General features: G+C 49.9%; 5 protein-coding genes across 13 annotated transcripts in view; 3 read left to right on the forward strand and 2 right to left on the reverse strand.

Annotated features, from left to right (window-relative positions):
* The first annotated feature begins 7,517 nt into the window (after positions 1 to 7,517).
* Evpl (envoplakin) lies at positions 7,518 to 27,339 on the forward strand. The gene is made up of 22 exons (XM_069992963.1): positions 7,518 to 7,677; positions 10,267 to 10,366; positions 10,715 to 10,869; positions 10,957 to 11,083; positions 11,772 to 11,897; positions 12,104 to 12,142; positions 12,283 to 12,444; positions 12,538 to 12,645; positions 12,858 to 12,953; positions 15,401 to 15,526; positions 16,088 to 16,234; positions 16,481 to 16,635; positions 16,792 to 16,880; positions 17,191 to 17,363; positions 19,910 to 20,088; positions 20,212 to 20,350; positions 20,450 to 20,643; positions 21,502 to 21,652; positions 22,340 to 22,423; positions 22,555 to 22,665; positions 22,771 to 22,863; positions 23,704 to 27,339. Exons 1-22 carry the CDS (start codon positions 7,580 to 7,582, stop codon positions 27,142 to 27,144), a joined length of 6,093 nt encoding a protein of 2,030 aa, XP_069849064.1. The 5' UTR covers positions 7,518 to 7,579; the 3' UTR covers positions 27,145 to 27,339.
* A 280-nt stretch (positions 27,340 to 27,619) lies between these two features.
* Positions 27,620 to 33,899, reverse strand: Cdk3 (cyclin dependent kinase 3). The gene is made up of 7 exons (XM_069993274.1): positions 33,584 to 33,899; positions 32,280 to 32,357; positions 32,088 to 32,208; positions 31,817 to 31,987; positions 31,623 to 31,724; positions 30,082 to 30,285; positions 27,620 to 28,272 (listed from the first exon to the last, which is right to left on the reverse strand). Exons 1-7 carry the CDS (start codon positions 33,847 to 33,849, stop codon positions 28,147 to 28,149), a joined length of 1,068 nt encoding a protein of 355 aa, XP_069849375.1. The 5' UTR covers positions 33,850 to 33,899; the 3' UTR covers positions 27,620 to 28,146.
* A 1,819-nt stretch (positions 33,900 to 35,718) lies between these two features.
* On the reverse strand, positions 35,719 to 50,627 carry Ten1 (TEN1 subunit of CST complex). Of its 3 annotated transcripts, none has more exons than XM_069992966.1 (6): positions 50,479 to 50,627; positions 47,538 to 47,665; positions 45,636 to 45,732; positions 44,374 to 44,490; positions 40,579 to 40,736; positions 35,719 to 36,081 (listed from the first exon to the last, which is right to left on the reverse strand). In XM_069992966.1, exons 4-6 carry the CDS (start codon positions 44,460 to 44,462, stop codon positions 35,960 to 35,962), a joined length of 369 nt encoding a protein of 122 aa, XP_069849067.1. In that variant the 5' UTR covers positions 44,463 to 44,490; positions 45,636 to 45,732; positions 47,538 to 47,665; positions 50,479 to 50,627; the 3' UTR covers positions 35,719 to 35,959. The 3 variants fall into 3 exon arrangements, with proteins under 3 accessions (XP_069849067.1, XP_069849068.1, XP_069849069.1); XM_069992967.1 differs by having other exon boundaries at positions 50,472 to 50,627; XM_069992968.1 differs by lacking the exon at positions 47,538 to 47,665.
* Positions 50,628 to 50,709: 82 nt separating this feature from the next.
* Acox1 (acyl-CoA oxidase 1) lies at positions 50,710 to 79,091 on the forward strand. 2 transcript variants are annotated; one of them, XM_069992965.1, is made up of 14 exons: positions 50,710 to 50,906; positions 51,135 to 51,294; positions 65,817 to 65,977; positions 68,289 to 68,396; positions 69,593 to 69,712; positions 70,490 to 70,605; positions 71,465 to 71,634; positions 71,870 to 72,032; positions 72,921 to 73,111; positions 73,477 to 73,656; positions 74,019 to 74,124; positions 74,211 to 74,354; positions 74,663 to 74,869; positions 77,046 to 79,091. In XM_069992965.1, exons 1-14 carry the CDS (start codon positions 50,798 to 50,800, stop codon positions 77,094 to 77,096), a joined length of 1,986 nt encoding a protein of 661 aa, XP_069849066.1. In that variant the 5' UTR covers positions 50,710 to 50,797; the 3' UTR covers positions 77,097 to 79,091. The 2 variants fall into 2 exon arrangements, with proteins under 2 accessions (XP_069849066.1, XP_069849065.1); XM_069992964.1 differs by lacking the exon at positions 65,817 to 65,977 and adding an exon at positions 57,804 to 57,964 and having other exon boundaries at positions 50,711 to 50,906.
* Positions 79,092 to 81,745: 2,654 nt separating this feature from the next.
* Fbf1 (Fas binding factor 1) overlaps positions 81,746 to 104,757 on the forward strand; it is a 28,146-nt gene continuing 5,134 nt past the window's right edge. Inside the window, exons 1-28 of one of the 6 annotated variants that reach the window (XM_069992969.1) lie at positions 81,746 to 81,896; positions 83,031 to 83,115; positions 83,657 to 83,684; positions 85,703 to 85,744; positions 86,076 to 86,166; positions 88,211 to 88,271; positions 88,760 to 88,810; positions 90,961 to 91,099; positions 91,519 to 91,596; positions 92,323 to 92,442; positions 93,027 to 93,165; positions 93,312 to 93,478; positions 94,650 to 94,749; positions 96,433 to 96,879; positions 97,985 to 98,086; positions 98,578 to 98,666; positions 98,819 to 98,868; positions 99,571 to 99,726; positions 99,863 to 99,963; positions 100,105 to 100,311; positions 101,282 to 101,389; positions 101,470 to 101,609; positions 101,688 to 101,806; positions 103,056 to 103,178; positions 103,266 to 103,451; positions 104,033 to 104,209; positions 104,283 to 104,411; positions 104,495 to 104,606. In XM_069992969.1, coding sequence (XP_069849070.1) covers positions 83,113 to 83,115; positions 83,657 to 83,684; positions 85,703 to 85,744; positions 86,076 to 86,166; positions 88,211 to 88,271; positions 88,760 to 88,810; positions 90,961 to 91,099; positions 91,519 to 91,596; positions 92,323 to 92,442; positions 93,027 to 93,165; positions 93,312 to 93,478; positions 94,650 to 94,749; positions 96,433 to 96,879; positions 97,985 to 98,086; positions 98,578 to 98,666; positions 98,819 to 98,868; positions 99,571 to 99,726; positions 99,863 to 99,963; positions 100,105 to 100,311; positions 101,282 to 101,389; positions 101,470 to 101,609; positions 101,688 to 101,806; positions 103,056 to 103,178; positions 103,266 to 103,451; positions 104,033 to 104,209; positions 104,283 to 104,411; positions 104,495 to 104,606 — 3,265 coding nt within the window. In that variant the 5' untranslated portion in view covers positions 81,746 to 81,896; positions 83,031 to 83,112. Of the gene's footprint in view, positions 81,897 to 83,030; positions 83,116 to 83,656; positions 83,685 to 85,702; positions 85,745 to 86,075; positions 86,167 to 88,158; positions 88,272 to 88,759; positions 88,811 to 90,960; positions 91,100 to 91,518; positions 91,597 to 92,322; positions 92,443 to 93,026; positions 93,166 to 93,311; positions 93,479 to 94,649; positions 94,750 to 96,432; positions 96,880 to 97,984; positions 98,087 to 98,577; positions 98,667 to 98,818; positions 98,869 to 99,570; positions 99,727 to 99,862; positions 99,964 to 100,104; positions 100,312 to 101,281; positions 101,390 to 101,469; positions 101,610 to 101,687; positions 101,807 to 103,055; positions 103,179 to 103,265; positions 103,452 to 104,032; positions 104,210 to 104,282; positions 104,412 to 104,494; positions 104,607 to 104,757 lie in introns of those variants that run through there. The other 5 variants (XM_069992971.1, XM_069992972.1, XM_069992973.1 and 2 more) reach the window with 5 other exon arrangements.

Here is a 104,757-nt window from a genome sequence, read left to right on the forward strand (position 1 = left end):
CACATACACAGAAAAAGCCAGAAGTGGTAGAGTGCTAGCCTTAAGCAAAAGCAGCTCAGGGACAGTGCCCAGGACCAGAGTTCAAGCCCCAGGACTGGCCAAAGTAAAAAAAAGATGGCTTAATGCTTTTGTTTTCATGGCTGCGCTTTGCTCCCAGTGTCCCCAGCGCATCCCAGTAGCAGTAGCACTGGCTGATGTGAGCGTCACACTGGCTGTGGCATGACGTAGACCACCGCATTTAGTAGTAAAGTCACGTATGTACACAAGGTACCTTCCAGAAGTTAAGTCACACATGTATACAAGGTACCTTCCAGAAGTAAAGTCACGCATGTATACAAGGTACCTTCCAGAGCCGAAGCTGCCAGGTGCCTCGCACATCCCTTCACATAAGGCTTTCAGACACCAGCAGATGCATCAGCGCCAAAAAGAGGGGCCTAAGCCAGGGCCGGTGGCTCATGCCTGTCATCCTAGCTACTCAGGAGGCTGAGATCTGAGGATCACAGTTCAAAGCCAGCCAGACTTATCTCCAGTAAACCACCAGAAAACCGGAAATGGTGCTGTGGCTCAAGTGTTAGAGCGCTCACCTTGAGCCGACTAGCGCGGGGACAGCACCCAAGCCCAAAGTTAAAGCCCCACGACCGACCAAAAACAAAAGTGGGCCTGCGGTACAGGCTCCGAGTCATGTCCTCCCCGTGCCTTGGTGGGGTCGGAGGCCCAAAGGGCCTGCAGGGAACGTCCTGTCTCCGCGGGCGCAGGCGGTGCCTCGCGGGAAAGCCCGAGGGCTTCTGTGGATCCAGGTTCTATTGGGGTAGCCATGGCTGCGCACTGAGAGCCACTGGCCTGATGTCCTCATGTGGTGTCTCATTAACCACTTCCTGCCCAGCTTGGTTCCCAGCTCCTTAACTCTGAGCCTCTTGTCCAGGCCAAGAAGTGAGCCTGTGAGGGCAGCCCCTTTTCCACAGCACTAGGAGGTCTTCCTTCCAGAAAGTGGAGGCCATAACTTGGCCCTCTCCAGGAGGAAACTGGAGCCGGGGGCTTGGGAGGCGAGGGCTGGGTCTGTTCACCATCCTCACAGTGCAGTGCTAACGTTGCACACACCATCATTCATTTCACCGAGAAGCTAACTGATCACAGAACTCTATAAACAGCCCGCTGCTGTCTGTCTTCAGAAGCTTGGAACATTCAAGGTCTAGGAAAATATCCAAAGGTAACAAAACTATGTCTCGGTTCTTTTTTTTTTTTTTTTTAAGACACCTGTTGCTATAGAGGGAGATGGAAACCAGATTTAGCTCCAAATTTTATTGATGCCCCCAAAACAGAATAAATGGAAGCCACCTGCTTCCTGACAACACCAACCGGAAGTATCAGTAACCTACTGGTCTGTTAGGTGCTGTGGTCAGAGACAAGCCCCAGGGCAGGCTGTCTAAGGAGCGTGTGGGAAGCCCAGTCCCTGCCCTGTGTGCTGGCAAACACAGAGGAAAGAAAGGCTCTGTGTCAACTAGAGACATCGACACAAATGAAAGAAAACACAATTCAAACGACAAATGTTGATGGAATGCTTGTGCACACTATTCACGGGACATTCAAGCTGTGAAGACTGGCCTCAGAGCTGGATGTGATTGTGCATACTTGTAATCCCTGCTACTAGAGGCGTGGAGAGGAGGGTAGCGGAGAGGAGGATGGCAGGTTGAAGAGCAAAGTTAGTGTGAGACCCTATTTGGAAAAGCAAGAGAACTGCGAGGTGGGCTGGGAAGGTGGCTCACTGGTAGAGTGCTTGTCTTGCATGCACGAGGCCCTGGGTTCAATTCCTCAGCACCACATACACAGAAAAAGTGGCGCTGTGGCTCAAGTGATAGAGCTCTTGACTTGAGCTGAAGAGCTGAGGGACAGCACCCAGGCCAAGAGTTTAGGCCCCACAACCAACCAAAAAAAAAACCTACCAGGTATTGCTCAAATGGTAAAGCATTTGCTAAAAAGGCCCTGTATTCAACCTCCAGTATATAATAAGTTTTTAAAAAAATCATAGTTTGTCAGTCTCCTGAGCAGCCGTGAGCTGGTACGCTGGGGCTGAGGCTTGAGAAGTTGACTTGAGTGTTCCTCTGCAGGTCCATTCCCAGCAGGGGAATTTGTTCCCTTCCGAACCACAACTCTTGTCTCCAGGCTGGCTCCACGGCTCCACAAATCCTCATTACTTGGGAAAGAGCTGCAGCCTTTCCATCAGGCACAACTTGCCCCAGGGATCTGAGACAGGAGGTGCTCTTGTTAGACAACAGGCAATGTTCCGGGCCTTGGGAGCTGAGCTGCGTTAGTTATGGCTCATCTGTGCAATGGAGGACAGAGTCCTGGCCACTTGCCTCCCCCATAGCTCCAGGAGAGCTGCCCAGGGGGGAGCAGAAGCCCTGGGCCGGTAGACTGAGGCTTCGCACCCCTGCCCCTGAGCTGCTTGGCTTGCGGCCCTGGTCTGGCCTGTGCAGACTGAGTAGATCCTATAGAAGAAGAAAATACACAGACATTCTCTCCCTGCAGCCTGACAGTGAGGAGAGGCCCCTGGAGCCATCTAGGCCCAGAATAGGTGGCCAGCATTTGAAATGGGACAGGGGATGGGGCGGGGAGAGGAAGGAAGAGGGAGGTTGGTTCTTGGAACAAACCAGCCTTTACCCTTCCCTTCTGCCTCCTGAGCTAAGTCCTCCTAAGCCTAAGCACTAAGCAAAGCTGTTAGAACAACAGGCAGGCGCTGATTACCTTGGCAGGCTCCTCTTTCCAGTTTCCTGGTGACAGGACAAGTCAGGCAGGCCCACCTCTCAGCTGAATACAGCGTTTGTTCAGTTAGGGCTGACTCGCTGCTGCTTCGGCTCAGCGGCGGAGCTCCTCCATCCAGCGCCTGGGTGCCTATCACCTTGTTATCACACTGAAACTTCAAAATAGGGCTTCAGATCCCATCGCTAGCCATTTAGAACTGTCATCCCAGAGCCCAAAGACAGTTTGGGGGAGGCCCAGAGGCCCAGCAGTTTCTGAGCAAGAGCAGGCAGCTGCAGACCTGTGGGAACGGGCAGCTGCCGGCTGCCAGGTGTGAGCTCCCTTGGCACAGGTGCCACCAGGGAGCTGGGACACGCCGCTGTGGCCCAAAGCCAAGGCAGAGGCCCTGTGCACCCTGAAGCAGCCCTGCATTTGGGGTTCCTGGGATTCCCCATTTTCTGGCCATTTAGTTCAGGAGTCCTGTTCTAGACGCAGGCAAAATTCGGTTGTGTTTGTGTGGACTTTTTCCTATATTCTATCCAATTCTATTTTACTCCTTCATTTTTTGCAGTACTGGAATGGAATCCAGGGCCTCTCACAGGCTAGGTAAAGTGGCCTACCACCAAGCCACATACCCAGTCCTGGTCTGTGTTCGTGTGTATGTGTACCTGTCCTGGGGCTTGAACTCAAAGCCTGGGAGCTGTCCCTGAGCTCTTTTGCTCAAGGCTAGCACTCTACCACTTTGGGCCACAGCTCCACCTCTGGTTTTTCTGGTGGTTAATTGGAGCTGAGAGTCTCACAGGCTTTCCTGTCCAGGCTGGCTTTGAACCACAATCCTCAGATCTCAGCCTTCTGAGTAGCAAGAATTATAGGTGTGGGCTACCAGCGCCTGGCTTTTTTTTTTTTTTTTTTGGTAAGGGCTGGAGGCGGGCATTTGATACTGTTTTGTGCCTGTGCTGGGACTTGAACCCAAGCTCTTGCTTGACTTTTTGCTCAGGTTAGGAATCTCAGATTTAACTACCCAGGCTGGCTTTGAATCTTGACTCTCACCTTCCGGAGCTAGCTAGGGTTATAGATAAGAGTGAGCGAACAGGTGCTTTTGCTCTGCCTTTTTCCCCCAATAGTTAGGTGGGCCATGCCATCTTTTATTGACCTTTTAGCATTTTTTTTTAAACTCGGGCTTCTAGGCAGACTCAAGGGCAAAAGTTCCTCCTCCAGACAGCCCATAATTCCTCCCCAGCCCTGCATCTGCCTTGGATGGAAGCAGGTCCCTCCCTCCAGCTCCCACTTCCTATCTATCTTCTCTGGGCCAGGCTGATGGAGCGTCAGGGGTGGGAGGGGATCATCCGGCCTTGGTCCAAGGGTCTGAGGGCAGAGCTCTTGTACAAACAGAGGGCAATTTCCTGAGCCAGCAAAGCCCATCCTCATCAGGGAGCAGCTCAGGCTCCCAGGGCACAGAGAATTCCCACCATCTGTTTCAGTAGGGAGAAGAATATTCACCCTGCAGGGATCCCTTGAGCCGGAGAAGAAAGTGGGTACCTTTATGCCCTGGCATACTTGCCAAGTGCCAACCTTTGACCTTACCATACTTGTACCTGTGTGTGGCAGCCCCGGAGCCACCTCCCATCTGAGCAGTCCCTTTGCTCACATTGCAGATCCCACACGCTATGATCAGTCTACATTGGTCCAGGACTCCAGGCTAGGGACAGGAGAAAGCCGATATTGCCGGTCACAGCAGGCCCAGGGCTGGAGACCCTGGAGCCATTTCCATCTCAAATCTCTCAATCCAGAGAGCAGGGAGCCAGCGCAGGTAAAGCCACAAATGTGAGCTTCTACTGTTTCTCAGTTTTCTAGTAGTCACATTCTTTTAAAATTTTTTTAGTTTAATTAAAGAATATATCTTCTTAGCTGAGCGCCGGTGGCTCACGCCTGTAATCCTAGCTACTCAGGAGACTGAGATCTGAGGATCACGGTTCAAAGCCAGCCCGGGCAGGAACATCCGTGAGACTCTTATCTCCAATAAACCACTAGAAAACCGGAAGTGGCGCTGTGGCTCAAGCGGTAGAGTGCTCGCCTTGAGCTGAAGAGTGCAGGGACAGCACCCAGGCCCAGAGTTCAAGCCCCACGACTGACAAAAAAAAAAACAAAAACAAGAATATCTTCTTGCCTGTACTGGGGCTGGAATTCAGGCCTCCAGCCCTGGCTGGACTTTTTGCTTATGGTAATGCTGCTCTACCACGTGAGCCACAGCTTTACTTCCGGTGACTTGTTAGCTAATTGGAGATAAGAGTCTACAGGCTTTCCTGCCTGGGCTGACTTCAAACCTTGATCCTTACATCTCAGCCTCCTGAGGAGCAAGGATTCTAGGCTTGAGCCACCAGTGTCCAGTTTAGAATATATTTTCCTTAAACTCAACATATTACCAATATCACTGCAACAAATAATAATACAAACAAATTAACACTGAGATCATATATATATATATATATATGTATGTATGTATGTATGTATGTATATATATGTATATTGTTTTTGTTTTGGTGGTCGTGGGGCCTGAACTCTGGGCCTGGGTGCTGTCCTTCACTCTTCAGCTCAAGGCTAGCACTCTACCACTTGAGCCACAGTACCACTTCCAGGTTTTTCTGCTTAGGTGGTACTGAGGAATCGAACCCAGGGCCTCATGCATGCAAGGCAAGTACTCTATCACCAAGCCACCTATCCAGCCCCCTCTGATTGATTCTTGGGTCGTGCCTCCTGAATCAGAGCACCCGGCCATGATGAGTCACCCTGAGTTCAGGTGTACCTGCCTGCTGCCCAGAGGTGCTCGTTTGGGGAGCTGGTTTGATTTGCTCTGACAGTAGACAGCCATGCCAGGAAGTCAGCTCTTGTTTTTCTTGCAGTGAATCAGCCCTGGTGCCCTGAGGCGCGCAAGGGCCCCAGTGGTGCACACATCTCCAGGAGGCTTGCTGCAGACAGGGACGGAGCTCAATGGTCCAGACCGTCTGGAGTCTGAACATCTCTCCCCAGGGCCCAGCCTCTCCTGGACACCATTTCCTGGGTAGGGGCTGATTGCAAAGGTGAAGGTCGCTAGGTGGACTCAGGGGCCCGAGGAGAGAGGCCCATGGTGAGCATTGGCCTCGGGACCCTGCAATGATTAAACAAATGGTCCCTTTGGAGCATGGTGGATTGCAGTTGTGCCATCATGGTTATTAGAAGGAATAATGCCAGTGGGTACCAGTGGCTCACACCTGTCATCCTAGCTACTCAGGATGTTGAGGTCTGAGGATCATGGCTCAAAGCCAGCCCGGGCAGGAAAGTCTATAAGACTTATCTCCAATGAACCACCAGAAAACTGGTGGCTCAAGTGGTAGAGCTCTCACCTTGAGCCGAAGAGCTGAGGGACAGCGCCCAGGTGCAGAGTTCAAGCCCCATGACTGACCCCAAAAAAGAAAAAAGAAATGGTCACTGGCACAGGGATGGAAAGGAGCTGGCACAGAGGCTGAGGGTCCTCTGGCACCATTTCACTAAGCAGAGGACATGGCAGCCACTTTGTGTCCTGTGGCTGCTTGTTCTGACCAGGCCTCGGTGGCCTTCCCCCCCCCTTCCCGACCTTGCTCCACAGAAATGGAGGTCTTTGGTTTCCTCCTCCAGAGTGAAGTGTGGTGGCTGTTCCGTGAGATACAGCCAAAGGAGGTTCAGGTCCCTGCAGTCTCCTTGGGGCACTGGGCCGGGCTGAACCTTGAACTCTGGTTCCCCTTCTCTTTCACTAGGAGGTGCTATGTCCTTGGGCCAGACCTGGTAGAATGTTCTGGCTCCAGACCAGCCTGATGTGTCCCTCCCCTTTGCTTCCCTCCGTGCCCTCCTACCTGAACCACATGGTTGGGGTGGAGGGGCGAGTAAACACACATGTGTACAAGGGGCTTCCAGAGCTAGGCTCTTCTAGAAAGAAAAGGCCCCTGACAGGAGGAAAAAGCCACAAAACCAGACTCACTGTGGCTTGGTAGCAGGGCCATTTCCAGAAAGGGGAGGCCACGGAGGAGGGCCTGGAAGCCAGCTCAGCACCCTGGGGCAGAGGCTGAGCAGCTCTGGTGGATCAACATGGTGCCAAACCTGGGGAGGGCATCTGGCTGGGCATCCTGGCCTCTCTGGCACTGGCCTGAGAGTCTTCAGAGGATCCCAGTAATTTCTATCCCAATGCATCCGGCTCAGGAGCCCCAGCAGGTGGGGTGACATCTAGTTAGCCAGATGGCTGTGCCCTGAGGACACAACTGGGTGGTGCCCCCTTTTAAAAAATGTCATTAGTCTCAGATGCATGTCCCGCCAATGTCCCGTGGGGGGAACAGAGAGGCCCAGGGCTGCCCGCCCGGCCTCTCCTGGCTGGCTGAGCCTTGGGTGGGGGCCTCGTGGTTCAACGCCTGGGTGCTTGCGGGGCTTTGTTTAATCCGAGCTCATCTGCTGAGCCGGCGTGGCCCGTGTGCATCTGTCTGTCCATCACTGCGTCCCTCCCGCTGGCTCATTTCCCCATCTGGGTGTGATCCCCGCACGGCCTCTGGGTGTGTGGGTGTGCCAAGTACAAACCTCGTGGGAGTCTGAGTGGGCGCCCCACCCCTGGGCTGTGCCCTTTCCTCCCAGACTGGTTGTGCCGGGGCGGGTCTGCGCGGAGCAGGGGGTGGGGCATGTGCGGGCCCAGCCGGGCCTGGCCTGGCCTCACCTGCAGGGAGGGGCCTCCCAGAAACTGCCTTCCCACGCGGCTGCCCACCTCGCCACAGCCCGCCGGAGGAGCCAGCGCGCGCGCACACCGCCACCGCCTGCAGCCCTGCCCCGGCCGGCACCTGTGTTCATCATGTTCAAGGGGCTGAGCAAAGGCGCCCAGGGGAAGGGGTCCCCCAAGGGCTCCCCAGCCAAAGGATCTCCCAAGGGCTCCCCCAGCAAGCACAGCCGGTGAGCAAGGGAGCTGGTGGTTGGGAGCTGGGGTCAGGGTAGTGCCGGGCCCGGATGTTCATGGAGCCCAGTACTGGACTTTGGTGTCCCCAGGCCAAAGTGGGGAATGATTTCCCATCTCTGGAGCCTCTGGCAGAGTTTCAGCCCCAGCAGGAAGCAGGGGATGGCCTGGGGCTCCCCCCCCCCACATTCTCCAGGCAGGCCTGAGGGCCACACTGCAGGATTGGCTCTAGACCAGGACCTGAGCTGGGAGTGGGGAGACAGGAGAGCCGGCTCTCTGACCCTTGGCCACACTGAGCAGGAATGGACTTCTGCAGGCTGGGCAGAAGGATGGGGGGGTGAGAGAGCAGGATTTCTGGGAGCAGGCAGGCTGCTCTCCCAGCATTCCGCCCCTGGCCTTGGGTCCAGCTTCAAGAGTTGGGTCTTTGGTGCAGGCACATGGTGAGGGGTGGAGGCCTTGCTCCCCTTGGTCACCAACCCCCTGTGGACGGACTTGGCCACCATCTTCCTGCTCACTGGCTTCAGCCCCTCTGCCGGGAGAGGTGGCAGAGGGCTACAGGGTGCGGGGGTGCTTAGGTACAGAGATATGAGAAGAGATGAAAGGCGGATGTGGGGGTGCCCATTACCCTCGATAGGGATCGGGGCACAGAGGCTGGGCGCCTGGGCGGGCAGGAAAGACAGCAAGCAGTTAAGACTCTCACTGAGTGACCTGTCCCCCTGAGGCGCGCAGGCCCAGCCCAGGATGGAGTGTAAGCTCCTGGTGGGGCCACTCTTCCAGGCCAAACCTAGGCCAACTCCAGGCAGCCTCCTGGGCCGGGCAGTCCTGGCCTGCGCTGCTCTGGCTGCATCTCTGAAGAAGGGCAGCGAGCGGCCCTCGAGTGCAGTTGATGGGTGTGACACGTCACTGATGAGCATCTGTGGGGCATCAGGACGGCTCTGGGCTCCACATGTCCCTGCTTTTCTGGCACGCAGCTCTGGCGCAATAAAACCTAATGTCCAGGCGCTGGGGACCCAGGACTGTAGTCCTAGCTACTCAGGAGGCTGAGATCTGAGTAAAGATCAAGGTTTTGTTTTGTTTTGGTCCGGTCGTGGGGCCTGAACTCTGGGCTTGGGCGCTGTCCCTCAGCTCTTCAGCTCAAGGCTAGCACTCTACCACTTGAGCTACAGCACCACTTCCGGCTTTTTTTCTTTTTGCTTATGTGGTGCTAAGGAATTGAACCCAGGGCCTCAGACATGCAAGGCAAGCACTCTACCACTAAGCCACCTTCCCAGCCCCAGGATCAAGGTTTAAAACCAGTCCAGGGGGCCCTCCCCCACAGTATAATCCCTGCTTTCACTGTATTTGATATCGGTATAATTTATGGAGGGGAAGGGGAAAAACAAATTGTTTAAATAGGGATACAGGTGGACCCATTGCAACAATGAGATGTACAAGTCGTTATGTCGAAAATGAACTTTACAACTTTGGTGTGGGGGGGGGAGGGGGTGGATTGGGTGGGCGGGGAGAGGATGGGAAGGGGAATCAAAGGAGGAGGCTACAATGCTTGATAAGAAATGTACTCATTATCTTGCCCATGTAATTGTAACCCCTCTATACAGTATTTTCACACACACAAAAAAAAGTGCTGCACACACACACACAAAAACAGTCCAGGGGCTAGCTCAGTGGTAGAGCTCTTGCCTCACATGCATGAGGTCCTGGGTTCGATTCCTCAGCACCACATAAGTAGAAAAAGCCGGAAGTGGTGCTGTGGCTAAAGTGGTACAACGCTTGCTTTGAGCTGAAGAGCTCAGGGACAGTGCCCAGGGCCAGAGTTCAAGTCCCATGACTGAACCAAAAAAAAAAATTTTTTTTTGCTGAATGAAAGCATGAAGAGCATGAGGGCATGGGCCGCAGGCTCCCTGACCATGTGATCCCGAGCAAACGGCGTCCCGATCTGGACTTTGAATCTTGGAATCTGGAGAATATTGGTGGTTACCACCATTTCTTAGCTTTTCTCTGCCCCGCATTGACTCATCCATATGGTTCCTGAAGCCTTGACAACGCCGTGTGTGTGCGTGTGCGTGTGTGCGTGTGTGTGGACAGGGCTGGATAGAAGAAAGTTGGGGTGTCCCCAGCCAGTCCTCTCAGGGATTAGCGGCTAGCTGGTGATTCACTTGCTCCCTAGAAGTGGGTGGGCAGCTGGGTGGAGAAGGGAAGTCACACAGGCTAGCAAGCTGAGACTGTGGTGCCCAAGCCTGGCACTCTACCATTTGAGCCACAGCTTCACTTTGGGCTATTTTGGTGGCTCACTGGAGATCATCGTGTCATGGACTTTCCTGCCCAACTGGCTTTGAACCGTAATCCTCAGATCTCAGCTTCCTAAGTAGCTAGGATTACAGGCGTGAGCCACTGACACGTAGTGCCCTTCACTTTCCAAGCCTGCATGGGGGTACGACAATCTCCCTTCCTCTGGGGCTGAGGGTCTCAGAGTTGCCCAGGCCTCGGCTGCTCCCCTGCAGGGTGGGTAGGCTGGCAGGGTGGGGAGGGGAGGAGGGGGACCCTAGCTGGCAGGAGCCTTTCCCCTCTTATCTCTCACCACCCTCCAGGGCTGCCACCCAGGAACTGGCGGTGCTTATCTCTCGCATGCAAGCCAATGCTGACCAGGTAGAGAGAGACATCCTGGAGACCCAGAAGAGGCTGCAGCAGGTAAGGCCTGTGCAGGCCAGCCTCATGCCCCGTGGTCCTGGACTGTCACTCTGTAATGGTAAAGTTGGGACAAGTGTCCAAGTCCTTCATTGTCCACTCCCCAAATACAGTAGGAGAGAGGGCTCAGCCTGTCTTCTGTGCTGGGGGGGGGGGGAGGGGAAGGAAGGGGCTCAGGATCCTGATGTGCCCTTGCCACCCTTGTCATCCAGATGTTCTGGCCCTCTGCCTCATGGTGAGCTGGCTCCACCAAGGTCCCAGGGTGGGCTCAGGCTGGCAGTGCTGGGTCAGTGAGGACATGGGAGAAGGTGCCCAGCTCTGGGCCCTGCTGAGCCTCCATGTCCTACCCAGGACCGGGTGAACAGCGAGCAGAACCAGGCCCTGCAACACCAGCAGGAGACAGGCCGCAACCTGAAGGAGGCCGAGGTACTGCTCAAAGACCTCTTCCTGGATGTGGACAAGGCCCGACGGCTCAAGCACCCGCAAGCCGAGGAGATTGAGAAGGAGTGAGTAGGCTGGGGCCCGGGGCCAGAGGCCACAGCGGTGCAGGGAAGGTCTCAGCCCAGCCCTGACCCGCTGGCCTCTCCCTGCAGCATCAAGCAGCTGCATGAGCGCGTGACCCAGGAGTGTGCTGAGTACCGCGCCCTGTATGAGAAGATAGTGCTGCCGTCGGACATGGGGCCCAGGGTCGACTGGGCGCGTGTGCTGGAGCAGAAGCAGGTCAGCAGCATCCCCAGCACCTGAGATGCCCCAGAGAAGCTCACAGTCACAGCTTAAGCAGGACACTGGTGGCTCACGCCTGTGATCTTAGCTACTAATGAATCAGAGATCTGAGAATTGGGGTTCAAAGCCAGCTCAGGCAGGAAAATTTGTGAGACTCTCTTTTTTTTTTGCCAGTCCTGGGGCTTGAACTCTGGGCCTGAGCACTGTTCCTGAGCTTCTTTTTGCTCAAGGCTAGTGCTCTACCACTTGAGCCACAAAGCCCCTTCTGGCTTTCTCTGTATATGTGGTGCTGAGGAATCGAACCCAGGGCTTCATGCATGCAAGGCAAACACCTACCACTAAGCCACCTTTCCCAGCCCTCTGTGAGACTCTTATCTCCAATGAACCACCAAAAAGCCAGAAGTGGTAGAGCATCAACCTGGAGTAAAACACAACTCAGGGAGGTGTCCAGGATCCTGAGCTCAAGCTCTAGGAATGGCACACGCAATAAGGGTCACACTTTCGTGCAAACAGCACTCTCCTGGGGAAACAGCAGCCAGTCACCCAGGTTGCTCTTCTGGGACCTGTCCACCCTCTGCCCAAATGACTAACCCCTCCAGGTGTGGGGAGGGTCCCAGAGGACAAGTAGGGTCCTGTGGGGCTCCTGGGCCTTGCTGGCAAAACTGAGGGGCCTGTTCTTCTGCAGAAGCAGGTTCGTGAGGGCCAGTACGGGCCAGGCATGGCGGAGCTGGAGCAGCAGGTGGCCGAGCATAACATACTACAGAGGGAGATCGAGGCCTACGGGCAGCAGCTGCGGACCCTCGTGGGGCCGGTGAGTGAATCCTAACAGAAATGCATTTCTGCTGGGTCCCAGCCACTACCCCCACTTTCTCCCATCCAAACTGGGGCTCAGACCTGATGATCTTCTGGAGAGAGAGGTGGGTGTGTGGAGTACGGCTGGCACAGAGGTAGGGGGCCATCTCTCATCGTCCTGCTCTTCACTGGCCTGGTTTTTTTTTTCCTCCTTGGTCGAGGCAGGATGCAGCCACCATCCGGAGCCAATACCGGGACTTACTGGTGAGCAGGAGACAGGGCTGGGGAGGAGCGCCAGCCCCAAGACGGGACCAGGGTCGCCAAGTGGCCTGATGGCACCTCTTGCCACCCTCTTTCTCCTCCATCCCCCCACCCCACTCTCCTACCTCTGGTCGTGAGCACAGAAGGCGGCCTCGTGGCGCGGGCAGAGCCTGGGCAGCCTGTACACGCACCTGCAGGGCTGCACGCGGCAGCTGAGCGCCCTGGCCGAGCAGCAGCATCGCATCTTGCAGCAGGACTGGAGCGACCTCATGGCCGACCCTGTGGGCGTGCGGCGGGAGTACGAGGTGGGTGGGGACAGGCCCAGGCGGTGGGCGGCGAGCCGGCCTGGGGCCGTCCTGGTGCTCACCGCCGCTCCAACCCCACTCCGGACCCCCCAGCACTTCAAGGAGCACGAGCTGCTGGGCGAGGAGCAGAGCGTGAACCAGCTGGAGGACGACGGCGAGCGCATGCTGGAGCTCGGCCACCCTGCTGCCGGGCCCATCCAGGTGCGGAGGCCACGCCCACCGCCCGACCGCTCTCCTGCCCAATCAGAGGGCTGGAAAGGCGGGTGGGCGTGGCGAGAGTGCGGGGCGGGGCGAGGGGGTGAGAGTGCGGGGGCGTGGCGAGGTGGCGTGGCGAGGGGCGTGGCGAGGGGGCGTGGCGAGGGGGCGTGGCGAGGGGCGTGGCAAGGCCCAGAGCTCTTCACCATGGTCTGCAGGTCCACCAGGAGGCCCTGAAGATGGAGTGGCAGAACTTTCTGAACTTGTGCATCTGTCAGGAGCGCCAGCTGCAGCATGTGGAAGACTACCGCCGGGTGAGGCTGCAGCCAATGGCCCGGGGCTGGGGGCCCTGGGTGTGGTACCCCGGGGTGGGGTGTGGGGCGCCTTGGGACAGCTGATGTTGTGAGGCCGGGAACGTCCAAAAAGAGCTTTGTCACTGAGAGGGGAAATGATGTCATGTATACATTCTCCTCGGGGCAATTTTTGCACCAGGAGTGGGGCACATCTTATTGATTTTGTTGGTGGTGGTGGTCGTGGGGCTTGAACTCTGGGCCTGGGCGCTGTCCCTCAGCTCTTCAGCTCAAGGCTACCGCTCTATCACTTGATCCACAGAGCCACTTCTGGTTTTCTGGTGGTTGATTGGAGATAAGAGTCTCACGGACTTTCCTGCCGGGGCTGGCTTTGAACCACAATCCTCAGATCTCAGCCTCCTGAGTAGTTAGGATTATAGGTGTGAGTCACCAGTGCCTGGCCAAAAATTGGCTCTTAAAGGTGAAAAAGTCTTAACTCTTCTTATGAACAAAGCACAGCTCTGCATACAGCACATAAACAGATCCACAGCAGAGCTGAGATATTAAAAGTTCATGGGAATCAGGTGTGGTGGTGCATGCCCATAATCCCAGCTACTTGGGAGGCCAAAGCAAGAGGATTTCTAGTGCAAGGCTTGCCTGAGCTACATCTCTAGTTTGAGGTCAGCTTGAGCAACTTGGTGATACTTATGTTGAAATAAAATTTTTTGAGGGGCTTGGAATATAGCTTAGTGGTAAAACATCTACCTAGCAGGCTCAAGGCCTTAGGGTGAAGAAAATGAAAAAAGAAACAAGGCTGGTACACACCTGTAATTCTAGCTACTCAGAAGGCTGAGATCTAATGATTGTGGTTCAAAGCCAGCTGGCACACATGAAACTGAGAGATTCTTATCTCCAATTAACCAGTAAGAAGCTGGAAGTGGAGCTGTGGCTCAAGGAGTAAGAGTGCCAGCCTTGGACAAAAAAAGCCAAGTGGGTTGGGGCTGGGAAGGTGGCTCAGTGGTAGAGCGCTTGCCTTGCATGCCTGAGGCCCTGGGTTTGATTCCTCAGCACCACATAAGCAAAAAGAAAAAAGCCGGAAGTGGCACTGTGGCTCAAGTGGTAGAGCGCTAGCCTTGAGCTGAAGAGCTGAGGGACAGCGCCCCAGGCCCAGAGTTCAGGCCCCACGACCGGACCCAAAAAAAAAAAAAAAGCTAAGGGGGAGTACGAAGTCTTGAGTTCAAGCCCTAGTACTGCAGGTGCGCGCGCGCGCACACACACACACACACATACACACACACAAGTTCATGGGAATAGTGGGAGTGAATTAAGGGAGAAAAAGGTATAAAATAACTCTTTGGAGAAAGAGTGATGAAAAAGGCTGAGAAACAAAAGGACTAGTACAATAGACAGCTGGGATTTTCCACTGAAAATGTTTCATACAGTTCAGAGACAAAGGCCAAGGCATTTTTTACATTCTCTTTTTTTTTTTTTTTTTTTGGGTCTGGTTGTGGGGCCTGAACTCTGGGCCTGGGCGCTGTCCTTCAGCTCTTCAGCTCAAGGCTAGCACTCTACCACTTGAGCCACAGCGCCACTTCCAGCTTTTTCCTTTTTGCTTATGTGGTGCTGAGGAATTGAACCCAGGGCCTTAGGCATGCAAGGCAAGCACTCTACCACTGAGCCAACTTCCCAGCCCTTTACATTCTCTTTTAAGTGAATTTTCTTATATAACCATACATCCCTCCAGTACCCCTGTCCATGGAGATTCTGTATGTGGGTATGTTGGTACTGGGCTTGAACTCAGAGCCTCAGGCTCTTGGTTGGCTTTTTCTTCACAAGGTGGCGCTCTCCCACTTAAACCTATAGCTCCACTTCCAGCTTTTTACTGATTAATTCAGGATAAGAGTCTCATGAACTTTTCTGCTTGGGCTAGTTTTGAAGCACAATCCTCAGATCCTGAGTAGCTAGGATTATAGTCACAAGCCACCAGCTTTTGTGCTTACATGATTTCTTATCTCCAGTCCTGAGGCTTGAACCCAGGGCCTGGGCACTGTCCCTGAGCTTCTTTTTGCTCAAGGCTATGCTTTACCACTTGAGCCACAGCACCACCTCAGGCTTTTTCTGCTTATGTGGTACTGAGGAATTGAACCCAGGGCCTCAGGCATGTAAAGCAAGCACTCTCCCACTGAGCTACCTTCTCAGCTCCTTGGACTGGTTTCTTAATGCATACTCCTAGCTTTGACTCTGAGGCTGGGAGAAGTGCAGCCCAAACCTCCCATCCCCAGCAAGACTGACTGCGGGGCCTGGAGGGAGGCAGGAGAGGGCCCTTCATCTGTGCTGAAGGACAATCAGCAATATGTGCTGGTTTGAGCTCAGCTGCTGTGGGCTTAGCCTTGTTTGTGCTGTGCTGGTTTGCAGGGTCAGTGGGCAGCACGTTGCCCCTGGCTCTGCCCTTGACTCTGTAGTGACCTTAGTTCCAGGAAGGAGCCGACTCAGTCAGCCAGACCCTGGCGAAGCTCAATTCCAACTTGGACACCAAATACAGCCTTGCTCCGGGGGACTCCACCCGCTCTGCTACAGAGCTGCTGAGACAGCTGGAGGTGAGACAGAGCCACCAGGCCGCCTGCTCCCTGTGTCAGGGCCTTTCTAAGCCTCACCTCCACCCAACCCTGCCTGCTCCCAGCAGAAGCCTGCTCAGTTAGCGTGTGATGGGTGATGTGGGAGGACTCTGGGCAGCATGGCTGGCATGGTGCCAGGCAGCACCCCAACCCTCCCCGCACCCCAGTCCTGAGCCTGTGGGTGTAGGTGTGTGCTCCTTTCACATTGCCAACTTAGGACTCCACTCTTTTTTTTTTTTTTTTTTTCCAGTGGTGGGGTTTGAACTCTGGGCCGGGCGCTGTCCCTGAGCTCTTCAGCTCATGGCAAGCGCTCTACCCCTTGAGCCACAGTGTGCCACGTGCAGTTTTCGGAGTGGTTAATTGGAGATAAGAGTCTCTCGGAATTTCCTGCCCAGGCTGGCTTTGAACTGTGATTCTCAGACCTCAGCCTCCTGAGTAGCAGGATTACAGGCGTGAGCCACCGGCGCCTCTTGTGGGGTGGGTATGGGGCAGATGGCCTCTGGGCAGCCCAGCCTGAGCCCCCACTGCCTGGATCCCTGGCAGGCGGAGGAGAAGCAGCTAAGAGTGGCTGAGAGGGCTCTTGGGGACCTGCAGCGGCAGAGCCAAGAGGTGGCCCCTCTGCCGCAGCGCAGGAAGCTGCCCCAGCAGCCGCTGCACGTGGACAGCATCTGCGACTGGGACTCGGGAGAAGTACGGTGTCTGCCCGCTCCCCCCTCCTGTTCCCAGCGCCCCACCCTCATCCCGGGCCCCAGCCCCAGCCAACCTCTGCCCTCAGCACCACCCATTCCACCTAACCCAGCCCCAAGCCCTTCCCTGTCCCCACCCAGCACCTCCCACCTCTACTGGGGGGGGGCATTCCAGCTGCTCATCCTACCTGTCCCTGCCCTCACCCCCTACCCATCTTGGCCTTGCCTGTCCCTCCCACCCATCCCCCAGGTGCAGCTGCTTCGGGGCGAGCGCTATACCCTGGTGGACAATGGTGACCCCCACACCTGGGTGGTACAGGGCCCTGGCGGGGAGACTAAAAGTGCTCCAGCTGCCTGCTTTTGCATCCCAGCGCCAGACCCCGAGGCCGTGGCCTGGACCTCCAGGTGGGTTTGTTAGGAATCCTGGGGGCAGGAGGCAGACTGTGGGCCAGCCCAGACCCTGTGGTGTCCGGGGACGGGGGGGGGGGGGAACGCCCCCTGGGACGATGGCTGCGGGGGACTGGGAGGCAGAGGGCGTCACCCTTCTCTGTCACATTCCAGGCTGGCTTTGGAGCTGCAGGCCCTGAAACAGAAACTGGCCACAGTCCAGAACAGTCTGAAAGCTACGGCTGAGGAGCCCTTACAGCTTGGTCAGCAAAGAGTCCCAGAGGCTGGCCAGGGAGGAGGGAGTGTGCGGGGAACCCCACAGGATGTGGATTCTGCTTTACCCCCTCTGGAGGGCTGGGATGGCCTGGGATGGCCCTGAGTTCGGGATGTCTGCTCTGGGGACTTCATCTCCCAGGCCCTCGGGTCCTCGGGGCTGTTGGTTTCTCAGATAGGTCCCGCCACGCCCCCACCCCTGCCAGCCCCCTTCCCACACGTCCTGTGGGCACCCAGGAAGCGTCCATCACCCACAGACAGAAGCAAGGCCTGGGCCTTCATCGGTACCTCTGCCCCCAGCTCCAGGTGACGCAGCCGCAGCCGACCCACGGGCCCAGCAGCTCCTGACACACATGACCCAGCTGGATGAGGACCTGGGGCAGGTGGAGAGGCAGGTGCTGGGCTGGGCCCGGACCCCGCTGAACCGGACCGCACCCTTGGAGGACCTGGAAGGCCGCATCCACAGCCTCCAGGTGGGTGAACAGCCAGCCAGCATGGCAGCGGGGAGAGGAAGCAGCCTCATCCTGGGGTACACACTCTTGTTTTTTGGTTTTTTTTGGGTCCGGTCATGGGGCCTGAACTCTGGGCCTGGGCGCTGTCCCTCAGCTCTTTAGCTCAAGGCTAGCGCTCTACCACTTGAGCCACAGTGCCACTTCCGGCTTTTTGCTTTTTGCTTATGTGGTGCTGAGGCATCGAACCCAGGGCCTCATGCATGCAAGGCAAGCACTCTACCACTGAGCCACCTTCCCAGCCCACTCTTTAGAGGGAGACAAGGCAAGAAACAACTGTGAGACCTGAGGTAGAGGAGGAGCGTGGACAGTCCAGGGCTCGGAACAGAGGATTCTCATGCCACATATCTGAGGCTCAGGCCTGTAATCTTAGCTACTCAGCAGGCTGACATCTGAAGGCTGAGGTTTGAAGCCAGCCTGGGCAGAGAATCTCATCTCAAGTTCACCAGCAAAAAGCTGGAGTTGGGGTTGGGAATGTGGCTTAGTGGTAGAGTGCTTGCCTAACATGCATGGAGCCCTGTGTTCAATTCCTCAGAACCACATATATAGAAAAAGCCAGAAGTGGTGCTGTGACTCAAGTGGTAGAGCACTAGCTATGAGCACAGAGAGGCTCAGGGACAGAGCCCAGGCCCTGAGTTCAAGCCCCAGGACTGACCAAAAAAAGCTGGAGTTATGGTTCAAATGTAGAGCACTAGTCTTTAGTGAACAGTGCCCAGGCCTCGAGTTCAAGCCCCAGTATCAGCACAGACACACACACAGACACAGACACAGACACAGACACACACAGACACAGACACAGACACAGACACACAGACACAGACACACAGACACACAGACACACACACACACATACACACACACACACACGGATTCCCATCCTGGCTTCTCCATTGATGGGTGCTGTCACCTTAGGAAAGTCACTTCTCTGGGCCTCAGTTTCTCATCTCTGAAACAGGCATAATAAGGACTGGGCTGCTGGGATTTACAGGAACCTTTATGAGGAGGTTCTGGAACAGGCCAGAGTATACCCTCCATACCGAGAGCAGTAAGGAAGCTCAGGGGAAGCCTGGGAGGAGATGTCTTCTGCTCCAGGGGGAGTCTGGGGCATCGCCACAGATGACGATGCTCTCTGCTGTGTGAACTCAACACCCTGAAAGTTCCGTGAGTGGAGCCTGCCCTTCCCTACCCCCAAGGGCAGCAGTCGGGTTAGCCTTCAAACTGGTGTCTGTTCAAATATCCTATATTACTTGTGTTTGGTTTTTTAAAAAAATTGAAGCTGGGCCAGGGCAAAAGAGAGGGGCTGCCCTCCAGCTAGGGGTGCTACAGGAAGGGGGGGAGTTTCTCTGTGGAAAGGAGAAGGCTGAAGGATGAACAGGTGCTGAGGGGCTCCCCGTGTGGCCCGGCCGTCTCTAGCACCGGCTGAGAGTTGAGGCTGTCACACCGAAGTAGGTCCCGGGAATGTATTTGTTTTTATTTCTTTTGCAGGACTAGCGTTTGAATTAAGGGCCTTGCACTTGCAAAGCAAGCGCTCAATCCCTTAAGGCATGCCTCCAGCTCTGCTCGGCTTTTTCCACTCCGGGCTGGCATTTGACCACTTGAGCCACACCTCTCCTTCCCACTTTTTGCTGCTTAATTGCAGATAGAGTCTCACAGAGTTGTCTTTTTTTTTTTTCCCCTGCCAGTCCTGGGGCTTGAACTCAGGGCCTGGGCACTGTCCCTGTGCTTCTTTGGCTCAAGGCTAGCTCTCTACCACTTGAGCTGCAGCACCACTTCTGGCTTTTTCTGTGTATGTGGCACTGAGGAATAGAACCCAGGGCTTCATGCATGCTAGGCAGGCATTCTACCACTAAGCCACATGTCCAGCCCACAGCGTTGTCTTTGATCCTCTAAGATCTCTTGCTCCTGAGTAGCTAGGATTACAGGTGTGAGCTCCTAGCTCCCAGCCCTGGTTTGTTTGTTCTGAGACAGAGTCTTGCTATGTAGTCCAAGCTGGCTGTGAACTCTGGATCCTCCTGCCTCAAGCCTTCTAAGTGCTGGTGTTAACAATGTGTTCTAACACACCTAGTGGCCCTTGGGTTATGATGCCATACTGGCTGCTGTACAAGCCTTGTTGGGAGCTACAAGAAGCCCCAGTTAGACTGGATGTGCCTGACACAGCGTGAGCGCTAAGCCATTCTTTTGGAACAGAAGAGTGGCCAGAAGCAGGGCTTTTGCTGTTCGATCCTGGAGCAATAGGATGGAGGATCTGGAAAGTTCCAAGTGCAGGATAGTGACATGAAGATGGCAATAGGCATCGTGTCCCCGGCTCTTGTGGATAATTGCCTAATAGACAGGATCCTGGTTCATCTCCCATTCTGTAGACGAGGAGGCTGAGGGTCAGAGAGGTTATCCTTCCCTCGTCCATTTACCTCGGGAGCCTGAGCCTGAACTTGTACCCATCCTACTCTTCTGCCTCCATAGGCACAGAGTTAAGGGGGCCCAGAGATCCCTGACCCTGCCCTCCTCCCCAGGGCACAGTACAGCGCCTGCAGAGTCTGGGAGCTGAGAAGGAGGCGGCCCAGCAGGAGTGTGAGGTGTTCCTGTCTGCTCGGCCTGTGGGCCCAGCCGCCCTGCAGCTGCCCATGGCCCTCAACAATGTCAAGAACAGATACAGTGATGTGCAGGTTCTGTGCAGTCTCTACGGGGAGAAGTGAGTATTCAAGGTGGAGGGGGGGCGGTCCCAGGGGCGGGGCCAAGACATAGAGGGTGTGGTCAGGGATGAGGGGCATCTGGTGGGCAGGGGAAGTGTCCCACCCTTGCCATCTCTCTGCAGAGCCAAGGCTGCCCTGGGTTTGGAGCAGCAGATCCTGGATGCAGACAGGGTCATTCGAGGCTTTGAATCCAACCTGGCCCAGGAAGCGCCCATCCCCGATGGCCCAGGGACACTGCAGGGGAGGGTCAGCGAGCTGCAGGTTGGAGCTGGCGGACAGCCTGGTGGGAGGAGGCAGCTGGTGGACTCCATCTCCTTGAACCACGGTGATGTGTGGCTTCTGGGTCTTTTCTGGCGGCAGCACCAGCGGCGGGAGCTCCTGGAGCAGCAGGCCTGCGTGCTGGGCTTGCACCGCCAGCTGAAGACCACCGAGCACGCGTGCAGTGCCCTGCAGAACAACTTCCAGGAGTTCTGCCAAGACCTGCCACGCCAGCAGCGCCAGGTGCGGGCCCTCACCGACCGCTACCACGCTGTGGGGGACCAGCTGGACCTGCGGTGAGCAGCCAGACCCTCAGGGCACACAGCACGTCCCCAGGAGACCTGAGATGGAGTGCAGTCTAGGCGCTGCACCTGAGGGGTTGGGTGACTTCCCCTCTCACAGGTGGCTTTCCCAATCTTTAAAATGGGATCAGGTGCTGGTGGCTCACATCTGTAATACTAGCTATTCAGGAAGCTGAGGTCTGAGGATCAAGGTTCAAAGCCAGCCCGGGTAGAAAAGTCACTGAGACTCTTATCCAGTTAACCATGAAAAAAAGCCTGAAGTGGAGCTGTGGCTCAAACGATGGAGCACCAGCCTTGAGTGACAAAACGAAGGGACAGTATCCAGGCCCTGAGTTCAAGAGCTACTAGCAGTGCACACGCATGCACGCGCACACACACACACACACACAAAAGAAAGCCAGGTGCTGGTGGCTCACACCTATAATCCTAGCTACTTAGAGAGCAGGCTGAGATCTGAGGATCGCAGTTCAAAGCCAGCCTGGGCAGGAAAATCCGTAAGACTCTTATCTCCAATTAACCAGCAGAAAACCAGGAGTGGTGCTGTGGCTCAAAGTGGTAGAGTGCTAGCCTTGAGCTGAAGAGCTGAGGGACAGCACCCAGGCCCTGAGTTTAAGCCCAGGATTGACAAATAAATAAAAGAAAATGGGATCGCAGTACAACTTACTTCCCTAAGCCTTGCTGGGCAGAGACTGCTCCAACTCTGAACCCAGCCCCAGAACAGAGTCACGGAGATCTATGTGACAGGTGGCTCAGTCCTGACCTGTCCAGAGGCGCCCAGTGGCCTCCTGTGTGTCCCTCACCCATCTTCAGAGAGCAGTTCTCACCTCTGCTCCCCGCCTGCTCCCCCTGCAGGGAGAAGACAGTGCAGGATGCAGCCCTCATCTACCAGCAGTTCAGGAACGGCAGGGACAACCTGAGCTCCTGGCTGGAGCAACTGCCTCACACCCAGGTGCGGCCGAGCGATGGACCCAGCCAGATCGCCTACAAGCTGCAAGCTCAGAAGGTGAGGGGCCAGGGCTGCGGGTCAACCCGGGACAGGTGAGCCTCTGCCTCTGCCATGTCACCCCCAGTGACCAAGACTCCAAAGTACTCTGAGAGGCCTGAAAGGCGGAGGCCAGAGCCCTTTCCTTTTCTGCCACCTGAGGGTGCAGTACTCCACATGGCCCATCTCTCTCTCTGGCCCCAGTGGGCAGTGGGGTTCACAGGGGTCCAGCCACTGCTGTGAAGGGTACAGCCCAGGCCCGTGGGCAGCCCATGGTCTGCTGGGAGAATCTGATGTCCCAGGTCACTTTGCTGGGAGAAGTCAAGAGCTGTGGATACACCCAGGCGGGAAGACTCGTGGTCAGCATCCTCAGCTGAAACTCGAGGAGCAGAAAGGGAAATGCATCTGGCCCCTAGAGCCACCCTGTGTACGTGGGTGGGCAGATCTGCAGCCTGATGAGCCCTTCAGGGATCTGGTACCCACCACAGCTCCAGCTGGAAGGCCACAGGCGGGAAAAATGGACTTTGGAAGGGTAGAGAGAAAGATGTCAGGGGAAAGAGGGGCTTCTGAGGTGTCCCAGTAGCTCCCAACAACCCTCCCCTGCCAGGGGTGTGCTGGCTGCCTGTGCCCCTGGACATTCTGGCAGAGGAGAGGGATAGAGCGGGAGGCATTTCCTGCTCTCTGTGACCCTCACTTCCTCCCTGGCAGAGGCTAATGCAGGAGATCCAAGGCCGAGAGCAGGACCGGGCCACGGTGGCCCGCCTGTCCCAGAACCTGCAGGCAACTCTCCAGGTAAGCACTTCCGCTTCAGCGGGACTCTATCCACCAACCTCGATACCCGTTCCGGTCCCTGCCCCCCCACCCCATCCCCAGCCCCCATTACTGACTTTTTCTTTCTTTTTTTTTTTTTTTTTTCTGTTCAGGATTATGAGGTGCAAGCAGATACCTATCGCTGCTCCTTGGAGCCCACCCTGGCGGTGTCAGCCCCCAAAAGACCTCGAGTGGTCCCCCTGCAGGACAGCATCCAAGCCCAGGTGAGCCGGGCCTCGGTGGGGGCTCAGCATCTCCCACACCAGCTCCACAGCCTCCAAGACAGGAGCTGACTCTGCTCTCCCTGTCCCCCACGTTGCCCTTCCCAGGAGAAGAGCCTTGCCAAGGCCTACACGGAGGTCGCAGCCGCCCGCCAGCAGCAGCTGCACCAGCTGGAGTTCGCTAAGAAGATGCTGGAGAAGGTACAATGATGAAACACATTCTGTTCCCACACAGCTGGCCTGGGCGCTCTTCAGTTCAAGGCAAGCGCTCTACTACTTGAGCCACAGAGCCTCCTCCAGTTTTCTGGTGGTTCATTGGAGATTAAGAGTCTCACGGACTTTCCTGCCCAGGCTGGCTTTGAACTGTGATCCTCAGATCTCAGCCTCGTGAGTAGCTAGGATGACAGGCGTGAGCCGCCGGCGCCCAGCTGGGATGTCTTTCTTTATCCTTTCCTGTGTCCCTGGGCAGGCCCGGCCACTGCTCGCTCCTCTCCCCAGCAGCTCTGACAGACTGGTGCCAATCCTAGGCAAGTCCTGGAGATGCCCTCCAGCACTGCCCTAGCCTTCGGGCCTGGCCGCAATGATAGCAAGTTACCTGGATCTCTATTCCTGCTAGAGCAGAAGCCAGGCGTTCTCCAGAGCTCCCGGCGACTTTCTAGCTTCTCCCCCTTTCTGTCCCTGTCTCTCTCCCCTTTCCTGTCTAGTCTTTGCTACATTCCAGCATCCCCTAGAGCAGACAGGCCCATGTCCAGGAGCCTGATGGCAGAGGAAAGGAAGATTCAGAAGGGAGAATCTGCATGTGCTCTCTACTATAGACTCGTCTAGTCCTGTTTTGTACCCTAACATTATAGCATGAACTGAATCCTCTCAAAATCCTGCATCTAGGAATCTCAAGTCTTCAGCTCTGCTCCACTTCCTGGGGTCTACCAGGAAATCTCAGGAAGCTAGGAAGGGTCTTTGAGCTTAGGGATCGTGAATGAAAAAATAGACCTCCAGCCTTTCCTCCCCTGACCCCACATTCTTTCTCCTTTCACTCCACAGAAGGAACTCAGTGAGGACATCCAGATGTCCCATGATGCAAAGCAGGGGGCTGAGAGGTCAGTCCAAGCAGGGAGCGAGACCGAGGTCCTGCAGTCCCAGTTGGAGGAGGAGAGGAAGCGGGTGGCTCAGGTGCAGTACGAGCTGGAGGAGCAGAGGCACCAGCTGCTGCAGCTGAAGACGCAGCGGCCTGTGGAGAGGCTGGAGGAGAAGGAAGTAGTGGAGTTCTACCGGGATCCCCAACTGGAGAGCCGAGTGGCCAGGCTGAAGTCCCAGGTGGAGGAGGAGGGCAAGAGGCGGGCCAGCCTGCAGGCAGACCTAGAGGCCGTGGCTCAGAAGGTCGCTCAGCTGGACAGCAAAAGGAAGAGCCTGCAGCCCCACCTGCTGACCAAGGAGATCACCCAGATCGAGAGAGACCCTGGCCTGGACAGCCAGGCCACCCGGCTGAACAGAGACATCCAGCAGTTGTGCGGGGAGAACACCGTCATATCGGCCCAGCTGGAGGCGCTGAAGAAGGAACTGCTGGCCCTGGAGCAGAAGGAGGCGAACGTGCAGGAGAAGGTGGTGGTGAAAGAAGTAGTCAAGGTGGAGAAGGATCTGGAAATGGTCAAGGCCACCCAGGCTCTGAGGCTGCAGATCGAGGAGGATGCTGCCCGGAGGAAGGGGGCGGAGGAGGCTGCGGCCAAGCTCCAGGCTCGCATCAAAGACCTGGAGCAGATGATCAGCTCTGTGGAGCCCAAGGTCATCGTAAAGGAGGTCAAGAAGGTAGAGCAGGATCCCAGCCTTCTCAAAGAGTCCTCCAGGCTGCGGAGCCTCCTGGAGGAGGAGAGGAACAAGAACGCGACGCTGGCCAGGGAGCTGAGGGACCTGCAGGACAAATACGCTGTGGTTGAGAAGCAGAAGCCGAGGGTGCAGCTGCAGGAGCGAGTGAGCGAGATCTTCCAGGTGGACCCAGAGACAGAACAGGAGATTGCCCGGCTCAGGACCAAGCTGCAGGAGACGGCTGAGAACAGGAGCAGCGTGGAGAAGGAAGTGGAGGCGCTGCTGCCCGATCTGACGGTCCTGCGGGCGAAGAAGCCCACGGTGGAGTACAAGGAGGTGACCCAGGAGGTGGTGAGACATGAGAAGAACCCAGAGGTGCTGCGAGAGATCGATCGCCTCAAGGCTCAGCTCAACGAGCTGGTCAACGCCAGCGGGCGCTGCCAGGAGCAACTCATCCGCCTGCGGGGAGAGCGCGATGAGTGGAAGCGGGAACGGTCCAAGGTGGAGACCAAGATGGTGACGAAGGAGGTGGTGCGCCAGGAGAAGGATCCCGTGCTGGAAAAGGAGGCCGAGCGCCTCCGCCAGGAGGTTCGAGAGGCCACGCAGAAGAGGCGGGCCGCTGAGGATGTGGTGTTTGAGCTGCAGAACAAGTACCTGCTGCTGGAAAGAAGGCGTCCCGAGGAGAAGGTGGTGGTGCAGGAGGTGGTGCTCACCCAGAAGGATCCGAAGCTACGGGAGGACCACAGCCGGCTGAGCCGCAGCCTGGATGAGGAGGTGGGCCGGAGGAGGCAGCTGGAGCGCGAGGTTCAACAACTGCGAGCCAGCGTGGAGGAGAAGGAGGGCCTGCTCAGCTTCCAGGAGGACCGGAGCAAGAAGCTGGCGGCTGAGAAGGAGCTCCGCCAGCTGACGCTGAGGATCCAGGAGCTGGAGACGCGGCCGCCTGCCGTGCAGGAGAAGATCATCCTGGAGGAAGTGGTGAAGCTGGAGAAAGACCCAGACCTGGAGCGATCCACGGAAGCCCTGCGGCGAGACCTGGACCAGGAGAAAAGCCTGGCGAAGGAGCTGCACCGGGAGTCCAAGAGCCTGCAGGTCCAGATCGACGTCCTCCAAAAGACCAAATCGCACGAGAAGACCATCTACAAGGAAGTGATCAGGGTAGAAAAGGACCAGGCGCTGGAGGGCGAGCGGGCCCGGGTGTGGGAGACACTGAACCGCGAGCGCGCAGCCCGGGAGGGCCGGGAGGAGAAGGTGAGGCATCTTCAGGAGCGGATCGACAGGGCCGAGGCCCTGGGGAGGACCTGGTCCCGGGAGGAGGCCGAGCTGCAGAATGCACGGGACCAGGCAAGCCAGGAGCGGGAGCGGCTGCAGCAGGAGCTGCGGGAGTTAGAGCAGCAGAAGCACCAGAAAGTGCTGCGGCTGGAGGAGGAGGCCAAGCTGCTGTGCCAGAAGACGGAGAGCGAGCGGCAGAAGGCGGCCCAGAGAGGCCAGATGCTGTCCCATCTGGAGGAGGCCATTCTACAGGAGAAGGATCAGATCTACCAGAAGGAGAGAACCCTGCGGGACCTGCACACCAAGGTGAGCCGAGAAGAGCTCAGCCAGGAGACCCAGACCAGGGAGACCAACCTTTCTACCAAGATCTGCATTTTGGAACCCGAGACCGGAAACGACATGTCCCCTTACGAAGCCTATAAGAGAGGCATCATCGACCGCGGCCAGTACCTGCAGCTGCAGGAGCTCGAATGCGACTGGGAGGAAGTCACCACGTCGGGGCCCTGTGCGGAGGAGTCTGTGCTGCTGGACCGCAAGAGCGGGAAGCAGTACTCCATCGAGTCCGCCCTCCGCAGCCGCCGCATCTCCAAGGAGGAGTACCACCTGTACAAGGACGGCCGCCTCCCCATCTCCGAGTTTGCTCTGCTCGTGGCCGGCGAGACCAAGCCCAGCTCCTCGCTGTCCATCGGCTCCATCATCTCCAAGTCCCCGCTCTGCTCCCCGGTCCCCCAGAGCACCGCTTTCTTCTCAGGCCTCTCCCTGGGGCTCACGGATGACAGCTTCCCCATCGCCGGGGTCTACGACACAACCACGGATAACAAGTGCACCATCAAGACGGCCATCGCCAAGAACATGCTGGACCCCATCACCGGGCAGAAGCTGCTGGAAGCCCAGGCGGCCACAGGGGGCATCGTGGACCTTCTCAGCAGAGAGCGCTACTCCGTGCACAAGGCCCTGGAGAGGGGGCTGATCGAGAACACCTCCCTGCAGAGGCTCCTCAATGCACAAAAGGCCTTCACTGGCATCGAGGATCCTGTCACCAAGAAGAGGCTGTCGGTGGGCGAGGCCATCCAGAAAGGCTGGATGCCCCAGGAGAGCGTGCTCCCACACCTGCTGGTGCAGCACCTGACCGGGGGGCTCATCGACCCCAAGAGGACCGGACGCATCCCCGTCCCTCAGGCCGTGCTCTCTGGGATGATCAGCGAAGACCTGGGTGAGCTGCTGCAGGAGGAGGCTAGCTATGAGAAGGATTTGACAGACCCCATCTCCAAGGAACGGCTGAGCTATAAGGAAGCCATGGCGCGCTGCCGCAAGGATCCCCTCAGCGGCCTGCTGCTCCTCCCAGCGGCCCTGGAGGGGTACCGCTGCTACCGCGTGGCCTCCCCCGGCCTCCCTCGCTCCTGTGTGCGCTGATGGGGCCCAAGCTGTGGGGAAGAGGGAGGGACGCAGCCGCGAGGCTTCCCATCGTCCATCCATCGCCCATTACTCAGGTGTTTGTGGTGTTGGGTTTCCTCTCCAACTTTGGTGCCTGATCCGTCCCCAGACGCGATCAACTCAGCTCACTCCGCCCCCAACCGCCATGCTTCCAATAAACGAAGTCTCTCCGTGCCCTGTCTTAGTTGCATTTGGGGTGTCTGGGTCTGACTGCCAGTGACTCATGGCGGCGGAGCGTCTCAGCTTGCCCGCCCGCCTGAGAAATGGGGTGCTTTTGGAGGGCGGCTGTGGGTCCTTGGATTCCGAGCAGGGACGTGGCAAGGTCATGGAAAAAGATGGGGAAGAGCCCTGGCCTCCCCGTCCACCTTTTCCGAGTGTCGTTACTCTCCCAGCCAGTCCCTCCCTCACCTAGCAAGCCCACGGGTCCCCCATGAACAGGACAATGTCAGCAAAAGCAGGAACAAGTGACATTTATTTCCAGATTGTCAAAGGGAAGTAAAACAAAACATAGCTTCAACGAGGACTGAGAAGAGGCATGGATGCTCCGGCCTCACCTGGAATCAGGGAACTACCTGTCCCTTCTCAGTGCCCTCTGGTTTAAGTTTCTAAACTCAAACTCAATTCTTCTTGCAAACATTTGAAATAAAAAAGACCAGCAGGGGGCACCCTTTCCCCAGGGTCAGGAATACCTTGCCTGCATCCTGCAGGCTTCTTGTATTCAAGTTGGCACCTGTTAATTCGAAAATGCCTAGGGGGCTAGAAATCTAACTCCATTGTGTATGGAGTGTATGCACCCCGTTTTGAAACTGTACCCTCAAACTCAACAAGCAACACAGAAACTTGCTAACCTGCTGGCAGGACTAACCCAAACTCAGCCCTCAGAAGGCTGATGCAAAATTCCTTAGGGATGCTCTCTCCCACAAGTGGATGGAGGCGGCTGGAGAGCATTTTCAGGTGATGGGTGGGCCTCGTGTGCTAGGCTCAGCGGCAAAAATTCTCCAGCACACAATGGCGGGAAGCCTGGGAGGGCTCAGTGGACAGGAAGTATGGATGGGCCAGAGCCATCTTGGCTGAGATCCGTTGGCTCGGATCATACTGCAGGAGTTGCTGAAAGGAAGGAAGCAGAAGCCGAGGCTGGGTGAGGCCTGGGGAAATCGGTCGCATCCCCAGTCCCAGACAGAGAGCCCAAGCCCGGGTGGCTGCCTTCAAACCTAGAACTGTACCAAGTTACTGTCCCCAGTGGGGGTGTGTGTGTGTGTGTGTGTGTGTGTGTGTGTGTGTGTGTGTGTGTGTGTGTGTGTGTGTGTGTGTGTGTGTGTGTGTGTGTGTGTGTGTGTGTGTGTGTGTGTGTGTGTGTGTGTGTGTGTGTGTGTGTGTGTGTGTGTGTGTGTGTGTGTGTGTGTGTGTGTGTGTGTGTGTGTGTGTGTGTGTGCTCATGTACCCGTGTGCACACACATGCATACCAATCCTGGGACTTGAACTCAGGGCCTGGGTACTATCCTCAGCTCTTTATGTTCAAAGCTAGTGCTCTACCACTTTGAGCCACAGTGCCACTTCCAGCTTTATGTTGATTAATTGGAAATAAGGGGCGTTTGGACTTGCCTGCACAGCTGGCTTTGGAACCATAAACCTCAGCTCTCAGCCTCCTGCGTAGCTAGGATTATAGGCATGAGCCACGGGTGCCTGGCTCCCCAGTGACTTGAGGCACTCCCAGAATCGGGGGACAGAGGGTCAGATCTAGCCCTGATTTATTCACTTGGGTCTCCTTCAGACAACCAAAGTCCAGTCCTTCCCCTTCCTTGCTGGGGGTCCCACAGGTCCCACACGCTGGGAAAAAACACATCTAAGGTGTCAGGAGACAGGCCCTAAGCCTGTCTAGAGTGCATACTTGAGGTGGACACTGCACATCCCAAGAGCAGGGAGAGAGGGAAGGACTCTGTCTTCTAGACCTGAAATCCAGGCAGAATGTTTCAGGACCCACGGCCATGGAGTCGCATGGGGAGGGCTAGGAGCCTGGCTGGAAGCATGTGTCATCCTGCCCGCACTGGGTTGGTAAAGCACACACACCAGTGTTTGGAGCAATGGACACCAGCCTAAGGATGACAATCATACCCAGCTTTCCCCTGGCCCAATATTACAGTGAAGACAGAAATGCTAGTCGGGCTAGTGTCTCACGCCTGTAATCCTAGCTACTCAGAAGGCTGAGATCTGAAGTTCATGGTTCAAAGCCAGCCTGGGGTGGAGAGGAACAGTCTGTGCGACTCTAAACTCGAATCAACCAGGGAAAACCAGGAAGTAATCCAAGTGGTAGAGTGAAATGGCCAAGTGAGCGGATGTGGCCCTGAGTTCAAGTCCAGTATAGGCACAAAGAAAAGAAAAGAAAAAGAAGTATTGCTCCAGGGCTTTGTGGATGAGGATGGCTGACTCCTTGAGGCTTTGTAGCAGCCTGGGGATGAGGACAGTGACAAGGGTCCAGGCGGCAGGGACGTGCTCTCCGGATAGCCCACATGATGTGAGGGCCAACCACCAAGCGAGGCATTATGGGAGATCTCGAGGCAGGAGGAGGTTTGGGGAAGCATATCCCGGGGTTCGTTCTACTTAGCTAGGGCAATGAAGGCCATAGGGAGGTATTCCGAGGCACAAGACAACTAGAGGGGAAAAAATGGGGAAATGGTGTGGCCTACAATCAAGGCCAACTAGAAAGGAGTTCTAACAGGAAAGATAAATATTGGACTTGGCCCCTGAGAAGCTTCTAGAATGAACAATCAATATACAAAGGGACAAGCCAAGTGTGTTCAAGGGTCAGGAAGGAGACGGGAGTTGGAGGGTGTTACGTAAGAGGCTGACTGGCAAGGCAAGTCCTCTGGTTGGAGGAGCCACGAGAGCTAGGGGCTGCCCGTGCCCGCGGGTACCTACCATGAGCAGGTCCTTGCCCTTGGGCTCCATATTGGGCACAATCTCCTCCAGCCTCCTGCTGGGCCACTTGGGGAAGCTGCTCTTATAGTCAGGCAGCTGGGTGACGCCTGGCCACGTGGTTTCATCGGGTGTCCCCAGGGTTCGAAAGATATGAAAGAGCTGGTCGATCTCAGAGTCTCCGGGAAACAGGACTTTACGCGTCATCTGAACAGGAAGCAGAGAGGGGGCAACCCTTAGTCATTACTGAACTCAGGACCAGTTAAGTGGCCAAACGAGAGGGATGGTTCAAGGTAGCCCATCCCGGACTACGCTTAGAATATTCTCGTCTTTTCTGGAATAAGGCTGGCTTCTGTAGTCCTTTAGCCAGTACCAGAAACCCCTCATTCCACAGGCTGCCCCACAGTAGCCCCGCCTCTTTTATGCAGCACTGGGATTTGTACTCAGGGTACTTTGAGTCACACACCCCACCCCAGGCCCTTTTCACATTGGTTATTTTTCAGACAGGGATTTGCATTTGTTTCTCTGGGCGTGGCATCTCCTGCCTAACTGGGATTACAGGTGTTTCCCACTGTGCCAGGCATGGGGCATTCTAGACAAGCTCCCTGCCGCTGAGTTTCATCCTTAGCATTTATTATTATTTTTTTTTGGTGGTACTAGAATTTGAACTGAGGGCTTCCTGCTTTCTAGGCAGGTTCTCTAACTCTCATGGGGCTTGAACTCTGGGTCTGGCGCTGTCCCTCAGCTCTTCAGTTCAAGGCTAGCACTCTACCACCTGAGCCACAGCGCCACTTCTAGTTTTCTGGTGGTTTATTAGAGAGAAGAGTTTCATGGCCTTTCCTGCTTGGACTGGCTTTGAACTGAGATCCTCAGATCTCAGCCTCCTGAGTAGCTAGGATTACAGGTGTGAGCCAACTGCACCCAGCTCCAGCTATTTTTTTTTTTAAATGGTTAGTTGGAGATAATAGAGTCCCTCAGACTTTTCCTCCCTCGTCTGGCTTCAAACTGTGATACTCAGCCTCCTGAATAGTATTATAGGTGTGAGCCACCTGTGGTCAGCTTAGAGGGGGTTTGTGGGTGGTGGTGGTTGTGGGGCTTGAACTCAGGGCCTGTGCACTGTCCCTGAGCTCTTTTTAATCAAAACTAGCACTCTACCACTTTGAGCCACAGCTCCATGACTTTTGATGGGTAACTGGAGATAAAAGTCTTTTCTTCCCATGCTGGCTTCGAACCACCATCCTCAAATCTCAGCTTCCTGAGTAGCTAGGATTATAGGCATTACTGACACCTGGCATTTGTTTGTTTTTGAGACAGGGTTGTACTATGTAGCCTAAGATGGCCAAGATTTTGCAATCCTTCTGCATCCACCTCCTGACAGCTGGGATTACAGGTGGGTACCACCACTCCAGATAAAAGACTTTTCTCTTGTTGTTTTGGTTTCGATTTTGCAATGCTGAGGATTGAGTTGCAAGGTCTTGATTAGGGTTAGTCAAGAGTTCTACCAGGAGATCCACCCCTCGCCCCCATACCCAGCTTGTCCTTACCATTTCTGCAAAGATACAACCAATACTCCAGATGTCCACAGCTGTCGAATAAAATTTGCTGCCCAAGAGGATCTCGGGGGCTCGATACCACAGTGTCACCACCTGCAGGGCCAAGAAAAGAACAGCATCATTCAGGGTTGTTGCATGTGTGGGTGACATCCTTCAACTCTCCTCTCCCCACTGGTCCCCGATACCTCGTGGGTATAGGTGCGCAGAGGTACCCCGAAGGCTCGAGCCAGTCCAAAATCAGCCAGTTTGATGGCTCCGAACTCATTAATGAGCAGATTCTGGGGCTTTAGGTCGCGGTGGATAACACGATGCGAGTGGCAGAAATTCACCCCCTGCAGCAGCTGGAAAAGGTAGCTCTGGAGAAACGAGCCGGAGACAGAGCCGCTAAGCAGATGGTGGTGGGCAGGGGTGGGTGGGGAGGGGTGTCACCTTGCCCTCCTGCCCTTTCCTGCCCACCTTGACTAAGTGCAGGGGGAGCTCCGAGACCGGGGTGGAGTCCATGTACTTCTTCAGGTCCTGACTGAGGAACTCGAACACCAGGTACAGCTTCTTCTCCTTGTGCACCACATCCAGCAGCCTGCCAGGGGAGATGCAGGTCGGGTCGGGATGTCCCAGGCCCCAGTTTCCCCACTTCCTGTCTCAGCTCACCTCACAATGTTGGGGTGCTTCAGTTCTTTGAGTAGAGAGATCTCTCTGATGGCAGTGCTGGGGACCCCCTCTGTCTCCCTGGAGTAAAAGAAAGAACAAGGTGGGCTCTAGTGCCTCACACCTGTAAGCGTAGCTACTCAGGAGGCTGAGATCTGAAGATCGCGTACAAAGCCAGCCCAGGCATGAAACTCTTAAATCTAACTACCAGAAAACTGGAAGTGGCACTGTGGCACAGAGTGGCAGCACACTAGCCTTGAGCTCAGAGACAGTGCCCAGTCCCAGCATTCAAGCCCTAGGACCAACAAAAAGAGAAAGAAAAGAATAGAAAGAAAGAAAGAAAGAAAGAAAGAAAGAAAGAAAGAAAGAAAGAAAGAAAGAAAGGAAGGAAGGAAGGAGGGAGGGAGGGAGGGAGGGAGGGAGGAAGGAAGGAAGGAAGGAAGGAAGGAAGGAAGGAAGGAAGGAAGAAAGAAGGAGCTGGGTGCCAGTGGCTCACGCCTGTAATCCTAGCTATTCAGGGGGCTGATATCTGAGCATATCGGTTCACTCTTTTTTTTTTTTTTTGTCAGTCGTGGGACTTGAACTCTGTGCTTGGGTGCTGTCCCTGCGCTCTTCAGCTCAAGGCGAGTGCTCTACCACTTGAGCCACAGTGCCACTTCCGTGAGGATCTCGGTTCAAAGCCAACCCAGGCAGGAAAGTCTGTGAGACTCTCATTTTCAATTAACCACTTAGAACACCGGAAATGGTGCTGTGGCTCAAGTGGTAGAGGGCTTGCCTTGAGCTGAAGAGCGCAGGGACAGTGCCCAGGCCCAGAGTTCAAGCCCATGAGTGATCAAAAAAGAAAGAAAGAAAGACCGGGTGCCGATGGCTCACGCCTGTAATCCTAGCTACTCAGGAAGCTGAGATCTGAGGATCTCGGTTCAAAGCCAACCCAGGCAGGAAAAGTCTGTGAGACTCTTATCTCCAATAAACCACTAGAAAACTGGAAGTGGCGCTGTGGCTCAAGTGGTAGCGCTCTCGCCTTGAGCTGAAGAGCTGAGGGACAGCGCCCAGGCCCAGAGTTCAGGCCCCACAACTGACCAAAAAAGAAAGAAAGAAGAGCACTGGGCATGGGCAGGAGCTACTTGTGGCCACAGGGTTGCTTGCCCACCAAGCTAAGGGCTGGTGAGGGGGCAGGGGGTTGGGACAAGGACAGATAAAGGTCACCCCAATGTGGTGAGGGGAGCACTTGGAAAGAGGCAAAGTGAAGCGAAGGGACTGGCCAGGGGGCCCAGGCCTGGGGCTCCTCCCTCCATGCCAGCACTCACAAGTCCAGCCTGATCTTCTTGAGGGCCACAAGCTGCCCAGTCTCCCTGTTCTTGGCTTTATACACCACCCCGTAGGTGCCCTCGCCAATCTTCTCCACCTTCTGGAATACATCCATGTCCGCCAAGCTACTTGGGAAACAGACGGTGCCTGGGCAGTCATGCCTTGCTCGCAGCACCCCTGCGGCTCCGTTCCAGTCTCTATAGAACACCCTGCCCAGTCCCCGACTGGCCTGCCCGGCTCCCCGTCCCCCCTGCCCGTAGCCCATCCTGACTGGAAAACCAGCTCCAGGCCAGAGCTGCCCCTCGCCCGGCCCAACCAGGCCCAGACCTAGGCCTCAGGCCCACTGGCCACCTACGGAATGCCGGAGGGACCAAACTTCTGCCTCCACTCCAGCCTCAGCGGAGGAGGCCAGGCCAGGTTCTGAGGGTATGAGACTGCCCAGAACGGCTCCCCCAGGGGCTGGTGACAGCCAAGGCGGAAGTCTGGGGGGAGGTGGGGGCAAGGCCTGGCTTCTCAAGGCTCAGTCGGCCCCCTAGGCCACAGGGCCGAGCCCAGGCCTACACTTGGCCTATTTTAACAACACTTGGCCCCCTTTGAGGGAAGACCCTCAGCAGGGGGACCCCCTGAGTTCGAGCCCTCCCCCTGTGGTAACCACAACCCCCCATATTCTCCCCTCAGAGTCCCAGCCCAAAGTTCACCAGAAAGCCTGAAGCAGGCTGCAGCCTCAATGGCAGCCGGGGGGCTGTGCGCCGAGGCTCCCCCTCCTGGCCGCAGCCGGCACTGCACCACGTGCACACAGGTCAGGCCTTTATCATCAAGGACCTTCTCCAATCCTCCACCCTCCTGAAGGAGGCACAGCCTCCCGACCGGGCGCCCTCCCTGGGAACTCCCCGGGGGGGGGGGGGGCAGACCCACTCTTATGTCCAGGGAAACACACACTGGGAGAAGGGACTGGAATAATGGTCCTGCCCCAGGAAGGTTCTCCGGCTCCAGGCAAAAGATGTCACGATGGCCACTTGGGGAAGCAGGGGAGGACCTACGCTGGGCAGTGGCTCCATGGGGAGGGGTGTGACCTTGGGAGCAGGTGTGTGTAGGGGGGACCAGTGGCTCCAGGGGGAGGGGTGTGGCCTGGGAGCCGGTGGGGGCTGCTAGGGCTTGAGCTTTCTTTCTTTTTTTTTTTTGTCAGTCGTGGGGCTTGAACTCTGGGCCTGGGCACTGTCCCTCAGCTCTTCAGCTCAAAGCAAGCGCTCTACCACTTGAGCTACAGCGCCACTTCCGGTTTTCTGGTGGTTTATTGGAGATAGGAGTCTCACGGTCTCTCCTGCCCGGGCTGGCTTTGAACCGCGATCCTCAGATCTCAGCCTCCTGAGTAGCTAGGATTACAGGCGTGAGCCACCAGCACCCGGCATTCTTTTTTTTTTTTATTTCCATTGGTCATGGGGCTTGAACTCTGGGCTTGGGCGCTGTCCCTGTGCTCGTCAGCTCAAGGCGAGTGCTCTACTGCTTGGGCCACAGCGCCACTTCCAGTTTTCTAGTGGTTTATTGGAGATAAGAGTCTCAGGGACTTTCCTGCCCGGTCTGGCTTTGAACTGTGATCCTCAGATCTCAGCCTCCTGAGTAGCTAGGATGACAGGCGTGAGCCACCGGTGCCCAGCTGGCTTGAGCTTTTTTTCTTTTGTGATCAGTAACTCAGTTTTATTTTCTGTGTTAACAACCATTAAAACCCCAAACAAAACAAGGGGCCCCTAGCACCCAAGGGCCAATGAAGAGAAGCCATTAGGTTGTCACCCTTAAGTAACAAGTACTTCTAGACTCTCTGTGCTAGGCAAGGATGCATTGCTTTGAAGGAGACCTAAGCTGCAACCTTGGGTCTGCTGCCCAGTCCACCTTCAGCAGGCAACAGGGGGCCCAACGCGCTGCATGGTCCGTATGACCAGGGCAACCTGTCCAAGGAAGCTGGTGAGGAAGCCCGGAGCAGGCGAGCGTCTCCAGCTGTCCAGTGTACGGCCATGGTGCTCGCGCTCACTGTGAGCTCCTTCCCCAGTGCTCCCTGGTGGGGCTCAGCATCTGGGGCCAGGGCCCCACGGGCGATTTCAGCTTCCAAAGGGGTCGGGAAGGGCACGCTGAGGGTGAACATGGGTGGTTGGACTCCAGGCCTTTCAGCGCAGGATGTAACGTCTCTGCCTGAATCCTGGTCTTATAATACACGTGCAATAGGGTGTGCTCCACCGGTTGTAACCTGTACTAAACCAGGATTGCCAGGACAGCAGCAGCTACTCTGGCTACGTTGGCCGTCGGCGCCAGGGGCTGCGTCTCCAGCGCCTGCGTCGGCTGTCTTCATGTTGGCGACCGCTCCGCCTTCCACCTGAGCTTTCTTATTGGCTGCTGTCCCTCTCTTGCAGATACAGTCTCTGCTCCTGGATGGCTTTTTCTAACAAGGGCAGATTCATTCCCTCCACACAGGTCAGCACCCGGGCCTTCACCAAGAAGCCACCATCTGAAAGACAAAACAACGCCAAGGCACTAGTAACTGGAGTGTCAGACATGTTCTGCCAGTGCCCCAAGCTGTTCCCCTGACTTGTTTGGACCTGAGTTATTTGTGTATGTGTGTGTGTGTGTGTGTGCACACATGCGCACGTATGCATACATGTGCAGTACTGTGGTCTGAGGACTTTCCCTGAGCTTTTTTGCTCAAGGCTGGCATTCTACCTCTTAAGCCATACCTCCAGTTCCAGCTGGTTAATTGGAGATAAGAGTCTCATAGACTTTTCTGCTGGGTTGCCTTTGAACTAAGATCCTCAGATCTTAGTCTCCTGAGTAGCTAGGATCACACATGTGAGCCACCATTTCCCAGCTGTTTTTGTTTTGTTTTGTCAGTCCTAGGGCTTGAACTCTGGGCCTGGGCACTGTCCCTCAGCTCTTCAGCTCAAGGCGAGTGCGCTACCACTTAAGCCACAGTGCCACTTCCAGTTTTCTGATGGTTAATTGGAGATAGGAATCTCACAGACTTTCCTGCCTGGGATGGCTTTGAACACCTTAGATCTCAGCCTCTTGAGTAGCTAGGATTACAGGTGTGAGCCTTAAACTCAAGAACTTGTACTTTCTTTTTTTTTTTTATTTTTTTGGGGGGTCCGGTTGTGGGGCCTGAACTCTGGGCCTGGGCGCTGTCCCTCAGCTCTTCAGCTCAACGCTAGCGCTCTACCACTTGAGCCACAGCGCCACTTCTGGCTTTTTTTCTTTTTTCTTATGTGGTGCTGAGGAATCGAACCCAGGGCCTCATGCATGCAAGGCAAGCGCTCTACCACTGAGCCACCTTCCCAGCCCAAGACCTTGTACTTTCAAGGCAGGTCTTCTTTTTATTTTGTTTAGGGGGTCTCTCATTATGTCATTATGCCCAAGCCAGAGTGGACTGCAATCTTCTACTTGGGTTTCCCATATAGTTGGGTCGACAGGTGTGTCACCACACCCTGCCATTGTACTTCTAATATTGTGGAATGACAGGTACCAACCAGTAGGCCCAGTCATTGGTTGAGATTGAGTCTTATGAACTTTTTTTTTTTGTACAGGCTGGTCTCCAATGATGATCTAGATTACAAGCTTGAGAGCTTAAGCCACTATGCCTGAAGACATTAAAAAAATTTTTTTTTCCTTGCCTCTGCCCCTTGGAGCGCTCCAATGAGAATAATACTCAGTGTTCTACAACATTATTTGATTTGTTTTTTGCCAGTCCTGGGGCTTGAACTCAGGGCCTGGGCGTTGTCCCTTAGCTTTTTCTCTCAATGTTGGCACTGCTCCACTTCTGGCATTTTTGCTGGCTAACTGTATATCAGAGTCTCACAGACTTTCCTGCCTGGGCTGTCTTTGAACCATGATCTTCAGATCTCAGCCTCCAGATTAGGTAGGATTAGAGGCGTGAGCCACTGGTGCCACACTAGCTGGATCTTCGTTTTTTGGTTCATTGGGTTAGAGTTTCTATGTAGCCCATGTTGACCTCAAACTCATGATCCTCTTGCCTCACCCTCTCCAGTGCTGGGATTACAGGTGTGCAATACCACATCTGGCTGTAGGAAGTAGCTTTAGAGATATGATAGTCATAAGGGACAAGGTAGGCAATGCCATTAGTCCATTTGCAAAAGGCTCGTGGAGACTGAATGAAAAGAACCATGAAAAAAACCTGGCATCAGTGGCTCAGGTCTGTAATTCTAGATATTCAGGAGGCTGTGATCTGAGGATCCCAGTTCAAAGACAGCCCAGAAAGAAAAGTCCTCGTGAGATTCTTATCTCCAATTAACCACCAGAAAACCAGAGTGGTACTGTGGCTCAAAGTGGTACAGTCCTAGCCTTGTAAAAGCTCAGCGATAGTTCCCAGGCCCCGAGTTCAAGCCCCGGGACTAGCACAGACATACACATACCAAAAAAAAAAAAAGTTGAGGAGGGCCTGGGAATGTGGTTTAGTGGTAGAGTGCATGCATGCATGATGCCCTGGGTTCAATTCCTCAGTACGACATGCACAGAAAAAGCCAGAAGTGGCACTGTGGCTCAAGTAGTAGAGTGCTAGCCTTGAGCAAAAAGAAGCTCAGGGACAGTGCCAAGGCGCTAAACTCAAGCCTCAAGACTGGCCAAAACCCCCCCCAAAAAAACAACCAAAAAAAAAAAAGTCAGGTGTAGGACAAAAGTAAACGAATGGCAATTGGGGCAGGAAGGATAGGAGGCAAGGGCTGGAATGGGACCTAAGGCCCACTGTGGGAAAGAGAAGGAGGAAGCAAACTCTGAAGTCCCAAGTCTGTAAGTCTGGGGGATGGACAGAAGGATGGGGCAATGAGAGGTAAAAGGGCAAAGATACTGAGCAGCAGCAGGGGTGAGTCAATCTGGAAAATCCAGGTCCAAGGTGCAGGGTGGGGATGGAAGGAAGAAGTAGAGTAGAGGTGAGCCATGGTGCAACTGGCTGGCGGCAGGAAGAGGAGACGGGTGTGCCAGGCTGAATCAAAGGAGCTGGCGGGTTCTGGTTCTACATCTGGGCTTTGGGGGCAGAGGGAAAGGGGTGTGGGTGGCTTGGGAGCTTAAACAAGCCCAGTGGCAGAACCTGCCGGTTTGGATAAAGGCCAGGTTTCAGCTAAGATCCGGAGAGATAGGGCATTGGAAGTGGGAGACAAATATACAGACGTTTCTAAGTGTAGGAAGAACGGGGGTGAGGAGCAAGAAGATAGGAACACCAGGGACTCGCGGTGATAACAGGAGGAAGCCATCTTGATGTCACTGCCACCAAGTGACTTTTTGTTGTTGTTGTTTTTGATCCTGGTATCAGAGCTTGACTTCAGAGCCTCATGCTCTGGCTTAGCTTTTCCTGGTCATATCTGCTGTTTTACTTTTTTTTGTTGTTAGTCCTGGAGCTTGAACTCAGGGTCTGGGTACTAGCCCTGAGCTTCTTTTGTGCAAGGCTAGCACTCTACCGCTTGAGCCACAGCGCCACTTCTGGCTTTTTCTGATTATGTGGTACTGAGGAATCGAACCCAGGGCTTCATGCATGCTAGCCAGGCACTCTACCACTATGCCACATTCCCAGTCCCTGGCGTTCCATCTCTTGAGCCACACTTTTTTTTTGTCGGTCGTGGGGCTTGAACTCTGGGCCTGGGCACTATCCCTGCACTCTTCAGCTCAAGGCAAGCACTCTATCATTAGAGCCACAGTGCCACTTCCGGTTTTAGTGGTTTATTGGAAATAAGAGTCTCACAGAGCCAGGCACTGCTGGCTCATGCCTGTAATCCTAGCTACCTACTTAGGAAGCTGAGATCTGAGGATTGTGGTTCAAAGCCAGCCAGGACAGGAAAGTCTGTAAGACTCTTATCTCCAATAAACCACTCAAAAACCAGAAGTGGTGCTATGGCTCAAGAGGTAGAGTGCTTACCTTGAGCTGAAGAGCACAGGGACAGCGCCCAGGCCCAGAGTTAAAGCCCCATGACAGACAAAAAAAAAAAAAGAGTCTCATGGACTTTCTTGCCTGGCCTGGCTTTGAACTATGATCCTCAGATCTCAGCCTCCTGAATAGCTAGGATTACAGGCGTGAGCCCATTGGTGCTCAGCCATGGAAAGACTTTTATGTGAATTTAACCAGCCAAAGGTGAAAATGGAGATGTGGCTGAAGTGGTAGAGAATGATCAAAAAGCCAAGGGAGAGCTCAAAAGCCCTAAATTTAAGCCCTAGTGTCAACGTGCACCGATGGACAGACAGACAAAGGTATACAGACACACATAAGAAAATGGGCGCTGGGGGCTGGGAAGGTGGCTCAGTGGTAGAGCACTTGCCTTGCATGCATGAGGCCCTGGGTTTGATTCCTCAGCACCACATAAGCAAAAAGAAAAAAAGCCGGAAGTGGCGCTGTGGCTCAAGTGGTAGAGCGCTAGCCTTGAGCTGAAGAGCTGAGGGACAGAGCCCAGGCTGAGTTCAGGCCCCACAACTGGACCGCCCTCCCCCCCAAAAAAAAGAAAATGGGCGCTGGTGGCTCAGGCCTATAATCCTAGTTACTCAGGAGGCTGAGATCTGAGGGTTGAGGTTCAAAGCCAGCCCAGGCAGGAAAGTCTGTGAAACTCTTATCTCCAATAAACCACCAGAAAACCGGAAATGGCACTGTGGCTCAAGTGGTAGAGTGCTCGCCTTGAGCTGAAGAGCTGAGGGACAGCGCCCAGGCCCAGAGTTCAGGCCCCAGGACAAAAAAAAAAAGAAAAGAAAAGAAAAGAAAAGAAATGCGTGCCTTTTCTCCCTGTGCCCACTTTCCCATGGTGCCTCTCTTCACTCTCACCTTCTTTCCTGATCTTGGTATCATAAGGCTGGGGTGCTTTGAATCCAGTAATACTTGTTTCCCAAGAGTCCTGGAAAGCACTTGACCAGATGGTAGCTGACACATTCCAGGCCCATTTCCAATTGCTAAGTCACTCAAAGGAGGCTGGGCCAGCTCAGGACTCAAAGGGAAGCAGGTTTGGGGGTGTGGCTTACTTACCCTTCTGGTGCTCCAGCTCCCCAAGGACCATGTACAGGGAGCCCACCTGGGCCTGGAATGGCTCTACCAGCCTGGTACACACAAGCACCTGGTGCTGATCCGACCCACGCTGAGCCCTCAGAGTCACACGTGACTGTGTCATGTCATACAGGCACAACCTAGATGGTGAAGAGGGCACAGTCACTCCTACCCCACACAGCACCATCCCCAGGTTCAAAGGTTTGGGGAGGCCAGAAATTCACGATCTGCTGCCAGTTCCAGCTTTTTACTGCTGGTTCCCTGGAGATGAGTCTGCACAGATTTATCTGCCCCAGCTGGCTTTGAATCTTGATTCTCAGATCTCAGCCTTTTAAGTAGTTAGGATTACAGGCATGAGTCACCTTAGTGGTACTTTTTGATGAGCTGAAGTGTTTTTGCTAATGTCCAAGTATATTCTTTTTCCCCTTTTTCTTCTTCTTCTTGTTTTGTTTTGTTTTTTGTCGGTCATAGGCCTGGGCGCTGTCCCTGAGCTCTTCAGTTCAAGGCTAGTACGCTACCACTTGAGTCACAGCACCACTTCTGGCTTTTTCTGCTTATGTGGTGCTGAGAAATCGAACCCAGAGCCTCATGCATGCAAGGCAAGCACTCTACCACTGGGCCACCTTCCCAGCCCCTCTTCTTCTTTTCTTAGACTTTTTGGTTTGTGTGTCTTACCCAAGAGATTTTTATCAACTGCAAAAGCATGAAGAAATGTTCCCAGTTATAATCCTGACCGGGGATTATACTTGTAATCACAGCACCTGAGAGACTGAATTAGGAGGATTATGAGTAGAAGATCAGCTTGGACTATTGAGCGAGATCTTGTGTCAAAAACCAAAACTGGGGGCTGGGAATATGCCCTAGTGGTAGAGTGCTTGCCTAGCATGCATGAAGCCGTGGGTTCCATTCCTTAACACCCCATAAACAGAAAAAGCCGGAAGTGGTGCTGTGGCTCAGGTGGTAGAGCGCTAGCCTTGAGCTGAGGGACAGCACCCAGGCTCAGAGTTCAGGCCCACAACCGGACCCAAAATAAAAAAAAAAACAAAAAACAACAATAGGCATGTGTTCAAGAAATGAGCTGCTGGGCAATTTTGTCCTTGTTCAAACATCATTGCACCTAGACAATGGCTTGGTACATAACTAGGCTATGTGAAGGAGCCTCTCGCTCCTAGGCCACACTTCTGTGCTGCATGTTACTATACTGAATGCGCAGCTGAGACACAGCAGTATTTATTATCTAAATACAAGTAGAGATAGAAAAAAAAAGTACAGCAATTTCTCAGCATTTGTATAATTTCATGGCACCACTGTCAAACGTGGAGTCTATTGTTAATTCAAATATACATTGCATGACTGTGCATCCACAATGAAATAAAATAGGCCTACGTAGCCGGGCAATGGTGGCTCATGTCTATAATTCTAGCTACCCAGGAGGCTGAGATCTGAGGATTGCAATTTGAAACTAGTCTAGGAAAAAAATCCAACTAACCAGAAAGACAAAAAAACACCCAAAAGCTGGGCACAGGTGGCTCACATCTGTATTCCTAGTTACTCAGGAGGCTAGGATCTGAGGATCTCAGTTCAAAGCCAGCCCAGGCAGCAAAGTCAATGAGACTTATCTCCAATGAACCACCAGAAAACCAGAAGTGGTGCTGTGGCTCAAGTGGCAGAGTGCTGAAGAGCTGAGGGACAGTGCCCATGCCCAGAGTTCAAGACCAACAACTGACAAAAAAAAACAAAAACAAAAACAAAATCAACAAACACCCAGAAGTAGAGGTGTGGCTCAAGGGGTAAAGTGTCAGCCTTGAGCATCCTTGTGCAGTGCTCTCCCTGGCTGACTGGGGCTGACCTGCATAACCAGGAAGCTGCTGCAGGAAGGACTGAGAATGGCTTCCTCCTCATTTAGTCTCTGGGATCTCATGACTGTGCTCTAAGGAGCCTCCCACAGCCCTGCAGAAAAAGACATGTCTAGGAGAGTCAGCACTAACTCTCCAGCTGTGTGAATGAAGGTATCACCTGAGGGTAGATCCATCGGCTCTGGAGGAACCTCTGGATGACCAGAGTAACCTGCAGACCCCTGAGCCAGAACCACCCAGGTAAGCTGCTAAGCTGTCTTCACATTCTTTTTTTTTTTTTTTGTCGGTCGTGGGGCTTGAACTCTGGGCCTGGGTGCTGTCCCTCAGCTCTTCAGCTCAAGGCGAGCGCTCTACCACTTGAGCTACAGCGCCACTTCCGGTTTTCTGGTGGTTTATTGGAGATAGGAGTCTCGCGGTCTTTCCTGCCCGGGCTGGCTTTGAACCGCGATCCTCAGATCTCAGCCTCCTGAGTAGCTAGGATTACAGGCGTGAGCCACCAGCGCCCGGCTTGTCTTCACATTCTTAACCTACACTGCGAAGCCAGAACATCTTCTGTCACTTCGCTGTCAGTCACTTGGGGCAATGTGTCACATAATGATATGCACCTATCGGCAGGAGTATATCCACCCACCCAGATACATAACCGTATACACATAGATGAGAGAGCAGAGAAGGACAGTTTTAGAGATAGCAGTGATCATTGGTATAACAGGATGACAGGTGGGCTGGGAAGGTGGCTCAGTGGTAGAGTGCTTGCCTAGCATGCATGAAGCCCTGGGTTTGATTCCTCAGTACCACATGAACAGAAAAAGGCAAAAGTGGTGCTGTGGCTCAAGTGGTAGAATGCTACCCTTGAGCAAAAAGAAGCTCAGGAACAGTGCTCAGGCCCTGAGTTCAAGCCCCAGGACGGCAAAAAAAAAAACAAAAACAGGATGATAGGTGATTTTTTTTTTCTCATTTTCTTTACCCCTTTATGGAATGTCTACGTGTGTGTGTGTGTGTGTGTGTGTATGTGTGTGTGTGTGTGGTGAACTCAGAGCCTGGACACTGTCCTTTAGCTTTTTTGCCCAAGGCTGCGGTTCTACTACTTGAGCCACATCTCCATTTCCCACTTTTTTGGTGGTGAATTGGAGATAAGAGCCTCACACACAATCCTGCCCCTAACTTTCCTACATGTTTTTTTTTTTTTTAACAATCAATGAAAATTAAGTTTTTGGTGTATGCCAGTTGAGCCACAGCTTTTTCTTTTTCTTTCTTTTTTTTTTTTTGGGGGGGGGTCCGGTCATGGGGCCTGAACTCTGGGCCTGGGCGCTGTCCTTCAGCTCTTCAGCTCAAAGCTCTACCACTTGAGCCATAGCACCACTTCCGGCTTTTTTTTGTCTGCTTATGTGGTGCTGAGGAATCGAACCCAGGGCCTCATGCATGCAAGGCAAGCGCTCTGCCACTGAGCCACCTTCCCAGCCCAGCCACAGCTTTTTCATAGCCAATCAGAGATAAGAGTCTCACGGACTTTCCTGCACAGGCTAGCTTTGAACTGTGATCCTCCGCTTTTTTTTTTTTTTTTTTTTTGCGGGGTCCGGGCGTGGGGCCTGAACTTTGGGCCTGGGCGCTGTCCCTCAGCTCTTCAGCTCAAGTCTAGCGCTCTACCACTTGAGCTACAGCGCCACTTCCGGCTTTTTTCTTATGTGGTGCTGAGGAATTGAACCCAGGGCCTCAGGCATGCAAGGCAAGCGCTCTACCACTGAGCCAACTTCCCAGCCCTGATCCTCCGCTCTCTACCTCCTTGAGTAGCTGGGATTACAGGCATGAGGTGTCCAGCCTGGCCTTTCTAATAATTAGACAAAATTATAATGAAACTATTTGAACCATGTTCAGGGGGACAGTATTCTCGCCACTCATGTGAGACAACCACCACACTTACCTGCCGAACGTTCGAAGGGTGCCGCCGTCAGGAACAAGGCCAGCACCTACCTCCCAGGGGAGGTAATAGATCCCGGGTTTGGGCAGCATCCTTCACAGACAGGAGTTCTGAAGATTCCTGATAAACCACAAGACAGACATCAGCAGAAACATGAGACAGGTAAGATCTGGAAAGCTAGCTCCAATGAGCTAAGTTATGCAATTTAAAAAATTTCATGACACTTTTTTTGGTCAGTTTTGGTGCTTGAACTCGGGACCTGGGTGTTGTCCCTGAGCTCTTTTGCTCAAGGCTAGAGCTCTACCACTTTGAGCCATAGCTCCACTTCTAGTTTCTGAGTGGTTAACTGAGATAAAAGTCTCACAGGACTTTTTTGTCTGTCTGGCTTGCATCCTCGATGCTCAGATCTCAGCCTCCAGAATAGCTAGGATTACAGGCGTGAGCCACTGGAAACTGGTGCAGTCCTCTTTCTTATCTTCTCCTTCCTTCCTTTTTTCCTCCTCCTCCTCCTCCTCTTCCTCTTTCTCTTCCTTCTCATCCTTCTCTTTCTCCCTCTCCCTCTCCTTCTCCCCCCTCTCTTTATGCTAATTCTAGGGCTTGAACTCAAGGCCTCACACTCTTGCTTAGCTTTTGTGCTTAATCCTAGAACTCTACCACTTAAACCACACTTTTTTTTTTTTGGGTAACACTGGAGTCTGAACTTAGGGACATGGGCTTACTGGACGTTTTAGCCTATTCTTAACAGCTTAAGGTATTATATATTTATCAAATTAATGCTCATTTAATAAGATTTAATGAAAACCCTTTGCTAAATAGTCACCTGCTAAGAAGCCAAGCCATGGAAGCACATACCTAGAATCCCAGCACACAAGAGGCTGATGCAGTGATTATCCTGAATTCAAGATTAGCTTGGGTTATATAGTGAGACCCTGTATCTACCCACTCCCTCAAAGATAACATTGTTATGGACTAAAGGACATTTTAAACAATGGAGTGCTTCTTTTTATTAATTTACTTCTATTATTATTATTTTTATTTTTATTATTATATTATATTATTATTATTATATTTATTATTATTACTTCTATTAATATTATTATTACAATTCTGGGAATTGAACCCAAGGGCAACACTCCTAGCTCTTCAACTATTGCTTGATCAAACAAGCAATTAGCAGTTGGGACAAAGCTACATAGTAATTAAATAATCCTCAGATCCCTGTAGAAAACAGATGTTGCAAACTTTAGTCCTGCAATTTAATATACCTTAGACTCTTGCACAATTGGTTTTAATATCCTCTAATGAAGATGTCATCAGGGAGTATTGCCGGTCAATGTGCACTGGCTGGTTCAAGACAGCATGCTAAAACAGAAGCAAACAAATAAATAAATAAACAGTGTGCCAAGACTGGGTTTGGCTCTAAAGCTCAGGAGCAACTGGCCAAGGCCTCACTGGATCCCATTTCCCAAAATGCAGACATTCTGTATCCCCGCGGCCAGGTGTCACAGCTGACCCTGTCACCAGAAAGGAGAATGTTCTGAGTCATAAGGCATGATAGACAAACAAAAAGGTAAAAGAAAACACAAACCAAGATGAGTGCTCATATCTTATGCCTATAACCCTAGCTCGTGGTTCAAATTCAGTCTGAGCAGTAAAGTCCAGAAGATTCCATCTCCAAAATAACCAGCAAAAAGCTGGAGACATGAGGGCTGGGATGGTGGCTCAGTGGTAGAGTGCTTGCCTTGCATGCATGAGGTCCTGGGTTCCATTCCTCAGCACCACATAAGCAGAAAAAGCTGGAAATGGTGCTGTGGCTCAAGTGGTAGAGTGCTAGCCTTAAGCTGAAGAGTTGAGGGACAGCACCCAGGCCCAGAGTTCAAGCCCCACGACCAACCAAAAAAAAAAAAAGCTAGAGACATGGCTCAAGTGGTGGAGCAAGCAAGTCAAGTGAGCATGAGGACTTGAGTTCAAACACCTGTACTGGGGGAAAATTAAAAAATAAGAAAAGAAGCTGGGCGCTGGTAGCTCACCCCTGTAACCCTACCTACTCAGAGATCTGAGGATCACAGTTCAAAGCAGGGAAGTCCTTAAGACTCTGTCTCCAATTAATTGCCAAAGAGCTAAAAGTGGAGCCATGTGACTCAAACACAAAAGCTCAGGACAGTGCCTAGGCCTGAGTTCAAGCCCAAGGATATGCACCAAGAAAAAAAAAAAATCATTTTCTTTTTGTGGTATTGAGATTTGTGCTCAGAGCCTTAGGCATGCTCTATCACTGGAGCCATGTGCCCAGCCCCAGAATCTTCTTAAAATTAATTTTGCAGCTGGGTGCTGATGGCTCATGCCTGTAATCCAAGCTACTCAGGAGGCTTAAGGACTGTGATTCAAAACCTAGTCTGAGCAGTTTCCTGCTGAGTGTCTGTGAGACACTAATCTCCAATTAACCAGTAAAAAATAATAGAAATGGAGCTATGGTGCAAGTGATAGAGGACCAGCCTTGAGGGAAAAAGCTCACAGACAGCACCCAGGCCGTGAGTTCAAGCCCCAGAACTGGTGCATGCATACGTGCATGCTGTCACAACAAATCTAAGAAAGTAACGCAGTTGGGTGCTATCTATAATGTGCCAGTAATGGGGCTTCAACTCAGGGTCCTGAACTCTCACTTGGGTTTTCTGCTCATAGCCAGCTCTCTACTCACTTTTCGCTGAAATGGGAGATAAGTCTCACTAGACTTTCCTGCCCTGGGCTGATTTCTTTTTTTTTTCTCTTTTTTTGGTCGGTCGTGAGTCTTGAACTCTGGGCCCAGGTGCTGTCCCTTATCTCTTCAGCTCAAGGCGAGTGCTCTACCCCTTGAGCCACTTCTGATTTTCTGGTGGTTCATTGGAGATAAGAGCCTCATGGACTTTTCTGCCTGGGCCGGCTTTGAACAGCAATCCTCACATCTCAGCCTCCTAACTAGCTAGGATTACAGGTGTGAGCCACTGGTGCCCATCCCTGAGCTGATTTCAAAACCTCAATCCTCAGATCTCAGCCTCCTGAGTAGCTAGGAGCATAGGTGTGAGTGGTTCTGTTTTAAACTAGAAAAAAATTGTGCTAAAGGAGACCACTGGACAATGTGCAAAACCATGAAGATTTGATAACCATGTTGCATTGATGCTAAGTTATCTTACCTGGTAATTGTTCTGTAGATGCCCTTAATTTTTAGGAACTATAGCCTGCAGTATTTACAAGCAAAGGAGAACTTCTGCAGTATTTTCTCAAATAGTTGGAAAACAGGAAACAAGTAAACAGAGTTGACCTGCAGGAGACAGCCATGCCAAACGTTAACTAGTGAATCTAGGTGAAAGGTATATTGCTTCTGTGTTTAACTCTTGCAATTATCCTGTAAGTTTGCAAATATTCCACCAAGTCCATCTAAAAGCTTAACACCAAGTACACTCACTGTCGTTATTACAGCCTGAATGACCAAGCACAAGTGACAAAGGTTCAGTTCAAAGACTTCATTTTTTTTTTTTTTTTTTGGTTCCGGTCATTGGGCCTGAACTCGGCCTGGGCACTGTCCCTCAGCTCTTCAGCTCAAGGTTAGCGCTCTACCACTTGAGCCACAGCGCCACTTCTGGTTTTCTGAGTGGTTTATTGGAGATAAAAGTCTCATGGACTTTTCCTGCCCAGGCTGTCTTAACTCAACTGTATCTGATCAGCAGTTTATGTTGATTGTATTTGGAGCACTATGTTTTGATGAGAGGAACAGAACTCCACAGACTGAGCTAAAAGATACATGGAGATATTAAAAAACAGCCCCAGGAGCCAGGTGCTGGTGGCTCACACCTGTATTCCTAGCTACTCAGGGGAGAGATGGGATGATGGATGTTTGAAGCCAGTCCAGGCAGTAAAGTCCCTGATATTCTTATGTAATAGAGTGCCTACTTGCCTAGTAAGCTAATAAACTGAGGCATGAGTTCAAACCCAGTACCTCTAAAAGCTTTTTTTTTTTTTTTTTTTAAAGAAAAACAGCCTCAATAACTTTCTTGTGTAGGTTTATTAGAACTTGAGGCCCAAGGAACAAAAGAAACAATGATCTAGTCTTTAATTTTTTTATACTTGTGTTCATTGTGAGGCTTTCTATATTAATATTTTAATACATGGTAAGTCATGGTAGTACAATGTGGAACACTTGTTCAGATACAAAGTTCTTGTTCATTATCAGCAACCTCAAAAAGAATGCATGGGACTTTTATTTTTATTTTGTGATACTAGTAATGGGGCTTGAACTGAGGGCCCGGGCACTGTCCCTTAGCTTTTTCCACTTAAGGCTGGTGGCGCTACCACTTGAATCATACTTCCATTTCTTGCTTTTTGGTCATCAGTTGGAAATGAGTGTCTCATGGACTTTCCTGCCCAAGCTGGCCATGAACTGTGATACTCAGAGTAGCTAGGATTACAGGTGTGAGCCACTAGCACCTTTAAATTTCCTTAAAATTTGCTTTTGAGGTAAAAACTTATTCGTTTTACCTTACTTCCAGTACTGTCACTGCAAAAAGGGATTACATATGCCGTTGATTTTTACAAGGGCAAACTAGGGCCGGGCGCTGGTGGCTCATGCCTGTAATCCTAGCTACTCAGGAGGCTGAGATCTGAGGATCTCGGTTCAAAGCCAGCCCGGGCAGGAAAGAGAGACCGTGAGACTCCTATCTCCAATAAACCACCAGAAAACCGGAAGTGGTGCAGTAGCTCAAGTGGTAGAGCGCTCACCTTGAGCTGAAGAGCTGAGGGACAGCGCCCAGGCCCAGAGTTCAAGCCCCACAACCGACAAAAAAAAAAAAAAGGCAAACTAGGGAGAGGTAAAGAAGATGCACAGTGGTTCTATATTTGCTAAAGTGGCAGGAGGTCAAAGATAACTAAAACACATAAACAAGTTGGCATTTAGCGCATTTTTTTTTTGGTCAGTCAGGGGGCTTGAACTTTGGGCCTGGGTGCTGTCCCTCAGCTCTTCAGCTCAAGGTGAGCACTCTACCTCTTGAGCCACAGCACCACTTCTGGTTTTCTGGTGGTTTATTGGAGATAGAGTCTCACAGGCATTCCTACCCAGGCTGGCTTTAAACTGTGATCCTCAGATCTCAGCCTCCTGGGTAGCTAGGATTACAACTACCAGGACCCTGCTCATTTAGTGATTTAACGGTGCTAATAACACAAGAAGTCTGCATTCCAAGATCTCTTCAGAACAGCTCTCATGTTGTACTGGTGATTGGTCCCTAGGCCTGACTCACTAAACCATACCCCAGCCTAGGACTGCCAGCTGCAGGAAAAAAAGTGTTGCTGCCACGGGTTGGGAAGGTGGCTCAGTGGTGGTGTGCTTGCCTACCATGCATGAAGCCTTGGTTTCGATTCCCCAGTACCACACACACAATAAAAGCCCAAGTGGCGCTGTGGCTCAAGTGGCAGAGGGCTAGCCTTGAGCAAAAGCTCAGGGACAGCACCCAGGTCCTGAGTTCGAGCTCCACCACCCCAGGACTGAGTTCTCAGAATCACACACCAACGGAAAACCACTGCAAGCCCACACCTCTGGCAGCAACACCCCATTATCTTAACCTAAGAGCTCTTCCTCTTTGACCAGGTTCCCTAATCTCTGACGGTTCTAGAATCTCCTAGAACTTCCTTTCACCAATAAGCTCTCCACCTCTGGGCTTTGCACTGTCCCTGGGCTCCTTTCGCTCAAGGCGAGCGCTCTACCACTTGAGCCACAGCGCCACTTCCGGCTTTTCCCATTAGGCGGTGCCGAGGAATCGAACCCAGGGCTCGTGCATGGTACCGCTAAGCCACATTCCCAGCCCCAGTCTCTTCAGCCTCCTTCCCCTTCTCATTTCCGGGAAAGGTTGAGCGCGCGGACCCGGAAGCCTCGAGCGGGCGAGGCTGGAATCCCCCGGAGCAGGCGCAGTACCTCAGCGTACCCTTGGTCCCGCCCCCACCCACACAGCCAACCAATCCGATCCGGGCGTGCCTAAGGGCGCCGGTTTCCGCGATCACGTGACGCGGCCGAGCCGCGATTGCCGCGGGCGCCTCCTCCCCGCCCCGTTCCTGCCCCCTTCCCTGGACAAATTCTCGACCTTCTACCTGTGTCCCCTTGGCTCGGAGCCGCTCGGGAGCCTCCCCCGGCGGGTTCCCGGGGATTCGCCGGCTCCGCGGGCGTTCCCGGCGCGGGCGCCGCCTCCTCGCCGTCCTCCCCCGCCCGGCGTGGCCGGGTCACGCGCGGCGCGGCGGCGGCGGGGAGGGAGGCGGGGCCGCGCGGGCCGGGCGGGGCGGGCCGGCCGGGCGGGGCCTGGCGTCGTCGAGGGGGACCGCTCTTAAGGCTGGGCACCAGCTGGAGTGGCAGAGTCGGACTTGGCCGCCATCGCTGCTGCTCCGTCCTCCGCCGCTGGCACTGGCCGACACCATGAACCCCGACCTGCGCAGGGAGCGGGCCTCCGCCACCTTCAACCCGGAGCTCATCACACACATCCTGGACGGGGGCCCCGAGAACACCCGGCGCCGTCGGGAGATCGGTGAGTGCGGCCGGCCGAGCCTCCCCGCCCCACCCCCACCCCCACCCCCCGCCAGGCTTGGGACCTCACCTTGGGGAGGAACGGAGGAGGGCGCTGTGAGGTTTAGGGGGGAGCCCCCACTAGTGAGGGCGTCCTGTGGCTGGGTTGGAGGGGGGGCACACCGCCCTTTATTCAGACCTGCTGATTGAGAGGTGATGTCAGTCTTCTTCTTCTTCACTCTCTTTGCAGAGGACTTGATTGTGAATGACCCAGATTTCCAGCATGAGGACTATAACTTCCTCACTCGCAGCCAGCGTTATGAGGCGGCTGTCAAGAAGAGTGCCATCATGGTAAAGAAGATAAGGGAGTTTGGCATTGCAGACCCTAATGAAATCATGTGGTTTAAAAGGTAGGTATGCTTTTAATTTAGCCCGGGGCAAAATACTCCAAGTCCAGACTGTACAGTTACTTGGAGGTTGTTGGTGTTTGTGCTTGACATTTATTTGAAGGTTCCAAGTTGGAAGTATCATGTCACTTTAAGGATTTACGTATGGAAAAGTAATGTGATTTCTGTGGTATCTAGCATGAATCAACATGCTAGAGTTCTCATTCTCAACTCCAAAATCTCATTTAAAGATTATTTTGGGGGCTGGGAAAGTGGCTCAGTGGTAGAGCTCTCTTGCCTTGCATGCCTGAGGCCCTGGGTTCAATTCCTCAGCACCACATAAGCAAAAAGAAAAAAGCCGGAAGTAGCGCTGTGGCTCAAGTGGTAGAGCGCTAGCCTTGAGCTGAAGAGCTGAGGGACAGCGCCCAGGCCCAGAGTTCAGGCCCCACCAACGGACACCCCCACCCCCGCAAAAAAAAAAAGATTATTTTGCTCTAGGCATCTTAAATTTGAGTTATTTAAATGTAAAATAGCTAGTCCTTTGTTTTATAAAAGGGAAGCTAGCTACGTTTTCTGAATTTTGAAGGATTTTTTTTCAGTTGATGACCCAAGACATTTTAAGTATTTTGAGGCAGTAGCAGATCATATTTTTATTTGCTGATGACAATCTTCATTCATAGAAGGGTGAATGAAGAACCTCAGTCAGCCTCAGAAGGAATATGGAATTCTAAGAAGCCAGCATTGCTGAATTTATTGAGAGTTAAATGGATGTCTTGGGCATAAGCATCTACCTTGGTCACTTTCTTGGTCTTTTGGTTAAGATCAAGTGTATAAAAACATGCCTGCTTTGGTCTTAGTGTTGGAGAGAGTATTTCCTTTTTCAGACAATCTGTTCTTGTGCTTTTTTAATAATATATAGAAATAGGGATATTTTTCTCCTTAGCTTTAGTAAACACTCTAGTACAAGATTATTTTGGCTTAAAGCATTTCTGAGGATATTCATTCCTGAGCATCTCTGTTAGGTTGTTACATCTTACAATAGCTCCAATATTGTTATCAATAAATTTGGGGCCAGGTACTGGTGGCTCACACCTGTAATCCTAGCTACTCAGGAGGCTGAGATCTGAGAATCGCAGTTCAAAGCCAGTCCAGGCAGGAAAGGTCCATGAGACTCTTTATCTCCAGTAAACCACTCAGAAAACCAGAAGTGGCCCTGTGGCTCAAGTGGTAGAGTGCTGGACTTGAGCTGAAGAGCTGAGAGACAGTGCCCAGGCCCAGAGTTCAAGCCCTATGACCAACAAAAAAAAAAGTTAAAATTTAGGTTAGGGATGTAGCTTCCATAGGAGGTCACTTGCCTAGCATGTTCAAAACCCTGGGTTCAATTCATAGTACCTTAAAAAATGAAATTTATGAATTTTCAAGAACCAAAATGGATGACACATGTAATTATAACTCCCTTATACTACTGCCACTATTGCATTTGGTGTCTGTTTACAAGTTGATTGGTTATTATTGTGAACATAAACTAGCTTATTGGAAGAAAATCCCCAAAGAAATTGGAAAAATTTTCCCACAACTCGACTGTTTCATCCAACAAAAATACTCTCTGGGGGCTGGGAAGGTGGCTCAGTGGTAGAGTGCATGCCTTGCATGAATGAGGCCTTGGGTTCAATTCCTCAGCACCACATAAGCAGAAAAAGCCAGAAATGGCCCTGTGGCTCAAGTGGTGGAGAGCTGTCCTTGATCTGAAGAGCTAAGAGACAGCGCCCAGGCCCAGAGTTCAGGCCCCACAACTGACAAACAAACAAACAAAAAATAGCTACTCAGGAGGCTGAGATCTGAGGACTGCAGTTCAAATCCAGCCCTAGCAGAAAAGTCTGGAAAATTGGAAGTAGTACAGTGGCTCAAAGTGGTAGAGCACTACTAGCCTTGAACAAAAAGGCTCAGGGACAGCACCTGGCAACGAGTTCAAGCCCTAAGACTGACCAAAAAAAAAAAAAATCCTCTGTTACCCAAGCACTGTACAGATGGCTCACACTTGAAGTCCTAGCTACTTAGGAAGTTGAGATGGAATGGGGGTTTGAAGCCAGCCCCGGCAGACAAATGGTAGAAATTCTTATCTCCAGTTAACTAGCGGGGGGGGGGGGGGGGGGGGGCATGGTTCAGCGTTCAAAGTGGTAAAATTCCAACCATGATTAAAAAACCTAGCCAGATTACAAAGCCTGGAATTCAAGCCCCAGTACTGATCTGAACATTTGTTTGTTTACTCATTGTTTTACCTTTATATTTATTTATTGTAAGTCACAGTATCATCAATTAATAAATACCAGTGTAAATACTAAATACCCAGTTAAATACTTATTTTTGTTTCTCAAGTTTGTAATTCATGGCTGTTGGGGATCTTGGCCCAGAGTACATCCTAGCAAATTTTGGTACTTTAAAAAGTTAGTAAAAATTAGCCAGACACTTGTGGCTCAAACCTATAATCCTAGCTACTCAGGAGGCTGAAATCTAAGGATCTGAGTTCAAAGCCAGCCTAGGCAGACAAATCTAGGAAGATCTTTTTTGTGTGGATGTCCCAGTACTACTAATGTTTGAGCTTAGGGGCTGGGTACTCTCTTAGCCTTTTCACTAATGACTGGCACTCTGCCTCTTGAAACTTGGGCTTTTTGGTGGTTAGAGATAAGAGTCTCATGGTCTTTCCTACCCAGACTGACTTTGAACCGTGATCCTCAGATCTCAGCCTCCTCAGTAGCTAGGATTTTAGATGGTAGCTACTGGCCCTTGGTCCTGAGAGGCTTTTAACCTCCAGTTAATCAGCAAGAAGTCAGACAGAATTAGTAATGTGGCTCAAGTTTAAGAGCAGGTAAAGGGAAAGAAATGCTTCAAGGCCCCAAATTTAAGCCCACTATTTCTTAAAGCAAATGGAAGAAGAGAGATTTTTTTTGTGTGTGGGTCCTGGGGATTGAACTCAGGCCTGAGTGCTGTCCCTGAGCTCTTCAGCTCAATGACTTTACCACTTGAGCCACAGTACCACTTCCGGTTTTCTGGTGGTTTATGGGAAATAGTTTCATGGCCTTTCCTGCCTGGGCTGGCTTTGAACCATAGTCCTCAGATCTCGGCCTCCTGAGTAGCTAGGATTACAGGTACGAGCCACTGGCATCTGGCGAGATTTTTTAAAAGTGGATAATGCAACATGTTTCAGAGCAGGGGTAATTTTCATAACTTGTTGTGGTTCATAATGTGTAACCAGATTCTAATGAATCACAATGAACTAGGGTAAAGTTCTTTTATATGGGGTAAAGATCATGGACACCAGCCAGCTTTTTGCTTTTTATTTTTTTATTTTTTTATTTTTATTTTTTGGGTCTGGTCGTGGGGCCTGAACTCTGGGCCTGGGCATTGTCCCTCAGCTCTTCAGCTCAAGGCTAGCGCTCTACCACTTGAGCCACAGCGCCACTTCTGGCTTTTTTCTTTTTGCTTATGTGGTGCTGAGGAATCGAACCCAGGGCCTCAGGCATGCAAGGCAAGCGCTCTACCACTGAGCCACCTTCCCAGCTCTAATTTTTTTTTAATCTTTGCAGCCAGTGGCTTTTTTTGTTTTGTGTTGTTTTTCCAGGTCCTGGGTCTTGAACTTTGGGCCTGGACACTGTCCCTAACTTTGAACCTCAAACCTCTGATCTCAGCCTCCTGAGTAGCTAGGATTGCAGGCATGAGCCACCAGAGTCCAGCTAGGATCTGTGGTTTTTAAAGTTGGTGTGCTTGAGGTTGGAGGCGTAGCTCAGTGGCAGAGCACATGCTTAGCATGCTCAAGACCCTGTGTTCAATCCCTAGCACACTCAAAAAATTATAAAATTAATTAAAGCTATTTCTTGGAAAGCACTTTAGGAGGGATTAAGCATTTAAGTACAAGCCTTCTTTTAAGTATTTTGTTCTTGAGTTATTTCACATAGCCTCAAAAAAGAAAATCTTAGTATTTTAAGAACAAAAATATTTAATGGGTTTTTTTGTATGTATGCCATTTTTCACTGTTTCCTAAAATTACCTTTGAATTAATATCCTTATTGGAACATTTTATAATTCTCAAAGGACTTAACTAGATTACTCATCCCTCTCATTTCCCTCATGTGAAATAGAGTGACGACATTGTACCAGTTTTGGTACCTTAATTAGTGCTTTTTTCTCAGAAATTCTGGTATGTTCTTTTCCTCTCTGTGTATTTAGAAGGGAATTGGAAATGTGTAACTGACTGTTGGTTTTAGAAAAACACAGAATGCCTGTGCACTGTGCCGTTCCTGTCTGTGTATCCATCTCACCAGGCTTTTGGTGCTTGTTTCTGTGAGAAGTACATTTTGTGAATTACGGAACTTGTGTATAGGGAAGTGAGATGCTGCTCCCTTGACGTTCTTGAAAACTACCTTGCCTTTTCTTCATACTCCTAGTTTAAACCAACTCTGGATGTCAGTAGAAGTCCTAGAGTATGGAATTTTCTCCCCCTAGAGCTAGAGATTGAACTCAGGGTCTCATGCTTGTTAAGCAAGGATTCTACTACTTGAGCCATGCTCCTAGCTTAGATTTGTGTATTTAATTGTTGTTCATTTAGATGTTTACTAGTTGGTTATCTCTTGGTTTACATGTTTGACTCAGCATCCTTGAAAAGTGATTTTCTTTCTTTTTTTTCCTTCCCTCTTTTTATTTCTCTCCTTTTCTCTCTCCTTTTTCCTCCTCTCTTTCTCCTCCTCTGCTTGCTATCTAGACCCTTGTACTAGTTAAACCAGCACTCTACCACTCAACTACAATCCCCACTAAAAGTGACTTTTACCCTCAATGTATGATTGAAACTATTGGTAGCAAGAAAACATTTTCCACTGATGCTAATGAGCAGCTTTTGTTGACTTTTACCAACATAACTTGGGCACAAAAGTTACTTCCTTTGGTAACACTTGTAATAATTAATTAATTTTGGCTAATTGAAAGTATTTAATATTTAAGAGCCTCCATGGAGAATTGTTTCTAAGTGAGTTGTGATTTCTTGAGGAAATAGGACAATCAGAGCGTATACAGTACATTTGCTACTGCTTCCTTTAAGGCTATGGGAATGGCTTTAGGCTCTCCCACAGTGGAATGAAGATCTTCCCTTCTTTCCTTGGTCTGTGCTGCGCTGTTTCATAAGCCAGAATAAACAGGTGGTGACAGCATTTCTAGCTATGCCTGAAGAAGTCAAGATTGCTTAGGTGAGGTGTAAACTGTACATTAAGCTCTTTAGGTATACAACGAGGTCAAAGTACAGAATAGGCTTCTGTTTCCACTGCCGAGCTCTGCCATACCCTTCCCTTCATGATGGATTGAAAGCTCTGAAACCCTGAGCAAAGTCTCCAGCCCCACTCCTTAAATTGTTTGGCTCAGGTATTTGGTCACACTGATAGAAAGTGTAGGCACACACACATACCACTTTTGCCAACTACAATCAAAAACTTGAGAAAAATAATAAAATGTAAGGAAAAATGTATACAACAGACCCTTAGAACAGCTACAGGTCAACATAGCTAATGTTAACCAGGGTGTATAATCCCCATTTTGATTATTTCATCGAATGTGTTCATAATGTTTACTTAGATCATCTAGGGAAAGGTACTTTAAATTATTCTTAGCCAGGTGCCAGTGTCTCAAGCCTTTCATTCTAGCTACTCAGGAGTCTGAGATCTGAGAATCATGGTCTGCAAGACTCTTATCTCCAATACACCACTCAGAAAATCGGAAGTGGCACTGAGGCTCAAGTAGTAAGAACGCTTGCCTTGAGCTGAAGAGCTCGGGGACAACGCCTAGGCCCAGAGTTCAAGCCCTACCACCGACAAAAAAAAAAAAAATTATTCTTAGGAGGTTTTGTTAACAATTCTATAAATATTCTGTGGAATGTCATTTTGTCTTTGAAACAAGCCAAACCTGAAAGTAATGCACAAACAAATACTAAAATATCTGGACAGTCATAATTTGCAAGAATTTCTTTTTCCTTCATTACCAGAATAGTTTTCTAATCAGCAGAAAAGGTTGTGTTGGTGACTAGTATATCAAACAGACTGAAAAGTGGAAAGTGTTCTTGGTGAGTTTTGTGACCATTTGTGTGTAAATATGTAAATAGGGATCTTAAAACAAAATCCAACCCATCAAACCAGCAGATAACACCAACAGAATGAATTGTTTTGGATTAAGTGTAGATTTAAAGAGAAATCTGGAAATTAGAGATGTGGCTGGGTGGTAGAATCTGTGCTTGGTATATGTGAGGTTCTAGCTACCATCTCCAGCACCAGAAAAAGTCAAGGTGAAAGGGCATTGGGGTGCTGAAATGCTTCAGGTCCTGCTCTTGGCTTTTTAGATAGTAAATGGTTAGTTTTACATTTAATTTCATAAGAAAGGGGTTTCAGCTTTTCAGTCTTCATGCTGAAAGGTCAAGCATATTTGATAGGAATGAATGGTTACTGGTAGGATGCAGTTTCTAGAGTAAGGCTGAGATCCTTTTTTTTTCTCTCCTGTAGACTACAATTGGTCAATTTTGTGGAACCTGTGGGCCTCAATTACTCCATGTTTATTCCTACCTTGCTGAATCAGGGCACCACTGCTCAGCAAGAGAAATGGCTGAACGCATCCCAGGAACTCCAGATAATTGGCACCTACGCCCAGACGGAAATGGGCCACGGTTAGTCTGAATCTGAGGGTCCATGGGCAACCCACATCAAGACTTCCCATTTAAACCAGGTGGGAGCCACTCAGTCTCATCCCTCACTATCACAGGAAGGAGTAAAGAAAGGGAAGGAAGAAGCATTGTTAGAATCTGGAAAAATTTCATTTTGTTATTCGGTTGCTTTTTGATTTATGAAATTGGCTTAAGGAATACGTCGATCCCAATCAGTGAAGAATCTAGTGAAGACTAGATTCTGTTTATGGTTTCTACTATAAACACCTTCCTAAACACCTGGGATTCCAGAGTCAGGACACAGGTGCTGAATTTACAACCTGACAAAAGGTTGCCTAAGGCAAGGAAGATACATCCTTCCTGGAGTTTGCACGTACACAAGTACATAAGTTGCATGGATCCATGTAACTTGTCAGCATTCAGATTTTGTAATCTTAAAATAGCTTTTAGTATAGCACTCTCATTTTTTTTTTCAAGTATTCTTTGTGGTGTGAGCTTGAACTCATGGCCTGGAAACTGTCCCTGAGCTTTTTTGCTCAAAACTAGCTCTAGAGCCTCACTTTTAGCTTTTTAGTGATAAATTATAGATAAGAGTTTCATGGACTTTCCTTCCTGGGCTGGCTTTGAACCACAATATTAAGCTCTCAGCCTCCTGAGTAGCTAGGATTACAGGTGTGAGCTACCAGCACCCGGCTTGGTTTAGTATTTATTGTAGATTGTATTTAACTTTAATAATCATGTATCATTCATAGGAGACATAAGATGTGGAATATCCTGGGGCTTATTGGGCTGCTTCTGCCTTTGTTTACAAAATACGTCACATCTATTTTCCCTGAATTTCAAATTGAGAGTAAAAGAAATGAAATTCTGAACTTACTGTGATAAGAATAGAAATTGGACTTTGAGCGGCTGGGAAGGTGGCTCAGTGGTAGAGTGCTTGCCTTGCATGCATGAGGCCCTGGGTTCGATTCCTCAGCACCACATAAGCAGAAAAAGCTGGAAGTGGTGCTGTGGTTCCAGGTAGACCGCTAGCCTTTGAGCTGAAGAGCTGAGGGACAGTGCCCAGGCCCAGAGTTCAGGCCCCATGACTGGCAAAAAAAAAAAAAAAAAAAAAATTGGACTTTGATCCCATGTTGCTATAGTCAAGTTTGTGTTTTAAATTTTCTTTCCCACATAGCCTCTACTTCAGTATATTTTGAGCCAATTTTGCCTTTTTGTAAGATTAAGTTTTGCTTCTTGCTGGAATTTTATGTTCTTTCTTGACTTTCGGTCATTGACATGTATGTAAGCTAGTTGGTTTGTTGGTTAGTTTGTATTATGTGACAATATTAGCTTCTGAAGATAGGTAAAAGAGACCCTCTCCATTAAGAGGCAAGCCAGTCACCTGTAGAAAGTGTCCCTGTCCGCTTACCTTTGCCCTCTAGAGTGTGCCTTTCCTGTAAAGGCATGCATGCCAGGAAACTTCAGATACTGGCTCTGTGACATTAGTCAAAGGTCATGGCCGGTGCTGAAGAAGAGTGCTCCCTGAGGATTCTGGGTTTGAAGGAGTGGCCTATAGAACTTGCTCCAACATTACCATTATGACCATACATTTCTTTAGATCACAAGGCAAGTAGTGTGCTTGCTCTTAGACATATCAACCGGTTCAAGGTAGGGATGTTTCCTAGGAAAATTATCCTTTAGGAATGTAAAGCTTACTTATATAATATAGTTCTCCTAAAAGAAGGCTACAATGTCTTTGTAGATTCCCCCTCATGGATAATGTAAATATGTAACAAAACACTTTTCTTCCTTATAAACTTGAAAAACAGGTAGTGAACTTGCTGTTCTGTCATTCGTCTTTTTCTCACAACTTTTCCACTATCCTCTCCCAAGTGATCCTTTTCTTCTTGGACTCCCATGAGATTTTTTCCCTAGTATTGGGTTATTCTAGTTTCCTTACCAGCAGTGATGATAGTACCATTTTTTTTTTTTTTGGTCAGTTGTGGGGCTTAAACTTTGGGCTAGGGTGCTGTCCCTGAGCTCTTCGGTTCAAGGTGAGTGCTCTACCACTTGAACCACAGCACCATTTCTGGTTCTCTGGTGGTTAATTAGAGCTAACAGTCTCACAGACTTTTCTGCCCAGGCTGGCTTTGAACTGTGATCCTCAGTTCTCAGTCTTCTGAGTAGCTAGGATTACAGGCATGAGCTACCTGAACCTAACTGATAATAGCATCTTTGGAGGATCTGTATTTTGGGGCTAGAGGTATAGTCTAGGCGTGAACAAGTCTCTAGGATTGGTACCTGGCATTTTGGCATTGTACCTTCAGAATATCTTTCTCAGAGATGAATAACTGCATTGGAGAGAATAAACATTTTGTAATGTTTATTGCATAATTACAAGCTTTTCCTAGAACCAGTTTACAGTATATGTAACATCTTAATGTTCCTGTGTCTGCATAGCCCTAGCAACATGGTCACTTTAATAGATAGCTAACATTTAAATGTTTAATTTTTTAATTGGGCATCAGGCCTATAAGCTCAGGTCTGTAGTCCAAGCTACTCAGGAGGCTGCGACTGACAATCCAGTAGGGACGGCAGAGTAAACAGTGAGCTAGCAAAGAGCTGGAACTCAAGGCATGGCTCAGGTGGTTGAGCACCTGGCCTTGAGTGGGGAGAGCCAAGTGCAAGTACCAGTCCTAGCAAAAAAATAAAGTTTTAAAGTATGATTCCTAGTGATCCTGGATATTATTGCATATTTTGACTTGCTGTTTGCATTTTCTGTGTATAAAATGAGGGGTTTTTTTTTTACCTCTCAAGTATTAAAGTATTTAAATAGGATCTGTATATTGATCTTACCTGATGGTGTTATATCCATCTTTTTTCCACTATTATCTGCTTTGTTGAATATTTTTTAGCCTCAGGTATTCAACATGCTTACTCTGAGTAGTTACAAATTTTCTCCTTTCTATAACTTGGATAATTATTTTCTGTTTTCTTCTCCTTTGGTTTGGTTTATATTTCATGCTTTGACTTGTATAAGATACAGTGTGAGAATGAATCCCATAAGGTTTTCTTTTTTTTTTTTTTTTTTTGTCGGTTCTGGGGCTTGAACTCTGGGCCTGGGCGCTATCCCTCAGCTCTTCAGCTCAAGGCCAGCGCTCTACCACTTGAGCCACAGCGCCACTTCAGGTTTTCTAGTGGTTTATTGGAGATAGGAGTGTCAGGGGCTTTCCTGCCCAGACTGGCTTTAAACTGCGATCCTCAGATCTCAGCCTCCTGAGTAGCTAGGATTACAGACGTGAGCCACTGGCCCTCGGCTTAGATTTCTTACGTCTGTCAACTAGTGGCTCTCCTTCCTGTTTTTCTAGCTTGCTGAGAATTTTGTAATAGTTTAATTTTTTTTTCTGGAACCTTAACTATATAGTCCTCCTTTTCTTCCTCTTCCTCCTCCTCCTCCTTTTTTTTTGTTTTTCTTCTTATTATGTTGGTTGTATAGCTTTAACTCAGGACTTGGGTATTGTCCCTGAGCTCTTTTACTCAAGGCTAGCACTCTACAACTTTGAGTCTCAGCCCCACTTCCAGTTTTTGAGTGATTAATTGGAGATAAGAGTCTCACAGGGACTTTTCTTCCCAAGATTGGCTTCAAACCACCACCCTCAGATCTCAGCCTTCTGAGTAGTTAGGATTATAGGTGTGAGCAATCAGGGCCTGGCTTATACTGATTATTTTTGTCTTCTGACATAAATTTGTCTAGTTGCTTGTAATATATTTTTAAATCTGATAGGATAAACCCATTGTTAATATATCAAGATATACGTATTTGGTACTCTTGCCTACGTATTTTTTTTTCTTTTTTGTCCGTCTTTTTTTCTCATCTGAGAAGACTAACGCTCTTCCCAAGAAAATAAAGACTGTAATACTACACTAATTAAAAATTCCTGTAGTGTTTTTTTTTGCTAGTCCTGGAGCTTAAATTCAGGGCCTACGCACTGTCCTTGAGCTTCTTTTGCTCAAGGCTAGCACTCTACCACTTGAATCACAGCACCACTTCTGGCTTTTTCTGTTTATGTGGTACTGTGGAATTGAACCCAGGGCTTCATGCATGCAAGGCAAGCACTCTACTACTAAGCCACACTCCCAGCCCCCTGTAGTGTTTTTTAGAAATATGTAGGCAAGTTGGGCACTGGTGGCTCATACCTGTAATCCTAGCTACTCAGGAGGCTGAGATCTATGGATCACAGTTGAAAGCCAACTTGACCAGGAAAGTCTGTGAGACTCTTATCTCCAATTAACCACCAGAAAAGCGGAAGTGGCACTGTGGCTCAAGTGGTAGAGCGCTTTTCTTGAGCTGAAGAGCTCAGGGACAGTGCGCAGGCCCAGAATTCAAGCCCATAACCAGCCAAAAAAAAAAGAGTCTCATACTTTTCTACCTGGGCTGGCTTTGAACTGATCCTCAGATTTTAGCCTCTTAAATAGCTAGGATTACAGGTGTGAGCCACTAGCAGTCAACTCTTGCATATATATATATTTTTTTTGAGGGGGGGGTCTGGTCGTGGGGCCTGAACTCTGGGCCTGAGCGCTGTCCTTCATCTTGCATATTTTTTATTCATGCTGCATTAGGAATTTGAATTCTGTCTCTTAAATTTTTATTTATTCTGGGAATTGAACTCAGGCTTCTTCATAAATTGTCTTTCTCTTCACTGGGTTTTCTAAGTGAATGATCTTAACAATGCAGTTGATTTTCTTTTTTTCCCTTATAGACTATTTCTGTTCTCAATTTGCTTATTATTGCTGGTGTTTTGTTGCTCTTGATATCCTAGATGCTATTTTAATTTTATTCCTCCCCCATTTATTATTAAGTGTGTGTGTGTGTGTGTGTGTGTGTGTGTGTGTGTGTGTGTGTGTGTGTGTGTGTGTGTGTGTGTGTGTGTGTGTGTGTGTGTGTGTGTGTGTGTGTGTGTGTGTGTGTGTGTGTGTGTGTGTGTGTGTGTGTGTTGTTAGCCTTTCCAGTCTTGAACCTTGTGGATAGAGAGATGTTACAGTTACAAAGAACTCGCTATCACTTTGCCAATACAGTATTGGTGCTTTGTTATTTTATAATAAATGATTTTAAAGTAATATTTAGTCATTATCATGAATCATCAACTTTTTACATTAAATACTTGGTTTAAGTAAAAAAACAAAACAAAATTGTCCCTTTCTCCTTATAACATTTGTGATGGTAGTAGTTTGACCTACTACTCTGTTAAGTATATATATATAAAAGTATATATATATGTATATATAAAATTTATTTATATTTATATACATATATATTTTGGGGGGGGTCCGGTCCTGTCGTGGGGCCTGAACTCTGGGCCTGGGCGCTGTCCCTCAGCTCTTCAGCTCAAGGCTAGCGCTCTACCACTTGAGCCACAGCGCCACTTCCGGCTTTTTCTTTTTGCTTATGTGGTGCTGGGGAATCGAACTCAGGGACTCAGGCATGCAAGGCAAGTGCTCTACCACTGAGCCACCTTCCCAGCCCCCCTTTAGTTTTTTTTTTGTTGTTTGTTTTTTTTGCCCGTGGTGGGTCCTGAACTCTGGGCCTGGATGCTGTCCTTCAGCTCTTCAGCTCAAGGCTAGCGCACTACCACTTGAGCCACAGCACCACTTCTGGCTTTTTCTGTTTATGTGGTACTGAGGAATCGAACCCAGGGCCTCATGCATGCAAGGCAAGCACTCTAACACTGAGCCACCTTTCCAACACATACCCTTTAGTTTTTTATTCTATTTTTGAAAAGAAGACCTTAATAATTGTCAAAACTGGCCTTGAAACCTCAATCCTTCTGCCTCTACCTCCCTTATTTTTTCTTTTTTTAAAAAAAATTATGCTGAGAATCATAACTTTTTATTATTTGATTGGGATGGAACCTAAGGTTTAGTATTAAAAGATGGTTGGCATTCCTGTTGGTGAGTGAAAAAGACAGTTCTCATCTCATGCTGTGTGTGTGTGTGTGTGTGTGTCTGTCTGTCTGTGTGTGTTTTCTGTTGGTCCTGGGGCTTGTGTGTGTGTGTGTCTGTGTGTCTGTGTGTGTGTGTCTGTGTGTGTTTTCTGTTGGTCCTGGGGCTTGAACTCAGCCTGGGTGCTGTCCCTGAGCTCTTCAGCTCAAGGCAAGCACTCTACCACTTGAACCACAACACCACTTCCAGTTTTCTGGTGGTTATTTGGAGGTGAGAGTCTCATGGATTTTCCTTTGAACCGCTGGCTTTGAACCGTTATCCTCAGATCTCAGCCTCCTAAGTAGCTAGGATTACAGGCCTAAGCCACCAGTGACCAGCTTCATGCTGTGTTTTTTTGTGTGTGTGTTTTTTTGGGGGGGAGGTCCGGTCGTGGGGCCTGAACTCTGGGCCTGGGCGCTGTCCCTCAGCTCTTCAGCTCAAGGCAAGCGCTCTACCACTTGAGCCACAACGCCACTTCTGGCTTTTTTCTTTTTGCTTATGTGGTGCTGAGGAATCGAACCCAGGGCTTCAGGCATGCAAGGCAAGTGTTCTACCACTGAGCCACCTTCCCAGCCCTCATGCTGTGTTTTTATGGGAAATTTTTTTCTTTTTAATTTTGAAGTGATTGTAAATTCATAGGAAGTTTCAAAAACAGTACCAATAGTACCAAGAGAATTTATAAATCTTTTACCCAGTTTCTACAAGTGATAACATCTTGTGGAATTTCCACTTGTCATCCTTCCAAGGATAGCTTTAGGTTTTTGGTATATCCTATTTTGTACTTATGCAATAATTTCCTCACCCAGAAGACAAGTAGATGATGACATTTCTTTATATTGTGGCTTGAACTCGGTCGGCATCAGGCTCTCTTGCTCATGGCTGGTGTCTAACACTTAAGCCATATCCCTACATCAGCGTTTTTGCCACTTAATTAGATACAGACTTTTATAGACTTTTCTGCCCAGCCTTGCTTCATACCATGATCCTTTGATCTTAGCCTCCTGAGTAGCTAGGATTACAGGCGTGAACCACTGGTACTCAGCTTTTGTCTTTTTAAAGAAGTGTCTTTGTATGTAACCCAGAGTAGCCTCATACCCACTATATGTGTCAAGCTGGTCTCAAATTTTCTATCTTCCTAAGTGCTGGGATTACAAGTATGCACCACTATATCCAGACAATGCTTGTAAACTTTTAATGGACAATAATGAACCAGAAAATGGATTTAAGGCTGAAACAAGGTGTTTACATTTGTGATATTTAGTACATAATTGTAATGACAAAGTTATTATACACAAATCTGTATTTGTAATTGTTATGATTTTCACTAGAAATTGCATGCTTTTTAATTTCTGAAATTATTGAGATGAAGAGCACTGTCGATTTTTGTATTTGTTTCAGTAGGGCATGACTGAATATTTGACATGATGAATCTGGATCTGATGCTAGATATTCTATGGACAAAATATCCCTGCCTAGAAGCATTAATTAAGTTGCATCTGGAACAGAACCTTACTCTAGGAGATTATATTGCATTCTGTCTCCTTCCCATTCCAGTAAGCACTTGTGCCACCTTAATTCTCTTTTCCATGTAATCTTTCCAAATGTTTCATTTCCATCAATTGTCAGGTCAGAATCTCTGCCTCATACACACGGTATTGTGCTATATGGGCTGTGATCTCTGAATGGATCCTGCTACAAGCAATGAAAATTGCTGAGAATCATAAAGCAATACAGAAAGGGTCAGTGCTCCCATCCGTAATGAAGTGCACTTAACTAATCCGTACTCACCGAAGATTTTTTTTTTTCTCCTTCCCTTGCTCTGTGTGTAAATTGTTGATTCTCTCACACCTGATGATGCTTCTCTCAAATGTCCGTCCTTGGTAATTCTTCGAAGCTTTGTGCACCGAGGGCGGCCCGAACCTTTGGATCTTCACTTGGGCATGTTCCTGCCCACCTTGCTTCACCAGGCCACCGCAGAGCAGCAGGAGCGCTTCTTCATGCCAGCCTGGAATTTGGAGATCACTGGCACTTATGCCCAGACAGAGATGGGTCATGGTACAGTGCATTCTGTCTACCTTCTGGGTGGGGCAGACCTCACCAGCTACACATAGGGCGTGCCTGCCAGATGCTAGTGTGTCAATATATGGTAGTCTTTTTAGATGAGATTCTCCTACAGCATGCCAGCTTTGTACATGGACATTGGTTTTTGGTTAGTGAAAATTAAACATTATATTATTCTAGTGATTTACTGATTATTTTTTCATGTATCCTCTTCAGGAGATCAGTAAGAAAGTCAGGCTTTCCTTACCACATGACTTTTCTTCAAGTTCATTCAAGTAGTGTAGAACCTGTGTACCTAGAACCTGATCTGATCCATTATATTCATTAATCTTTAAATACTTACTGATACCCTAATGCAACCTTTACAAATCTCAGAAGAAATACACAGTAAAGGTTTGGGTGCTTTTTGACTTGCATAAGGGGAATGAATAGCTTTTTATAATCAGAACATGCAGCCTTTTGTGCTTAGAAATTATTTGTTCCTTGATTCAATAAATGCAAAAAAAAGTTCTGAAGGTAGCTTGGCCAGAGGTTAGAAATTAAGAAAAATTGTATTCCTAGGCATTTGCTTCAAATTCTATGTGAAACATCTTTCTTTTTTCTCACCACCCCCACCTGCCATTCTTCACGTACCTAGATTGGAATGAGGGTGCCAACCATTCCTCTCATCATCGCTGCTGACTTCTCTGCCATTCGTTTACTTCTGCCAACTTCTTTCCACTCTGGGCTCTTCTTACTCAGGGCTGACTAGTATTTTATGGGAACTTTTTAAAACTCCAAATGGAACACTATTCAGCTCAGTTACACAATTGAAAACATTTTGTCTTTGTTATGTTTAAGGTGCCTTTTTTTTCTGTAAAATCATCTTTGGTAAAGGAATTTCCGAAGTCTCTACTTTCTTGACCCCCATTCAGATCACATGTAAACTGGCCATTTCTGTTACTCAACTTAGAAGTTTCTAAATATTTCCAAGTGTTCAGTGAGGTCTAGTTTGATGTAAAAAAAAAAAAAAAAAGGTCCTCAGTACAAGTATTATTAGAGAAAATGCCACCAAGACATGTTTTTGTTGTTGTTTTGTTTTGTTTTTTATAACTCTTCAAGGAATTTTGGCAGATGTCCTGGTGTATTATTTATCTCTGGTAAACACACAAAACTGGGAACTCTTCTTTATCACATTCGGGAACACTAGGATTAAGTTAAGGCCTGGCATTAGAACTCTGTAGGGTATCTATGCATCAGTGGCTCATACCTGTAATCCTAGCTACTCAGGAGGCTGAGATCTGAGGAGCACGGCTCAAAGCCAGCCTGGGCGGGAAAGTCTGCAAGACTCTTGTCTCCAATTAACCACCAGAAAATTGGAAATGGAGCTGTGGCTCAAAGTGGCAAAGCACTAGCCTTGAGCAGAAAAGCTCAGGCACAGCACCCAGGTCCTGAGTTAAGTCCTATGACCGACAAAAAAATTTACAGGGTGAATGCAAGCTTTACTGTTTGGCCCTTAGAAGAATTTTTAAAATTCACTTTTTCTAACAAATAAACCTTTAACATTCTAGCATTCACTCTGATAAAGTTCACAGCTTACAAAAACATTAGCTGAAGTCTATCAGCACATTCCAAGGTGCTGAGTTGCGGAAATTGGCACACTTGAAACTTAGAGATGGGGGGTTGGACTCATGGCTCAGTTGGTATAATGCCAGCCAATGAGCAGAGTATCAGGTATGGAATTCTAGTCCTGATCTTGCAACAACAACAACAACAAAAAGCTGGGCTCTGGTGGCTCATGCCTGTAATCCTAGATACTCCAGAGGTGTGATAAGAGAATCGCTGTTCAAAGCCAGCCCGGGCTGGAGAGTACGAAATTCTTATCTCCAATAAACCACCTGGAAACCAAAGTGGCATTGTGGCTCAAGTGGTAGAGCACTGACCTTGAGCTGAAGAGCACAGGGACAGCACCCAGGCCTGGAGTTCAAGACCCACAACCAAAAAAAAAAACAAAGAACCCTAGAGATGGGGTAAAATGGTGGCAGTGAACTTCTCTTGTTAGATCCGTACATTGTTACTGTTTGGTTTTTGGGTTTTTTGTTGTTGTTGTTGTTTTTTAAATCCAAACTGCCTGTACATTTTCATTCATCAGAGTAACTGTTACAGATGCACTGGATCATTATAGACGCAATGTGGGAGACTCTTGCTTTCAGATCTTGTTTTCCTCTGAAATTCTAGAGCTTAAAGGACTAGGCAAAAAGATCTTATCCTGCAGTGATTATTTCCCCCATGCTTTATCTGAATTGAATATAATTTCTTCCTTCAGGAACTCATCTCCGAGGCTTAGAAACCACTGCCACGTATGACCCCAAAACCCAAGAGTTCATTCTCAACAGTCCTACAGTTACATCCATTAAATGGTGGCCTGGTGGGCGTAAGTGAATTCTTTGAACATTTGTTGAATATTTTGTAGAGTATGAGATTATATTTAGAATTTAGAGTTTATATGAGAATAGTGTTTGAAATACAGAAAACAGAGGGTAAATCTTAAACTACATTAAGCTATTTCATCTCCTCTTGTACATGTTACATAGATTTCTGTTTTATGTACAACAGAAATGAGGATTATTTCCGGGCGCTGGTGGCTCATGCCTGTAATCCTAGCTACTCTGGAAGCTAAGATCTGAGGATACGGTTCAAAGCCAGCCCGGGCAGGAAGTTCATAAGACTCTTTTTTTTTTCCTGCTTATGTTGTGCTGAAGAATCGAACCCAGGGCCTCATGCATGCAAGGCAAGCGCTCTACCACTGAGACACCTTCCCAGTCCTCCATGAGACTTTTTTTTTTTTTTTTGGGTCTGGTCATGGGGCCTGAACTCTGGGCCTGGATGCTGTCCCTCAGCTCTTCAGCTCAAGGCTAGTGCTCTACCATTTGAGCCACAGCACCACTTCTGGCTTTTTTCTTTTTGTTTATGTGGTGCTGAGAAATCGAACCCAGGGTTTCAGGCATGCAAGGTAAGCGCTCTACCACTGAGCCACCTTCCCAGGCCATCCATGAGACTCTTATCTCCAATAAACCACTAGAAAACCGGAAGTGGTGCTGTGGCTCAAGCGGTAGAGCAATCGCCTTGAGCTGAAGAGCACAGGGACAGCCCCCAAGCCCAGAGTTCAAGCCCCACTACCGACACGGAAAAAAAAAAAAATAGAAATGATGAGTATTTTACAGGCCTTTTTTAGTTTTTCATCTAAACATCCCTGAATAGTACTGTAGTTTTAAGATGATAATATTTAAAATATTAATATCATTCTAAAAATAAAATAAAATAAAAAAATAATATTCCCTATCATGTTTTCCATAGTACAGGAACCCAGCAATTGCTAGGAAGTTGCTCTACAATAGAGCTCCAGCCTTAGCCCTCTATTTGTCATTGCTGCCTTGCCAAAAATTTGAGTTGTCTTCCAATTTTTACTATAAATAGCTTTGACATGTTTATTTGGTGTCTTTTCTTCATTCTGTGCTCTTGACTTGGGATTCTTATTTTGCATGGATTTCCATTTTAAAGATCCATTTTGTGTGGATCTTTAAAAATATAGCAGTATCTCACTTCTGTCTTGTCTGTCTGATGTTGCAGTTGGGAAGACTTCCAATCATGCCGTAGTTCTCGCCCAGCTCTACACTCAGGGGAAGTGCTATGGATTGCATGCCTTCATTGTACCTATTCGTGAAATGGGGACCCACAAGCCATTGCCAGGTAAGGACTGTTTATTTGATATTGAAGTAAAAGTTAAAACAAGTGCTTTTCTCTACAAAAAAATGTAAGATACAACTAAAGAAAGAGATTGAAGAGCATAAATGTCTCACATCACCCAGACATGACTGTAGTGAGAGCTACTGAGGCATGAGGATTACAAGTTCAAATCATCAGCTTGAGCAATTTATTTATTTATTTATTTATTTATGGGTCCGGTCATGGGCCTGAACTCTGGGCCTGGGCATTGTCCCTCAGCTCTTCAGCTCAAGGCTAGCACTCTACCACTTGAGCCACAGCGCCACTTCCGGCTTTTTTCTTTTTGCTTATGTGGTGCTGAGGAATCGAACCCAGGGCCTTGAGCATGCAAGGCAAGCGCTCTACCACTGAGCCACCTTCCCAGCCCAGCTTGAGCAATTTAGACCTAGTCTCAAAATAAAATACTACGAGGGCTGGGAAGATGGCTCAGTGTTAGAGTGTTTGCCTTGAATGCATGAGGCCCTGGGTTCGATTCCTCAGCACCACATAAGCAGCAAAGCTGGAAGTGGCACTGTGATCAAGTGGTAGAGAGCTAGCCTTGAACTGAAGAGCTGAGGGACAGCGCCCAGGCCCAGAGTTCAGGCCCACGACCACCAAAATAAAAAATAAAATACTACAAAAGAGCTGGGGGTATAGCTCAGTGGTCGGGCTTTTGCCTAGCATGTCTGTGGGGCCCTGTGTTCAATCTTTAGTACTACTACTACTCCCCCCAAAAAATGTGTTTCCTGTTTTCTGTGGTAGGTATTTCTGTTGGAGACATTGGCCCCAAATTTGGTTATGAAGAGATGGATAATGGCTACCTGAAGATGGACAACTATCGTATTCCCAGAGAGAACATGCTAATGAAGTATGCACAGGTATGTTAGATAGGAAGGAGACAGAACGGGACGCCAGTGGTTCAAGCCTGTAATCCTAGCTACTTAGGAGGCTGAGATCTGAGGATCATGGTTCAAAGCCAGCCCAGGCAGGAAAGTCTGTGAGACTCTGATCTCCAATTAACCACCAGAAAACTGGAAGTGGCACTGTGGTGCAAGTGGTAGAGCACTGGCCTTGAGCTGAAGAGCTGAGGGACAGAGCCCAGGTTCAGAGTTCAAGCCCCATGACTAAAAAAAAAAAAAAAAAAAGTGAAGGGGGCTGTGAAGGTGGCTCAGTGGTAGAGTGCTTGCCTTGTATACATGAGGCACCACATAAGCAGAGAAAGCCGGAAGTGGGGCTGAGGCTCAAGTAATAGAGCACTAGTCTAGAGCACAAGCACTAGCACTAGCACTAATGATAGAGCTGAGGGACAGTGCCCAGGCCCAGAATTCAGGCCCCACGACTGACCAAAAAAAAAAAAAAAGGGAAGGAGACAGGAGCAGGGTATCCCATGTAGGGGCCATAAGAGTCTGCTGCAAAAGGTGACACATTTTAATTCTGATGTTTATGGTGGGACATTGAAATCAAAAGTAGTTGGCAGGGGTGCAGAGCATACCTAGCTTGCTAAATCCATGGCTCTCAAGCTTTTATGTGCCTTATAGAATCACCTGGAGGGTAAAAACTCATTGTCAGGCCTTGCTCTGAGAGTTTGAGATTCATTGGGGCAGAGTGGAGAGTGGGATTTAGTATCTCAGACAAAATCCTGGATGTGCTGGTACATCAGGGATACCCGTGTGGAGATCCACTAAACTGCCCCTTGGGCTCACAGAGAGAAGCATCAACCCACCCATGTTCTTCCAGGTGCAGCCTGATGGCACATACGTAAAGCCTGTCAGTAATAAACTGACCTACGGGACCATGGTGTTCGTCAGGTCCTACCTTGTGGGAGCAGCAGCTCAGTCTCTGTCCAAGGCATGCACCATTGCCATTCGATACAGCGCTGTGAGGCACCAGTCTGAAATCAAGTCAGGGTAAGGGTGTACTCTGAGTGGTCTCAGAATTCTCAACGTGGATACCTGCATTGGCTTAGCCCAGTGTACTAGGGCTTAGCCCCTCATTTTTCTCATTTGTAAAATAAAGATGATAATAGTAGCTTTTTATAGGGTCTTTATAAAAGATTAAGTAAATAATCCAGCACAATGCTTAGACTAGAACTGGACACACAGCAAGTTCCATATTCATTTTTCTTTTTCCTATGTAATTTAGGGATCCAGAACCACAGATTTTGGATTTTCAAACACAGCAATATAAACTATTTCCACTTCTGGCCACTGCCTATGCTTTCCAGTTTGTAGGCAGATTCATGAAAGACACCTACTATCGAGTTAATGAGGGCATTGACCAAGGAGACCTGACTGAGCTGCCTGAGGTATGTGTTTGGTCTCCATTCACTTTGTGGGTCTTTATGTTTTGCCTTTGCCTGTTGGAAGTATCCAGAAGAGCCTGCACATAAAGATTTCCTGAAATGAACTATGTGATCTTAGAAACTACAACAAAGCCCAGGGGCTGGTGGCTCACGCCTGTAATCCTAGCTATTCAGGAGCCCGAGATCTGAGGATCTCCATTCAGAGTCAGCCCAAGCAGAAAAGTCTGTAAGATTCTTACCTCCAATTAACTGGGAAAAAAGCCACAATTAGAGCTGTGGGGGGCTGGGAAGATGGCTCAGTGGTAGAGCGCTTGCCTTGCATGCATGAGGCCCTGGGTTCGATTCCTAAGCACCACATAAGCAAAAAGAAAAAAGCCGGAAGTGGCGCTGTGGCTCAAGTGGTAGAGCACTAGCCTTGAGCTGAAGAGCTGAGGGACAGCGCCCAGGCCCAGAGTTCAGGCCCCACAACCGGACCCAAAAAAAAAAAAAAAAAAAATAGAGCTGTGGCTAAATGGCAAAGCACCAACCTTGAGTGAAAAAGCCAAGTAAGAATGCTAGGCCCCAAGCTCAGGCCCCATTCCTGGCACAAAAAAGAAAGAAAAAAAAGAAAGTGGAACAAATGTGAAGATACAACTTTCAATTAATGTGGGTTTTTCAGTATTTTAAGTATCCTAAGCATCGAACCATGTTGATCATTTGTCAGCCAAAGGAATTGTGATGCCAGTAGAACAGTTTAGAAAAGACTGGAAACTCACAACCAGTTGGAGCCTGCTTCTCCAGTTGACATGTGCATTGGCTAGTTTTGCTTGGTAGAAGAGGGTCCCTGTTTTCTCATGGTATAGGGCTTCTCAGCACCATTGGTGTTCTCACAGCCTGTGCTTGTCCCCTCAGCTTCATGCCCTCACTGCTGGGCTTAAGGCCTTCACCACCTGGAGAGCAAATGCTGGTATCGAAGAGTGTCGGATGGCTTGTGGTGGGCATGGCTATTCTCATTGCAGTGGTATTCCCAATATTTATGTCACTTTCACCCCAGCCTGTACCTTCGAGGGAGAAAACACAGTCATGCTACTACAGATGGCCAGGTGAGAACAAAATCCATAATAGCTCCACCAGTTTTCACTGATTGCTCTTGCCCTGTGGTTTCTCTTATCACATGTGAGGCATAGATTTGCTAGATTTCCTAACCCAAGTTCATTGGGTTTTGCATTTTTATTAGCATCAGTCATACAAGGAGGTTGATACTTTGACATGGTCATATGTGCATCCAGTGTACCATAGTTAGGTACAGCCTAATCCCCTCTGACTCAGTGTTTTGATCTTCTAGGTCAGTCTGGTAAGTATGAAACACCTGTCACATGACATGAAACCATTTAGGAATAGAATTTTACTGTGAAGTCATTTTAGGATTAGAATTACTACTAAAAGCATGTGTTCTGGTGATTTTTAGGTTCTTAATGAAAAGCTATAATCAAGTGATCTCAGGGAAGTTGGTTTGTGGCACAGTGTCCTACTTGAATGACCTACCCAGCCAGCGCATCCAGCCACAGCAGGTGGCAGCCTGGCCGACTGTGATAGACATCAACAGTCCTGAAAGCCTGACTGAGGCTTATAAGCTCCGTGCATCCAGGTAAGTTCACCCAGCCCCGAAGCCTCTGAGTTTGGGGCCTGGTAGATGAGAGTAGGCTTGGGAACTTTAGGTCATTTTCCTTTTTCTTTTATTTTGCTGGTAGGTCCTTTTCCTTTTTCTTTTATTTTGCTGGTTGTGGGGCTTGAACTCCTGTACGCTGTCCCCGAGCTTTTTCATTCAAGGCTAGTGCTCTACCACTTTGCCAGAGCACCACTTTCTGTTTTCTAGTGGTTCACTGGAGATAACTGTGATCCATAGATGTCAGCCTTCTAACTAGAGAGGATTACAGGCAGGAGCCACTGTGCCCAGCTTCTGTGGGTCATTTTCCTTAGCTCACTCACTTTTCCTTGATTTCTTAACAGACTAGTAGAAATGGCTGCTAAAAACCTTCAGACTGCACAGAGTCACAGGAAAAACAAGGAGGTGGCATGGAACCTAACTTCCGTTGACCTTGTTCGAGCAAGTGAGGTGAATGGTGGTTCTCTCCTCTTCCTGCCTGTCTTCTCCTATTGTAGTGGGTCTCACACTGCATTCATTGTTTGCTTTCTATCTAGGCGCATTGCCACTATGTGGTAGTTAAGATCTTTGCAGAAACTCTACTCAACATTCAAGAAAAATCCATCAAACTTGTCTTAAAGAACTTATGTCTCTTGTATTCTCTGTATGGAATCAGTCAGAAGTCAGGAGATTTCCTTCAGGTCAGTATTCTCTAGAAAGTTATTTTTTTTTTCTTTTTCTTTTTTTTTCTTTTTTCAGATTTTCTTTTATTTATTTTATTGTGAAAATACTGTACAGAGGGGTTACAATTACATAGGCAAGATAATGAGTACATTTCTTATCAAGCATTGTAGCCTCCTTTGTTTCCCCTTCCCATCCCTTCCCATCCCCCCAACCCCTTATTTTGTTGTTTTTTTTTTAAGAAAAATAATTTTTATTTCTTTTATAGTTTTATGTGTAGAAATGTATCTCTGTATTTTATTAATTTATTTATTTGGGTTTTTTCTAGGGGAATATTATAACAGTGTCTCAGATTGAACAAGTAAACCAGCGTATAATGGAGTTACTCACTGAAATCCGCCCCAATGCTGTTGCTTTGGTTGATGCCTTTGATTTTAAGGATATGACCCTTGGCTCTATTCTCGGCCGCTATGATGGGAATGTATATGATAATTTGTTTGAGTGGGCCAAGCGATCCCCCCTGAACAAAACAGAGGTAAAAAAAAAAAAAATGTCTTGCTACTTTGTGAGTTCTTCACTTTTTGTGGTACTGGGGATGGAACCTGGGGCCTTGTACATGTTAAGCAACTGCTCTGACATATAGCTAGCTGTCCTCCCAGTCCATGAAGCTCTTCACTGAAATATGAGGCGGGAAAGGCCTCAGGAAAGCAGTTCTTCACTGAAAGCCCTGTGGCCACTTATGACAGTGTCTTTATCCACTCAAGAAGTTCAAAGAGAACTGGATTGTTCCAGCAATAAGTAGGGCTTGAACTCTGGGTTTGGGTGCTGTCCCTCAGCTCTTCAGCTCAAGGCCTAGCACTCTTCCACTTGAGTCACAGCACCACTGCCAGTTTTCTAGTGGTTTATTGGAGATAAGAATTTCACTGGGGGGCTGGGAAGGTGGCTCAGTGGTAGAGCTCTTGGCTTGCATGCATGAGGCCCTGGGTTTGATTCCTCAGCACCACATAAGCAAAAAGAAAAAAGCCGGAAGTGGTGCTATGGCTCAAGTGGTAGAGTGCTAGCCTTGAGCTGAAGAGCTGAGGGACAGCGCCCAGGCCCAGAGTTCAGGCCCCATGACTGGACCCTCGGAAAAAAAAAAAAGAATTTCACTGGGACTTTTCTACCCGGGCTGGCTTTGAACCCCGCAATCCTCAGATCTCAGCCACCTGAGTGGCTAGGATTATAGGTGTGAGCTACCAGGACCTAGCTAGGGCTTGAATTTTTTCTTAAATATTCCTAATTGAATATTTTTGTTTTTTGGGGTTTTTTTTGGGTCCAGTTGTGGGGCCTGAACTCTGGGCCTGGGCGCTGTCCCTCAGCTTCTCAGCTCAAGGCTAGCGCTCTACCACTTGAGCCACAGCGCCACTTCCGGCTTTTTTCTTTTTGCTTATGTGGTGCTGGGGAATGGAACCCAGGGCCTCATGCATGCAAGCCAAGAGCTCTACCACTGAGCCACCTTCCCAGCCCCCCTAATTAAACATTTTCAAACATGCAAAAATCAAAATACCTCAGTGTGCTTCCATGTACCCTTTGTCTAGCTTTAAAATCATTGCAGCATGTTTGATGAGAATCCTCCATTGCCACCTCCTCTATGTCCCACTTCCTGGGGATTGTCTTTAAAAAAAAAAACAAACCCAAGCCATACATATTGTAATACATAACTCTAAAATATACAGACTTTAAAAACAAGCACAATATAAATTAACTATCATAAAATATCCCATTGATATTTAGATTTGAACTCAGGTTTGTTTTTTGTTTTTGTTTTTCATTCTGTGTTTTTACAACAATTCTTGGGGAGCCAAGCATGGTGGTATGCCCAGGTCTTGAGTTTAAGTCCTGTGACTGGCAAAAGAAATTTAACTTACCCTCTGCACACTGGTGGATCACACCTGTAATCCTAGCTTCTCAGGAGGCTGAGATCTGAGAATCATGGTTCATAGACAGCCCAGGCAGGAAAGTCTGTGAGACTCTTATCTCCAATTAACCACCGGAAAACTGCAAATGATCCTGTGGTGTGGTGATAGAGAGCTAGCCTTGAGCAAAAAGGAGCTCAAGGACAGTGCCCAGGCCCTGAGTTCAAGCCCCATGACTGACCCAAAAAAAAAAAAAAAAAAGTATGTCATTTTAGTCCAGCACCGGTGGCTCACTCCTATTATCCTCGCTATCAAAAAGTTTAGATCTAAGGATTGAGATTAAAAACCAGCCAGGGCAGTCCTCAAGACTCTTAAGTCCAGTTAAGCAAGCATAAAAGATGTGGTGTGACTGGTAGAACGCCAGCCATGGGCAAAAAAACCTGAAGAAGAGTTCAAAACCCTGAGTTCAGCCGGGCGCTGGTGGCTCACGCCTGTAATCCTAGCTACTCAGGAGGCTGAGATCTGAGGATCGCGGTTCAAAGCCAGCCCGGGCAGGAAAGACCGTGAGACTCCTATCTCCAATAAACCACCAGAAAGCCGGAAGTGGCGCTGTAGCTCAAGTGGTAGAGCGCTCGCCTTGAGCTGAAGAGCTGAGGGACAGCGCTCAGGCCCAGAGTTCAAGCCCCACGACCGACAAAAAAAAAAAAAAAAAAAAAACCCTGAGTTCAAGCTCCAGTGCTGACACACAAAAAATTAATATGTTCTTACACATGGCAAGCTGTTTACCAATGTTTCCTCTCTTACCTTTCCCTCTAGGTCCACGAATCTTACCACAAGCACCTGAAGCCACTGCAGTCCAAACTTTGAAGCTCATTGTGCTACAGAAAGCATCTGTATGCAGCTTCCTCCTACCTGATGCACAGATCTACGTGGAATCTTTATCAAATTCATAGAACTGTAGAACAAGTAGTGACTTGACCCCTATCTTCTTTATATAAATTTTTAAGATAAACAGATTTCAGAGATTAAATTTTAAAAAATCATGTGTTTAAGTGCAATTAACACTGAAAGAGACTTGCTAAGCACTCAGAAAGTTTAAGATACGCAGCATGATAGCTTCCACTTGTAATGCTGCTAGTAGTGCCTACTGGTAGGCCATGATTTTTATCATTAGTAGGATTTTAACTACTAAATACTAATTATTTTCACATTTTGATTGCTAATCGCTGGTTCTGTAGGTGTTTTTAAACAAAGGTATTTTATGTGCAGTAGAACTTCCCTATCAAATGACTTACCATTCCAACCATGGGGCCTGGTTAAAGGCAACACTGAAGAAAATTAGGGGAAAGAAAGTAACTGGAAACCTTAACCCAAGGGTGTGTTTTCTGCCTGCTTCCCTTCTCTGCAGAAGCATTGCTGCTGTCATACTAACATTTTCCAACAAGATCTCCACACACTGCAGGACCCATAGCTCCTGAAGGTATTCCCTTCGGGAGTTCTATTGTTTCTATAGGAGCCCTGTACACTTTTTGTCCCCAGCTTCTTGCACAGTTCAGAACAGTTGGCTCAAAATCTAGCTTTTGACCTTTGCTGGGCCTTCCATCAGTGGTATTTGATCTCCTTCCTCTCTTCCCCCCCCCCCCCACTAATAAAGAAGGAAAATGAATTATTCCATCTTAGTAGAATAAGTATAGGGAAAAGCCCTCAGCTGTGATACTTAAGTAATTTTGGTGACCTTACTAAATTTCCTGAGACAATCCAGATTTTCAATATTCAGTCATCTTGGCATAACCATTAAAATAATGGTTACATGGTGTTTGGCATTTAAAAAAGTGAAAACATTACCTGACTTATGAAATGGTAACCACTCTGTACAACACCTTAATAATAAATAATAAAATTACTTTTTAAAAAATGAAAACATCTTACACCCAGAAGTGATTCAGAAAAAAAAATCCTTCCATGGAAACCATGTGTTCTGATTTTTGGATCAGAAAAATGTAAACATTAAAAGTATGACTAAATGATTGGAAATACCTTGTTAATGAGCTTCTGGCTTTGTTTCTAGGAGCTTTTATGCTAAATTGTCTGTCAATTGAAATCTAATTTATATAATCCTTCTATGTTTAAAGGTTTTTGGTTTTTGACATAGGGACTTATTACTATGTAGTCCGGCTAGACTGGAACTCTTAACATCCTTCCGAGATGTGTGATACAACACCCAGCCACTATCTACCTTTTGATGAATGGTTTTTCTGAAAATCAATGTAAAACACTACTTGGGTTTTTTTTAACTTGTTAATGATCATGTGTGATAACTGCCTCATGAAACCAGTCCTATTATCAGTTCTGAGAATACAATTCAATAGAAACAATTTTCTGACCTGGGTCCTGACATAAACTCTGTTCTAGAGGAGCTGGTAATGTGATACTTGAGGTTATGGCAGAAATCGTGTTTGTTGGCCTTCATCTTTCTCCTGGGAGAACTGAGACTTGGGATAGGACTGAAGATTAGCATGGTGTCACTCATTTTGGTGTGTGTTGATGGTAGTTAAATGACCATGTTGACCTTTTCTATGTATAATCATCTCAAAGTCAGTGTTCAAATACTGTTCTCACAGATGCCTATTTGTGGACAGCATCTGATGTTTTCTGAACTGATACACCTAACTAACCCAGCTGCTTAGGTCTAGGATCTATCTTAGCAGGTTGTACACACTATAGAGCTGTCCTTGATCTAGCACCTCGTTTTATTTTAAAACTAAATCCAACATTTGATGTTCCTATTTTTATTAACATTGGAATGTTTTGTCTTGGATTTTTTTCAGTGTAATCAAAGAATAAAGGTATAGTAAAACCTCACTGATTTGTACTACTGAGAAAGAGCATACCACACAAATAAGCTATTTACTTTTTTTGCTGGTCCCAGGGCTTGAACTCTGGGGCTAGGCACTGTCCCTTAGCTCTTTTGCTCAAAGCCAGGGCTCTACCACTTAAACCACAGCACCACTTCTAGTTTTTGAGTGGTCAATTGAAGATAAGCATCTCATGGACTTTCCTGCCCAGGTTGGCTTTGAACTGCAGTCTCATCTCAGCCTCCTGAGTAGGATTACAGGTGTGAGCACCAGCACCTGGCACAATTAAACTAAGTTTAAATTATGAGGAAATTTAAAATACAAGTTTACTCAGTTTAGGTGACACTGTGAACATAAAATGGAAGAAGACCTATATGAACAAGTAGTAGTTGTAAGTATTATATTTTTCTGTTAGGTAACCCTGAATCTTTAAAGAAAAAAAGTATACTGCACAATATATAAAACTGATAATTCAAGGTTTATTAGAGATGTGTTTGCTGTATATAATGGATGAAGGTCAAGCCTTCATGTATTTGGGACTCTATCTAGTTTGTGCTCTGTTAGCTTCCACATTGGTAACCTCAAACCACAGTTGGTCCCAAAGTCATGGGGAGAGTGGGGTAGAGGAAGGGCCTTCCTGTTCTTGTCTTCAGAACAGCTGGTGAGTATCAGCTTACCTTCAGAACACGCTTAGCTGCAAATTAACTATGCTCACATAACTTTTTTTTTTTTGTCATGGGGCTTGAACTCTGGGCCTGGGTACTGTCTCTTAGCTCTTCAGCTCAAGGCTAGTGCTCTTCCACTTGAGCTACAGCACCACTTCCAGTTTTCTGAGTGGTTTATTGGAGATTAGAGTCTCACAGCCTTTCCTTCCCCAGCTGGCTTTGAACCGTAATCCTCAGATCTCAGCCTTCTCAGTAGCTAGGATTATTGGTGTGAGCCACCACACCTGGCTCACATAATTTTCTGTAGGAAAATGCACCTAATACCTGGCAGCATTTTATAGTCCTAAAGCTAACTTGTTAGATCTTAATTGAATTTCCTTCAAACCTTTGTCCAGGGAAATACAACTCCAAATTAATCATTCTAGAGTTCTCTGCTTAGATATTTGCCACTGTTTTTCCTCCCCATTTCCTGAGTTCTTACCATCCATCCTTCTAGGAAGGAAGTGAATTAGATTCACAGGGTCTGTAACAGCCCACACTCCTTGTACATATAGAGTATGCCTGGAGCAATAGGTTGGTCACCTTAAAGCAGTAGCTGGGGAGAGGAACTGTGCTAGAAAATCCATTATGATGAGACCAATATTTATGAAATGATGCAGCTAATTACTGCTCCGGTCTTGGGATTAGAACATTTAGAAAATATTGCTGGTGGGCTGGGAATGGCTTAGTGGTAGAGGGCTTACCTCGCATGCATGAAGCCCTGGGTTCCATTCCTCAGATGAAAAGCCACAAGTGGCACTGTGGCTTAAGCGTCAAGGTCTGCTAGCCTTGAGCAGACAAAGCCCAGGGACAGTCTCTAGGCCCTAAGTTCAAGACCCAGGATGGCCCAGGGGGGGAATGGGGGGGGGGAGGGGGGGAGAAGGGGGGGAATACTGGAATACTGGTGAGGCTTTGATTTTAGCTGTCAACACAAATTCCTCAATATTCCTCTGGTCCGTGATAAAAGGCATGCAGAGGACCTTGCTTTAACAAACACTACTTGTTAGCAGTTGCAACAATGCTGTTTTGGTTTGGTTTTACCTTAAATTTAAAGGAAAATTAGGAATGATGTTAAGAGTTTTTCAACCCAAAACTTTATTTCCCACTGCTTTCTTTGGAGTGGGTAAATACTTTATGGCATGTTTGGTTCTACTGACAAGAGGAGGCAGGTGAATCCCGGTTGGACAGCGTTGGCCCTCCAGCACTGGATAGCTGGCCAATAAGCCAAGCCATAGTCCTTCCCTTTGAGATGAAGTAATCCTTAACAAAATCCAAGAAACTGCCCGTGCCTTTCTGCAGTTTGTCCCGTGCCTGTGGCGTCGAGCTTTGTCCCCGCCACCAGCTTTGATCAAATTACAGTCACTTCCCTCTTAATCTTTGTTGTTGTTGTTGTTTTGGGTCCGGTCGTGGGGCCTGAACTCTGGGCCTGGGCGCTGTCCCTCAGCTCTTCAGCTCAAGGCTAGCGCTCTACCCCTTGAGCCACAGTGCTACTTCTGGCTTTTTTTCTTATGTGGTGCTGAGGAATCGAACCCAGGGCCTCAGGCATGCAAGGCAAGCACTCTACCACTGAGCCACCTTCCCAGCCCATTCCCTCTTAATCTTGGTGAGGGATAAATAACGTGATTGTGGACTCACTCGCCAACCCATCATTAACATACATCTCGGGTCCCCCGACGCCGCCACGGGTCCGCTCGGAAGAGCGAAGCGCCACCTTTTCCTCCCCAGCCCCGTCGATCTCAGTCCCACTAGTGCGGGAAAAGAGGCGTGTGGATGGCGCCTAGCAACACGCAGAGCCATTCACAAATGGCCGTCGCAGGGCGCACTGGGAAGGGTAGTTCTCTTCCGCGCCCCAGGCCCGTGGGTGATCGGTCAGAGGACTACAACTCCCAGGGTGCCTCGCTCCGCCTTCTACGGAAAGCCGGAGACCGCGAAGCTGACGTCCGGGGCGCGGGGCGGAAACCTGACGGAGCTGGGCGGCCCGAGTGAAGTTGGAACCCGCTGCTCGGGCAGGGCCGGGGCCCGACGACCGTGCCCTCGAGGGGTCGGCGCTTAACGGGAACACGGGGTGGGCTGGAGGACCACAGGCTGCACCCGTCGAGGCCGGCTGGGTGCGCGGAGCGGGGTCGTGAGGCACTGGGGAGAGTTCAGGGGGACGGGGTGGCTCCGGCCGGGGGACGGGGTGGCTCCGGCCTGGGGACGGGCTGGGGAATTGAAAGAACGTCTGGCACCGCGGCGGTGTCGCTGGGATGCCCCGACGTGAACTCCCGCTGCTAGGAAATACCGCCCGCGGGGGCCGGGGGGGCTGGGCCCGGACGGGAGGGTAGGAGTGTGGTGAGCCGAAGCTCCTTCAGCTGGTTGCACACACAGACCCGCAGCCTCGCCCGCAGCCGCCTCACCCAGTCATTCCGCATCTCCTGACGGGACGGGCCCACGGGGGAAGGATTTGAGCCCCTCTGCCTCCTCTCTACCTGGAAGAGGGGAAGGGAAAGCAAATTCTGAGGAAAACCCTTCTCAATGGAAGGAGCCTTTTTCATTTTCTTTCTTTCTTGGTGCTGGTGGGCTGGGGCTGGAACTCAAGGCCTCGATGCTGTTCCTGAGCTTTTTTTGCTCAAGGCTAGCACTCTTCTACTTGAGCCTGGGGCTTGAACTCAGGGCCTAGATACTGTCCTTGAGCCTTTTTGCTCAAGGCTAGCATTCTTCAACTTGAGCTACACCTCTGCTTCTGGCTTTTTTTTTTTTTTTTTTTTCCTGTCGGCTACCACTTGAGCCACAGCACCACTTCCAGCTTTTTCTGCTTATGTGGTGCTGAGGAATCGAACCCAGGGCCTCATGCATGTAAGGCAAGCACTCTACCACTAAGCCACTTTCTTAGCCCCTGGCTTTTTTTTAGTTAATTGGACTTGCATGCCCTGGCTGGCTTCAAATCATGATCCTCAGATCTCAGCCTCCTGAATACCTAAGATGTCAAGCACCTAGCCAGCTACATTCCCCCCCCCCCTGCCCCCCAAATCCTGGAGCTTGACCTCAGGGCCTAGGCACTGTCCCTGTCCCTGAGCTTTTTTGCTCAAGGCTAGCACTCTACCACTTGAGCCACAGTGCCACTTCTGGCTTTTTCTGTGTAGGTGGTACTGAGGAATTCAACCCAGGGCTTCATGCATGCTAGTCAAGCCCTCTACCACTAAGCCACATTCCCACCCCAAACTACATCATTTTTAAACAACCATTTTAATTTTCCCCATTAGGGAATATGAGACTGCGTGGGCAGAAGTCAAATGAGCTGGACAGTACCCTGAAAGAGCTGCAAGAAATCTCCAGGGCTCAGAAATGGTAGGCAGCATGTAGAGGAGATGTGTGGAAATGTCAACACCACCCTCCACTTCACCCCTGGACTCTGAACATTTCTGACTTCATAGAATACTCTTGAGAGTCCAGTGTCAAGAATGAGGATATGGTCCTCAGAGAAGAATAATGGGAAGTAACATTGATGTGAGCAAGGTTTCTCCTAAGCCTTTAATCATCTAGCTTGGTAGTGTTTTTATATACCCATCACTGTGATTCAGGTGCGTGGACTCGAAGCAAATGCTTACAGTCACATCCTGGCAGGGAGGATCATGTGGTATCTAAAAATCTGGGAAGAGATTTTATGTCCACCCACTGGCACTGCTGCTGATTAGTGAGGATTGTTTCCATGTCCTGAATAAGTCCATTATCAGGAATTCTAAGAAAACATAAAGGAACTTCTGTCTCTAAATGCCATTGGTGCTCTTTCCTCTGCTGACTTGGCAAATGGTAAAACAATTGATTCTCATTTCCAATTTTAACACATTCACTGTTGGATTTTGTTAATGATTTGTTTTCCCCATTTTAGGCACTAAGAGCTAAGAAAGGATTCCGAGGTGAGTGGAGAAGTAGAACATCTATCAATCACTCTTTTTTTTTTTTTTGGTTGGTCGTGGGGCCTGAACTCTGGGCCTGGGCACTGTCCTTCAGCTCTTCAGCTCAAGGCGAGCACTCTACCACTTGAGCTAAACCGCCACTTCCAGTTTTCTGGTGGTTTATTGGAGATAGGAGTCTCACGGTCTCTCCTGCCCGGGCTGGCTTTGAACCGCGATCCTCAGATCTCAGCCTCCTGAGTAGCTAGGATTACAGGCGTGAGCCACCAGCACCCCGGCTCTATCACTCTTAAGTTGAATACAGATTTTTTTTTTGCCCTTAGGCTGTGAACTCATTTAGTCAAGTCTGTGTTTCAGCGTTCTTGTCCAGAGGCTTGCAGTTTCTCCTGTAAGCTGCCTATTCTCCCTGGGAGGCCTCTTCCTGCTTTTTCTTTACTCTTCTGAGAAATTCAGAAATAAATATGAAACTGGGAGCTGGTGTCTCACACCCGTAATCTAAGCTATCTAGGAGGCTGAGATCTGAGAATTACAGTTCAAAGCCAACGCAGACAGGAAAGTCTGTGGTCTGTGAGACCTTTTTTTTTGGCCGGGGGGGGGGGGGGGGCCTGGTCTGGTCTTGCTTGAACTCAGGGCCTGAGCACTGTCCCTGAGCTTTCATGCTCAACAAGTGCTCTACCACTTTGAGCCACAGCTTTGCTTCTGGTTTTTAAGTGGTTAATTGAAGAGAAGTTTCACAGACTATTCTGCCCAGGATGGCTTAGCTTTGAGCACCCAGCACAGGCTGGGCTTTTTGAGAGTCAGGAATTCTGATTGGTAGTTAGTGTATGGTACAGAGAATGAATCTATTGAAAAATCATCATCCTTAGGGAAAGTTTTTTGTGTTTTTTTTTTTTTTTTTTTTTTTGGTCAGTTCTGTTTGAGCTGAGTACCTGGGCACAGTCCCTGAGCTTTTCACTCAAAGCATGCTTTTACTACTTTGAGCCACAGCGCCACTTCCAGTTTTCTGGTGGTTAACTGGAGATAAGAGTCTCACAGACTTTCCTGACCAGGCTGGCTATGAACCATGATCCTCAGATCTCAGCCTCCTGACAGCTAGTATTACAGGCGTGAGCCACCAGCAGCCAGGAAAGTTAAATTTCTTTTCTTTTTTTCTTTTTTTTCTTTTTTTTTTTTTTGCAGTCCTAGGATTTGAACTTGGGTCCTGAGTGCTGTCCTTGAGCCTCTCTGTGCTCAAGGCCAGCACTCTACCATTTGAGACACAACACCACTTCTGGCTTTTTTTTTTTTTTTTTTTGGTCGGTTGTGGGACTTGAACTGTGGGCTTGGGCGCTGTCCCTGTGCTCTTCAGCTCCAGGCGAGCACGCTGCCACTTGAGCCACAGCGCCACTTCCAGTTTTCTAATGGTTTATTGGAGATAAGAGTCTCACAGACTTTCCTGTCCAGGCTGCTTTGAACCGTGATCCTCAGATTTCAGCCTCCTGAGTAGCTAGGATTACAAGTGTGAGCCACCGGCGCCTGGCTACTTCTGACTTTTTTTTTTTTTTATTTGAGAACATACTGTACAGAGGGGTTACAATTACATGGGCAGGATAATGCATACATTTCTTACCAAGCATTGCAGCCTCCTCCTTTGTTTCTGACTTTTTTTTTAATAGTTTATTGGAAATAAGAGTCTCATGGACTTTCTTGCCCAGGCTGGCTTCAAACTGGGACCCTCAGATCTCAGCTTCCTTAGAGGCTAGGATTACAGGTGTGAGCCACCAGCACCCAGCCAAGAAAGTTAAATTTCTGCCTGGGTATTTGATCACTCAGGCTAGCACTCTACTACTTTGAGCCACAGTTCCACTTCCAGGTTGCCAGAAGTTAGCCAACACCTTGCAGCAATTAAAGGCAAAACTAAGCCTAAGGCCCAACATGTGAAGGCTCTGTGCTCTGGGATGGAGGAGGGAAAGGCAGGCTCAAGGTTTATAAATGAAACTCTTCTTTCTTCCTGAAGTCAAGATGGTCCTTTTGTGTTCTAGGCTCCATTGATGATGTCCTCAGTGACCTCCTGGGGGATGACTGTAAGTACCCTTCTCTCCAGCCCCAGGTCTTGATCTATTTCTGTTTCTGTTTTTTATTTTTTTTGTCAGCGATAAGGCTTGGACTCATGGCCTGGTTGCCATCCCTGCTTAAGGCTAGAATTACCACTTTGAGCCACAGCTCCAATTTCAGTTTTCTGGTGGTTAATTGGAGATAAGAGTCTCTTCCACTTGCCTGCCACGCTTGCTTTGAACCTTGATCCTCAGATCTCAGCCTCCTGAGTAGCTAGGGTTGCAGGCATGAGCCACCAGCACTATTAGCATTGTGGTGTTCTGTAATTCAGTGATATCATTTCTGTTTTCTCTGTTTCAGTGATACCCCCTGAGAAGCCTGTTGGACCAGCCTCAAATGCCAAAGACATGACAGGTATACCTCAGGGGCTCCCTTCAAAGACAAGGGCAAGGTAAGCACCAGGTTGGCCTAAGGATCAATGGCTCATTTCAGACTAATGCCTGCTACCCTGCCACCCTGTCTCACTGTCCCACTTTCCAGGTGTCCCATACCCATGGTTACTGTCAGGAAGTTCTCCCTTCAGCTCCCATTCCCAGGGTAATGGAAAGAGAACTGACCTTGACAGATGAGTGAAAGGAAGATTTGAGATACTCCATCCTCAACATTCATTTAGGCTAGAGCAGTTGTTTCCTCTTACCTTTTGTTTTTAACTCTGTTTTTTGTTTTTGTTGTGACTTGAACTCAATACCTGCATGCTGTCCTGGAGCTTCTTTTGCTCAAGGGTAGCAGTCTACCACTTGAGCCACAGCTCTACTTCTGGCATTCTTGGAGATAAGAGTCTCATAGACTTTCCTGACTGGGCTGGCTATAAACCATGATCCTCAGCCTCCTGAGTCGCTAGGATTATAGGCATGAGCCACTAGTGCCCGGATTGTTTTCTTTTCTTTTCTTTTCTTTTTTCCCTGTCGGTTGTGGGGCCTGAACTATGGGCCTGGGCACTGTCCCTCAGCTCTTCAGCTCAAGGCTAGTGCTCTACCACTTAAGTCACAGCGCCACTTCTGGCTTTTTCTGGTTATGTGGTACTGAGGAATCGAACCCAGGGCCTCATGCATGCAAGGCAAGCATTCTACCACTCTGGACTGAGCACTGTCCCTCAGCTCTTCAGCTCAAGGCTAGTACTCTACCACTTGAGCCACAGCACCACTTCCGCCTTTTTTTTTTTGTTCTGCTTATGTGGTGCTGAGGAATCGAACCCAGGGTCTCATGCATGCAAAGCAAGCACTCTACCACTGAGCCACCTTCCCAGCCCTGCAAGACTCTTTTATGTCTAATTAACCACCAAAAAAAATGGAAGTAGTTATGGTTCAAAGTGGTAAAGCACTTGCCTTGGGCAAAAAAAACAGCTCTGGGACAGTGTCCAGGCCCTGAGTTCAAGCCCCATGACCAACAAAAAAAAAGGGGGATTGGAAATGTGGCTTAATGGAAGAGTACTTGCCTAGCATGCATAAAACCCTGGGTTTGATTCTTCAATACCACATAAACAAAAAAAGCCAAAGGGGGCTCTGTGGCTCAGGAGGTAGAGTGCTGGCCTTGAGCAAAAGAAGCTCAAGGACTGTGCCCAGGCCCTGAGTTCAAACCCCAGAACTGGAAAAAAAAAATGAACTATATGACATGGCCTATCCCCAAGTACAAATCTCTCCAAGGTCACTTTGACTCTTTTAAGTCACTTTTTTTTTTTTTTTAAGTCAGTCATGGGGCTTGAACTCTGGGCCTGGGTGCTATCCTCAGTTCTTTAGCTCAAGGTGAATGCTCTACCCCTTGAGCCACAGTGCCACTTACTTTTACTGGCTGTTTATTAGAGATTAGAGTCTCATAGACTTTTCCTGCCCAGGTTGGCTTTGAACCATAATCCTCAGATCTCAGCCTCCTGTGTATCTAGGATTACAGGCATGAGCCACCAGTGCCCAGTTTTTTGTTTTTTGTTTTTTATGGTGCTGAGATCAAAGTCACATAGAGACCTCTCACATGCTCAGTACATGTTCTACTATGCCCCTATTCCTCTTTTCTTCCTTTTTCTTTTCTTCTCTTTTCTTTTCTTGTGTGTGTGTGTGTGTGTGTGTGTGTGTGTGTGTGTGTGTGTGTGTGTGTGTGTGTGTGTGTGTGTGTGTGTGTGTGTGTGTGTGTGTGTGTGTGTGTGTGTGTGTGTGTATCATGGGGCTTGAACTCTGGGCCTGGGCACTGTTCCTTCAGCTCAAGGTTAGCACTCTACCACTTGAGCCACAGTGCCACTTCCAGTTTTCTGGTGGTTTATTGGAGATAAGAATCTCCTGGTCTTTCCTGCCCAGGCTGGGCTTTGAACCACAATCCTCAGATCTCAGTCTCCAGTGTAGCTAGGATTACAGGCGTGAGCCACCAGCACCCAGCTTTTTCTTCCTTTTTCTAGAATTACCTACTGCCCCAGGCATGCAGATCAGTGCTGATCCACCCCTTTGCAGGTCCCACCAAGGAGACAATGTCTTTGGCACCCAGGAAGACTTGGCAGGAGCTGATGCTGGGGTGAGTGTGGCCCATTTCCCATCCTTGGCCCCCTGCTTAGCCCCAAGAGCATGAGATTAGTGTGGAGAGCAAGGAGCTGCTCATAGACACTTTTGGAAGTCACTTGGCTCATAAAGCAACAATGAGCTCGAAAGCAGAGCTCTCCAAACTCTGCAAGTTTGATGTTGACCCTTTGCATTAAAAATTGCATACTCTTTGGTCATATGACTGGAAATTAGCATGACTAGGGCCCATTCCAACATGGATATATCTCTCCATTTAAGAGGAACAGACAAGTGGTAGCACTTTCTGGGTCTCCATAGCTGGCAGGTTTGAATTTAAACAATAGCTAAAACCTGAGGCAGGGGGGACAAAAGGACTTCCCTATTTATGTCCTGTTGGCAGAACTCTGCCCCTGCTGAGCCATCTGCTCCCACAGAAGCAAGGTGCCCAGGGGCTGCAGCCCTTAGTGTTGCTGGGCCTTGTATCCTCACCTTCTGTGGACTTAGGTTTCAGATATCTCCGATGCAGATCCAGAGGCCTTGCTGAAGACCTTAAAGGTAGTTGAAATCGCCTCAGGGTTGGGCTGGGGTGGAGGGGTTAATACTATGTGCCAAGATTTTTCTCTTCCTGGGGGGCGAAGGGGGGGGCAGTCCCTTCAGATGAAGTCCAGAGCTAATCTTTGGAATTTTAAGACAAAATTTAAACCATAATAATAGGGACAGAATCCCACAGAGACCTGTTAGCTTGGCCTGAGCCAACTCTGTTTCTCCCTTCCCTGGTGGCCTGCAGCACTATGCCATCTGACTGTAAACTCCATGGCCCAGCCAATCACCACATTTGCTGGAGTTGTCAAGGCTAAACTCATGGTTCCAGACCTGTGTGGTGCTTTAAAGAATCCATGTCTGAGGCTGGAATGTGGCTTAGTGGTAGAGTGCTTACCTTGCATGTATGAGGCACTGGGTTCAATTCCTCAGTAACACAAACACAGAAAAAACCGGAAGTGGTACTGTGGCCCAAATGGTAGAGTGCTAGCGTTGAGCTGAAGAGCTGAGGGACAGTGCCCAGGCCCGGAGTTCAGCCCCCACGTCTGACAAAAAAAAAAAAAAGAATCTCACAGACTTTCCTGCTCATGGTTGGCCTTGAACTGCAAACCTTAGATCTCAGACTCCTCAATAGCTAGGATTATGGGCATGAGCCACCAGTGCCCATCTCCAATTCTTGAGTCTCATTCCAGAACCATTAGCTAAGCTCCTACCTGACTCTACCTACCTTTGGCTCTGTTTTCTTTCTTTGTTTTGTTTTGTTTTTGTCTGTCATGAGGCTTGAACTCTGGGCCTGGGTGTTGTCCCTCAGCTCTTCAGCTTGAGGCTAGCACCTGTGCCACAGCACCATTTCTGGTATTCTGGTAGTTTATTGGAGATAGGAGTCTCACAGACTTTTCTGCCCAGGCTGGCTTTGAACCATGATCCTCAGATCTCAGCCTCCTTAGTAGCTAGGATTACAGGCGTGAGCCACTGGTGGCACCCGGCTTCTGTTTTCTTTCTTAATTCATCTTTTCTCTCAAGGGTTTTCTCATTTTCTTTTGTCCTCTCACAATCCTGCTACTTGGTGCCTGCTGCCCTCCTTGGTGAAGTCCTCTTCCCCACTGAAATGCCTGAGGCAGCTAAATTATATATTTTTTTTTTTTTTTTGGGTCCGGTTGTCGGGCCTGAACTCTGGGCCTGGGCGCTGTCCCTCAGCTCTTCAGCTCAAGGCTAGCCCGCTACCACTTGAGCCACAACACCACTTCCGGCTTTTTTTTCTTTTTGCTTATGTGGTGCTGAGGAATCGAACCCAGGGCTTCATGCATGCAAGGCAAGTACTCTACCACTGAACCACCTTCCCAGCCCCGAGGCAGCTAAATTATAAAATAAGAAGGTTCCCAGTTTTGGAGAGTCACTATCTGATATAAGATTGGGGGTGGGGCTGGGAAGGTAGCTCAGTGGTAGAGTGCTTGCCTTGCATGCATGAGGCCCTGGGTTTGATTCCTCAGTACCACAGAAGCAAAAAGAAAAAAGCTAGAAGTGGCGCTGTGGCTCAAGTGGTAGAGCACTAGCCTTGAGCTGAAGAGCTGAGGGACAGCGCCCAGACCCAGAGTTCAGACTCCATGCCTGGACCAAAAAAAAAAAAAAAGATTGGGGGCAGCAATTATTTGGCTGTGGTAAGGGTGGCAGATGGCAACAACAAATTGTCACATTTCAACAAATTGTCTCATTTCAAATCATGGCAGAGAAACCTCTCCCAAAGATTCCCCCCTCTGGCACCATCACCTTGGAGCCAAGCCTTTTCTCTATTTTATTTTAATTATTTATTTTTTGCCAGTCCTGGGGCCTGAACTCCGGGCCTGGGCACTGTCCCTGAGCTTCTTTTGTTCAAGGCTAGCACCCTACCACTTGAGCCACAGCACCATCTCCAGCCTTTTCTGAGTATGTGGTACTGAGGAATCAAACCAGAGCTTCATGCATGCTAGGCAAGCTCTCTACCACTAAGTCACCTTCCCAGCCACCTTTTCTCTATTTAGTTGTTTCCCACTAGACTTTGCATTTGCTGCCACCTGAGCTACACCTCCAGCATGGCCATGCCATATCATGTGGACCTTTGTGGACACTGGAACGTCTGAACCATATCACCTTCCCAATGTCATACACTCGCCTTTCATCTGTCCTAGGACCTCGATGACATGGATGCTGACATCTTGGGTCTAAAGAAGTCTCACCCAGCCACTGGCAAAAATGCTGCCAAGGGTTCTGGGAAAGAGCTGCCTAGCAATTCCAAACCTGCTGAAAAGCTCTTGGCCAGTGAGAAAGGTGAGTAGGAGGTAGGTCTCCCCTCCACCCCCAGGGAGTTTCCAAGGATGTGGCCCATTGCTTGAAAGGAAGCTCTCATGTGCTGTGGGTTTTCCCTTTCTAGGATGGAGAGGCCAAGGAGCTAATTGTGAGATTGTGTATGATGAGAGCTGTTTAGTCCCTCTAAGTCCAACTTGGGAAGCTGCTGAAGGGACTTCTTTTTTGATGGGTGAGGGTTGAGACAGGGTCCTGCTGTGTATCCCAGGGTAGCCTTGATCTGGAGATCCTCCTGCATCAGCCTTCTGAGTGCTGGGATTAGAGTCAAGGACTATGGCTGCACCTGTGGCAACAAGCCTTAGCTCCCTAGACTAGAATCCTAACCCAGGGGCCCGGTGCAGAGTGTGGAGGACCCTGGTCTACATTCTCTGTTCTTCCTGCAGGGGCCACCATTTCCACCAAGAAGTCATCTCCCTCTCCCAGCAGCTCTGGGCCTCAGTACAGGAAATTTTCCGTTGAAGGTACCAGGGGTCCACTGGAGGCCAAGGACTCTGTATCAGAAGAGGGCTGGTGCTCCCAGTTAGTTCCTCAGGAATCCTGAGGGCCAGGATATTTGGGAGACTTACTTGCAAGGACTTGGAAGCCAGCTATCAAACTGAAAAAGTGTGTGTGTGTGTGTGTGTGTGTGTGTGTGTGTGTGTGTGTGTGTGTGTGTGTGTGTGTGTGTGTGTGTGTGTGTGTGTGTGTGTGTGTGTGTGTGTGTGTGTGTGTGTGTGTGTGTGTGTGTGTGTGTGTTGATATTGGATCTTGAACTCAGAGCCTCACTTTTCACTCAAGGCTGATCTTCTACCACTTGAGCAGTATCTCCACCTCTGGATTTTTGCTGGTTAGTTGGAGATTCAAAAAAAAAAGTCTCATGGACTTTTCTGGGCTGACTTTGAATGAACTAAGATCCTTAGATCTCAGCCTCCTTAGTAGCTAGATTACAGGCATGAGCCATTAGCTTCTGGCTGAAAAACTTCTAACGTGAGGCTAAAATGACTCTTTTCCTTCGGGAACATTGTGAATGTTGACGGCTCAGGAAGGAACACTTCCAGGAGCCCAAGTTCCCACAGGCTTGCCCACCTCCCTCTCCCTACCTGAGCCGCTGAAGCATAGCTGTCCAAGAGATAGCTGTCTCAGCTTTAGACTTACTTCTTGCTAAGTGCCACAGACACCTGACTTCCGCTTTCCCTTCCGGTACAAAGACCTGGAAGATCCCCTGGCAGGACTTCTCTCTGATGATGAGGAAGAAATGTCCATGAAGCCCCCTGTGACAGAGAATAAATCAGCTGTGGACCAGGGCCCCAGCTCAGGTGGAGGTCCAGGTAGGATGGAAGTGTTTGTCTCTTACTGTGGGAGCAGCATCTGACACCATACATACTCAATGAACTTGAGACCTAGCAATCACCGGTGGCTCATGCTTGTCATCCTAGCTACTCAGGAGGCTGACATCTGAGGATCGCAGTTTGAAGCCAGCCAGGGCAGAAAAAGTCCATGAGACTCTTTATCTCCACTTACACACACACACACAAAAAAACAGAAGTGGAGCTATGGCTCAAGTGCTAGAGTGCTAGCTTTGAGCAAAAGAGCTGAGGGACAGCGCCCAGGCCCCAAGTCCAAGCCCCAGTACTGGCACAAAAACAAAAAACAAAACATCTATGGAGACCTCCGCAGAGTGAGACCACAGGGCTCAGATCCAAGACCAAGAAATTAGCCAATCTCCAGCACCAAGGAGGTGGATATGTGGGCATGGGAGAGGGGGAGGGGAGGCAGGTCCCCTGAGCACCCTTGACAAGGGTGATGTCCACTGTCCCCCTACCCCAGAGCTCAGGGAGCCCCTCCCACAGCCCACCCCAGCACGGTGAGGGACAAGAGGCTGTGGGCATTGGGCTCTGGTCCTGTTATTTAGGTCCCTCTATTCCTCTGACTCCTGGGGACACTCCCATTCGAAAGAAGGAAGATTCGCTGTTCGACGATGGGGACGACATCATGGCAGCCCTGGGCTTTGGTGACAGCCCCAAGGCAGACAAGAGGCAGATGGGAGACCAGTAAGGAGCCCCACGAGTGCAGAGACCCTGATGGGGCCGCTGCCCCCAGTCCAGGGGGGAGCTCCACTGTGGGGTGGGGACAGCACGGGCCTCTCTCTAGGAGCCCCGGGTGCCTACAAACTCCTCTCTCACATTCTATCCTGCAGGGAAGGGCCCCGCCCCGCACGCTCCAAGCTGGATGAGCTGCTGGGCCGGGGCACAGTCACCAAACTCCTGGCTTGCCCTGGCACTGGGGAGCACGGAGACTTCAAGCTAAACAAGAAGTACCAGAAGCCTCAGGGTGAGCAAGCCCTCGGGAACAGGACAGGACAAGGTGGGGACCCCTTTATTGCAGCCTATTACAAGAAATAAGCAGCATATGATGACAGCACACATAGCTAAACACATCTATAACTAAGGTCAAAGTGTCCTCTTACCCTGTTGCTTTCTGTAGATGCTATTTGATTTATAAAAATACTGCTTGCCGCCAGGCGCCGGTGGCTCATGCCTGTAATCCTAGCTACTCAGGAGACAGATCTGAGGATCTCAGATCAAAGCCAGCCCGGGCAGGAAAGTCCATGAGACTCTTATCTCCAATAAACCACTAGAAAACTGGAAGTGGCACTGTGGCTTAAGTGGTAGAGCGCTTGCTTTCAGCTGAAGAGCTGAGGGACAGCACCAGCCCAGAGTTCAAGCCCCAAGACCGACAAAAAAAAGAAAAGAAAAGAAAATACTGCTTGCCATGTAGCAGGTCGGTTTCTTGACCAGCCTGATGAGCTGGTAGGCAGCAGCTCATGGCTTGACAGTACCACTCCGGAGCCTGGGGGGTATGACTCAGTGGTAGAGCACTTGCTTAGCAAGTTCCAGGCTCTGAGTTCTGACCTCAGCAACACACACACATACACACACACACACACACACACACACACCACGCACACACACCACACACACACACACACACACACACACACGCGCGCGAAAAAGAAAATAAAAATATTAAAGTCTGGGCTGGGAATGTGGCTTAGTGTTAAGAGTGCTTGCTTAGCATGCAGAAAGCCCTAGGTTCAATTCCTCAGCACCACATAAACAGAAAAAGCCGGAAATGGCGCTGTGGCTCAAATGGTAGGGTGCTTGCCTTGAGCAAAAAGAAGCTCAGGCCCTGAATTCAAGCCTCAGGACTGGCCAAAAAAAACGTCTAAGCCAGGCACCAGTGGCTCACACCTGTAATCCTAGCTACTCAGTAGGCTGAGATCTGAGGATCTCAGTTCAAAGCCAGGAAAGGCCATAAAACACTTATCTCTAACAAACTACTCAGGAAGGCCAGAAGTGGTGCTATGGCTCAAGTGGCAGAGTATAGCCTTGAGTAAAAGAAGCTCAGGGTCAGCACGTAGGCCCAGAGTTCAAGTTCTAGGACTTGCCCCCCCCCAAAATCTAACTTTCTCTGCATTGAGTAGCTAGGATTACAGACATGAGCGACTGGTATCATAAAGCACCTTAATTTACAGACAAAGAAGACAGCTGGGATGATGATATCTTCACCTTCGGCGCTTACAAGCCCTCCGCGGGCTCCTCCGAGGGCCGGCAGTCCCGCCGGCAGTCTGTCAGGTAGGTGAGGCCTGCGGCCTTCCTCATCCCACCTAACAGAATGAGGTCGCCAGTCATGCATAGAGTTGGCTCCCACTGGAGCTCAATCCCAGACTCTATCCTGGTTAAGGGCTCTATTCCCCCACACAGCTCAGAAGGAAAAGGGGAAGATGGAGGCCATGAAAGCCATGAATGTGTGTTATCACTCATTCTGTCTCCACGAGGAACCCACAGCCCCGTGCTAGTGGGCCGTGTCCTGAGGCAGACCACAGCTTCTCCAACCAGCCTCCTGGGCACTGCTGTCCACCTGCCCTGACAATGTGGCCAGCACACCTTTTCCAGTTTGCCACGGAAAGTAGATCAGCAATAGAACTCTCCAGATTTGCAGCGCCCCCCCCCCCACCTCCCTTATATATTTTAAACCATAATTTGGTGTCATTTCAAACTTAACAGGAAAGTCTGGGCTTTTTATTTTGTTTAATGTTGTTGCTGTTTTGAAGTTTTAGCAAAGATTAATGTGACAGGGTGAAGTAGGAAGAAATGGAAAAAGGGAAAAACATTTCCTGCTCCTCACACAGGACACGGGAGTGAAGGGCTTCCCTCAGGAAAGCCCTCCCCCATCCTCCTCTCTTCCCCTCTAGCGCCCTCCGAGGGCTAGCAGTGGTCACCCATGGGGCAGTGTTTCATCTCAATAGCTCTCATCCCCCTGGATACTTCTTCCCATCCCATCCTTGCGAGCTCTCTACCACTGAACTGTATCCCCAGCCCTTGTTGGATTGTTTTTCTGAGACAAGGTCTCACTCTGTAGCCCAGGCTGGCCTCAAGCTCTTAAGCCTACTGTATCAGCCTCCTAAATACTGGGATTGACAGGCATATGTCGCTGTGCCTGGAATCTCAGGGGTTTTGTTGTTGTTATTGTTTTAATGCCAGCAGTTGGGTTTGAACTCAGGGCCTTGACACTGTCCCTGAGCCTTTTGTACTCAAGGCGAGTGCTCTACCTCTTGAGCCACAGTGCCACTTCCGGCTTTTTCTGAATAGTTTATTGAAGATAAGAGTCTCACAGTCTTTCTTACTTGGGTTGGCTTCTTAGATCTCAGCCTCCTGAGTAACTAGGATTACAAGTGTGAGCTATCAGTGCCTGACTGGATTTTTGTTGCTATTGTTGATTATTTTTCTTTTTGTTTTTGGGTGGTGTGTGTGTGTGTGTGTGTGTGTGTGTGTGTGTGTGTGTGTGTGTGTGTGATTATGTGTACAGAATTAAACCTAAGGTCTTATGCATGTAAGTACATACTTTACTCCTGAGTTACTCCCCTGCAGCATCTTTAAGCAGTGGCTGCACAAATGAGCAAGAAACAAGACTACTGGTGTGAAACCTACACATCACTTGGCCCACTGATTGTTCTGTGGACATGGTACCTGTAGTTCTAATCTGACCCTGTTTTCCACAGGCAGAATTGCTCCTGGTTTCTGTGGCTCAAGTCAATGTCCAGATTTCACAGTGTTGTAAAAACAGATGGCCCTGCCCCTGGAGCTGGTCCAGGAGCTGTTGTTCATTGCCTCCAGCTAGCCATGCAGAGTCCGTGGACATCATAGACTTCCTGCCGCAGGCCTTTGGTCCCCCACCAGGCCAGTGGAAGGTTGTGAAGGCCTATTGAAATGAGTTTCCTTCCCCATCTGACCTCCTCCTCCTCTCTTGTTTTGAAGCAGGTTCTTAGCAGAAGGTGGCCCAGACCCCAAGGGAGAACTGGGTTCCAAACAGAGCCCTCAAGCGACTTCCAGCCCCATCAACTCCAGAAAGGGCGGAGCAGACTGGTTGGGCCTCAAGGATGATGACTTGGACCTGCTACCTCCATCTCCCATCCCAGAGGTCCAACAGGAAGGCTCAACAACCTCTCCACCCTCCCTACCTGCTCCAGCCAGCCAGCACCCTGCCCCCGCTGCACTGCCATCAACAGCAAAGGTAGCAGCCAAGAACACAGGGCCCCCTGTCCGAGCCAGCCAGGCCTCCACACAGGGAGCATCCAAGGAGAAAGAAGAGGAGGATGACTGGCTTAGCCACGTCTTGTCTCAGAAGAAGTCCCAAGGTTTGGCCAGAGAGGAACATGCTGGGGCCCAGAACTTGGGAACAGCCCGCCGGCCCCATTCCAGCAGGTATAGGCTTGGGTATTATGTCTGGTGGGGAACACTGGGCAAGGCCTCGAGAGCCAGCCTTGCCCATCTCATCTATTACAGCCCCTGCAAGGTGTGCTGGCAAGCGTGCCACAGGCACAGATGCCAGCACTCAGCTTTGCTTCTCTTCCTGATGGCATGGCAGAGAGCTGCCAACTTTGCAGACATGAGACAGGGGCCCACTGCCACTCATGTCCTGACCACCAGGGGCACGGGACCTCTCTGGAGTGGCAGGCTCTGCTGGCTTGTGCTGCCTCTGTACCTACGGGGCCCTGCCCACAACCCTTGTCAGATGGGCAGAGAAACACTTTATGCAAATAGTTGGTTTTGCTGGCCTAAGCTAATGTGACTACAGTGTGCATGAGTCAAGTTTTTGGTGTGCTCTTGGGGACTTGGGATGTCTGAGAAGTCACAGTGACCAGGGGACTGTTCCTGGGAGCCACAGAATGACAGTCCCGTGGGACAGATACACGATGGGCCTCTGAGGGCAGGAAAGCAAAGAAGCTGGCGAGACGCCGAAACTAGAGAAGCAGTAAGGCGCGGTTCAGCTAGAGCTAGCGAGGGGAGACTGGGCAACCTTGTCAGAGCCCAGGGACATCACCTTGCCATGACTTGGCTGATCGAAGGAGGTGGGCAGCTTTGACTTCAACTTAGAGCCACATAGAAAGCGGAGGCCCTTTTTCCTCTCTGACCCTGAACCAAAAAGGAAGGTAGGGTAACAGAGGTCCAGGGAAGGCATCCTGGGGTGATGACACAGGGCCATACCTGAGGAGTGGAGAGAAGTGGACCCAAAGTTCACGGCATGAACTTTATTACAAGGTGTGGGGTGGCCCGCTGTCACTCGATGGGCCGTGTCCGGCCACAGAACTAGAGGGGATGCTGAGGTACTGGATGCAGCAGGGTCTGGAAGGGAGTAGCCCACAGACCCAAGAGCTCAGACTGGGGAGAGTTCTCCCACTCAGTGGTGGCAAAGGATAAGGAAAAGATAGAGGCACAGCATAGGTGGAATGCTAGGAGCTTGCCTTGGTTGTCATCCACTCCAACATAGACCTTCTGTTGCCTTCACCTGTCTCATGACTTTCCTCAGCCAACCCGGTGCCAGCACTTGGGGCACTGAGCAGGCAGTTGCTGGAGCAGCCTCGAGAGCAACAGTGGAAGAAACGCCAGCTGCCCCGCCCACTGTCGCAGGGTACGACCACTGCCAGGGCTGCTTGTGGGAGGCAGCAGGGCGGGCCTAGAGATGGATGACGGGCCCAGAGTGCCTGCCTGGCTCTGGTATTGACTATCTGCCTCCTAATGGCAGAAGGGGCAGAAGCTGACTCCTCTTTTTTTTTTTTGCTTGTCTTGGGTCTTGAATTCAGGGCCTGGGCACTGTCCCTGAGCCTCTGTGCTCAAGGTTAGCGCTTTACCACAGTGCCACTTCCAGCTTTTTCTGTGTATGTGGCACTGAGGAATCGAACCTGGGGCTTCATGCATGCTAGGCAAGCAGGCAAGCACTCTACCACTAAGCCACATGCCCAGCCCTGACTCCTCATCTTTATTTCAAGTAACTCATCAGCCACTGGGCTTTTTCATCATTTGGGCCCAATGTTTTCCTTATTTCTGGTGTCACTCTGGTCCTTCACTCCTGTGCCCTCCATAAAAGGCCACCAACCCCCCCCCCATCTCCTGTGTCTCCAGGACCCCCATGAGTTGGAGCCAGACTGCCTTGGCCCCCGCAACAATGGACCCAAAGAAGGGAACAACCCCTGGAGACTCTGCTGCCACTGGTTTGTTCTCTGCTTGGATGAGGGTTTAATCTGGGCAAGGAAGACACAAGTTAGACGCTTTGGGGACCCCTGGAATATGAGTGACAAGGGTCTTTCCCAGGCATGCACAGACCCACAATTCCCCACTCATGTCTGTGCTGTTTGTTTTTCAGAACCTGTGATTTATGGCTCACGCACTCAGGAACCTACAGTGCCTGTCCAGGTAGGGGGAGGGTAGACTACCAGGTGTGGGTCAGGTCTAGGGAACAATTCTCCTATACTTAGAGGCAACCCCAGGAGTTGGACATGACAACCCAACAGGAAGAATGTGCCTGATACGTTCAGTGCAACCTAGCCAGCTCACTCTGGCATCTCTCATCAGGACTTTCCTGAACCGTCAGCCTCACTCCTCCAAGGTGACTGTATTGTACCAGCATTTAAAGGGAATTGGAAAGCTAGGTGTGGTGATACATGCCTAATAATCCTAGCAGAGTAAAAGCCTGTCTCAAAAACATGCAGAATTGGCTTCTCCCCCCGGGGAAGGCATCTACAGCTATAAAGGGAGGCCTCATCTTTTTTTCTTTTTTTTTTTTTTCCCCAGTCCTGGGGCTTGAACTCAGGGCCTGGGCACCATCCCTGGGCTTCTTTTGCTCAAGGCTAGCACTCTACCACTTGAGCCACAGCACCACTTCTGGCTTTTTCTGTGTATGTGGTACTGAGAAATTGAACCCAGGGCTTCATGCATGCTAGGCAAGCACTCTACCACTAAGCCATTTTCCCAGTCCTGGGAGGCCTCATCTTGATGCTCTTCTATCTAGTCTTGTCATCCTCTGTAACCTCAGGTGAGGGTCAAGGCCAGGTAATCCAGTGAGCAGAGGGCCAGGAGACAACTGTGTTCATCTAACCTTCTCTTCCTCTCCTGCAGTCTCTATGCCCAGGGTCCTTCATGCAGAGCCTGACACCAGGTACAAGATACCAGAAGCAGCTCCTGGCAGCCCCCACTCAGCTTCAGAGTGGCACTGCCCAGCTCGAAGCAGAACTGCTGGAAAGCCAGGCCCGGGTGGGCGAGCTGGAGGCCCAGGTTAGGGCTGTGGGCCACAGTCAGGCATCACTGAGCACTTGTAGGCTTGACCATGAGGGAAGAGGGGCTAGGGTACAGACTATCATGGAGCACAGATGCAGAGAGACCCCACAATTCTCCCCATGCCATCTCCTAGGTGCGGAAGCTGGAGCTAGAGCAGAGCCATCACAAACTGCTGCTGGAGAGTCTGCAGCAGCGGCACCAAGCGGACCTGGAGCTCATGGAGAATGCACACAGGTAGCGCCCTTTCTCCACCTGTGACCACCGCAGGGTCTCCAGGCTCCCACCCTGCCCCAGCTCTGGCTTGGATTTCCTCACCAAGCCCCAAGGGCATGCCAGTGAGCTCAATGAGACTGTAACTGAGTGCTCTGTTGGCAGAAGCCGCATCAAGATGTTAGAAACCTCATACCAGCAACGCGAGGAGCGGCTCCGTAGAGAGAATGAGGAATTATCCACTCAGTATCTGATGCACTGCAAAGAGGCTGAGCAGGCCCGAGCTGAGCTCACAGCCCAGCACCAACGACGCTTAGCAGCAGCTGCACAGGAAAAAGACCAAGAGATAGAGCGGCTCCGGGACTTGCAGCGGTAAGGGCATGATGCCAGGGCAGGTGGGTGAGGAGCAGGCTTGCAGGGATTGGCTGCAAGCGAGCAATACTTGCCTTTGCTTAGAGACTCACCTTTCCCTCACCTGACCCCTGGGGCAAGAATCATGGCTCAGCACCTGGCCCATTCCCCTCCCAGCGAGTGAGCTGCCATCCTTGCTGAGGCCGGAGGGGGCACACACATTGCCTGAGGGAGGGGTCAAGAGCCATCCAGGCAGAGCCTAGCAGCAGCGAGCTAGTGCCCAGCCAGCTGCAGGTTAGCCCACAGCCCTGCTAACCCACTAGAGGCTAGCTGTGTCTGGCATGCTGATCTCATTGTCTTTCTAGACAACAGCAAAGCTAAAACAAGGAACCCAAGGGACTCCAAGGTTGTGAGAGACCCACAGGCCCCTCATGGGCTGGGCACTGGTGATCACACCTATAACCCTAGTTTCTCAAGAGGCCGAAATCTGAGGATCCCAATTTGAAGCCAGCCTGGGCAGAAAAGTCCACAAGAATTTTATCTCCAATTAACCACCAGAAAACTGGAAGTGGCACTGTGGCTGAAAGTGGTAGGGCACTAGCCTTGAACAAAAGAGCTCAGGGACAGCACCCAGGCACCCAAACCCTGAGTTCAAGCCCCACAACCAACAAAAAAACACTATCCTTGGATGGAAAAAAAGCTAAGGCCCTGAGTTCAAGCCCCATTACTGGAACAACAACAACAACAAAAGATGCCCACATGGACACCCAGGAAAGGCTATGTTCACAGTAAGCTGTCCCTTGCTCTGTGAAAGTGTTTTTGCTAAATAATCAATCTCTTGGTGCACATAGCTTTGAAGCACCAAGAAGGATGGATCCAGGGAACTGAGGCCATGCCTGAGGGAGGAGCAGGAGGAGGCACTCAAAGCAGACTCTTCCTACCACTGTGCTGCCACTGTGTTCTGTGAGGCCCTCCGTGCCCCTCCCCACAGGGTGTCCATCCAGGAGATGCACAGGGACCACGGGGAGCAACTGCAGCGGCTGAAGCTGCTGAAGGACCAGGAGATCGACGCGGTCACCAGTGCCACCTCCCACACGAGGTGCGTGTGCCACCCAGCCCTGCCCACCGGAGGGATTGGGCTGGGCATCCCCAGGACAGGGTGCTCCGTTCCCCCTCCAGGTCACTGAATGGCATCATCCAGCAGATGGAGAAGTTCTCCAGCAGCTTGAACGAGCTGTCCTCCCGCGTGGAGGCCTCCCACGTCTCCACCTCTCAGGAGCGGGCGCTGGGCATCCGGCAGCAGGACGAGCAGCTGCGAGGTAGGGCCCCCCCCCCGTAAGCCGGTCCTGGCCTGGAGGGATGGAGGCCAGTAGTGAGCACCCTGTGGGCCACCCCAGCACTGCAGGAGCGGCTGGGCCGGCAGCAGCGGGACATGGAGGAGGAACGAGGCCGGCTCCAGGAGGTCATCGTGAAGATGGAGGCGCGCCTGAATGAGCAGAGTCGGCTCCTGGAGCAGGTAAGACTGTGCTGTGGTGCAGGGAGTTCTGTCTAGCCGTCCTCTGACCTGTCCTCTTCAAATCACTCACCAAGACCTGGACTTCCTTCGCCAAGTCCCTCCCTCGCTGCTCTGCTTCTGTATCTTCAGCGCCTGCCTGGCTCTACGCACTGCCCACCTGAGTAGCAGGGGCCACCCAGCCCCAGGCACCTCCACAATCTGACAACACTATCAACTTCCTTTCCTTCCTTGCTCCTGTCACTGGGGTCTGCCCATCGGTTGCTTTCCACCATTGGGACAACTATTCTTGCTCTCTAAATACTGTTTAACCTCCCTAGCTCTGACACATATGTTTGAAATTCCTATGCACCATTTCACCATTTATATGTAAGAGTGAGCTTTCTCCTTTTCCTTCTTTTTTTTTTTGCCAGTCCTCCGGCTCCACCTGTGGGCTTATGCACTATCCCTGAGTTCTTTTTTGCTCAAGGCTAGTGCTCTACCACTTGATCCACAGTGCTACTTCCAGCTTTTTCTGTGATTAATTGGAGATAAGAGTCTCATGGACTTTCCTACCCCAGCTGGCTTTGAACTGTGATCCTCAAATATCAGCCTCCTGAGTAGCTGAGATTTATAGGCTTGAGCCACCTGTACCTGGAAGCTTGCTTGTTTATAGAATAAGTCTGGGCTGGGAAGGTGGCTCAGTGGTAGAGCGCTTCCCTTGCATGCCTGAGGCCCTGGGTTCGATTCCTCAGCACCACAGAAGAAAAAAGAAAAAAGCCAGAAGTGGTGCTGTGGCTCAAGTGGTAGAGCGCTAGCCTTGAGCTGAAGAGCTGAGGGACAGCGCCCAGGCCCAGAGTTCAGGCCCCACGACCAGACCCCCCCCCCCCAAAAAAAAAAAAAAAAAAAGAATAAGTCTGAGGGCTGGGAAAGTGGCTTAGTGGTAGAGCGCTTGCCTAGCATGCATGAAGCCCTAGATTCAATTCCTCAGTACCACATAAACAGAAAAGGCTGGATATTGCCCTGTGGCTCAAATGGTAGAGCGCTAGCCTTAAAAGCACAGAGCACCCAGGCCCTGAGTTCAAGCCCCAAGACCGGAAAAAAAAAGTCTGACCAGGCACTAGTGGCCAGGCTCTCTTGCTTTGTGCCTTTTGGAAAAGAGGCATTTAAGACATGATGTGGGAGATGCAAGGAGGTTTGCCTAGCTCAGGAGCAACTAGGGCTGCTTCTGGGGCCAGGGACCTACCTTTGAGCCAGGCCATGTTCCCTGCAGGAACGCTGGAGAGCGACTGCTGAGCAGTCCAAAGCAGAGTCCACACAGCGTGCCCTTGAGGAACAGAGGAAGGTCATGTCCCAGCAGCTCACCATAGAGAGGGAGGAGCTGGAGAGAGCCAAGGTGAGTCCACCACACTCAGCTCAGCCGCTGACTCGCTGTGCCACCATACCCAGGGTCACTCACTCTGGGTCCCTACCCCATGTCCAGAGTGCCCTGCTGGAGGAGCAGAAGTCTGTCATGCAGAAGTGCGGGGAGGAGCGGCGGCGCCTGGCAGCTGAGTGGGCCGAGTTCTTCTTGCAGCAGAAGCTAAGTAAGGAACGGGCGGAACGCGAGGCAGAGCGGGCGCTGCAGGTGGATTCCCAGCGGGAAGGCGCCATCATCAGCCTGGCGAAGGTAGGGCCCAGAGCCTTGGCCAGCCTTCCATCAGGCTGGGTCAGCGCCCAGGCTTGAGAAGTGACAGGAGCACAGGATGACAACCGTCGTGACATCATTGTGGCACCTTGGTGGTGTTTCCCCAGGCACTCTGTTCCTCATTGGTGGTGTTGCCCCAGGCACTCTGTTCCTCACCAGGTCCCATTACTTAACTATTTATTTATTTTGTGCCAATACGTCAGGGCCTGAACCCTGTCCCTGAGCTTTTTTTACTCAAGGCTGGCACTCTACCACTTGAACAGCTCCCCTTACCACTTTTTGGTAGTTAATTGGAGAAAACTACTATGAACTGTGATCCTCAGATCTCAGCCTCGTGAGCAGCTAGGATTATAGGCATGAACCACTGCTGCCAACCTGCCACAGACATTTAGAGCGGAGGAAATTGTGGCTCAGAGAAGATGAACCGAGTAGGATGGGGAGCCCATCCTAGAAGGCCCTGGCTTATTGGCCCCTTCCAGAGGCAGAGTGGGAGGCGGGGAGAAGGGACCCCAGGGTGCTGCACAGAGCCTGGATTGCAGTGAGGTTTTGCCTTCTTTGTCTAGGAGCAGGCAGAGCTAAAGGTCAGAACCAAAGAGCTCCAGGCCAAGGAGGAGCGACTGGCGGCTGAGCGGGAGGCTCTAGAGCGAGAGCAGCAGGAACTCCGGCTGCAGCAGGAGAAGATCCACGCTTCCGCCCTGCGCCTCCAGCTCCGCATGGAGGAAGTGGAGCATATGAGCAAGGTGCGGCTGGATGGATGTGACACGGACTTCCTTCCAGCCCCAGCAGCACTGACCCAGCCTGACCTCTTTGCAGGTGGCCTCCAAGAAGTACGAAGAGGGTGAGCAGGCGCTGCGGGCAGCCCGGCTGGTGCAGTCTGAGAAGCAGGCCCGGCTGCAGGTGCAGCAGGAGCAGCTACGGCAGCAGGATCAGCATGTGCACCAGGCAAGCCCCTGTCTCCTGCCCTCCTTCCCCACACTCAGCTGCACACCTTCCCCACTTAGTCCTTCTCTTCGGGGCTGGAATAGGAGCACCTGAGCCTGGCCCAACAGAGGCAGCAGCTGGACCATACGCGGGACCTGCCTTCCAGCATCCTGGAGCTCTCCACAGCCCAGCTTCCCACAGCCCACAACCAGATTGGTGAGTGGCTCCAGGGAGAAGGGAAATAGCTGAGAGGGCCCAAGGCAGGGGCCACCTCCTCTAGCCATTCAAGTTCAGGACGACTGGGACTTTGGAGGTTGGTTTGTTTTGTTTTGGTTGGTCGTAGAACTTGAACTCTGGGCCTGGTTGC

Source organism: Dipodomys merriami, unplaced genomic scaffold, assembly GCF_024711535.1.
Source record: "Dipodomys merriami isolate MVZ:Mamm:240054 unplaced genomic scaffold, mDipMer1.0.p SCAF_42, whole genome shotgun sequence".
Classification (NCBI taxonomy): domain Eukaryota; kingdom Metazoa; phylum Chordata; class Mammalia; order Rodentia; family Heteromyidae; genus Dipodomys; species Dipodomys merriami.

Bases quoted from the DNA above. Each gene is read 5' to 3' on its own strand.
- Ten1 (XM_069992968.1), bottom strand. From the start codon at position 44,462: ATGCTGCCCAAACCCGGGATCTATTACCTCCCCTGGGAGGTAGGTGCT. The intron at 40,737-44,373 runs GTAAGTGTGGTG...TTCACCATCTAG, and splicing joins ACCCTTCGAACGTTCGGCAG to GTTGTGCCTGTATGACATGA. The intron at 36,082-40,578 runs GTAAGTAAGCCA...TTTGTCTTTCAG, and splicing joins GGAGCTGGAGCACCAGAAGG to ATGGTGGCTTCTTGGTGAAG.
- Cdk3 (XM_069993274.1), bottom strand. From the start codon at position 33,849: ATGGGCTACGGGCAGGGGGGACGGGGAGCCGGGCAGGCCAGTCGGGGA. The intron at 32,209-32,279 runs GTGAGCTGAGAC...CTCCCCTGGCAG, and splicing joins AAGCACCCCAACATTGTGAG to GCTGCTGGATGTGGTGCACA. The intron at 30,286-31,622 runs GTAAGGACAAGC...CTTCCTGTTCAG, and splicing joins GTTGTATCTTTGCAGAAATG to ATGACGCGTAAAGTCCTGTT.
- Acox1 (XM_069992965.1), top strand. From the start codon at position 50,798: ATGAACCCCGACCTGCGCAGGGAGCGGGCCTCCGCCACCTTCAACCCG. The intron at 51,295-65,816 runs GTAGGTATGCTT...AATTCTTCGAAG, and splicing joins GAAATCATGTGGTTTAAAAG to CTTTGTGCACCGAGGGCGGC. The intron at 74,125-74,210 runs GTGAATGGTGGT...CTTTCTATCTAG, and splicing joins ACCTTGTTCGAGCAAGTGAG to GCGCATTGCCACTATGTGGT.
- Evpl (XM_069992963.1), top strand. From the start codon at position 7,580: ATGTTCAAGGGGCTGAGCAAAGGCGCCCAGGGGAAGGGGTCCCCCAAG. The intron at 11,898-12,103 runs GTGAGTGAATCC...TGGTCGAGGCAG, and splicing joins TGCGGACCCTCGTGGGGCCG to GATGCAGCCACCATCCGGAG. The intron at 20,089-20,211 runs GTGAGTATTCAA...ATCTCTCTGCAG, and splicing joins TGCAGTCTCTACGGGGAGAA to AGCCAAGGCTGCCCTGGGTT.